This window comes from Scyliorhinus torazame, chromosome 22, assembly GCF_047496885.1.
Source record: "Scyliorhinus torazame isolate Kashiwa2021f chromosome 22, sScyTor2.1, whole genome shotgun sequence".
Lineage (NCBI taxonomy): Eukaryota > Metazoa > Chordata > Chondrichthyes > Carcharhiniformes > Scyliorhinidae > Scyliorhinus > Scyliorhinus torazame.
This window is the reverse complement of record NC_092728.1, coordinates 22,515,117-22,659,295: the sequence shown is the minus strand read 5'-3', so window position 1 is coordinate 22,659,295 and position 144,179 is coordinate 22,515,117.

The following is a 144,179-nucleotide window of genomic DNA, read 5'->3' as shown; positions in this document are numbered from 1 at the left end:
TCCCCCATATCCCTAAGTGAATCCAGCCCTAACCTTAACCTCTGCAATGCACGCGCAACCGATGGCGTGCATTCATATACCTGCCTAATTGTGTTGCCTTTTACCCCTGCCACCCCCCCCCCCCCCCAGGATAAGCGCGCACACAACAATAGGGAGCATGTGAGGACTGGAGGAGGCCCCGCTGATGAGAGGCCACTGACCGAACACGAGGAAAGTGCCCTGGAACTAGCTGGCGGACCTGACGACCGGGAGGTTGCTGATGCAGAGGTCGGGGGCGTAGTAGCAAGTGAGCCACCGACAGCCCGTCCCCATATCCCCCCTCCCCCATATCCCCCCTCCCCTATATGCCCCTCCCCCATATCACCTGATCACTGCCTGATGTCTAACCATGCATGCTTCATTGTGTATCGCAGGACCAAACGTCCAGGCACCCATCCCCGCAGATGCAGACCGCCCGCAGGATGCCCCTCGGAGGCCACGGGAGACGGAGAGACACGAACCCTCCAGCATGTGACGCCCGCAGGATGCCCCTCGGAGGCCACGGGAGACGGAGAGACCCGGACCCCCCAGCATGCGACGCCCGCAGGATGCCCCTCGCACACCACGGGAGACGGAGAGACCCGCACCCTCCAGCATGGGACGCCCGCAGGATGCCCCTCGGAGACCACGGGAGACGGAGAGACCCGCACCCTCCGGCATGCGACGCCCGCAGGATGCCCCTCGCACACCACGGGAGACGGAGAGACACGGACCCTCCAGCATGCGACGCCCGCAGGATGCCCCTCGGAGGCCACGGGAGACGGGGAGACCCGGGCCCTCCAGCATGCGACGCCCGCAGGATGCCCCTCGCACACCATGGGAGACAGAGAGACCTGGAGCAACAGGGAGACGACACCCCCGTCACGTGCGGGAGCGACCACCCAGCGACGAGGGGGGCAGCCACAGGCCCCCGTCACATCCGAGCCAGGACACCACTACCCAGGACACCACTACCCAGGACACCACTACCCAGGACACCACTACCCGGGACACCACTACCCGGGACACCACTACCCGGGACACCACTACCCGGGACAGCACTGCCCAGGACACCCCTACCCGGGACAGCACTACCCAGGAAGACGGAATACCGGACAGTGACTCAGAGTGGATGGGTGGAGACGAACCCCCACCCCAAAGTGCCATAGACTCAGAGTGGGACGAAGAGCACGACACAACGCCACTGCTGTCACCAACACCCTCCACCATCGCAGAAACACTCACCTCGGTTGGGCACATTAGTGATGAGGCGTCTGGTACACTCACTGGTGCGCACAACACAGCCGTCCCGGTACAGCAGGTGGAGGTAGGAGCAGCAGAGGGGCCGGGCGGTCGGAGGGCAGCCCAGCCCAAGCGAACATCTGCCGCCCAGATGGATCCCGGGTTCCTGGAGTTACCACACCCACACATAGATCCGATGCAACCACCGACCCGGAGACGAGCGAAGAGGGTGACGGGCGGCTTGCGGCGGCTGCAGGCGCAGGTGGAGGAGTCCACCCGCGTCCAGGAGCTGGGAGTGGTGCCGGTCATGCGTGCCACCCAGGCTGACACCGCACGGGTGGCGTCCGCGGTGGAGGCAATGGGTGCGACGGTGTCAGACATGGGGAACGGTTTGCGAGGCCTGGGGCTTTCCGTGCAGGCGGCGTCTGTGGCCCAGGACATGGCTGCCCTCTCACAGGAGGCCATGAGCCAGTGCCAGCGCCAGATGGCAGAGGCGCTCAACGCCATAGCCCAGTCTCTGCAGGCCATGGCCCAGTCTCAGCAGGCCATGGCCCAGTCTCAGCAGGCCATGGCCCAGTCTCTGCAGGCCATCGCTGAGGGCATCGGCGCCAGTGGCCATGTGCGAGCCGGCGTCGCACTGTCACAGACAGGGTTTGCCAACCCCCTGTGCTCCATGGCTGCAAACCTGCAGACCCCTGTCGATACCAGCACGGGCCTCCAGGACTGGCAGCGCCAGATGTCGGGGGGGCGTCGGATGGCCAGTCCGTTCGCATCCCCCACCCATGTAGAGGCCTGGGGGCCATCGGGCACCCCGAGGGAGGAGGAGGTGGTGTGGTCTGTCCCGGCTCCCCCTGTAGGGGAGGTCCCGGTACACCGCGACACCTCGGACTCCCCCCCCTTCCGTCCCAGGTGCATCGGGTGGGCAACGGGCAGGACAGGCTGGCAGCTCGCCATCCCAGTCGCCCGGGCCGCAGCCTGGCCCATCTAGGCCAGGACGCCCCAGGAAACGGCCGCCAAAGGGATCCAGTGTCAGAGGGCAGGAATCACAGGAGTCCACCTCCAGTTCTGCTGTACCGTCTGGGGAACCACGTAGACGTAGTCAAAGGGCCCGTAAGGCCAAACAATTAGACACTGAGTAAGTTGGCACGGGTGCAGGGCACAGATGAGTTTTAGGGGCTAGGGCACGTGCATGAACTCCTTTGGTTATTAAAGTCAATGTTACACCTACAGAAGCTGCCTTTGTGCTCTGTCCAAAGCGTGCGGGGGTGTCATATACGTCGAGCGCAAGTGTGTGTGTGAGGGGTGGTCTTACCTCAGCCCCAGGTGAGTCTGCCCCCTTCCCCCTGGGCCGCCATCAACATCCCCCGGGCAGAGGACGGGACCGTGCGCTGCAGTGTCACAGCCGCATGCAGGGATGGTCCGGGTGGATGGTGGTACTGTGGCCATGGGTCAGACATAGTCCAACGATGTAGAGCCAGGAGCTCATCGCAGGGCGGGTTGTCATCATCCTCCATGGCCTGCAATAGACACGCGTCCACCCACAACTGTGTGAGCCTGGCCCGTTGTGCCGCAGGTGGATCGGCAATGGGGGGGGGGGGGGGGTGGTGTGCATGCGGGTGGGGTGGGTGGGGTTGGGGAGGGGGGTGAGGGTGCTGGGTGGGTGGATGGGTGGGGGGTGTGGGTGGTCGGCTGTTGCCATGGTGTGCGGTCTGTGGCCATACTACCCAATTCCCACGCCCATCTAGTCAGTGAAGCGGGCGTCTATCAGTCTGTCCCGTGCCCGCTGGGCCAGCTGGTAACGGTGGACAGCCAGCCGCCTGTGTCTACCCCGTCTGCCCTGACCATTGCCCCCAATCCCCTCATCTGGGGAGGCCTGGGCCTCTTCCTGCTGCTCCTCCACTCCGCCCTCCTCTGCCTGCGGCACATCGCCCCTCTGCTGGGCTATGTTGTGCAGGACGCAGCACACCACAATGATGCGGCCGACCCTATCTGACCGATACTGGAGGGCGCCCCCAGAGAGGTCCAGGCACCTGAAACGCATCTTCAGCACGCCAAAGCACCTCTCTATCACTCCCCTTGTCGCTACATGGGCATCATTGTAGCGGTTCTCCGCCTCATTGCGTGGCCTCCGTATAGGCGTCATCAGCCACGATCGCAATGGGTAGCCCCTGTCGCCCAGCAACCAGCCCCTCAGCCGGGGATGGCGTCCCTCGTACATGCCGGGGATGGATGACCGCGACAACACGTATGAGTCGTGTACACTGCCTGGGTAACGGGCGCAGACCTGCAGGATCATCATGCGGTGGTCGCAGACCACCTGTATGTTCATCGAATAGGTCCCCTTCCTATTGGTGAACACGGCCCTGTTATCTGCAGGTGGCCGCACGGCGACGTGCATCCCATCGATTGCGCCCTGGACCATGGGGAACCCGGCCACGGCAGAGAAGCCCACGGCCCGGGCATCTTGGCTGGCCCGGTCCACGGGGAAGCGGATGTAGCGGTGCGCCATGGCATATAGGGCATCTGTCACTGCCCGGATGCACCGATGCACCGATGTCTGCGATATGCCGGACAGGTCCCCACTCGGTGCCTGGAATGACCCCGTTGCATAAAAGTTCAGGGCCACCGTAACCTTGACGGACACGGGGAGAGGGTGTCCCCCGCCAGTACCACGCGGTGACAGGTGTGCCAGCAGGTGGCAGATGTGTGCCACGGTTTCCCGCCTCATCCGGAGTCTCCTCCTGCATTCCCGGTCCGTGAGGTCCTGGTATGACTGCCGGGGCTGGTACACACGGGGCACCCTCGGGTGCCTCCGTTGCCGTGGGGCCGCGACGTCCTCCTCCCCCTCCTCGTCCTGTCGTTCAGGTGTCCCTCCAGCCTGGGCAGCTGCCGCCTGTCCCTCTGCGGCAGCCTGCGCCGCCTCTCTGGCACGCTCCTCCTCCTCCTCCTCATCCAGGGCAACATAGACATGAGCGGCTGCCACCACGGCGGCCAACATCGCTGGATGGTCTGAAAACATGACGGCCTGGTTGGGGGAGGGGAACGACGACATGTCATCATTGCCGATATCCCCTCCTCCCCCCAGCCAGGTGGCATGGACCGCATGGGTCCAACTGTTGGAGGCTGGCACCTGGCCAGGTGGACCAACACACTTGCCCTCGCATCCCCCTCCCCGGCACGGACCCCCCCCCAATCTCCACCCCGGCACGGACCCCCCATCCCCCTCCCCGGCACGGACCCCCCCATCACCCTCCCCGGCACGGACCCCCCCAACCCCCACCCCGGCACGGACCCCCCCCCAACCTCCACCCCGGCACGGACCCCCCCATCCCCCTCCCCGACACGGACCCCCCCCCCAACCTCCACCCCGGCACGGACCCCCCCCCCAACCTCCACCCCGGCACGGACCCCCCCCCCCAACCTCCACCCCGGCACGGACCCCCCATCCCCCTCCCCGGCACGGACCCCCCCCATCCCCCTCCCCGACACGGACCCCCCCAACCTCCACCCTGGCACGGACCCCCCCCAACCTCCACCCGACACGGACCCCCCCCCAACCTCCACCCCGGCACGGACCCCCCCCCCAACCTCCACCCCGGCACGGACCCCCCATCCCCCTCCCCGGCATGGACCCCCCCATCCCCCTCCCCGGCACAGACCCTCCCCCAACCTCCACCCCGGCACGGACCCCCCCCAACCTCCACCCCGGCACGGACCTCCCCGGCACGGACCCCCCATCCCCCTCCCCGGCACGGACCCCCTCCCAACCTCCACCCCGGCACGGACCCCCCATCCCCCTCCCCGGCACGGACCCCCCCCCCATCCCCCTCCCCGGCACGGACCCCCTCCCGGCACTCCCCCGGAGCCCAGCCTACTCTAACCCCCCCCCCCCCCGGCCGCACACACACACACACAACCCGAGACACACCTCTCCTCACGCATTCAGACTGCGGCCACGCCAACGCCTGCCCAGAGCCAACCCCCCAGGCCGTCACTCACCTCCACACTGGTCGGTGAGAACCTGGAGCACAGGGTCACGCCGATGAAAAGGAGGTTTAATTTACGTCGACGTGAACGGTCATCACGTCGACGGGACTTCGGCCCATCCGGAAGGGAGAATATCGGCAGGCCGAAAATCGGCTGCCTTGCGCAGACCCGTGCCATTCTCCGACGGCAGCGGCGACATTAACGCCCCGTCGACTTTTCTCCCTTCGGAGACTTCGGCAACCGGCGGGGGCGGGATTCACGGCGGCCAATGGCCATTCTCCGACCCGGCGGGGGGTCGGAGAATGACACCCGGGATCTCTTAACACTCCTTACTTCAAAGATACCTCAGAAAATATTGCAACAGTAAATAATTCCTTAAAATGTTTCTTCAAACTTCCAAGAGACTTAACACCTTTAAACAAAATCACATCAGGTTACAGGTTTACTATTATGAGTATAAATCACCCAAATGATCCAGAGATGGTCTTTCATGGCAGAGATCCAGCTCACTGCAAAACACAGACACACACCCAGCTCTTTTCAAACCTGCAAAACTAAACTGCAAAATGGCTGACCTGACCTCAGCCCCACCCACTCTCTGACATCACTGTTTTCTTAAAGGTACATTGCTTAAACATCCATGCCTTAAAGGTACTCTCACATGATACCTCCCCCCAAGAGAAAAAAATAAACCATCAACTTCAAGATGGTTTCATTTTTCACTTTTGCACCATCCACTAAGAAATGCACACAGTAAATATACATTTCATTTAAAGAAAACAACCCACGTAAACAGGTATAATAATATAGTCCATTTTTCTTCATTCTTCTTCCTCCAACCGAAAACCTTCTCATTTGATCACATTCGTGACAAAGCATCGGCTATCACATTTTTGCGTCCTGCCACATGTACTATTTTTAAATGAAATGGCTGCAACAATAAACTCCAGCAAAACAGCCTTGCATTGTTATTCCGGAATCGCGCCAAAAATATCAAAGGATTATGATCAGTATATATAACGGTGTCAGATGGATTGCTGGTCACATAAATGTGAAAATGTTGCAAAGCCAACACCAAACTCAAAGTCTCTTCTCAATCGTGGAATACTTTTTCTGGTGAGAATTCAATTTCTTTGAAAAATAACCAACAGGCCGCTCTAGCCCTTCGTCGTTGTCTTGTAGAAGCACCGCACCTACGCCCACATCGCTCGCATCAACCGCTACTTTGAAGGGTTTGGTATAATGTGGGATGACTAACACAGGAGCAGTGGTTAACACAGCCTTCAGGCCGTCAAATGCCTGTTGACACTCCGCTGACCACTGGAATTTGTTGCGCTTCTTGAGCAAGTCCGTCAGTGGAGCGACCACACTGCTAAAAGTTGGTACAAATTTCTGGTAAAATCCACTCATACCAAGAAATCGCATTATTTCCCATCATGTTGAGGGTATTGGAAACACCCCAATAACTTTTGTTTTCACATCCCGTGGGACCAGTTGATCCTGTCCGATTGTATGGCCAAGGAAAGTGACTTGGGCTTTTCCAAATTCACTTTTGGCTAGGTTTACCACCAAACCCGCCTCCTGAAGTCGATCGAATAACTCCCTCAGATGTTTTAAATGTTCTTTCCATGTCTGGCTGAAAACTACCAGATCGTCGAAGAATACCGCACAATTGGGTAATCCTGAAACGACTTTGTTAGTTAACCGTTGAAATGTTGCTGGGGCGTTTTTCATGCCAAATGGCATAACTTTGAACTGGTATATACCATCTGGAGTCACAAAAGCTGAAATCTCCTTCGCCCTTTTAGATAAAGGTACCTGCCAGTAACCTTTCAGTAAATCCAATTTGGAAAAAAAAGCGGATTGTCCCACTTTCTCAATGCAACCCTCCAAACATGGGATAGGATAAGAGTCCATTCTTGTAACTGCAATAACCTTTCTATAGTCCACACACAACCGTTGGGTACCGTCTGGTTTAGGTACCATCACGATGGGTGAGCTCCATTGGCTGCAACCCACTGCAATTATGCCATTCTTCAGCATACTCTCAATCTCTTTGTTAACCTGTGCCAATTTTAAAGGATTAAGTCTATATGGATGTATAGATAGGAACAGCATTTCCCACATCTACATCATGTATAGACATTTTAGTACTTCCCAATTTATCTCTACAAACTTGCCCATGTGATATCAATAACTCTTTCAGGTCAGTTCATTTTTCCTCTGGAAGGTAACTTAACAATTCATCCCAATTTTTAAGAACATCCTCATTTTCCAATTTAATTTAAGGTATGTCAAATTCACAGTCATCGGGATTTGGTTCATCACTTTGAGTTAGAATCATTAAAACCTCTTTTTTCTCTCCTTCCCTTTCAAAGTACCTTTTAAGCATATTCACATGACACGCTCGGTGAATCTTCCTTCTATCTGGTGTTTTTACCACATAATTCACCTCACTTAATTTCCTTTCAATCTGATACGAGCCACAAAACCTAGCTTTTAAAGGCTCCCCTACCACTGGTAACAACACTAAATCTTTATCCCCACTGGCAAAACTACGAACTTTGGATTTCTTGTCCGCTACCCGTTTCATCACATTTTGTGCAACTTTCAAATGTTGTCTACCCAATTCACCTGCTCTATTTAATCGTTCCCTAAAATTTGACACGTAATCCAATAGTGTAATTTCCGATTTCTCACCCACCAATTTTTCCTTAATCAATTTAAGTGGTCCTCTTACCTCATGACCGAAACTTTGTTCAAAAGGACTAAATTTGGTTGACTCATTAGGAGCATCCCTAATTGCAAACAATACGAATGGGATTCCTTTATCCCAATCCTCTGGATAATCTTGACAATACGCCCTCAACATTGTCTTTAATGTCTGATGCCACCTTTCTAATGCTCCCTGCGATGGTACGCAGTTGATTTAAATTGTTTTATTCCTAAGCTATCCATAACTTCTTTGAATAACTTTGAAGTAAAATTTGTTCCTTGATCCGATTGAATTTCTGTCGGTAGTCCATATCTAGTAAAGAAATTAGGTAACTCCTCCACAATATTACGTACTGGAATGGCCTCTGGAAACCTAGTAGACACATCCATTACAGTCAAAAGATATTGATTCCCACTTTTTGTTTTAGGAAGAAGTCCTACACAATCGATTAGGACCTTTGTACAAGGTTCCTCAAATGCTGGAATGGGTATTAAGGGTGTTGGTTTTATCACTGCTTGAGGTTTCCCTATCACTTGACATGTGTGACATGATTGACAAAATGTAACTACATCTTTATGTAGTCCAGGCCAATAAAAATATTTCTGGATTTTAGCTTGAGTTTTCCTTATTCCCAAATGACCTCCCACTGGTACCTCATGTGCAACTCGCAACACCTCCTTTCTATACCCTACCGGCAATACTACTTGAACTTCTGCCTACTTTTCATCCGCCTGCATATGTACAGGTCTCCATTTTCTCATCAAGACATCATTTTTACGGTAATGACACTCTGGTATACTCTCAGATTCCTCTTCCATATATGCTTTCTGATATATCCGTTTTATTTCTCCATCTTTCTGTTGTAACTCCGTCAATTTTCCTGAACTAAAAATATCCGCCTCATCCTCCACCTGTTCTTGTTCTTTTTCAACCATCTGATCAAAAATCGTTTCTGATAATTGCACTTCAACTTCATCTTCACTCTTTGATTTCTCCTCTTGTCTTAACCTGTGACTTTGCGACCTTGTTACTACACAATCCAGACAAATCCCAGGATATTCGTCCTTCAACACTTCAGTTGTCTGATTTTCCACTGGCTTATCAACCACAGTAGGCATCACTCCCACCTGCGATCCAGCTATATCATTACCCAAGATAAACTGTATTCCTGGACAAGATAGTTTCTCTATTACTCCGACTACCACTTCACCACTCTTCACTGGACTTTCCAACCTTACCTTATATAATTGAACGCTACTCCTCTCAACCTAAATTCCACATATCACCACCTATTCGGGCAACATTCTTTCCAAACTACATAATTTCTCATCTCTTACCATTAAAGATTGACTAGCCCCCGTATCTCTTAAAATTGTGACTTCTTTACCTGCTCCTCCTGATACACATGAGTAAACTTTACCCACACAAGTAAATTCTTTAAAGAGATCTGGCACCTTCTTATCAATCACCTCTTGATCAGGCTGTACAATCTTTTGCACCTCCTTCGCTTCACTTGGGCTTTCCTTTACCACTTTAACAAACCCCACTGTCTTATCCTGTTTTACCACATCAGCCTTCCCAGTGCTTTTCTTCAACCACCAACACTGTGACTTTACATCGCCTAGTTTATTACTGTGAAAACATTTGAAACTTTTCATTTCTTTTCCACCCTCCTGGATTTGTTTTTTAATCTGAGGTACACTCTCCTTATTATCTCCCATCAGATCACCTTTACCTTTACCACTTGAGTATTTCTCATATCCCCAGTTTCTATCCCTCACCGGCTGAAACTGATGTCGGAAACCAATCTTCGATTTATGAACTAATTCATAATCATCTGCCATTTCCGCTGCTAATCTCGCAGTTTTAACCCTCTGCTCTTCCACATGAGTTCTCACTACATCAGGAATTGAATTTTTAAACTCCTCCAAAAGTATAATTTCTCTGAGAGCTTCATACGTTTGGTCTATTTTCAAAGCCCTTATCCACCTATCACAATTATTCTGTTTGAGCCTTTCAAACTCCATGTATGTTTGACCAAATTTGTTCCTTAAATTTCTAAACCTTTGTCTGTAAGTTTCAGGCACTAGTTCATATGCACTTAAGATGGATTTCTTCACCTCCTCATACGTTCCAGATACCTCCTCCGGTAGTGATGCAAACACTTCACTAGCTCTACCTACCAGCTTTGTTTGAATCAGTAATACCCACATGTCCTGTGGCCATTTCATTTGTTTAGCTACCTTCTCAAATGAAATGAAAAAGGCTTCTACCTCCTTCTCATCAAACCTTGGCAATGCTTGGACACATTTAAATAGATTCCCACCAAGCCTTCAACTGTGACGCTCTTTCTCACTATCCTCATCACTATCATCCAACTGTATGTTTCCCTTTACGTCTGCCAGTTTTAACTGATTGTCATGTTTCATGGCCATTTTCTGACGTCAAACTCCCTCTCTTTATCTTTTTCCCTGATCTGTATCTCCCTTTCTCTTTCTTTTTGTTCTGCTAAGGCTATTCTTTCTTTTCTCCTTTCTTCTCTCTCCTTTTCTTTTTCCTCTCTCTCTCTTTCTCTTTCTTTTTCCTCTCTCTCTCTTTCTCTTTCTTTTTCCTCTCTCTCACTCTCGTATGCAAGCCGCTTTAATTCTTTCTCATGTTCCATTTGTTTAATTTGCAACTGAATTTTTGCCATTTCCACTGAGTCAAACTCTATCTCAGGCAACTTTAAATGCTTAACCACCGCCATAATGACCTCATCTTTTCGCATTTTGTCAGGTAATGTTAACTGCAATGTTCTTGCCAAATCTAACAGTCTGCTTTTCGTTTCTGTCCGTAAAGTATTATGTGTGACATTCTCCACCCCCAAAAACTTCTGAGCCTCTGAAAGAGGCATTGTTCACAACACTCTCCCCATTTAAACTAAAATACCACACCGGAAAAGCAACAATCCTTCACTGTCTTTAAGTTCACAAAAGCCAATTCCAATAGATAGACTTTTATCCCCCTCGAGCCCCCAATTGTTATGGGCGAGGCGTTTTCAGAACCTCAAAATGTATCATGGAGTTCAACCAACCTCTCCCTTTCATGGATTTGTTGCTTTTCCTGGCACACGGCTTTTTCCCTAGGTGTGGGATTACAATTATGGACACATGGGTTTTTAAACACAAAACACTGTTTATTCCATGAACTCAACTTGACATCTTAACTAAACATTGGACCTCTTAACACCCCTTACTTCAAAGATACCTCAGAAAATATTGCAACAGTAAATAATTCCTTAAAATGTTCCTTCAAACGTCCAAGAGACCTTTAAACAAAATCACATCAGGTTAAAGGTTTTACTATTATGAGTATAAATCACCCAAATGATCCAGAGATGGTCTTTCATGGCAGAGATCCCGCTCACTGCAAAACACAGACACACACCAGCTCTTTTTTAAAACTGCAAAACAAAACTGCAAAATGGCTTACCTGAGCTCAGCCCCACCCACTCTCTGACAGCACTTTTTTCTTAAAGGTACATTGCTTAAACATCCATGTCTTAAAGGTACTCTCACATGACACCATTAATGTTTTTACTTCCCATTTTATTCCTTTTACTATTACTGGTCCTATTCACTGAGCTCCCCTCAGTCACTGTACCTTGTACTGTCGCCATTTTTGATTTTTGACTATGGCTTCTTTGTCTTACACATTCCCCCTGACTGCCTTTTGTTTCTGTCCCTGTTTTACTACCTTCCAACTTCCTGCATCGGTTCCCACCCCCCTGCCACATTAGTTTAAACCCTCCCCAACAGCTCTAGCAAAACCCCCCCCCCCACCCCCAGGACATCGGTTCCAGTCCTGCCCAGGTGCAGACCGTCCGGTCTGTACTTGTCCCACCTCCCCCAGAACCGGTTCCAATGCCCCAGGAATTTGAATCCCTCCCTCTTGCACCATCTCTCGAGCCACGCATTCATCCTATCTATCCTGACATTCCTACTCTGACTAGCTCATGGCACTGGTAGCAATCCTGAGATTACTGCCTTTGAGGCCCTACTTTTTAGTATAACTCCTAACTCCCTGAATTCAGCTTGTAGGATCTTGTCCCGCTTTTTACCTATATCGTTGGTGCCTATGTGCACCACGACAGCTGGCTGTTCACCCCCCCCCCCCCCAGGATGTCCTGCAGCCGCTCCGAGACATCCTTGACCCTTGCACCAGGGAGGCAACATACCATCCTGGAGTCTCGATTGCGTCCGCAGAACCGCCTGTCTATTCCCCTTACGATTGAGTCCCCAGGGTTAAGCAGAGGGTTAAAACTCCGAGGTTAGCAGCAGAAATGGCAGATGACTATGAATTAGCTCATAAATCAAAGCTTGGTTTCCAACATCAGTTTCAGCCGGTGAGGGATAGAAACTGGGGACATGAGAAATACTCAAGTGGTAAAGGTAAAGGTGATCTGATGGGAGACAATAAGGAGAGTGTACCTCAGATTCAATAAGAAATCCAGGAGGGTGGAAAAGAAATGAAAAGTTTTGAATGTTTTCACTGTAATAAACTAGGCCATGTAAAGTCACAGTGTTGGTGGTTGAAGAAAAGCACTGGAATGGCTGATGTGGTAAAACAGGATAAGACAGTGGGGTTTGTTAGAGTGGTAAAGGAAAGCCCAAGGGAAGCGAAGGAGGTGCAAACGATTGTACAGCCTGATCAAGAGTGATTGATAAGAAGGTGCCAGATCTCTTTAAAGAATTTACTCGTGTGGGTAAAGTTTACTCATGTGTATCAGGAGTAAAGAAGTCACAATTTTAAGAGAAACAGGAGCTCATCAATCTTTAATGGTAAGAGATGAGGAATTATGTAGTTTGGGACGAATGTTGCCAGAAAAGGTGGTAATATGTGGAATTCAGGGTGAGAGGAGTAGCGTTCCATTATATAAGGTAAGTTTGGAAAGTCCAGTGAAGAGTGGTGAAGTGGTAGTCGGAGTAATAGAGAAACTATCTTGTCCAGGAATACAGTTTATCTTGGGTGATGATATAGCTGGACCGCAGGTGGGAGTGATGCCTACTGTGGTTGATAAGCCAGTGGAAAATCAGACAACTGAAGTGTTGAAGGACGAATATCCTGGGATTTGTCTGGATTGTGTAGTAACAAGGTCGCAAAGTCACAGGTTAAGACAAGATGAGAAATCAAAGAGTGAAGATGAAGTTGTAGTGCAATTATCAGAAACGATTTTTGATCAGATGGTTGAAAAAGAACAAGAACATGTGGAGGATGAGGCGGATATTTTTAGTTCAGGAAAATTGCCGGAGTTACAGAAAGATATAGAAATAAAACGGATATATCAGAAAGCATGCACGGAAGAGGAATCTGAATGTATACCAGAGTGTTATTTCCGTAAAAGTGATGTCTTGATGAGAAAATGGAGACCTGTACATATGCAGGCAGATGAAAAGTGGGTAGAAGTTCATCAAGTAGTATTGCCGGTAGGGTATAGAAAGGAGGTGTTGCGATTTGCACATGAGGTACCAGTGGGAGGTCATTTGGGAATAAGGAAAACTCAAGCTAAAATCCAGAAACATTTTTATTGGCCTGGATAAGGATAAAGATGTAGATTAAAATTTATCAATCATGTCACACATGTCAAGTGATAGGGAAACTTCAAGCAGTAATAAAACCAGCGCCCTTAATACCCATTCCAGCATTTGAGGAACATTTTACAAGGGTCCTAATTGATTGCGTAGGACCGCTTCTTAAAACGAAAATTGGGAATCAATATCTTTTGACTATAATCGATGTGTCTACTAGGTTTCCAGAGGCCACTCCAGTACGTAATATTACAGCTAAAAAGATTGTGGAAGAGTTACTTAAATTCTTTACTAGATATAGACTACCCACAGAAATACAATCGGATCAAGGATTGAATATTACCTCAAGGTTATTCAAAGAAGTTATGGATAGCTTTGGAATAAAACAATTTAAATCAACTGCGTACCATCCAGAATCTCAGGGAGCATTAGAAAGTTGGCATCAGACATTAAAGACAATGTTCTTTTTTAAAAAAATGATTTTATTCTCCATTTTCACATTTTCCTTCAAAATTTACACCCCACCCACAGACAGTAAACGGTAACAAATACAAAATCAATCCCCTTAACAATACCAACGATCCCATCCGCCCACCACCCCAAACAACAGCCCACCTGTCAATATATGCATCCAATAAAACAAACCCTCCCACGGTGGAAACAAGAAACAAAAAAGACAAAGAAAAAGGAGTCCGGGACCGCCCATGGTCACCACTGACCTATAGAGTCCACTCCCCCTCCCCCCCCTACACTCAACGCCATCCAACCTCTGAAAGAGTACCGTACATGATACCCAAGAGTTGTACCGCCCCCCCCCCTCCAGTCTCACACTCCTCCCGTCCACTGCCTCTTGTAAAACTCCTCCCCCCAACCTCGGTTCCTTCCCCCCAACTTTCCACCCCGGCTAGACCACTCGGACCCCGTTCTGCCAGGCTCCGATGGCCGCAGCCCCTCCCCCCACCTCACTCCCGTTCACTGGCCGGCTTAAACCGGCCAGCGTGGAGGCCCCCGCCCGGGTCCCTTTCCCCCTTGCCCAGCCCTAGGAAAGCCCAGAAATCCCCTTTTAGCACGCAAACCCCGCATATCCACCTACACCCCAAAGAGTCCTCATTTCGAGTGAAAGTCCCATCACTTCCCTTGTCGAAATATATACAACATTGGCTCCTTTAGCCCATGCACCCGCACGCAGTGAAACAAAAAAAAAAAAGAAAATACAGTCAGTCATGAGGTTACATCGGCACATGGCCATTTCTCAATTTCTCAGTTCTGCCACAGTCCTTCTGCCTTCGCAAACTCCTCCGCTGCTTCCGCCGTTCCAAAATAAAAGTCCCTGAGCTTGTAAGTCACCCTCAGCTTCGCTGGATATACAATGCCGCACTGCACCTTGCTAATGTACAGTGCCCTCTTCACCAGGTTGAAGGCAGCCCGCCTCCTCGCCAGCTCCACCGTAAAGTCCTGGTATACACGTATACCAGCTCCAGCCCACTGCACCACCCGCTTCTGCTTGGCCCAGCTCAGGACCTTCTCCTTCACACTGTACCTACGGAAGCACAGAGTCACTGCCCTTGGCAGCTCAGTCGCCTTTGGTACAGGCCTCCATGACCGATGAGCCCGATCCAGTTCATATCGGGAGGGGTCCTCCCCCTCCCCCAATAGTTTTGACAGCATCACGGCAAAATACTCAGTCGGCCTCGGTCCTTCAACTCCTTCGGGCAGCCCCACAATCCCCAAATTCTGTCGCCTGGATCTGTTTTCCAGGTCTTCCATGTTTCCTCGCAGATCCTTGTTAATGTCCATCACCTTCCGCATCTCCTTCCCCATCGAGGCAAGTTGATCACCGTGCTGCAATAACGTCTCCTCCACTTCCTTCAGCGCCTGCCCTTGCTCTCGCACCTCCGCCACTGCGCTCGCCACCGCCGTCATCACCGGGGAAACCGCCTCCTCCACCAGCGCACTCAAAACCTCTCTCATCGCCTTCCTCATTGTCTCCATGTATCTTGTAAACTGCCTTTCGAATTCCACAGCCATCACCTTAGTTATTTCTTCAGCCGTAAGCAATGCGGCCTCCCCTGGTGCTCCAGCCTCCATTTTCCTTGGTGACCCCGCGGTGACCTTTCCACTCCCCGACAGACCTTCAGTTGTTTTCTTTATGGACGATTTTTTGCTCACCCTGGACATTTTTCTTCACTGTGCCTTCACTCTGCCGCCTCCGTGCCTTCTCCCTGCTTTTGCCGCCTCCGTGGACCCTGGGACCGGACTTAAAGCCCCGGAAATGCCATTCCCGAACGGGAGCCCTCCATTGTGCGGCCGCCTCCCGCCCGCCGTCACCGGAAACATTAAAGACAATGTTGATGGCGTATTGTCACGATTATCCAGAGGATTGGGACAAAGGAATTCCATTCGTACGGTTTGCAATTAGAGATGCTCCTAATGAGTCTACAAAATTTAGTCCTTTTGAACTAATTTTTGGCCATGAGGTAAGAGGACCACTTAAATTGATTAAGGAAAAATTGGTGGGTGAGAAATCGGAAATTACACTATTGGATCACATGTCAAATTTTAGGGAACGATTAAATAGAGCAGGTGAATTGGCTGAACAACATTTAAAAGTTGCAAAACATGTGATGAAACGGGTAGCGGACAAGAAATCCAAAGTTCATAGTTTTGCCAGTGGGGATAAAGTTTCAGTGTTGTTACCAGTGGTAGGTGAACCTTTAAAAGCTAGGTTTTGAGGACCTGATCAGATTGAAAGGAAATTAAGTGAGGTGAATTATGTACTAAGAACGCCAGATAGAAGGAAGACTCACCGAGTGTGTCATGTGAATATGCTTAAAAGGGACTTTGAAAGGGAAGAAGAGCAAAGGGGGGAGATTTTAATGATTCTAACTCAAAGTGACGAACCAAATCCAGATGACTGTGAATTTGACATACCTCAAATTAAATTGGAAAATGGGGATGTTCTTAAAAATTGGGATAAATTGTTGAGTTACCTTCCAGAGGAAAAACAAACTGACCTGAAAGAGTTATTGATATCACATGGGCAAGTTTGTGGAGAATGGATACAATATGTAGGGGGTGATGGGGAAAAGGTGGTGTGGGGAGACATTAAGGGCGGGATTCTTCGATTGCCCGACGCGATTGCCCGACGATTAGGCGGAGAATCCCTTTTAATGCCGAAATCGGGGGCGGCGCCTGTTTTCAGAGGCTCCACCCCCTCCAAAACGGCATCATCAGTGAGTACGCCACACGCCGTCGGGACGGCCTCAGGACGTGTGTGTCCCCCCCCCCCCCCCCCCCCCCGATGCTCGGCCCCAATGGGCCGACTGCCCAATGGCGTGGATCACTTGTGGTCTGAGGGTTCGTCAACCTTGCATGACGGCGGCGGACTGCGACGGACGTCGCCTCAGTCAAAGGATGAGCCGTTCCGCAGGACGGGGGGCTTCAGCAGGAGATGGGGGGATTGGTGGTGGGTGGTCCGGAGGTGGCACGGGTGGTTACAGGGGACTATCTGGCAGGCCGGGTTCGCGCGCAGCCGGCGCCGTGTTGTAGACGCTGTAGGTCGCCGCCGTGCGCATGGGAGGCCACGGACCCGGCAATTCGCCGGCCGTTTCTGTCAGGAAAGCCAGGGGTTTACATTGGTAGTCCTCCCCGGATCGGTGGGCCCCGATCGCGGGCCAGGCCACAGTGGGGGCCACCCCTGGGGCCAGATCGCCCCGCGCCCCCCCCACCCCCCCCAGGACCCCGGAGTCCGCCCGCGCCGCCTTGTCCCGCCGGTAAGAGAGGTGGTTTGATTCTCGCCGGCGGGACAGGCATTCCAGCAGCGGGACTTCGGCCCATCGCGGGCCGGAGAATCGCCGGGGGGGGGGGGACCCGCCAACCGGCGCGGCGCGATTCGCGCCCCCGCCGAATATCCGGTGCCGGAGAATGAGGCAACCGGCGTGGGCGGGATTCACGCCAGCCCCCGGCGATTCTCCGACCCGGCGGGGGGTCGGAGAATCCCGCCCAAGGTTCGGAGAGTCGGTATGGACACAATTGGCCGAATAGGTTCCTCCTGCACCGTAAACACATTCTGTGTATCAATCCCTCTCTGGCGCAGCTAGCAGCGGCGGGATTGTCGCGATCGGACCCAACTCCAGCGAGATTCAGGCGGGACAGAGCAACGGGAGAGAATTTGCGATAAAACCCAACCTGTCACCTTTCTGCGTCTATGGGCCTGAAATAATTTGATTGCTTTTTAAAAAACATTTTTTGTTTAAGCACTAAAGAGTGATGACACATTCTCACAAGGGAGCTCTATAGGAACTGGCTGTTAGGGGGAGTTCAGCAATCAATACCGGTGATGCAGTCATTAGCCCTGGAATGATTCAGCCGTGAGGGTGCATATTAATTTCTCTCGCTCACAGTCGAAGGCGAAACTCGGCCATGTCATCACTGATCTCACTGCTCCGGTCCCCCCCCCCCCCCCTTTATGAAAGAACCTCCCCCCGCCCCCCCACCCCCACCCCCATACACCTCCCCCCCACCCGCACCCTCCACACCCCCTCTCGCCCTCACCCCCGCTTTATGAAGGAAGCTCCACGTGTTTCCTTCCCAAGTCAGGACGCCCTGGAAAAAATTGAAATTCCAGGATTTCAGCCCGTAAGGCAGATTTGCGTGCAGTGCTGAGTGTCATGATATTCAAACACACACATCATGATGGACACACTCACAGGCAAATCAGAGTACACAACACCACAACCAATCACAGACAAGAACACCAACCATATAAAAAGCACGAGCACGACACCTGGTGGTCAGTAGGTCTGGGGAGAAGGGAACAAGAAAGAGCTGTTAAAACACCACAAGCAGGGAACCCCCCACGTGCAGAGTGCAAAGACCAAACTGTAAATAGTAAGTTTAAATAAAGAAGCGTTGTACCATATGCAACTGTGTTGGCTCATCTGTGTGTCAGAACACCCAACACCACATGGTACAGGAGTGGATCGATACCTGCCTACTAACCTGCCATTCTGGACATGGACCACACCGGCAAACCGCAGCCGATGCAAGTCACGGGGAACCTAGGTACCAACTGGAAGCTCTACAGGCAGCGATTTGACCTGTACATCCGTGCCACCGAAAAACAGAATGTCTCGGATGACTCGAAGATTGCAATGCTCCTCTTCTACGCAGGTCCGCACGCAACCGACGTCTTCAACTCACTGGTGTTCGAAGAAGGCGAAAGCCAAGCCAAGTATGACACGGTCATCCTCAAGCTGGACCAGCACTTTCAAGTTGAAGTAAATGAAAGTTTTGAAAGATACCTCTTTCAGCAACGCCTGCAAGGTAAGGAGGAGCTTTTTCAACCCTTTTTGACGCACCTCCGGATTCTAGCGCAGTCCTGCGGTTACGGCACCACCACAGAGTCCATGATCAGGGACCAGATTGTTTTTGGCGTTGCCTCTAGTGGCCTACGCCAGCAGCTTCTAAAAATGAAAAGCCTTACCTTAGCGTCTGCTGTGGAAGCCTGTGTCCTCCACGAAAATGCTACCTGCCGTTTTGCCCGATTTCAGGCGTCCGAGTTGGCACGGAGGGGGTCCCCAGCCGTCGAATCGGCAAGCCAGGCCGCCCACGACGTCGAACGCATCCAGGCCGTCGATTACTTCCCGACCCACGGCCCGGACGACAGCGGCCGCTTCCCGCGCTTTTCGCGGTCTCCCGCGCAGGTGCGCGCCAAAAATAACGGCCACAACGAGGGACGCACTGCGCAGGCGCGCCCACCGCAAGATCGCACTGCGCATGCGCAGTGGCGCAACGAACGCCGTGACGTCATGACGTGCGGCAATTGTGGAGCTCTACATTTAAAAGGGCAATGTCCAGCAAAAAACCGACAGTGCCACAGATGTGGCACGATGGGCCACTACGCAGCCCACTGTCGTTCGGCTCAACCCATGGATCCGGCGCATCCTCGACAACCTCGCAGACGAGTCAGGACCGTCCAGCCCACGCATCAAGACTTCCAGTTAAGTGATGCAGATGACCAGGATGCCTTCCGAGTTTCCGTCATAGATGTCAACAAGGTCAATGCCATCAATCCAGCCGATGAGTGGTGTGCCACCCTGATGGTCAACCGATCTCGCGTCGCCTTCCGTCTGGACACCGGCGCATCCGCCAACCTGATTGCTTACTCTGCAGTCCAGGCCATGAAGGTCAAACCACCCATCACGCCATCCCGGCTCAAGATGGTTGACTTTAACGGGAACGTCATCCCGTCCATAGGATCTTGCCAGCTACAGGTGACTCACAAGAGGTACACGGCCACACTCCCCTTCGAAGTTGTCGGCTCATCAAAGGACTCGTTACTGGGCGCACAGGCGTGTAAGGTCCTTCACCTGGTACAGCGCATTATGTCTCTCTCTCCAGATGAGACATCCGACTTCCCGGATGCTGAGTTCCACGCAAATCTCCATTCCCACCTTGCTCACAACCAGGAGGTTTTTGAAGGCATGGGGACATTGCCATACACGTACAAGATTCGACTCAGACCAGACGCCATCCCTGTCGTTCACGCACCTCGCAGGGTTCCTGCGCCACTCAAAGACCGCCTCAAGGCACAACTGCAGATTCTTCAGGACCAAGGGGTCCTATCCAGGGTCACGGAACCCACGCCATGGGTCAGCTCCATGGTCTGTGTAAAGAAGCCCTCTGGCGAGCTCCGTATATGTATAGATCCAAAAGATCTGAATAACAACATCATGCGGGAACACTATCCCATCCCGAAACGAGAAGACCTCACCAGCGAGATGGCGCGAGCCAAAATATTCACTAAATTGGATGCGTCCAAAGGATTCTGGCAGATCCAACTGGACCCGGCCAGCCGAAGACTATGCACATTCAACACCCCTTTTGGCAGATTCTGCTACAACCAGATGCCATTCGGCATCATTTCGGCATCTGAAGTATTCCACCGCATTATGGAGCAGATGATGGAAGGCATCGAAGGGGTACGTGTATATGTGGACGATATCATCATTTGGTCCACCACTCCGCAGGAACACATGCATCGTCTACGACGTGTCTTTACCCGCATACGACAAAATGGCCTGCGTCTCAACCGTGCGAAGTGTGCCTTCGGCCAGACGGAGCTGAAATTCCTCGGGGACCACATCTCAAGGTCAGGGGTCCGTCCCGATGCAGACAAGGTTAGCGCCATCACAGCCATGCCACGACCGGCTGACAAGAAGGCTGTCTTAAGATTCCTGGGCATGGTCAACTTCCTTGGGAAGTTCATTCCCAACCTGGCTTCTCATACAACAAATATGCGCCATCTCGTAAAAAAATCGACAGAATTCAACTGGCACCAATCGCATCAGTGGGAATGGGAGGAGCTCAAGCACAAACTGGTCACGGCACCAGTGCTGGCCTTCTTTGACACGACTCGCCCTACAAAGATCTCAACAGACGCCAGCCAATCTGGTATTGGAGCGGTACTCCTGCAAAAAGACAGCACGTCATCATGGGCCCCGGTTGCGTATGCCTCACGAGCCATGACCCCTACCGAACAGCGCTACGCGCAAATCGAAAAAGAATGCCTGGGCTTGTTAACTGGACTGGACAAGTTCCATGACTATGTGTATGGCCTGCCACGATTTACGGTCGAAACTGACCACCGCCCCCTGGTCAACATCATTAACAAAGACCTGAACGACATGACTCCTCGCCTCCAGCGCATCTTACTTAAACTCAGGAGGTACGATTTTGAACTGATCTACGCTCCGGGGAAGGAACTCATCGTGGCGGACACTCTTTCCCGAGCAGTGAGCACACCACCAGATGCGGAGGGGTTCGTGCGTCAAATTGAGGCACACGTAACTCTGACAGCAGCAAATCTGCCAGCTGATGATCCTAGTCTGGCCCACATACGCGCAGAGACGGCGACTGACCCCCTTCTGCAGCGAGTGATGCGCCACATGACGGAAGGGTGGCTAAAAGGGCAGTGCCCCCAGTTTTATAATGTGCGAGATGATCTCACCAACATAGACGGGGTCCTTATGAAATCACACAGGATCGTTATTCCGCACAGCGTGCGCCAGATGATTCTTCATCAACTACACGAAGGCCACTTGGGCGTCGAAAAATGCAGACGAAGGGCCCGGGAGGCGGTATATTGGCCGGGTATTAATGAAGACATAGCCAACATGGTGCTCAACTGCACAACCTGTCAGAGGTTTCAGCCGGCGCAACCTCCGGAAACACTTCTACCACACGAGATGGTGACGTCCCCCTGGGCGAAGGTGGGTGTTGACCTCTTTCACGCGCTCGGCAGAGATTACATTGTTATTATAGACTACTTCTCAAACTACCCGGAAGTCATGCCTCTCCATGATCTGACGTCGTCCGCAGTCATTGGGGCCTGCAAGGAAACATTTGCTCGCTATGGCATTCCAAGGACTGTCATGTCAGACAATGGACCTTGTTTTGCCAGCCGTGAATGGTCGTCCTTTGCCGCAGCATATGGTTTCACTCATGTGACATCCAGCCCTCTGCATCCACAATCGAACGGGAAGGCTGAAAAGGGTGTCCACATCGCCAAGCGGCTCCTGTGCAAGGCGGCTGCTGCCGGATCGGACTTTAACATTGCCTTGCTGGCCTATCGATCGGCCCCGTTATCCACGGGTCTCTCGCCAGCGCAGCTACTAATGGGTCGCTCCCTCAGGACGACGGTACCGTCCATCCTGGCACCAACGACAGACCATGAGGCGGTTCTTCGGAACATGCAAATGCAGCGTGATCGCCAGAAAAGTCGGTACGACACACGAGCGACGGACCTGCCCCCCCTGTCCTCCGGAGACAAAGTACGCGTCCATCAACCGTATGGTGGCTGGTCAGCACCGGCCGAAGTCCTCCGACAAGTGGCTCCCCGCTCGTTCCTGGTTCGCATGCCGGATGGTTCCGTGCGTCGCCGCAATCGGCGCGCCCTTCGCCGACTTCCACGCTCACAGCCACACAGCACACACACGCCAGATCCTCAACAGGCTTCCGAGGATGACTTTGTGGAGCTGCCGCACATCACGCCCTTTCCATCGCCACCCATGGCCATGCCTGCACAGCAGCCGGTGGTTCTTGATCCACCCTTGAGGCGGTCAACCCGAACTCGTCGCAAGCCCATTAGACTGGACTTATAATACCGTTCATATGTTTAACAAGTTGCACAATTTTACATGATAACCTGTTGTTGTTTATCGTTCCAGAGGTCGTCTGACTGGACAACTGTTCAAGTTTTTTTTTCTTCTTCTCTCGTTCGCATTTATGTTATGTTATGGTACAACTTGGCTCATGTGACGCACCCGACATCGCCCCATGTACATAGTTCCGTCATATGCACATGCTGCACACGACACACACACACTCCTAGATGCACTCACGACACGATCATATTTATCACCACGTAGGCACATATCTTTGTAAAAAGGGGGGATGTCATGATATTCAAACACACACATCATGATGGACACACTCACAGGCAAATCAGAGTACACAACACCACAACCAATCACAGACAAGAACACCAACCATATAAAAAGCACGAGCACGACACCTGGTGGTCAGTAGGTCTGGGGAGAAGGGAACAAGAAAGAGCTGTTAAAACACCACAAGCAGGGAACCCCCCACGTGCAGAGTGCAAAGACCAAACTGTAAATAGTAAGTTTAAATAAAGAAGCGTTGTACCATATGCAACTGTGTTGGCTCATCTGTGTGTCAGAACACCCAACACCACACTGAGGGAGCATCGCACTGTCGGAGGGTCAGTGCTGAGTGAGTGCTGCACTGTCGGAGGGTCAGTGCTGAGGGAGCGCCGCACTGTTGGAGGGTCAGTGCTGAGTGAGTGCCGCACTGTCAGAGGGTCAGTGCTGAGGGAGCGGCGCACTGCCGGAGGGTCGGTGTTGAGGAAGTGCCGCACTGTCAGAGGGTCAGTGCTGAGGGAGCGCCGCACTGTCGGAGGGTCAGTGCTGAGGGAGCGCCGCACTGTCGGAGGGTCAGTGCTGAGGGAGCGCCACACTGTCGGAGGGTCAGTACTGAGGGAGCGCCACACTATCGGAGGGTCAGTACTGAGGGAGCGCCACACTGTCGGAGGGTCAGTACTGAGGGAGCGCCACACTATCGGAGGGTCAGTACTGAGGGAGCGCCGCACTGTCGGAGGGTCAATGCTGAGGGAGCACCGCACTGTCGGAGGGTCAGTACTGAGGGAGTGCTGCACTGTCGGAGGACCAGTACTGAGGGAGCGTTGTACTGTAGGAGGGACAGAGCTGAGGGAGCGCCACACTGTCGGAGGGTCAGTGCTGAGGGAGCACCGAACTGTCGGAGGGTCAATGCTGAGGGAGCGCTGCACTGTTGGAGGGTCAGTGCTGATGGAGAGTTGTACTGTCGGAGGGTCAATGCTGAGGGAGCGCCGCACTGTCTGAGGGTCAGTGCTGAGGGAGCGCCGCACTGTCGGAGGGTCAGTGCTGAGGGAGCGCCGCACTGTTGGAGGGTCAGTGCTGAGGGAGCGCCGCAGTGCTGGAGGGTCGGTGTTGAGGAAGTGCCGCACTGTCAGAGGGTCAGTACTGAGGGAGCGCCGCACTGTCGGAGGGTCAGTGCTGAGGGAGCGCCGCACTGTCGGAGGGTCAGTGCTGAGGGAGCGCCGCACTGTCGGAGGGTCAGTGCTGAGGTTGTGCCACACTGTCGGAGGGTCAGTACTGAGGGAGCGCCACACTATCGGAGGGTCAGTACTGAGGGAGCGCCACACTGTCGGAGGGTCAGTACTGAGGGAGCGGCACACTATCGGAGGGTCAGTACTGAGGGAGCGCCGCATTGTCGGAGGGTCAATGCTGAGGGAGCACCGCACTGTCGGAGGGTCAGTACTGAGGGAGTGCTGCACTGTCGGAGGACCAGTACTGAGGGAGCGTTGTACTGTAGGAGGGACAGTGCTGAGGGAGAGCCGAACTGTCGGAGGGTCAATGCTGAGAGAGCGTCGCACTGTTGGAGGGTCAGTGCTGAGGGAGAGTTGTACTGTCGGAGGGTCAGGAATGAGGGAGCACCACACTGTGGGAGGGTCAGTGCTGAAGGAGCGCTGCACAGTCAGAGGTCAGTGCTGAGTGAGCGCCGCAGTGACGAAGGGTCAGTGCTGAGGTAGCGCCAGACTGTCGGAGGGTCAGTGCTGAGGGTGCGCTGCACTGTCGGAGGGTCAGTGCTGAGGGAGCGCCTCACTCTCAGAAGGTCAGTGCTGAAGGGGCACTGCATTGTAGGAGGGTCAGTGCTGAGGGAGAGCCGCACTGTCGGAGGGTCAGTGCTGAGGGAGCACCGCACTGTCGGAGGGTCAGTGCTGAGGGAGCACCGCACTGACGGAGGATCAGTGCTGAGGGAGCGCCGCACTGTCGGAGGGTCAGTGCTGAGGGAGTGCTGCACTGTTGGAGGGTCAGTGCTGAGGGAGTGCTGCACTGTCAGAGGGTCAGTGCTGAGGGAGCATTGTACTGTAGGAGGGACAGTGCTGAGGCAGCGCCGCACTGTCGGAGGGCGACGCTCCCACATCACTGAACTCCTGACAGTGCGACGCTCCCTCATTACTGAACACCTGACAGTGCAACTGATGCACTGAGCGTCAAGATCCACAAAGACATGTGAGACTTTAACCAAGGCTTTAATACACTACATAGGAAGCTTACCCGACACAGACGACCCCAGACAAAATAGCTCCGGTCTCAGAAGCTGGGTCTTATACCTAACTCCCGGGGGAGTGGCCAAGGCGGAGCTTTCCTTGGCCAGGTCAGGTTACATACAGGTGACCGAACCTCTACAGAGCTACAGTACAATACACAGTGCAATACACAGGATTACAGGGCCACGTTACACACAACTATTATATAACTATGTACAATGCTAGGGAAGTACAGTGGTGTATCACCACATTCACCCCTTGTTTAGAAGGAAGCCCGGGGTGAAAATATTGAGTAGCAAACACAGTGAACAAACAGGGAGTAACGAACAGAGTCCATCAGGAGGTTCCGTGTCAGAGGTCGAGACGAACGATGGGTTTGGTCGATCTCTTTGAACGTCGGAGCTGCGGCGCTGAGGTAGTGTCCGTCGGTATCCGTGCGGTCGGTGGTGCTGGGTCGCGAGGCGGCATGACTTCCCCCACCGCTTCGGCTGGCTCGAGGCGAGACTGCGGGATGACAGTGCCTGGCATGGAGTAGTAACAGGCCGAGGGATCGACGGGAGCAGAGAGGGAGCGGGGTGGAGGTTGCGGGGCGGGGCCGGCAGGGGCCCCAGAGGGGGCCAGGTCCTTGATGGAGACGGTCTCCACACGCCCGTCTGGGTACGCTATGTACGCATACTGTGGGTTGGCGTGAAGGAGATGGACTCTCTCCACCAGGGGCTCCGCCTTAGAGGTCCGCACGTGCTTGCGGAGCAGGACGTCTCCCGGGGAGAGAAGCCAGGACGGAAGCGATGTCACGGACGCCGATCTCCTGAACCTCCATGGTGGATCTGGCGAGCTGATGCGGCCGGTCCTAGTCGAGGACGATGGATGCGATGGTGGAGCTGTTGGAGAAGGGTGCCGGATCCGGGGAGCGGCCTGCGGAAGAAGGTGGCGGCGCCCAGGCGTCGTAGGCTGCTGTTGGAGGCCAGGTAGCTGTCGTTGGCTGCATCTCAGTTGTTTGCAGCATTTCGGTCGAGTGCGCAGGACCGGAAGTGACGTGCAGCGGACCGGAAGTGAAGGAAGCCGGGCCGGGGATAATCAAAGATGGCGGCGCCCATACGTCGCACGTGTCGAATAGCGAGCCGGGAACGGAGGATGGCAGCACCCAGGAGTAGCAGGCCGCGGTGTTGGACCCCGAGGCAGCGGTGGAGCGGCAGACGTTTGCAAAATGGCCTTTCTTGCCACAGGCTGAACAGGTAGCATCTCTAGCAGGGCAGCGTTTCCTGCGGTGTTTTGCCTGGCCACAAAAGTAACACTGGGGCCCAGGCATTACTTTTACTGCTGGTGTGGCTGGGTGGGCCGTGACTTGCAGGGGTTGTTGCTGGGCGGGCGGCAGGGAGGTAGCGGCCACGTAGGGAACGTGGGCAGGCGCATAGGAAGTATGGGCAGGCGTGTAGGACGCATTATTGTCATAGGCTGCCTGTTGGGCCTCTGCCATAATGACTGCCGTGTCCAGAGTCAGGGTAGTTTGTGCCAGTAGGAGTTGGCGAATTGGGACGGAAGCGACGCCGGCTACAAAGGCATCGAGCGCCAGGGCCTCAGTGTTCCGCTCAGTGGAGACTGCTGGCGCGTTGCAGGTGAGCGCGAGGGCACGGATGTCCCAAACGAACACGGATAGGGGTTCACCCGGCTGCTGGTGCCGGGAGGCGAGGCGGTGGCGGGCGTAAATAGAATTAACAGATAGTGTACACCGGCTTTTGAGCTTCACGATGGCATCGGCGTAGGTCGTTGTTCCCGTGATGAGGCCGAAAAGCCCGTAGTCGAGCCGTGAGCACAGGAGGTTGAGTCGGTCAGCGTCCGTTTTAGCGAAGGCGGAGGATGCTTCCAGGTAGGCCTCGAAACACCGGAGCCAGCAGTTGAAAAGGTAATCCGCGCGTGGAGCGTGGGGGTCGAGCGACAGCTTGTCGGGTTTCAGAGCAGCCTCCATTATAACTGTAGTGTATTAAATTGATGCACTAAGCGTCAAGAACCACAAAGACATGTGAGACTTTAACCAAGGCTTTAATATACTACATAGGACCTTACCCGACACAGACGACCCCAGACAAAATGGGTCAGGTCTCAGAAGCTGGGTCTTATACCTAACTCCCGGGGGAGTGGCCAAGGTGGAGCTCTCCGTGGCCAGGTCAGGTTACATACAGGTGGCCGAACCTCTACAGAGCTACAGTACAATACACAGTACAATACACAGGATTACAGGGCCACGTTACACACAACTATTATATAACTATGTACAATGCTAGGGAAGTACAGTGGTGTATCACCACAGCAACGCTCGCTCATTACTGAACTCCTGACAGTGCGACGCTCCCTCATTACTGAACACGTGACAGTGCGACGCTCCCTCATTACTGAACTCCTGACAGTGCAACGCTCCCTCATTACTGAACTCCTGACAGTGCAACATTCCCTCATTACTGAACTCCCGACAGTGCGCCGCTCTCTCATTACTGAACCGCTAACAGTGCGACGCTCCCTCATTACTGAACTCCTGACAGTGCGATACTCCCTCATTACTGAACTCCTGACAGTGCGACGTTCCCACATTACTTAACCCCTGAAAGCGCAACGCTCCCTCATTACTGAACTCCTGACAGTGCGACGCTCCCTCATTACTGAACCCCTGACAGTGCGACGCTCCCGCATTACTGAACTCCTGACAGTGCGACGCTTCCTCAATACTGAACTCCAGACAGTGCGACGCTCCCTCATTACTGAACTCCTGACAGTGCGACGCTCCCTCGTTACTGGACCCCTGACAATGTGACGCTCCCTCCTGACAGTGTGACGCTCCCTCATTACTGTACCCCTTACAGTGCGACATTCCTTCATTACTGAACTCCCGACAGTGCGACGCTCCCTCATTACTGTACCCCTGACAGTGCGACATTCCCTCATTACTGAACTCCCGACAGTGCGACGCTCCCTCATTACTGAACTCCTGACAGTGCGACGCTCCCTCATTACTGAACCCCTGACAATGTGACGCTCCCTCCTGACAGTGTGACGCTCCCTCATTACTGAACCGGCCGGGCAGCACGGTAGTCTTGTGGATAGCACAATTGCTTCACAGCTCCAGGGTCCCAGGTTCGATTCCGGCTTGGGTCACTGTCTGTGCGGAGTCTGCACATCCTCCTCGTGTGTGCGTGGGTTTCCTCCGGGTGCTCCGGTTTCCTCCCACAGTCCAAAGATGTGCAGGTTAGGTGGATTGGCCATGATAAATTGCCCTTAGTGTCCAAAATTGCCCTTAGTGTTGGGTGGGGTTACTGGGTTATGGGGATAGGGCGGAGGTGTTGACCTTGGGTAGGGTGCTCTTTCAAAGAGCCGGTGCAGACTCGATGGGCCGAATGGCCTCCTTCTGCACTGTAAATACTATGAAACTATGAAACCCCTGACAGTGCAACGCTCCCTCATTACTGAACTCCAGACAGTGCGACGCTCCCTCATTACTGAACTCCTGACAGTGTGACGCTCCCTCATTACTGAACCCCTGACAGTGCGACGCTCCCTCATTACTGAACTCCTGACAGTGCGACGCTCCCTCATTACTGAACTCCTGACAGTGCAACGCTCCCTCATTACTGAACTCCTGACAGTGCGACGCTTCCTCAATACTGAACTCCAGACAGTGCGACGCTCCCTCATTACCGAACTCCAGACAGTGCGACGCTTCCTCAATACTGAACTCCTGACAGTGCGACGCTCCCTCATTACTGAACGCCTGACAATGTGACGCTCCCTCCTGACAGTGCGACGCTCCCTCATTACTGAACGCCTGACAATGTGACGCTCCCTCATTACTGAACTCCTGACAGTGTGACGCTCCCTCAATACTGAACTCTAGACAGTGCGACGCTCCCTCAATACTGAACTGAAAGTGAGACGCTCCCTCATTACTGAACCCCTGACAGTGCAACGCTCCCTCATTACTGAACTCCTGAAAGTGCGACGCTCCCTCATTACTGAACGCCTGACAGTGCGACGCTCCCTCATTACTGAACTCCTGACAGTGCGACACTCCCTCATTACTGAACTCCTGACAGTGCGACGCTCCCTCATTACTGAACCACTGACAGTGCGACGCTCCCTCATTACTGAACTCCTGATAGTGCAACGCTCCCTCATTACTGAACTCCTGACAGTGCGACGCTCCCTCATTACTGAACCACTGACAGTGCGACGCTCCCTCATTACTGAACTCCTGACAGTGCGACGCTCCCTCATTACTGAACTCCTGACAGTGCGACGCTCCCTCAATATTGAACTCCTGACAGTGTGACGCTCCCTCATTACTGAACCCCTGACAGTGCAACGCTCCCTCATTACTGAACTCCAGACAGTGCGACGCTCCCTCATTACTGAACTCCTGACAGTGCGACGCTCCCTCAATACTGAACTGAAAGTGAGACGCTCCCTCATTACTGAACCCCTGACAGTGCAACGCTCCCTCATTACTGAACTCCTGACAGTGCGACGCTCCCTCAATACTGAACTGAAAGTGAGACGCTCCCTCATTACTGAACCCCTGACAGTGCAACGCTCCCTCATTACTGAACCCCTGACAGTGCAACGCTCCCTCATTACTGAACTCCTGAAAGTGCGACGCTCCCTCATTACTGAACTCCTGACAGTGCGACGCTCCCTCATTACTGAACTCCTGACAGTGCGACGCTCCCTCATTACTGAACCACTGACAGTGCGACGCTCCCTCATTACTGAACTCCTGACAGTGCGACGCTCCCTCATTACTGAACCCCTAACAGTGCGACGCTCCCTCATTACTGAACCCCTGACAGTGCGACGCTCCCTCATTACTGAACCACTGACAGTGCGTCGCTCCCTCATTACTGAACTCCTGACAGTGCGACGCTCCCTGATTACTGAACCCCTAACAGTGCGACGCTCCCTCATTACTGAACTCCTGACAGTGCGACGCTCCCTCATTACTGAACCACTGACAGTGCGACGCTCCCTCATTACTGAACTCCTGACAGTGCGACGCTCCCTCATTACTGAACCCCTAACAGTGCGACGCTCCCTCATTACTGAACCCCTGACAGTGCGACACTCCCTCATTACTGAACTCCTGACAGCGCGACGCTCCCTCATTACTGAACTCCTGACAGTGTGACGCTCCCTCATTACTGAACCCCTGACAGTGCGACGCTCCCTCATTACTGAACCCCTGACAGTGCGACAGTCCCTCATTACTGAACCCCTGACAGTGTGGTGCTCCCTCATTACTGAACCCCTGTCAGTGCGACCCTCCCTCATTACTGAACCCCTGACAGTGCGACGCTCCCTCATTACTGAACTCCTGACAGTGCGACGCTCCCTCATTACTGAACTCCTGACAGTGCGACGCTCCCTCCTGACAGTGTGACGCTCCCTCATTACTGAACCACTGACAGTGCGACGCTCCCTCATTACTGAACCCCTGACAGTGCGACGCTCCCTCATTACTGAACTCCTGACAGTGCGACGCTCCCTCATTACTGAACCCCTGACAGTGCAACGCTCCCTCATTACTGAACCCCTGACAGTGCGACAGTCCCTCATTACTGAACCCCTGACAGTGTGGTGCTCCCTCATTACTGAACCCCTGTCAGTGCGACCCTCCCTCATTACTGAACCCCTGACAGTGCGACGCTCCCTCATTACTGAACTCCTGACAGTGCGACGCTCCCTCCTGACAGTGTGACGCTCCCTCATTACTGAACCACTGACAGTGCGACGCTCCCTCATTACTGAACCCCTGACAGTGCGACGCTCCCTCATTACTGAACTCCTGACAGTGCGACGCTCCCTCATTACTGAACCCCTGACAGTGCAACGCTCCCTCATTACTGAACTCCTGACAGTGCGACGCTTCCTCAATACTGAACTCCTGACAGTGCGACGCTCCCTCATTACTGAACTCCTGACAGTGCGACGCTCCCTCATTACTGAACCCCTGACAGTGCGACGCTCACTCATTACTGAACTCCTGACAGTGTGGTGCTCCCTCATTACTGAACCCCTGACAGTGCGACGCTCCCTCATTACTGAACCCCTGACAGTGTGGTGCTCCCTCATTACTGAACCCCTGACAGTGCGACACTCCCTCATTACTGAACCACTGACAGTGCGACACTCCCTCATTACTGAACCCCTGACAGTGCGACGCTCCCTCATTACTGAACTCCTGACAGTGCGACGCTTCCTCAATACTGAACTCCAGACAGTGCGACGCTCCCTCATTACTGAACCCCTGACAGTGCGACGCTTCCTCAATACTGAACTCCAGACAGTGCGACGCTCCCTCATTACTGAACTCCAGACAGTGCGACGCTTCCTCATTACTGAACTCCTGACAGTGCGACGCTCCCTCATTACTGAACTCCAGACAATGCGACGCTCCCTCATTACTGAACTCCTGACAGTGCGACGCTCCCTCATTACTGAACTCCAGACAGTGCGACGCTCCCTCATTACTGAACCCCTGACAGTGCGACGCTCCCTCATTACTGAACTCCTGACAGTGCGACGCTCCCTCATTACTGAACTCCTGACAGTGCGACGCTTCCTCAATACTGAACTCCAGACAGTGCGACGCTCCCTCATTACTGAACCCCTGACAGTGCGACGCTCCCTCATTACTGAACTCCTGACAGTGCGACGCTTCCTCAATACTGAACTCCAGACAGTGCGACGCTCCCCCATTACTGAACTCCTGACAGTGCGACGCTTCCTCATTACTGAACTCCTGACAGTGCGACGCTCCCTCATTACTGAACTCCAGACAATGCGACGCTCCCTCATTACTGAACTCCTGACAGTGCGACGCTCCCTCATTACTGAACTCCAGACAGTGCGACGCTCCCTCATTACTGAACCCCTGACAGTGCGACGCTCCCTCATTACTGAACTCCTGACAGTGCGACGCTTCCTCAATACTGAACTCCAGACAGTGCGACGCTCCCTCATTACTGAACCCCTGACAGTGCGACGCTCCCTCATTACTGAACTCCTGACAGTGCGACGCTTCCTCAATACTGAACTCCTGACAGTGCGACGCTCCTTCATTACTGAACTCCAGACAATGCGACGCTCCCTCATTACTGAACTCCTGACAGTGCGACGCTCCCTCATTACTGAACCCCTGACAGTGCGACGCTCCCTCAATACTGAACTCCTGAAAGTGAGACGCTGCCTCATTACTGAACTCCTGACAGTGCGACGCTCCCTCATTACTGAACCCCTGACAGTGCGACGCTCCCTCATTACTGAACTGAAAGTGCGACGCTCCCTCATTACTGAACCCCTGACAGTGCGACGCTCCCTCATTACTGAACTCCTGACAGTGCGACGCTCCCTCATTACTGAACTCCTGACAGTGCGACGCTCCCTCATTACTGAACTCCTGACAGTGCGACACTCCCTCATTACTGAACTCCTGACAGTGCGACGCTCCCTCATTACTGAACTCCTGACAGTGCGACGCTCCCTCATTACTGAACTCCTGACAGTGCGACGCTTCCTCAATACTGAACTCCTGACAGTGCGACGCTCCCTCAATACTGAACTCCTGACAGTGTGACGCTCCCTCATTACTGAACCCCTGACAGTGCGACGCTCCCTCATTACTGAACTCCTGACAGTGCGACGCTCCCTCATTACTGAACTCCTGACAGTGCGACGCTCCCTCATTACTGAACCCCTGACAGTGCGACGCTCCCTCATTACTGAACTCCTGACAGTGCGACGCTCCCTCATTACTGAACTCCTGACAGTGCGACGCTCCCTCATTACTGAACCCCTGACAGTGCGACGCTCCCTCATTACTGAACCCCTGACAGTGCGACGCTTCCTCAATACTGAACTCCAGACAGTGCGACGCTCCCTCATTACTGAACTCCTGACAGTGCGACCCTCCCTCATTACTGAACCCCTGACAGTGCGACGCTCCCTCATTACTGAACCCCTGACAGTGCGACGCTCCCTCATTACTGAACTCCTGACAGTGTGACGCTCCCTCATTACTGAACTCCTGACAGTGCGACGCTCCCTCATTACTGTACCCCTGACAGTGCGACACTTCCTCAATACTGAACTCCAGACAGTGTGACGCTCCCTCATTACTGAACTCCTGACAGTGCGACACTCCTTCATTACTGAACTCCTGACAGTGCGACGCTCCCTCATTACTGAACTCCTGACAGTGCGACGCTCCCTCATTACTGAACTCCTGACAGTGCGACGCTCCCTCATTACTGAACTCCTGACAGTGCGACGCTCCTTCATTACTGAACTCCTGACAGTGCGACGCTCCCTCATTACTGAACTCCTGACAGTGCGACGCTCCCTCATTACTGAACCCCTGACAGTGCGACACTCCTTCATTACTGAACTCCTGACAGTGCGACGCTCCCTCATTACTGAACTCCTGACAGTGCGACGCTCCCTCATTACTGAACTCCTGACAGTGCGACACTCCTTCATTACTGAACTCCTGACAGTGCGACGCTCCCTCATTACTGAACTCCTGACAGTGCGACGCTCCCTCATTACTGAACTCCTGACAGTGCGACGCTCCCTCATTACTGAACTCCTGACAGTGCGACGCTCCCTCATTACTGAACTCCTGACAGTGCGACGCTCCCTCATTACTGAACTCCTGACAGTGCGACGCTCCCTCATTACTGAACCCCTGACAGTGCGACGCTCCCTCATTACTGAACTCCTGACAGTGCGACGCTCCCTCATTACTGAACTCCTGACAGTGCGACGCTCCCTCATTACTGAACTCCTGACAGTGCGACGCTCCCTCATTACTGAACTCCTGACATGCGACGCTCCCTCATTACTGAACTCCTGACAGTGCGACGCTCCCTCATTACTGAACTCCTGACAGTGCGACGCTCCCTCATTACTGAACTCCTGACTGTGCGACGCTCCCTCATTACTGAACTCCTGACATGCGACGCTCCCTCATTACTGAACTCCTGACAGTGCGACGCTTCCTCAATACTGAACTCCAGACAGTGCGATGCTCCCTCATTACTGAACCCCTGACAGTGCGACGCTCACTCATTACTGAACCCCTGACAGTGCGACCCTCACTCAATACTGAACTCCAGACAGTGCGACGCTCCCTCATTACTGAACCACTGACAGTGCGACGCTTCCTCAATACTGTACTCCAGACAGTGCGACGCTCCCTCATTACTGAACTCCTGACAGTGCGACGCTTCCTCAATACTGAACTCCTAACAGTGCGACGCTCCCTCAATACTGATCTCCTGACAGTGCGACGCTCCCTCAATACTGAACCCCTGACAGTGCGACGCTCCCTCATTACTGAACCCCTGACAGTGCGAAGCTCCCTCATTACTGAACTCCTGACAGTTCGACGCTTCCTCAATACTGAACTCCAGACAGTGCAACGCTCCCTCATTACTGAACCCCTGACAGTGCGACGCTTCCTCAATACTGAACTCCTGACAGTGCGACGCTCCCTCATTACTGAACTCCTGACAGTGCGACGCTTCCTCATTACTGTACCCCTGACAGTGCGACGCTCCCTCAATACTGAACTCCTGACAGTGCGACGATCCCTCATTACTCAACTCCTGACAGTGCGACGCTCCCTCATTACTGAACTCCTGACAGTGCGACGCTCCCTCATTACTGTACCCCTGACAGTGCGACGCTCCCTCAATACTGATCTCCTGACAGTGCGACGCTCCCTCATTACTGTACCCCTGACAGTGCGACGAACCCTGAATACTGAACTCCTGACAGTGCGACGCTCCCTCATTACTGAACTCCTGACAGTGCGACACTCCCTCATTGTACATAGTTATATAATAGTTATGTGTAACGTGGCCCTGTAATCCTGTGTATTGTACTGTGTGTTGTACTGTAGCTCTGTAGAGGTTCGGTCACCTGTATGTAACCTGACCTGGCCACGGAGAGCTCCGCCTTGGCCACTCCCTCGGGAGTTAGGTATAGGACCCAGCTTCTGAGACCTGACCCATTTTGTCTGGGGTCGTCTGTGTCGGGTAAGCTTCCTATGTCGTGTATTAAAGCCTTGGTTAAAGTCTCACATATCTTTGTGGTTCTTGACGCTTAGTGCATCAATTTAATACACTACAGTTATAATGGAGGCTGCTCTGAAACCCGACAAGCTCTCGCTCGACCCCCACGCTCCACGCGTGGATCACCTTTTCAACTGCTGGCTCCGGTGTTTCGAGGCCTACCTGGAAGCATCCTCCGCCTTCGCTAAAACGGACGCTGACCGACTCAACCTCCTGTGCTCACGGCTCGACTACGGGCTTTTCGACCTCATCACGGGAACAACGACCTACGCCGATGCCATCGTGAAGCTCAAAAGCCGGTGTACACTAACTGTTAATTCTATTTACGCCCGCCACCGCCTCGCCTCCCGGCACCAGCAGCCGGGTGAACCCCTATCCGTGTTCGTTTGGGACATCCGTGCCCTCGCGCTCACCTGCAACGCGCCAGCAGTCTCCGCTGAGCGGAACACTGAGGCCCTGGCGCTCGATGCCTTTGTAGCCGGCGTCGCTTCCGTCCCAATTCGCCAACTCCTACTGGCACAAACTACCCTGACTCGGGACACGGCAGTCACTATGGCAGAGGCCCAACAGGCAGCCTATGACAATAATGCGTCCTACACGCCTGCCCATACTTCCTATGCGCCTGCCCACGTTCCCAACGTGGCCGCTACCTCCCTGCCGCCCGCCCAGCAACAACCCCTGCAAGTCACGGCCCACCCAGCCACACCAGCAGTAAAAGTAATGCCTGGGCCCCAGTGTTACTTTTGTGGCCAGGCAAAACACCGCAGGAAACGCTGCCCTGCTAGAGATGCTACCTGTTCAGCCTGTGGCAAGAAAGGCCATTTTGCAAACGTCTGCCGCTCCACCGATGCCTCGGGGTCCAACACCGCGGCCTGCTACTCCTGGGTGCCGCCATCCTCCGTTCCCGGCTCGCTAGTCGACACGTGCGACGTATGGGCGCCGCCATCTTTGATTATCCCCGGCCCGGCTGCCTTCACTTCCGGTCCGCCACCGATCGTCGCTTCCGGGTCCGCCCCGCCGCCGATCATCATTTTCGGACCTGCGCACTCGACCGAAATGCTGCAAACAACTGAGATGCAGCCAACGACAGCAACCTGGCCTCCAACAGCAGCCTACGACGCCTGGGCGCCGCCACCTTCTTCCGCAGGCTGCTCCCCAGATCCGGCACCCTTCTTCAACAGCTCCACCATCGCATCCATCGTCCTCGACCAGGACCGACCGCATCAGCTCGCCAGATCCACCATGGAGGTTCAGGTAAATTGTTTCACCATTACCTGCCTCTTCGACAGCGGCAGCACAGAGAGCTTCCTCCACCCGGACACCGTGCGCCGCTGCTCCCTCAAGGTACTACCCACGCGCAGGCATATTTCCATGGCCTCCAACTCCCAGTCGGCCGAGGTTTCGGGCTACTGCGTCGTCACCCTCTCAGTGAACGGCGCGGTGTTCCAGGATTTCAAATTCATGGTTCTCCCTCACCTCTGCGCCGCCACGATCCTCGGCCTGGACTTTCAATGCCACCTGCGCAGCCTCACCTTGCATTTTAACGGCCCCCTCCCCCCCTCACGGTCTCCAACCCCCAGTTCTTCCCTGATTCCCCCCCCCCGGGTCCCACCTGTAGTCTCTCCACGTTCAGGATCCCCCCCCCCTTCACTGTTTGCTAATCTCACCCCCGACTGCAAGCCCGTGGCTGCTAAAAGTCGGCGTTACAGTTTCGGGGACCGCCAATTCATTCGAGCGGAGATTAAGCGCCTTCTCTCGGAAAAGATCATTGCTCACAGCACCAGCCCCTGGCGAGCCCAAGTGGTGGTAGTCAAGTCTAGCGAGAAACACCGCATGGTCATTGACTACAGTCAGACCATCAACCGGTACACGCTGCTTGATGCGTATCCCCTCCCCCGCATATCTGACATGGTCAACCGGATTGCACAGTACCGGGTGTTCTCCACCATAGACTTGAAATCCGCCTACCACCAGCTCCCTATCCTCCCGGAGGACCGTAACTTCATGGCCTTCGAGGCGGACGGCCGCCTCTACCACTTTCTCAGGGTACCCTTTGGCGTCACCAATGGAGTCTCGGTCTTCCAACGGGAGATGGACCGAATGGTGGACCAGAACAGACTGCGGGCTGCCTTCCCGTCTCTGGACAACGTCACCATCTGTGGCCACAACCAGCAGGACCATGGCATCAACCTCACTAAATTCCTCCAAACTGCCAAACGCCTCAATCTCACGTACAACGAGGCAAAATGTGTTTTCGGCACCACCCGCCTCGCCATACTCGGCTACGTGGTGGAGAACGGTGTCCTCGGCCCCGATCCCGACCGTCTGCGCCCCTTCTCGAACTCCCCATTCCCACCTGCCCCAAAGAACTGAGGCGATGCCTCAGGTTCTTCACCTACTATGCCCAGTGGGTGCCCGAGTTCGCTGACAAGGCCCGACCCCTCCTCCGTTCCCCCTCATTCCCCCTCCCGCCCAAGGCCTGCCAGGCCTTCCACCTCCTAAAAACCGCTATCGCCAAAGCCGCCATGCATGCGGTCGACGAGTCTGTACCATTCCAAGTCGAGAGCGATGCCTCCGACTTTGCCCTGGGTGCCACCCTCAACCAGGCGGGCAGGCCCATCGCCTTCTTTTCCCGCACACACTAAGGCCCCGAGATCCGGCACTCCTCTGTTGAGAAGGAGGCACAGGCCATAGTGGAAGCCATCTGGCACTGGAGGCACTTACCCACCGGAAAACCATTTACCCTCGTTACTGACCAACGATCAGTTGCGTTCATGTTCGACAACAAACAACGAGGTCAAATCAAAAATGATAAGACATTACGGTGGAGGATCGAACTCTCCACCTACAATTATAGTATCTTATACCGGCCAGGTAAGCTCAATGATCCTCCTGATGCCCTGTCCCGTAGTACTTGTGCCAACGCACAGGATGACCGGCTGCGGGCACTACATAATGACCTCTGTCACCCGGGCGTCAGGCGGCTCTACCACTACACCAAGGGCCACAACCTGCCCTTCGCAGTCGAGGAGGTCAAGGCCATGACTAGGGACTGCCAAGTCTGTGCGGAGTGCAAGCCGCAATTCTACAAGCCAGACAAGGCGCACCTAATCAAGGCCACCCGCCCCTTTGAACGTCTCAGCATTGACTTCAAAGGGCCCCTCCCCACCCACAACACGTACTTCCTCAATGTCATCGACGAGTACTCGCGGTTCCCCTTCGCCATTCCCTGCCCCGACACGACCTCCGCCACCGTCATCAAAGCGTTGCACGAGCTCTTCATGCTGTTCGGTTATCCCGATTACATTCACAGTGACCGGGGCTCCTCCTTCATGAGTGAGGAGCTGCGTCGGTACCTGCTCGCCAGGGGCGTTGCCTCGAGCAGGACGACCAGTTACAACCCCCGGGGGAACGGACAGGTGGAGAGGGAGAACGCGACAGTTTGGAAGGCCGTGCTGCTAGCCCTCAAGTCCAAAGGCCTACCAGTCTCCCGTTGGCAGGAGGCCCTCCCTGCCGCACTCCACTCCATCCGGTCCCTTTTGTGTACTGCAACGAATGCTACCCCTCATGAGCGGATGTTTCTCTTCTCCAGGAGATCGGCATCCGTGACATCGCTTCCGTCCTGGCTCCTGTCCCCGGGAGACGTCCTGCTCCGCAAGCACGTGCGGACCTCTAAGGCGGAGCCCCTGGTGGAGAGAGTCCGTCTACTCCACGCCAACCCTCAGTATGCGTACATAGCGTACCCCGACGGGCGTGAGGAGACCGTCTCCATCAAGGACCTGGCCCCCTCTGGGGCCCCTGTCGTCCCGCTCCCTCTCTGCTCCCGTCGATCCCTCGGCCTGTTACTAATCCGTGCCAGCCGCCGTCATCCCGCAGTTTCGCCTCGAGCCAGCCGAAGCGGTGGGGGACGTCATGCCGCCTCGCAACCCAGCACCACCGACCGCACGGATACCGCCGGACACTACCTCAGCGCCGCAGCTCCGACGTTCAAAGAGATCGACCAAACCCATCGTTCGTCTCGACCTCTGACACGGAACCTCCTGATGGACTCTGTTTGTTCGCTGTGTTTGCTACTCAATATTTTCACCCCGGACTTCCTTCTAAACAAGGGGTGAATGTGGTGATACACCACTGTACTTCCCTAGCATTGTACATAGTTATATAATAGTTGTGTGTAACGTGGCCCTGTAATCCTGTGTATTGTACTGTGTATTGTACTGTAGCTCTGTAGAGGTTCGGTCACCTGTATGTAACCTGACCTGGCCACGGAGAGCTCCGCCTTGGCCACTCCCCCGGGAGTTAGGTATAAGACCCAGCTTCTAAGAACCTGACCCATTTTGTCTGGGGTCGTCTGTGTCGGGTAAGCTTCCTATGTCGTGTATTAAAGCCTTGGTTAAAGTCTCACATGTCTTTGTGGTTCTTGACGCTTAGTGCATCAGCTCCCTCATCACTGTACCAACCGTAATGTGGCCCTCCCTCGGTACGGACCCTCCCACAGTGCAGTCGCACTCCATACCGACCCTCGAACAGTGTGGAGCTCCCTCAGTACAGACACTCCAACAGTGCTATTCCCAGCCAGGCTCTGGGTTACATCCCAAAACAAGGAACACTCTTTTCCAGCAGAGGCGCCGTTCCAGCCTGGCCAAGGGGCAGACAAGGCAGAGGTGAGGACGAAGCAGAGGAGGGAATGAGAAAAGAACTGCGATGGATTTATACAAAGTTTGCGTGGGACAGTACTGGCTCGCTTTGAGCAAACATATCAGACCACAGGGGAGGGCAAGGGCAGCGGAAGGGAGTGGGTGAAGAGGAGACAGAGGGAACAGCTGTCTAGCGGGCATAGGAAAGGGGTATGATCAAGCCCAGGCCGGGGGGGGGGGGGGGGGGGGGGGGGAACGACACCACACCAGCAGACAATCCAGCGCTAAGGAAGCACGAAGGTAAGGGGGGATGCAGCGCACCTCCCGGCTGGGAGGGAGCATCTGGCAGGAGGGGGGGAGGGGGAACGACACCACAGGGGCAGGGATGGGGAATGTAAGGAGGTAGAGAGGGGGGACACGGGGAGGGGGAACGCAAGGATAAGAAAGGGGTGGGTTTCAGACAGGCTTCAGCAGGTAAAGTGCAGGTTGAGGGAACAAGATGGCGCCTCAAACAGCTGCTTTGGAGGGTCCCTAAACAAAGGGCGACCCTGGAGTGCATCCACCTGCCGTACACACATGTTGGCGGCCATGTTGGGTGCTCCCTGGGCAGGGGGAAACCCCAGAGCCCAGGGGCCGGGCCTCACGGTGAGAACGGCGACCGTGGCCATTTTGGATGCCCCCCTAACAAAGGGAAACCCCAGAGTGCAGGGGCACACCCACGAGGTAAGTATGTTTGATTCTGCAGGAGCTACGGGGGCAAAAAAAAAAACCCCATCAGGATTATCACCTGGAATGTCAGGGGACTCAACGGCGCAGTGATCAGATCCAGACTCTTCGCCCATTTGAGAAGGTTGAAAGCTGACATAGTCTTCCTGTAGGAGACACACCTGAGGGAGAAGGACAGACTGCGGGTAAGGAAGGGCTGGGTGGGGCAGACATACCATTCCTGCTATGGGACGAGAGCTAGTGGGGTAGCTATATTGATTAACAAGAAGGCGGTGTTTACGCCGACAAGGACGGTACATCATGGTCAGTGGTGTCCTGGACGGAGCGCCGGTATTCCTGGTAAACGTGTACGCACCCAACTGGGACGACACGGATTTCATAAAGAAGACCATTGTGGAAATCCCTGACATAGACACCCACTGACTGATCATGGTGGGGGGGGGGGGCACTTTAATTGTGTACAGGACCTATTGACTGACCGATCAGACCCCAGAGTGGGTGTGGTAGTCGGTATTAGAGGTATTACGGTATCCTGAATAATGCTGTAAGACCATTGGTGTGGGAGGTACCTGCACAGCAATATCATTGGTGAAGCCTGCCTGCTGGTTCCGCCCAGTGAGGCGGAGTATAAGAGCCTGTGTCTCCCCAGCAGCTGCATTCTGTACCTGTGCTGCTGGGGGGAACATCTAGTGCTATAAAGCCTTCAATTGTCTCCAATCTCGCTTCTGGAGTTATTGATCGAGCATCAGTGGGGAAAAAGACAGGCATGGCTAGGGAACTGGAAATGTTCATGGACTCATGGAGGTTCCAGTACCCTGGTGAGAGGGAATTCTCATTCTTCTCACTGTTACACAAGGTATACACCCAGATCGACTTCTTTTCAGTGGGAATATCGTCGCTTCCAGAAATAATAAGAACGGAATCCTCCGCGGTCGTCATCTCCGACCACATTACATGGAGGTGAGGTTGGAGACGAGCAGTGCCCAACGCCCCGCATGGAGGCTGGACACGGACCTCTTGGCCGTCAAGGTCTTCTGCCAGGAAACATCACAGGCTATAGGCGAGTACATTACTAACAAGCAGAACGGGGAAGTCTCACCTTCCACGTTCTGGGAGGCACTGAAGGCACTGATTAAGAACATAAGAACACAAGAACTAGGAGCAGGAGTAGGCCATCTGGCCCCTCGAGCCTGCTCCGCCATTCAATGAGATCATGGCTGATCTTTTGTGGACTCAGCTCCACTTTCCGGCCCGAACACCAGAACCCTTAATCCCTTTATTCTTCAAAAAACTATCTATCGTTATCTTAAAAACATTTAATGAAGGAGCCTCTACTGCTTCACTGGGCAAGGAATTCCATAGATTCACAACCCATTGGGTGAAGAAGTTCCTCCTAAACTCAGTCCTAAATCTACTTCCCCTTATTTTGAGGCTATGCCCCCTAGTTCTGCTTTCACCCGCCAGTGGAAACAACCTGCCCGCATCTATCCTATCTATTCCCTTCATAATTTTATATGTTTCTATAAGATCCCCCCTCATCCTTCTAAATTCCAACGAGTACAGTCCCAGTCTACTCAACCTCTCCTCGTAATCCAACCCCTTCAGCTCTGGGATTAACCAAGTGAATCTCCTCTGCACACCCTCCAGCGCCAGTACGTCCTTTCTCAAGTAAGGAGAACAAAACTGAACACAATATTAGAGGGGAGATTATAGCCTACATGGCACGTAGAGATAGGGAAGCGAGGGTGGCCAGGCAACAACTGATTGACTCCATCCTGGAAGTTGACAGAAGATACTCCGAGGCCTCGACAGAGAGGAAGAAGCTACAAATGGACGTTAAGCTGTGATTCACTGGGAAAGCAACTCCGCCAGACATGGGAGACCTTTAATGAGAGAAGGCTGGCCGCCTGCTGGCTCACCAGCTGAGAAAGCAGGCAGCCACGAGGGAGATAGCGCAGGTAATGGACTGCAGAGGCAGACTGGCAACAGAGCCATGAGAGGTCAACCAGGCGTTTGAGGCCTTCTAAACACCTCTGAGCCCCCCAACGGGGGCGCGGTGATGGAACGGTTCCTCGATGAACTGGACATGCCAGTCGTGGGGGATGATAGGCAGGGGGGAGCTGGAAGCACCAATAAGTTCTGGGAGAGGTCATGGAGAGCATCAGCTCCATGCAGGTGGGGAAGACGCCGGGACCCGGTGGGTTCCCTGCGGACTTCGAGAAGAGGTTTGCACCAGCTGCTGCACCTACGGGAGATGTTCGCAGGCTCGCTAGTGAGGGTCACCCTGCCTCCTACTCTAAGACAGGCCACCATATCGCTGACAAAAAAGACTAAGACCTGACGGAATGTGGATCGTACAGACCCACTTCACTGCTTAATGTAGATGCTAAAATACTCGTGAAAGTCCTCGCCAAGAGACTGGAGGACCAGAAGTGGTCGCGGAGGACCAGGCGGGCGTTGTCAAGGGCAGACAGCGAGTTGCGAACATCAGACGGCTGCAGAATGTGACACTGGCCCCGTCCAGGGTAAGAGTACCAGAGGTGATCATCTCCCTGGACACAGAAAAGGCCTTCAACAGCGTCGAGTGGAAGTACCTCACCGAGGTACCGGTGCAGTTTGGGCTACGGACGGGGTTCACCTCGGGTACATCGCCCGAAGGCGAGCGTTCGAACCAACACCACCAGCTCTGAATACTCCCTGTTGCACAGAGGCACACGGCAAGGATACCCCGCTGTCCCTGCTCCTGTTCGGCTTGGCAATTGAACCCTTGGCAATCGCCGTGCGAGACGCAGGAGGCTGGAAGGGCGTCCAGAGAGGAGGCAGGGAGCACAGAGCCTCACTGTATGCGGATGATCTGCTCCTCTACATCTCGGACCGCAGAACAGCTTGAAGGAAATGATGAAGCTCCCGGGCGAGTTTGGGGTCTTCTCGAGCTGCAGACCCAACCTATACAAGAGCAAGGTATTCCCGATGAACCCAAACAGGGGAGGGACAGAGCTCGAGGGTCTACTGTTCAAACTAGCCCCAAAGAAATTCCGTTGCCTGGGGATTCAGATAGCCCACGAGTGGACACGGATCCACAAGTGGAACTGACCAGTCTGGCGGAGGAAGTCAAAAAGGACCTGTAGAGGTGGGATACACCCTCCCTGGCAGGGAGGGTGCAGACATTCAACATGAACGTACTGCCAAGGTTCCTCTTCCTCTTTGTGACGTTTAAGGGGCATCTTGACAAATACATGAATAGGATGGGAATAGAGGGATACGGACCCCGGAAGTGTGGAAGATTGTAGTTTAGTCGGGCAGCATGGTCGGCACGGGCTTGGAGGGCCGAAGGGCCTGTTCCTGTGCTGTACTTTTCTTTGTTCTTTGTTCTTTGTAGATCCAGTAAGAACTCGAACAGCACCAGGTTAAAGACCAAAAGGTTTATTTGGAATCACAAACTTTCGCAGCGTCGCTCTGTAGCGCACAAAGACTCCGTGAGACAAATAGAGTGAAGTCGATGAGGCTTTATTAAGCGTGTCTGTTCCCCCGCAGCTCGATAGTAAACTGGCCTGCGGGGGAAGACTCTGGCTTCTTATACTCCGCCTTCAGAGCGGAGCTTGAGGTCAACGGCCAACCAGGACCCGGGATCTGTCAGCCAATGACATAAGGGCTTCCAGTCCCACATGACCCCAAATACATACTACCACATTCACCCCTTGTCAAAAATGAACCCGGCGGGGTGATGCTTCGTATGGTGGTAAGGGTTTACAGGGCTGGTCCTGGGAGGACAAAACATTCACATGGCAATACAGTATTGGACAATTTCGTCCTGTTGCAACTATTTACAGAGGGTATAGGAAGAAAAGCAAAATGTTCTTGTGAACAGTCCATATTTGTTTTACATCGACGCCACGAGTCGGTCGGGCGGTCTGGTCGTCCGTGTCGATCGCCTCGGCCCCAGCGGTGGTGGTGGTGCTTGTACCAGCGTTGTCGCCTCCAGGAGCCGTACGGTTTCAGCTCGGGCTTTAGTCTTGGTCGGTGCTGAGGGGAGGGGAACCGATCCTCCTGGGAAGGGGGCGGTCGCGGGGTGCGGCGGTGGTAGGAAGGGGGGGGGGTTGGGTTGATGGTGTCGGGGGGGGGGTGCGTGTTGCCGGCGGGCGCCAGATCCCGCAGGGAGACCGTGTCCTGTCGGCCGTCGGGGTACTCCACGTAGGCGTACTGGGGGTTCGCGTGGAGGAGGTGAACCCTTTCGACCAACGGGTCCGCCTTATGTGCCCGCACATGCTTTCGGAGCAGGATGGGTCCTGGGGCCGCCAGCCAGGTCGGCAGCGACGTTCCAGAGGAGGACCTCCTAGGGAAGACAAGGAGACGCTCGTGAGGCGTTTGATTAGTGCTCGTACATAATAACGACCGGATGGACTGGAGAGCGTCCGGGAGGACCTCCTGCCACCGTGAAACTGGGAGGTCCCTGGACCGTAGGGCCAGTAGGACGGCCTTCCAGACCGTGCCGTTCTCCCTTTCTACTTGCCCGTTCCCCAGGGGGTTGTAGCTGGTCGTCCTGCTTGAGGCTATGCCCGTGCTGAGCAGGAACTGGCGCAGCTCGTCACTCATGAAAGAGGACCCCCTGTCGCTGTGGACGTACGCGGGGTAACCGAACAGTGTGAAGATGCTGTTCAGGGCTTTAATGACTGTGGCCGCGGTCATGTCAGAACAGGGAATGGCAAAAGGGAAGCGGGAGTATTTGTCCACTACATTAAGAAAATATGCGTTGCGGTCGGTGGAGGGGAGGGGCCCTTTGAAATCGAGACTGAGGCGTTCAAAGGGGCGGGAAGCCTTAATCAGGTGCGCTCCATCTGGCCTGAAAAAATGCGGCTTGCATTCCGCGCAGATGTGGCAGTCCCTAGTGACTGTACGGACCTCCTCTAAAGAGTATGGGAGATTGCGGGACTTGATGAAGTGGTAAAACCAAGTGACCCCCGGGTGGCAGAGGTCCTCGTGGAGGGTTTGGAGGCGGTTAATTTGTGCGTTGGCACATGTGCCGCGGGATAGGGCATCGGACGGCTCGTTCAGCTTTCCGGGACGATACAAAATCTCATAGTTGAAGGTGGAGAGCTCGATCCTCCACCTTAAGATTTTGTCGTTTTTGATTTTGCCCCGCTGTGCATTATCGAACATGAAGGCTACCGACCGTTGGTCCGTGAGGAGAGTGAATCTCCTGCCGGCCAGGTAATGCCTCCAATGTCGCACAGCTTCCACTATGGCTTGGGCTTCCTGTTCTACTGAAGAGTGGCGGATTTCTGAGGCGTGGAGGGTCCGGGAGAAAAAGGCCACGGGTCTGCCCGCTTGGTTAAGGGTGGCCGCTAGAGCTACGTCGGAGGCGTCGCTCTCGACCTGGAAGGGGAGGGACTCGTCGATGGCGCGCACCGTGGCCTTTGCGATATCCGCTTTGATGCGGCTGAAGGCCTGGCAAGCCTCTGTCGACAGAGGGAAGGTCGTGGTCTGTATTAGGGGGCGGGCCTTGTCTGCGTACTGGGGGACCCACTGGGGTAGTACGAAAAGAACCCCAAGCAGCGTTTCAGGGCTTTTGGGCAGTGCGGGAGGGGAAATTCCATGAGTGCGCGCATACGTTCGGGATCGGGGCCTATTATCCCATTGCGCACTACGTAGCACAGAATGGCTAGCCGGTCGGTGCTAAAAACGCACTTGTCCTCGTTGTACGTGAGGTTCAAGGCTTTGGCGGTCTGGAGGAATTTTTGGAGGTTGGCGTCGTGGTCCTGCTGATCGTGGCCGCAGATGGTTACATTGTCGAGATACGGGAACGTGGCCCGCAACCCATGTTGATCAACCATTCGGTCCATCTCCCGTTGGAAGACCGAGACCCCGTTTGTGACGCCAAAAGGGACCCGTAGGAAATGGTATAATCGCCCGTCTGCCTCGAAGGCTGTGTACTTGCGGTCACTTGGGCGGATGGGGAGCTGATGGTAGGCGGACTTGAGGTCCACGGTGGAGAAGACTTTATATTGGGCAATCCGATTGACCATGTCGGATATGCAGGGGAGAGGGTACGCGTCTAGTTGTGTGTACCTGTTGATGGTCTGGCTATAGTCAATGAACATCCTTTGTTTCTCCCCTGTCTTCACTACTACCACCTGCGCTCTCCAGGGACTATTGCTGGCCTGGATTATGCCCTCCTTTAGTAGCCGCTGGACTTCGGACCGAATGAAGGTCCGGTCCTGGGCGCTGTACCGTCTGCTCCTAGTGGCGACGGGTTTGCAATCCGGGGTGAGGTTCGCAAACAAGGACGGGGATTGCACCTTGAGGGTTGCGAGGCCGCAGATAGTGAGTGGGGGTATGGGGCCGCCGAATTTGAACGTAAGGCTCTGTAGGTTGCATTGGAAATCTAATCCCAGCAAGGTGGGGGCACAGAGTTGGGGAAGGACGTTTAGTTTGTAGTTTTTGAACTCCCTCCCCTGCACCGTTAGGGTAACTATGCAGAATCCCTGGATCTGTACGGAGTGGGATCCTGCAGCTAGGCAAATCTTTTGTGCGTTGGGATAGGTGGTCAAGGAACAGCGTCTTACTGTGTTGGGGTGTATAAAGCTTTCCATGCTCCCGGAGTCGACTAGGCATGGCGTCTCGTGGCCGTTTATTAGGACCGTTGTCGTCGTCGTCTGGAGTGTCCGGGGCCGAGCTTGATCGAGCGTAATCGAAGCGAGCCGTGGTTGTAGTAGTGGAGTGGGGTCCGTTGTTGCCGTCCAAGATGGCATCGGGGATGAACAAAATGGCCGCCCCCATACATCGCACGTGGCTGGGGGGTCACAAGATGGCGGCGGGGGTGGACAAAATGGCCGCCCCCATGCGTCGTACAGGTCTGGGGCGGTCCAAGATGGCGGCGCCCCTCCTCACCTCGTGGTGGCCGGGACCCAAAATGGCGGCGTCTGCGGGTCGCACATCGGCGCCTCTCCTCCCCTCGTGGTGGCCGGGACCCAAAATGGCGGCGTCAGCGGGTCGCACATGGTGTGCTGGGGGGCTGGGGAGCGCTAGGACCGCGAGCGCTAGGACCGCGCAGAGCTCCCTCACCGGGGACAGCGGTGGTAGGGGCCCAAGTCGGCGGCGCCGGTGGGTCAGGCGTGGGGCCGCGAGCGCTCGGACCGCGCGGAGCTCCATCACCGGGGGCAGCGGTGGTCGGGCCCAAGTAGGTGGCGCCGGCGGGTCAGGCGTGGGGCGCGGGGTAGGGGTTAGGGTGGCGTTAGGGACGCGGAAAAGTGGAGAGTGTTGGCCGGGACCCAAAGCGGTAGCGCCGGCGGCGGGTCATACATGGGCTGCGGGGAGGGGGGTTGGGGAGCGTAGGTGGCGTGCAGGGCTCCCAGTTCTCCCGGGACCGCGGTGGTCAGGACCCAGAGCGGCTGCGCCTGCGGGTCGTACGTGGCGTGCTGGGGGGGTTTGGGCGCGTAAACTGCTTGCAGGGCTCCCTGTGCTCCCGGGACGGCGGCGACCTCGCGGGACCGGCACACAACCGCATAATGACCCTTTTTCCCGCAGCTTTTGCAGATAGCTGCGCGGGCCGGGCAGCGCTGTCGGGGGTGTTTCGCCTGGCCGCAGAAATAACAGCGGGCGCCCCCGGTGCGACTCGGCGTTTGGACCGCGCAAGCCTGTGGGGTGTCCGGGGGGGGTAGGGGGTTTGCCGCGACGGGTACGTACGGGGCCCAATGGGTTGCCGCGCGGTCGGGGCCGGAGGCACGGGTATTACGCGCGGCCACGTCTAGGGAGGCTGCTAGGGCCCGTGCCTCTGAGAGTCCTAGCGACTCTTTTTCTAGAAGTCTTTGGCGGATTTGGGAGGATTGCATACCTGCCACAAAAGCATCGCGCATTAACATGTCCGTGTGTTCGTTTGCGTTCACCGACGGGCAGCTGCAGGCTCGTCCCAAAATCAGCAGCGCGGCGTAGAACTCGTTCATCGATTCTCCGGGAGCTTGCCGTCTCGTCGCGAGCTGGTAGCGCGCGTAGATTTGGTTAACTGGGCGAACGTAGAGACTTTTCAGTGCTGCGAACGCCGTCTGGAAATCGTCCGAGTCTTCGATGAGGGAGAAAATCTCCGTGCTCACCCTCGAGTGCAGGACCTGCAGTTTTTGGTCTTCTGAGACTCGGCCGGTGGTCGTTCTGAGGTAGGAATCGAAGCAAGTCTGCCAGTGCTTGAAGGCTGCTGCCGCGTTCACTGCGTGGGGGCTGATCCTCAGGCATTCCGGAATGATCCTGAGCTCCATAGTCCTTTTTAGGCACGCTTAATAAATTGTAGCGCACAAAGACTCCGTGAGACGAATAGAGTGAAGTCGATGAGGCTTTATTAAGCGTGTCTGTTCCCCCGCAGCTCGATAGTAAACTGGCCTGCGGGGGAAGACTCCGGCTTCTTATACTCCGCCTTCAGGGCGGAGCTTGAGGTCAACGGCCAACCAGGACCCGGGATCTGTCAGCCAATGACATTTGGGCTTCCAGTCCCACATGACCCCCAATACATACTACCACACGCTCCTTCATCATTCACTTGAGGAAGGAGCAGTCCTCCGAAAGCTAGTGATTCCAAATAAACCTGCTGGACTTTAACCTGGTGTTGTAAGACTTCTTACTGTGCTCACCCCAGTCCAACGCCGGCATCTCCACATCATATTTAGTTCCATACCGATCTTCATCCACAAGGCCTTTTTCCAAACAATTGATAAAATGATCATGCCGTTTGTATTGGGAGGGAGGGGGGGAAATGACCCTCCGAGCCCTCGCCAAGGTAACGCTCCCATCCCCGCCGGCGAAGCACACATCCAGCCCGGTAGGCCCAGCAACGAGCCTGGAGTCAGAGGAGATAACAGTTCAGCTCAACTGAGGGATCCACCACGGCCCCCCTCGGCGGTAACCACAAATCCCCACCAGCCATTCAAAACGCCACCTTTAAGAGGTGGAGGCAGGACAGGGGGACGCTAGTGATTAGGCATTTCTACAGGGGGGACAGGCTTGCAACCTTGGACAAGCTGACAGAGCTACTAGAGCTACTGAATGCACAGGAGCTCTGACATTTACAAATCAAAAACGTGCTCCACAAGGAAGTGACGAGGTACCCTAGGACCCTGAGAGACTGGAGGGACTGTTGGATGCGGACAGTATGGAGAGAAAAAACTGTGAGGATACATACGGATGGCTTTTAGAAAGGGTCCCACCACTAGATGGAGCAAGACAGAAATGGGAAGACGAACCAGGGACGTAAGTAGAGTGGGGACTCTGGAGCGAAGCACTGAGCAGGGCCAACTCCACCTCCTCCTGCGCAAGGCTAAGCCTCAAGCAGTTCAAAGTGGTGCACAGAGCACACCTGACCAGAACCCGAATGGGCAGGTTCTTCCCGGAGGTGGAGGATAAATATGAACGGTGACAGAGGGGCCCGGCCACATGTTCTGGACTGTGGTAGTCACCTTTTGTAAGGGCCCCGAAGAATCCAGCACGAGTTTTAAGGATACAAAATAATAACGTTTATTTACTATAACACTATATACATAACAATAGCAGTAACTTCCCTTGCTACCTTCTCCTTCCTCCTGGTTCCTGGACTGGCCAGCTTATTTACAGTAGGAGTTTCTCCGCCACCCTCATTGGGGAAGTTCATACTCCCACAGGATTGTGGGATTCTCATTAGTCCTCAGCCAATCGTCAGTAGGCAGGTTATAACATCCCTCCCCCCCAAAGTCCAAGGAATCCACCGTATGCCCTGGCGAAGGAAGGCGTCAAACTCGTTTGGCCGCAGGCCGGACGCCATTTGCACGCGGCGCTGGATCAGGCGGCTTATAACGAGACGGAGACCGGCGCTTCCGTGATGAACGGCGCGGTTGTACATCCACGGCCTGTGGACCCGAGGATTCCCCCTCTGATTCATCCTGTGTCTCCATCTCGGAGTCAGAGTCTGCTGCCTCCGTCATGTCAGCGTCTCTGTCCCCCTTCGGTCCCGTAACGACCTGCGCAGGCTTCGAGTGAGGCACCAGTGGAAGATTGTGAGGACTACCTTCCCTTGTCTCTGGTCTTTGCCGCTGTTGAACTGAGCTCCGGGGGCGGGGAATCTTTTGCGGGGATGATATTCTGGACCGGACGTGGTCTACATGTTTTCGCTGGAGACGACCCTGGGCTTGCACTTGGTACGATATAGGGCCCGTTTGGCGAAAGATTACACCAGGAACCCATTGGGCACCACCAGCAAAATTCCGCACGAATACTGGGTCACCGGGCGCAAACTGCCGAATCGGACGAGGCCGAGACAATCCCGGTCCCTGCCGTTCTCGTGTGCGGCGTACTTTTGCGCCAATGTCCGGGAAGACCATACTAAGGCGGGTGCGAAGTCTCCGGCCCATTAGGAGATCTGCGGGAGCTACCCCAGTCACCGCATGGGGAGGTGGTCCTGTACGTAAACAAAAACCGAGCAAGTCTCGTGTCCATTGATCCGGAAGACTGCTTCTTTAGGCCTCTTTTGAATGTTTGCACTGCACGCTCTGCCAACCCATTTGAAGCCGGGTGGTAAGGGGCAGTGCGGATATGGCGGATGCCGTTCATCTTTGTAAACCTAGCAAACTCCTCACTCGTGAATGGAGTGCCGTTATCCGTGACCAGCACCTCGGGGAGGCCATGCGTACTAAACGACAAACGCATCTTTTCAATTGTTGCACAGGACGTTGTCCCCTGCATCTTATGCACCTCCAGCCATTTGGACTGGGCGTCAATTAGTAGAAGGAACATGGATCCCTGAAAAGGGCCTGCGAAATCTGCATGCAAGCGTGCCCAAGGCCGCCCTGGCCATTCCCAGTGATGTAGGGGCGCGGCCGGCGGAAGCTTCTGATGCTTCTGGCAAATGGAGCAGTTTTGGGCCACCTTCTCACTGTCGGTGTCGAGGCCTGGCCACCAGACATAACTCCGGGCCAACATTTTCATCTTGGTCACGCCCGGATGCCCATTGTGCAAGTCTGATAATATCAGCTCCTGGCCTTTTTCCGGGACAATCACACGCGTCCCCCACAAGAGGATGCCGTCTTCCACGCTGAACTCTGACAGCTTGGAGGAAAATGCCCGCAACTCGCCTGGGAGCTGTCTATGCAGCCCACCATACAGGACTATGTGCCGAACCTTTGACAGGACTGGCTCCGTCTGGGTCCACTCACGGATCTGTGATGCCGTGACAGGCAAGGTGTCCATAAAATTTAGGGTTGCAACCACCTCACCGGTCGTGGGGGTCGATATGGGGCCGGTCGATAAAGGCAATCGGCTCAGTGCGTCGGCATTTGCTATCTGCGTACCTGGTTTGTGCTCCAGAGAATACTCGTATGCAGCAAGCAACAAAGCCCAGCGCTGGATCCGTGCAGAAGCAATGGGCGGTATTGGCTTATCCTCTCTGAAGAGTCCCAGCAGGGGCTTATGATCAGTCACGATAGTGAAATGGCGGCCGTACACATACTGGTGGAAGCGTTTCACATCGAAAACCACTGCCAGGCCCTCCTTCTCGATCTGCGCGTACTTCTTCTCCGCTGCAGTCAATGTGCGGGAGGCGAAAGCTATCGGTCGCTCGGCCCCGTTCTCCATCTTGTGGGACAGGACAGCCCCAATACCATACGGGGATGCATCACATGTGACGAGCAAAGGCTTTCCAGGATCATAGTGGGTTAGTAACCCAGACGACGACAATTGTTGCTTTACCCGCCGGAAAGCGGTTTCTTGCGGCTGACCCCAAACCCAGGTGTGATTTTCTTTGGCAGCAGGTGCAAAGGGGCCAGCATAGTTGCCAGATTGGGGAGGAACTTCCCGTAATAGTTTACGAGACCGAGAAAAGAACGAAGATGCGAAGTGTCAGTCGGGGTGGGGGCATGTTGAATTGCACGCACCTTCTCTGCGACGGGATGCAGACCCCCGCGGTCCACCCGATAACTAGGTAGACTACTTCTTTTGCCTGAAATACGCACTTTGTGTGACGTAAACGGACTCCAGCCTCCGAAAGGCGTTTAAGGACAGCCTCCAGATTTTCCAAATGCTCTTGCTCCGACGTCCCTGTAATCAACACGTCATCTAGGTAGACAGCCACACGTGGTAAACCTCTCAAAATGCCCTCCATAACACGTTGAAAAATTGCGCAGGCAGAGGATACTCCAAAGGGCAACCGTGTATATTCATACAGGCCCCGGTGTGTGTTAATTGTTACATATGGTCGGGAGGCAGGGTCCAGCTCCAACTGCAGGTAGGCGTGACTCATATCTAATTTTGTGAATGAGAGTCCACCTGCAAGTTTCGCGTAGAGATCCTCTATGCGAGGCATTGGATATCGGTCGAGTCGGGAAGCCGTATTCACTGTAAGTTTATAGTCGCCACACAAGCGAACTGTGGCATCTGGCTTCATTATTGGTACAATTGGTGCTGCCCAGTCAGCAAAACGGACGGGCCTGATAATACCCAAACTCTCCAAACGAGTGAGCTCCCCTTCTACCTTCTCGAGCAAAGCGTAAGGCACTGGGCGCGCCCGGAAATAGCGCGGCGTAGCTCCTGGTTCAACTTGGATACGGGCTACGGCCCCTTTTATTTTCCCCAGACCAGGCTGGAATACATCTGGGTATCGTCCTAGCACCTCAGTCAACCCTCCAGAAACTGTTTGGAGGATGTGCTGCCATTGCAACCGCAAATGGCGCAACCAGTCCCGACCCAACAGGCTGGGCCCATGGCCACGCACTACGATAAGTGGGAAACGCCCCTCCTGGCGTCCATAGACAACAGGGGTCATTGTAGTTCCTGCAATGTCCAGTGGTTCCCCCGTGTAGGTGGCCAACCTGGCCTGTGAGTCAGTTAGTGTAAGGGTCTGTATACCCTGCTTGATGCGGTCGAATGTCCTCTGGGCGATCACGGAGACCGCTGCGCCAGTATCCAACTCCATCTCCAGCGGGTGGCCATTGACCCGTACTGTCACCTTAATGGGGGCCACACGGGGAGCTGCCACACAATGCAGCTGCAGGCAGTCGTCCTCCGCCTCCGCGTCCTCAGGAGTGGTCGCCGCAGGTTCATCCACATGGAAGGTACGGCCTCTGGGCTGGTCCCAGTTACGGCCCCTGGGCTGGTCCCAGTTTCGGTCGGAACGACGGCGCCTCTGGCGTCCCCAGGACCGCCGTCCGCGACGGGGTCGGCGCCTACAAGTCTGACACGGACATGGTCCTCATCCATTGGCTCTGGAGAAGGCTCCCTTCGGGGAGGAATGTCCGATGGCCACTGGCGTCAGTCTGGTCGTTGCCTCGCCCAAGGTACCGCAGGAGTGCGGGGGGACGTTTTCGGACGGAAGGGGTTTTGCCCCAAGGCATGCACTTCCATTCCCTGTAGCTCCTGCACTCCTCGCTCTGCGCTCTCTCGGGACAAGACTATTTGTATTGCCTGTTGAAAAGTCAATGTTGGCTCCGCTAACAACTTTCTCTGGGTGGCCGCATTGTTAATACCGCAAACCAAACGGTCGCGTAACATTTCTGACAAGGTCTCACCATAGTCACAGTATTCCGCAATTCCGCGTAGCCTGGATAAAAAATCGGCAAGGAATTCTCCAGGGGTCCTCTCAGCGGTATTAAACCGGTAACGCTGGACTATCGTGGACGGGGTTGGGTTAAAGTGTTGCCCCACTAAATTCACAAGTTCATCAAACGTTTTGGTGTCCGGCGCAGCTGGGTACGTAAAGCTCCTAATCACCCCAAACGTATGCGGGCCGCAGGCGGTGAGCAATATGACCACCTGGCGCTCGTTTTCAGTGATATTGTTTGCCCGGAAATAGTAACGCATCCGTTGCGTGTACTGGTTCCAGCTTTCCAGCGCAGCATCAAAAACATCCAAACGTCCGTACAGAGGCATGGTATAATAGAAAACAACTTCCAACCTGTATCCAACAAAAATCCAGGGAGGTGGCTTCAGCAGTGTAGACAGCTATTCACTTTTACCCTCATCGCCAGTTTTGTAAGGGCCCCGAAGAATCCAGCACGAGTTTTAAGGATACAAAATAATAACGTTTATTTACTATAACAATATATACATAACAGTAGCAGTAACTTCCCTTGCTACCTTCTCCTTCCTCCTGGTTCCTGGACTGGCCAGCTTATTTATAGTAGGAGTTTCTCCGCCCCCCTCATTGGGGAAGTTCATACTCCCAAACGGTTGTGGGATAGTCATTAGTCCTCAGCCAATCGTCAGTAGGCAGGTTATAACATCACCACTGATGTATTAGACTGTATATATATGGGTTTTACGGTAAGGCCCCTGTACTACAGTTACGGGGGTAGATCCCTGCCTGCTGGCTCCGCCCAGTAGGCGGAGTATAAATATGTGTGCTTTCCGTACAGCAGCCATTTTGTCAGCTTCTGTAGGAGGCCACACATTTCTGTGTAATAAAGCCTCGAATACATCCTACTCTCGTCTCATCGTAATTGATAGCGCATCATGGACCTCCCCAGACTTGTTGGGTTCTGGACTGCTTTCTTCGAGGCGATGTCCAAGGTTGTGGGAGTGAGGGTGGAGCCGTGCCCGAGAGTGGCAATCTTCGGGGTATCGGAGCAGTCAGAGTTACACATGGAGAGGGGGGCCGACGCCCTTGCTTTCGCTTCCCTAATCGCACGCCGGAGAATCCCGCTCGGCTGGCGATCGGCAGCACCACCCACAGCTGCAGACTGGCTCGCTGACCTCTCGGAATTTCTCCACCTGGAGAGGATTAAGTTCACCATCCGAGGGCTTTGTGGGGGACATTCATCAGCCTGACCCAAGCCAACAATGGATAGGAAGGAGGGGGGGAACCAATAGGAGGCAACAGGACCATACAAAGCAGACAGGAATATGTGGCGGGAGGGACCACGATGGAGGGCCAAAGGAAATACCAGGAAGGGACCCAGGGAAAGAGCACAGCGGGCCCACCACACAAAGCCATTGGAATAAAATCAAGATGAATGATCGATTATAACATCCACTGCGGAAGGAGGGGACTTAAAAGGAGCCCGAATAACAGAAAAGGCGCAGCAGCGCTAAGCATTACACCACCATGCTGCACGCGTTCCCTCAGCACTGACCCTCCGACAGCGCGGCTCCCTCAGCACTGACCCTCCGACAGGACGGCGCTGCCTCAGCACTGACCCTCCGACAGGACGGCGCTGCCTCAGCACTGACCCTCCGACAGGACGGCACTCCCTCAGCACTGACCCTCCGACAGGACGGCGCTGCCTCAGCACTGACCATCCGACAGTGCGGCGTTCCCTCAGCATTGACCCTCCGACAGTGCGGCGTTCCCTCAGCACTGACCCTCCGACAGTGCGGCGCTGCCTCAGCACTGACACTCCGACAGTGCGGCGCTCCCTCAGCACTGACCCTCCGACAGTGCGGCGCTCCCTCAGCACTGACCCTCCGACAGTGCGGCGCTCCCTCAGCACTGACCCTCCGACAGTGCGGCGCTCCCTCAGCACTGACCCTCCGACAGTGCGGCGCTCCCTCAGCACTGACCTTCCGACAGGGCGGCGCTCCCACAGCACTGACCCTCCAACAGTGCAGCACTCTTTCAGCACTGACCCTCCGGCATTGCTGCGCTCCCACAGCACTGACCCTCCGACAGTGCGGCGCTCCCTCAGCGCTAACCCTCAGACAGTGCGGCGCTCCCTCAGCACTGACCCTCCGACAGTGCGGCGCTCCCTCAGCACTGACCCCCCGACAGTGCAGCGGTCCCTCAACACTGGCCCTCCGACAGTGCGACGCTCCCTCAGCACTGGCCCCCGACAGTGCAGCGGTCCCTCAACACTGACCCTCCGACAGTGCGGTGCTCCCGCAGTACTGACCCTCCGACAGTGCGACGCTCCCTCAGCACTGACCCCCCGACAGTGCAGCGGTCCCTCAACACCGGCCCTCCGACAGTGCGACGCTCCCTCAGCACTGACCCCCCGACAGAGCAGCGCTCCCTCAGCACTGACCCTCCGACAGTGCGGCACTCCCTCAGCACTGACCCTCCGAAAGTGCGACGCTCCCTCAGCACTGACCCCCCGACAGAGCAGCGCTCCCTCAGCACTGACCCTCCGACAGTGCGACGCTCCCTCAGCACTGACCCCCCGACAGAGCAGCGCTCCCTCAGCACTGACCCTCCGACAGTGCGACGCTCCCTCAGCACTGACCCTCTGACAGTGCGGCGCTCCCTCAGCACTGACCCTCCGACAGTGCGGCACTCCCTCAGGACTGACCCACCGACAGTGCGGCGCTCCCTCAGCACTGACCCTCCGACAGTGCGGCACTCCCTCAGCACGGACCCTCCGACAGTGCGGCGCTCCCTCAGCACTGACCCTCCGACAGTGCGCCGTTCCCTCAGCACTGACTCGCCGACAGTGCGGTGCTCCCTCAGCACTGACCCTCCGACAGTGCGACGCTCCCTCAGCACTGACCCTCCTACAGTGCTGCGCTCCCTCAGCACTGACCCTCCGACAGTGCGACGCTCCCTCAACACTGACCCTCCGACAGTGCGGCGCTCCCTCAGCACTGACCCTCGGACAGTGCGACGCTCCCTCAACACTGACCCTCCGACAGTGCGGCGCTCCCTCAGCACTGACCCTCTGACAGTGCGGCACTCCCTCAGCACTGACCCTCCGACAGTGCAGCACTCCCTCAGCACTGACCCTCCCACAGTGGGGCGCTCCCTCAGCACTGACCCTCCGACAGTGCGGCGCTCCCTCAGCACTGACACTCCAACAGTGCGGCGCTCCCTCAGCACTGACCCTCCGTCAGTGCGGCGCTCCCTCAGCACTGACCCTCCGACAGTGCGGCGCTCCCTCAGCACTGACCCTCCGACAGTGCGACGCTCCCTCAACACTGACCCTCCGACAGTGCGGCGCTCCCTCAGCACTGACCCTCCGACAGTGCGGCGCTCCCTCAGCACTGACCCTCCGACAGTGCAGCACTTCCTCAGCACTGACCCTCCCACAGTGGGGCGCTCCCTCAGCACTGACCCTCCGACAGTGCGGCGCTCCCTCAGCACTGACATTCCAACAGTGCGGCGCTCCCTCAGCACTGACCCTCCGTCAGTGCGGCGCTCCCTCAGCACTGACCCTCCAACAGTGCGGCGCTCCCTCAGCACTGACCCTCCGACAGTGCGGCGCTCCCTCAGCACTGACCCTCCGACAGTGCGGCGCTCCCTCAGCACTGACCCTCCGACAGTGCGGCGCTCCCTCAGCACTGACCCTCCGACAGTGCGGCGCTCCCTCAGCACTGACCCTCCGACAGTGTGGCGCTCCCTCAGCACTGACCCTCCGACAGTGCGGCGATCCCTCAGCACTGACCCTCCGACAGTGCGGCGCTCCCTCAGCGCTGACCCTCCGACAGTACGGCGCTCCCTCAGCACTGACCCTCCGACAGTGCGGCGCTCCCTCAGCACTGACCCTCCGACAGTGCGGCGCTCCCTCAGCACTGACCCTCCGACAGTGCGGCGCTCCCTCAGCACTGACCCTCCGACAGTGCGGCGCTCCCTCAGCACTGACCCTCCGACAGTGCGGCTTTCCCTCAGCACTGACCCTCTGACAGTGCGGCGCTCCCTCAGCACTGACCCTCCGACAGTGCGGCGCTCCCTCAGCACTGACCCTCCGACAGTGCGGCGCTCCCTCAGCACTGACCCTCCGACAGTGCGGCGCTCCCTCAGCACTGACCCTCCGACAGTGCAGCGCTCCCTCAGCACTGACCCTCTGACAGTGCGGCACTCCCTCAGCACTGACCCTCCGACAGTGCGGCGCTCCCTCAGCACTGACACTCCAACAGTGCGGCGCTCCCTCAGCACTGACCCTCCGTCAGTGCGACGCTCCCTCAGCACTGACCCTCCGACAGTGCGGCGCTCCCTCAGCACTGACCCTCCGACAGTGCGACGCTCCCTCAACACTGACCCTCCGACAGTGCGGCGCTCCCTCAGCACTGACCCTCCGACAGTGCGGCGCTCCCACAGCACTGACCCTCCGACAGTGCGGCACTCCCTCAGGACTGACCCACCGACAGTGCGGCGTTCCCTCAGCACTGACCCTCCGACAGTGCGGCGCTGCCTCAGCACTGACACTCCGACAGTGCGGCGCTCCCTCAGCACTGACCCTCCGACAGTGCGGCGCTCCCTCAGCACTGACCCTCCGACAGTGCGGCGCTCCCTCAGCACTGACCCTCCGACAGTGCGGCGCTCCCTCAGCACTGACCCTCCGACAGTGCGGCGCTCCCTCAGCACTGACCCTCCGACAGTGCGGCGCTCCCTCAGCACTGACCCTCCGACAGTGCGGCGCTCCCTCAGCACTGACCCTCCGACAGTGCGGCGTTCCCTCAGCACTGACCCTCCGACAGTGCGGCGCTGCCTCAGCACTGACCATCCGACAGTGCGGCGCTCCCTCAGCACTGAACCTCCGACAGTGCGGCGCTCCCTCAGCACTGACCCTCTGATAGTGCGGCATTCCCTCAGCACTGACCCTCCGACAGTGCGCCGCACCCTCAGTACTGACCCTCCGGCAGGGCGGCGTTTCCCCAGCACTGACCCTCCGACAGTACGGCGCTCCCTCAGCACTGACCCTCCGACCGTGCAGCACTCCATCAGCACTGACCCTCTGACAGTGCGGCGCTCCCTCAGCACTGACCTTCCGACAGGGCGGCGCTCCCACAGCACTGACCCTCCAACAGTGCAGCACTCTTTCAGCACTGACCCTCCGGCATTGCTGCGCTCCCACAGCACTGACCCTCCGACAGTGCGGCGCTCCCTCAGCGCTAACCCTCAGACAGTGCGGCGCTCCCTCAGCACTGACCCTCCGACAGTGCGGCGCTCCCTCAGCACTGACCCTCCAATAGTGCGGCGCTCCCTCAGTACTGACCCTCCGACAGTGCGGTGCTCCCGCAGTACTGACCCTCCGACAGTGCGACGCTCCCTCAGCACTGACCCCCCGACAGTGCAGCGGTCCCTCAACACCGGCCCTCCGACAGTGCGACGCTCCCTCAGCACTGACCCCCCGACAGAGCAGCGCTCCCTCAGCACTGACCCTCCGACAGTGCGGCACTCCCTCAGCCCTGACCCTCCGACAGTGCGACGCTCCCTCAGCACTGACCCCCCGACAGAGGAGCGCTCCCTCAGCACTGACCCTCCGACAGTGCGACGCTCCCTCAGCACTGACCCCCCGACAGAGCAGCGCTCCCTCAGCACTGACCCTCCGACAGTGCGACGCTCCCTCAGCACTGACCCTCTGACAGTGCGGCGCTCCCTCAGCACTGACCCTCCGACAGTGCGGCACTCCCTCAGGACTGACCCACCGACAGTGCGGCGCTCCCTCAGCACTGACCCTCCGACAGTGCGGCACTCCCTCAGCACTGACCCTCCGACAGTGCGGCGCTCCCTCAGCACTGACCCTCCGACAGTGCGCCGTTCCCTCAGCACTGACTCGCCGACAGTGCGGTGCTCCCTCAGCACTGACCCTCCGACAGTGCGACGCTCCCTCAGCACTGACCCTCCTACAGTGCTGCGCTCCCTCAGCACTGACCCTCCGACAGTGCGACGCTCCCTCAACACTGACCCTCCGACAGTGCGGCGCTCCCTCAGCACTGACACTCGGACAGTGCGACGCTCCCTCAACACTGACCCTCCGACAGTGCGGCGCTCCCTCAGCACTGACCCTCTGACAGTGCGGCACTCCCTCAGCACTGACCCTCCGACAGTGCAGCACTCCCTCAGCACTGACCCTCCCACAGTGGGGCGCTCCCTCAGCACTGACCCTCCGACAGTGCGGCGCTCCCTCAGCACTGACACTCCAACAGTGTGGCGCTCCCTCAGCACTGACCCTCCGTCAGTGCGGCGCTCCCTCAGCACTGACCCTCCGACAGTGCGGCGCTCCCTCAGCACTGACCCTCCGACAGTGCGACGCTCCCTCAACACTGACCCTCCGACAGTGCGGCGCTCCCTCAGCACTGACCCTCCGACAGTGCGGCGCTCCCTCAGCACTGACCCTCCGACAGTGCAGCACTTCCTCAGCACTGACCCTCCCACAGTGGGGCGCTCCCTCAGCACTGACCCTCCGACAGTGCGGCACTCCCTCAGCACTGACCCTCCGACAGTGCGGCGCTCCCTCAGCACTGACCCTCCGACAGTGCGCCGTTCCCTCAGCACTGACTCGCCGACAGTGCGGTGCTCCCTCAGCACTGACCCTCCGACAGTGCGACGCTCCCTCAGCACTGACCCTCCTACAGTGCTGCGCTCCCTCAGCACTGACCCTCCGACAGTGCGACGCTCCCCTCAACACTGACCCTCCGACAGTGCGGCGCTCCCTCAGCACTGACACTCGGACAGTGCGACGCTCCCTCAACACTGACCCTCCGACAGTGCGGCGCTCCCTCAGCACTGACCCTCTGACAGTGCGGCACTCCCTCAGCACTGACCCTCCGACAGTGCAGCACTCCCTCAGCACTGACCCTCCCACAGTGGGGCGCTCCCTCAGCACTGACCCTCCGACAGTGCGGCGCTCCCTCAGCACTGACACTCCAACAGTGTGGCGCTCCCTCAGCACTGACCCTCCGTCAGTGCGGCGCTCCCTCAGCACTGACCCTCCGACAGTGCGGCGCTCCCTCAGCACTGACCCTCCGACAGTGCGACGCTCCCTCAACACTGACCCTCCGACAGTGCGGCGCTCCCTCAGCACTGACCTTCCGACAGGGCGGCGCTCCCACAGCACTGACCCTCCAACAGTGCGGCGTTCCCTCAGCACTGACCCTCCGACAGTGCGGCGCTGCCTCAGCACTGACCATCCGACAGTGCGGCGCTCCCTCAGCACTGAACCTCCGACAGTGCGGCGCTCCCTCAGCACTGACCCTCTGATAGTGCGGCATTCCCTCAGCACTGACCCTCCGACAGTGCGCCGCACCCTCAGTACTGACCCTCCGGCAGGGCGGCGTTTCCCCAGCACTGACCCTCCGACAGTACGGCGCTCCCTCAGCACTGACCCTCCGACCGTGCAGCACTCCATCAGCACTGACCCTCTGACAGTGCGGCGCTCCCTCAGCACTGACCTTCCGACAGGGCGGCGCTCCCACAGCACTGACCCTCCGACAGTGCGGCGTTCCCTCAGCACTGACCCTCCGACAGTGCGGCGCTGCCTCAGCACTGACCATCCGACAGTGCGGCGCTCCCCTCAGCACTGAACCTCCGACAGTGCGGCGCTCCCTCAGCACTGACCCTCTGATAGTGCGGCATTCCCTCAGCACTGACCCTCCGACAGTGCGCCGCACCCTCAGTACTGACCCTCCGGCAGGGCGGCGTTTCCCCAGCACTGACCCTCCGACAGTACGGCGCTCCCTCAGCACTGACCCTCCGACCGTGCAGCACTCCATCAGCACTGACCCTCTGACAGTGCGGCGCTCCCTCAGCACTGACCTTCCGACAGGGCGGCGCTCCCACAGCACTGACCCTCCAACAGTGCAGCACTCTTTCAGCACTGACCCTCCGGCATTGCTGCGCTCCCACAGCACTGACCCTCCGACAGTGCGGCGCTCCCTCAGCGCTAACCCTCAGACAGTGCGGCGCTCCCTCAGCACTGACCCTCCGACAGTGCGGCGCTCCCTCAGCACTGACCCTCCAATAGTGCGGCGCTCCCTCAGTACTGACCCTCCGACAGTGCGGTGCTCCCGCAGTACTGACCCTCCGACAGTGCGACGCTCCCTCAGCACTGACCCCCCGACAGTGCAGCGGTCCCTCAACACCGGCCCTCCGACAGTGCGACGCTCCCTCAGCACTGACCCCCCGACAGAGCAGCGCTCCCTCAGCACTGACCCTCCGACAGTGCGGCACTCCCTCAGCCCTGACCCTCCGACAGTGCGACGCTCCCTCAGCACTGACCCCCCGACAGAGGAGCGCTCCCTCAGCACTGACCCTCCGACAGTGCGACGCTCCCTCAGCACTGACCCCCCGACAGAGCAGCGCTCCCTCAGCACTGACCCTCCGACAGTGCGACGCTCCCTCAGCACTGACCCTCTGACAGTGCGGCGCTCCCTCAGCACTGACCCTCCGACAGTGCGGCACTCCCTCAGGACTGACCCACCGACAGTGCGGCGCTCCCTCAGCACTGACCCTCCGACAGTGCGGCACTCCCTCAGCACTGACCCTCCGACAGTGCGGCGCTCCCTCAGCACTGACCCTCCGACAGTGCGCCGTTCCCTCAGCACTGACTCGCCGACAGTGCGGTGCTCCCTCAGCACTGACCCTCCGACAGTGCGACGCTCCCTCAGCACTGACCCTCCTACAGTGCTGCGCTCCCTCAGCACTGACCCTCCGACAGTGCGACGCTCCCTCAACACTGACCCTCCGACAGTGCGGCGCTCCCTCAGCACTGACACTCGGACAGTGCGACGCTCCCTCAACACTGACCCTCCGACAGTGCGGCGCTCCCTCAGCACTGACCCTCTGACAGTGCGGCACTCCCTCAGCACTGACCCTCCGACAGTGCAGCACTCCCTCAGCACTGACCCTCCCACAGTGGGGCGCTCCCTCAGCACTGACCCTCCGACAGTGCGGCGCTCCCTCAGCACTGACACTCCAACAGTGTGGCGCTCCCTCAGCACTGACCCTCCGTCAGTGCGGCGCTCCCTCAGCACTGACCCTCCGACAGTGCGGCGCTCCCTCAGCACTGACCCTCCGACAGTGCGACGCTCCCTCAACACTGACCCTCCGACAGTGCGGCGCTCCCTCAGCACTGACCCTCCGACAGTGCGGCGCTCCCTCAGCACTGACCCTCCGACAGTGCAGCACTTCCTCAGCACTGACCCTCCCACAGTGGGGCGCTCCCTCAGCACTGACCCTCCGACAGTGCGGCGCTCCCTCAGCACTGACATTCCAACAGTGCGGCGCTCCCTCAGCACTGACCCTCCGTCAGTGCGGCGCTCCCTCAGCACTGACCCTCCAACAGTGCGGCGCTCCCTCAGCACTGACCCTCCGACAGTGCGGCGCTCCCTCAGCACTGACCCTCCGACAGTGCGGCGCTCCCTCAGCACTGACCCTCCGACAGTGCGGCGCTCCCTCAGCACTGACCCTCCGACAGTGCGGCGCTCCCTCAGCACTGACCCTCCGACAGTGCGGCGCTCCCTCAGCACTGACCCTCCGACAGTGCGGCGCTCCCTCAGCACTGACCCTCCGACAGTGCGGCGCTCCCTCAGCGCTGACCCTCCGACAGTACGGCGCTCCCTCAGCACTGACCCTCCGACAGTGCGGCGCTCCCTCAGCACTGACCCTCCGACAGTGCGGCGCTCCCTCAGCACTGACCCTCCGACAGTGCGGCGCTCCCTCAGCACTGACCCTCCGACAGTGCGGCGCTCCCTCAGCACTGACCCTCCGACAGTGCGGCTTTCCCTCAGCACTGACCCTCTGACAGTGCGGCGCTCCCTCAGCACTGACCCTCCGACAGTGCGGCGCTCCCTCAGCACTGACCCTCCGACAGTGCGGCGCTCCCTCAGCACTGACCCTCCGACAGTGCGGCGCTCCCTCAGCACTGACCCTCCGACAGTGCGGCGCTCCCTCAGCACTGACCCTCTGACAGTGCGGCACTCCCTCAGCACTGACCCTCCGACAGTGCGGCGCTCCCTCAGCACTGACACTCCAACAGTGCGGCGCTCCCTCAGCACTGACCCTCCGTCAGTGCGACGCTCCCTCAGCACTGACCCTCCGACAGTGCGGCGCTCCCTCAGCACTGACCCTCCGACAGTGCGACGCTCCCTCAACACTGACCCTCCGACAGTGCGGCGCTCCCTCAGCACTGACCCTCCGACAGTGCGGCGCTCCCTCAGCACTGACCCTCCGACAGTGCAGCACTTCCTCAGCACTGACCCTCCCACAGTGGGGCGCTCCCTCAGCACTGACCCTCCGACAGTGCGGCGCGCCCTCAGCACTGACACTCCAACAGTGCGGCGCTCCCTCAGCACTGACCCTCCGTCAGTGCGGCGCTCCCTCAGCACTGACCCTCCAACAGTGCGGCGCTCCCTCAGCACTGACCCTCCGACAGTGCGGCGCTCCCTCAGCACTGACCCTCCGACAGTGCGGCGCTCCCTCAGCACTGACCCTCCGACAGTGCGGCGCTCCCTCAGCACTGACCCTCCGACAGTGCGGCGCTCCCTCAGCACTGACCCTCCGACAGTGCGGCGCTCCCTCAGCACTGACCCTCCGACAATGCGGCGCTCCCTCAGCACTGACCCTCCGACAGTACGGCGCTCCCTCAGCACTGACCCTCCGACAGTGCGGCGCTCCCTCAGCACTGACCCTCCGACAGTGCGGCGCTCCCTCAGCACTGACCCTCCGACAGTGCGGCGCTCCCTCAGCACTGACCCTCCGACAGTGCGGCGCTCCCTCAGCACTGACCCTCCGACAGTGCGGCTTTCCCTCAGCACTGACCCTCCGACAGTGCGGCGCTCCCTCAGTACTGACCATCCAACAGTGCGGCGCTCCCTCAGCACTGACCCTCCATCAGTGCGGCGCTCCCTCAGCACTGACCCTCCGACAGGACGGCGCTGCCTCAGCACTGACCATCCGACAGTGCGGCGTTCCCTCAGCATTTTTCCTCCGACAGTGCGGCGTTCCCTCAGCACTGACCCTCCGACAGTGCGGCGCTGCCTCAGCACTGACACTCCGACAGTGCGGCGCTCCCTCAGCACTGACCCTCCGACAGTGCGGCGCTCCCTCAGCACTGACCCTCCGACAGTGCGGCGCTCCCTCAGCACTGACCCTCCGACAGTGCGGCGCTCCCTCAGCACTGACCCTCCGACAGTGCGGCGCTCCCTCAGCCCTGACCCTCCGACAGTGCGGCGCTCCCTCAGCACTGACCCTCCGACAGTGCGGCGTTCCCTCAGCACTGACCCTCCGACAGTGCGGCGCTGCCTCAGCACTGACCATCCGACAGTGCGGCGCTCCCTCAGCACTGAACCTCCGACAGTGCGCCGCTCCCTCAGCACTGACCCTCTGATAGTGCGGCATTCCCTCAGCACTGACCCTCCGACAGTGCGCCGCTCCCTCAGTACTGACCCTCCGGCAGGGCGGCGTTTCCCCAGCACTGACCCTCCGACAGTACGGCGCTCCCTCAGCACTGACCCTCCGACCGTGCAGCACTCCATCAGCACTGACCCTCTGACAGTGCGGCGCTCCCTCAGCACTGACCTTCCGACAGGGCGGCGCTCCCACAGCACTGACCCTCCAACAGTGCAGCACTCTTTCAGCACTGACCCTCCGGCATTGCTGCGCTCCCACAGCACTGACCCTCCGACAGTGCGGCGCTCCCTCAGCGCTAACCCTCAGACAGTGCGGCGCTCCCTCAGCACTGACCCTCCGACAGTGCGGCGCTCCCTCAGCACTGACCCTCCAATAGTGCGGCGCTCCCTCAGTACTGACCCTCCGACAGTGCGACGCTCCCTCAGCACTGACCCCCCGACAGTGCAGCGGTCCCTCAACACTGGCCCTCCGACAGTGCGACGCTCCCTCAGCACTGGCCCCCGACAGTGCAGCGGTCCCTCAACACTGACCCTCAGACAGTGCGGTGCTCCCGCGGTACTGACCCTCCGACAGTGCGACGCTCCCTCAGCACTGACCCCCCGACAGTGCAGCGGTCCCTCAACACCGGCCCTCCGACAGTGCGACGCTCCCTCAGCACTGACCCCCCGACAGAGCAGCGCTCCCTCAGCACTGACCCTCCGACAGTGCGGCACTCCCTCAGCACTGACCCTCCGACAGTGCGACGCTCCCTCAGCACTGACCCCCCGACAGAGCAGCGCTCCCTCAGCACTGACCCTCCGACAGTGCGACGCTCCCTCAGCACTGACCCCCCGACAGAGCAGCGCTCCCTCAGCACTGACCCTCCGACAGTGCGACGCTCCCTCAGCACTGACCCCCCGACAGTGCGACGCTCCCTCAGCACTGACCCTCTGACAGTGCGGCGCTCCCTCAGCACTGACCCTCCGACAGTGCGGCACTCCCTCAGCACTGACCCACCGACAGTGCGGCGCTCCCTCAGCACTGACCCTCCGACAGTGCGGCACTCCCTCAGCACTGACCCTCCGACAGTGCGGCGCTCCCTCAGCACTGACCCTCCGACAGTGCGCCGTTCCCTCAGCACTGACTCGCCGACAGTGCGGTGCTCCCTCAGCACTGACCCTCCGACAGTGCGACGCTCCCTCAGCACTGACCCTCCTACAGTGCTGCGCTCCCTCAGCACTGACCCTCCGACAGTGCGACGCTCCCTCAACACTGACCCTCCGACAGTGCGGCGCTCCCTCAGCACTGACCCTCGGACAGTGCGACGCTCCCTCAACACTGACCCTCCGACAGTGCGGCGCTCCCTCAGCACTGACCCTCTGACAGTGCGGCACTCCCTCAGCACTGACCCTCCGACAGTGCAGCACTCCCTCAGCACTGACCCTCCCACAGTGGGGCGCTCCCTCAGCACTGACCCTCCGACAGTGCGGCGCTCCCTCAGCACTGACACTCCAACAGTGCGGCGCTCCCTCAGCACTGACCCTCCGTCAGTGCGGCGCTCCCTCAGCACTGACCCTCCGACAGTGCGGCGCTCCCTCAGCACTGACCCTCCGACAGTGCGACGCTCCCTCAACACTGACCCTCCGACAGTGCGGCGCTCCCTCAGCACTGACCCTCCGACAGTGCGGCGCTCCCTCAGCACTGACCCTCCGACAGTGCAGCACTTCCTCAGCACTGACCCTCCCACAGTGGGGCGCTCCCTCAGCACTGACCCTCCGACAGTGCGGCGCTCCCTCAGCACTGACATTCCAACAGTGCGGCGCTCCCTCAGCACTGACCCTCCGTCAGTGCGGCGCTCCCTCAGCACTGACCCTCCAACAGTGCGGCGCTCCCTCAGCACTGACCCTCCGACAGTGCGGCGCTCCCTCAGCACTGACCCTCCGACAGTGCGGCGCTCCCTCAGCACTGACCCTCCGACAGTGCGGCGCTCCCTCAGCACTGACCCTCCGACAGTGCGGCGCTCCCTCAGCACTGACCCTCCGACAGTGCGGCGCTCCCTCAGCACTGACCCTCCGACAGTGCGGCGCTCCCTCAGCACTGACCCTCCGACAGTGCGGCGCTCCCTCAGCGCTGACCCTCCGACAGTACGGCGCTCCCTCAGCACTGACCCTCCGACAGTGCGGCGCTCCCTCAGCACTGACCCTCCGACAGTGCGGCGCTCCCTCAGCACTGACCCTCCGACAGTGCGGCGCTCCCTCAGCACTGACCCTCCGACAGTGCGGCGCTCCCTCAGCACTGACCCTCCGACAGTGTGGCTTTCCCTCAGCACTGACCCTCTGACAGTGCGGCGCTCCCTCAGCACTGACCCTCCGACAGTGCGGCGCTCCCTCAGCACTGACCCTCCGACAGTGCGGCGCTCCCTCAGCACTGACCCTCCGACAGTGCGGCGCTCCCTCAGCACTGACCCTCCGACAGTGCGGCGCTCCCTCAGCACTGACCCTCTGACAGTGCGGCACTCCCTCAGCACTGACCCTCCGACAGTGCGGCGCTCCCTCAGCACTGACACTCCAACAGTGCGGCGCTCCCTCAGCACTGACCCTCCGTCAGTGCGGCGCTCCCTCAGCACTGACCCTCCGACAGTGCGGCGCTCCCTCAGCACTGACCCTCCGACAGTGCGACGCTCCCTCAACACTGACCCTCCGACAGTGCGGCGCTCCCTCAGCACTGACCCTCCGACAGTGCGGCGCTCCCTCAGCACTGACCCTCCGACAGTGCAGCACTTCCTCAGCACTGACCCTCCCACAGTGGGGCGCTCCCTCAGCACTGACCCTCCGACAGTGCGGCGCTCCCTCAGCACTGACACTCCAACAGTGCGGCGCTCCCTCAGCACTGACCCTCCGTCAGTGCGGCGCTCCCTCAGCACTGACCCTCCAACAGTGCGGCGCTCCCTCAGCACTGACCCTCCGACAGTGCGGCGCTCCCTCAGCACTGACCCTCCGACAGTGCGGCGCTCCCTCAGCACTGACCCTCCGACAGTGCGGCGCTCCCTCAGCACTGACCCTCCGACAGTGCGGCGCTCCCTCAGCACTGACCCTCCGACAGTGCGGCGCTCCCTCAGCACTGACCCTCCGACAGTGCGGCGCTCCCTCAGCACTGACCCTCCGACAGTGCGGCGCTCCCTCAGCACTGACCCTCCGACAGTGCGGCGCTCCCTCAGCACTGACCCTCCGACAGTGCGGCGCTCCCTCAGTACTGACCCTCCGACAGTACGGCGCTCCCTCAGCACTGACCCTCCGACAGTGCGGCGCTCCCTCAGCACTGACCCTCCGACAGTGCGGCGCACCCTCAGTCCTGACCCTCCGACAGTGCGGCGCTCCTTCAGCACTGACCCTCCGACAGTGCGGCGCTCCCTCAGCACTGACCCTCCGACAGTACGGCGCTCCCTCAGCACTGACCCTCCGACAGTGCGGCACTCCCTCAGCACTGACCCTCCGACAGTGCGGCGCTCCCTCAGTATTACTCTGCCAATATGTGTTTCGTCAAAAGAAGGGCCCCAGTGGAGGGAAAAAAGCAAGTCAGACAAAAACAGTCTTAAAATAGAAGCCCCAATTAGTCGCTAAAAGATATCTAATCAGCTGGTGGGCTTCAATTATAAGCTGTTTGAAATACTTCAGTCACACAGCACCGCTCGGACTTAAAGATCTCTACAAGGCAATTAAATCAGCTTGTTCTTCCAGCCGTCCTCTGGGACAAGGACGGACTAGATTCCTGAGTTAAGGAAACATGAGGAGCCACACGAGCAGGCCGCAGCAGCGCTAACCATGCCTGAGGGGAAGTGAGCTAGATAGGGCAGCACCTCTTTGCCCTGCCGAAGCTGAAATACGGCTGAGAGAGCCCCCCACCCTGCTCTCCGAGCCTGGCCCCAGCCATTGTTCAACAACCGACCCAGCCCCCAACCCTTAAACACATCAGCACTATTCGCCTCAACAACTCCCCGTGGGAGTGAGTCCCACATTCTCCCCACTCCCCATGGGAGCGAGTTCCACATCCTCCCCACTCCCCATGGGAGCGAGTCCCACATTCTCCTCACTCCCCGTGGGAGCGAGTCCCACATTCTCCCCACTCCCCGAGGGAGCGAGTCCCACATTCTCCTCACTCCCCGTGGGAGCGAGTCCCACATTCTCCCCACTCCCCGTGGGAGCGAGTCCCACATTCTCCCCACTCCCCATGGGAGCGAGTTCCACATCCTCCCCACTCCCCATGGGAGCGAGTCCCACATTCTCCTCACTCCCCGTGGGAGCGAGTCCCACATTCTCCCCACTCCCCGAGGGAGCGAGTCCCACATTCTCCTCACTCCCCGTGGGAGCGAGTCCCACATTCTCCCCAATCCCCGTGGGAGCGAGTCCCACATTCTCCCCACTCCCCATGGGAGCGAGTTCCACTTTCTCCCCACTCCCTGTGGGAGCGAGTCCCACATTCTCCCCACTCCCCGTGGGAGCGAGTTCCACATTCTCCCCACTCCCCGTGGGAGCGAGTTCCACATTCTCCCCACTCCCACGGGGAGTGGGAAGAATGTGGGACTCGCTCCCACAGGGAGTGGGGAGAATGTGGGACTCGCTCCCACTGGGAGTGAAGATAATGTGGAACTCGCTCCCACGGGGAGTGGGGAGAATGTGCAACTCGCTCCCACAGGGAGTGAGGCGAATGTGGAACTCGCTCCCACAGGGAGTGGGGAGAATGTGGAACTCGCTCCCATGGGGAGTGGGGAGAATGTGGGACTCGCTCCCACAGGGAGTGGGGAGAATGTGGGACTCGCTCCCATGGGGAGTGGGGAGAATGTGGGACTCGCTCCCACGGGGAGTGGGGAGAATGTGGAACTCGCTCCCACGGGGATTGGGGAGAATGTGGGACTCGCTCCCACGGGGAGTGGGGAGAATGTGGGACTCGCTCCCACGGGGAGTGGGGGGAATGTGAGACTCACTCCCACGGGGAGTGGGGAGAATGTGGGACTCGCTCCCACGGGGAGTGGGGAGAATGTGGAACTCGCTCCCCCGGGGAGTGGGGAGAATGTGGGACTCGCTCCCACGGGGAGTGGGGAGAATGTAGAACTCGCTCCCACAGGGAGTGGGGAGAATGTGGGACTCGCTCCCACAGGGAGTGGAGAGAATGTGGGACTCGCTCCCACGGGGAGTGGGGAGAATGTGGGACTCGCTCCCACGGGGAGTGGGGAGAATGTGGGACTCGCTCCCTCGGGGAGTGGGGAGAATGTGGGACTCGCTCCCACGGGGAGTGGGGAGAATGTGGGACTCGCTCCCTCGGGGAGTGGGGAGAATGTGGGACTCGCTCCCACGGGGAGTGGGGAGAATGTGGGACTCGCTCCCACGGGGAGTGGGGAGAATGTGGGACTCGCTCCCACTGGGAGTGAAGATAATGTGGAACTCGCTCCCACGGGGAGTGGGGAGAATGTGCAACTCGCTCCCACAGGGAGTGAGGCGAATGTGGAACTCGCTCCCACAGGGAGTGGGGAGAATGTGGAACTCGCTCCCATGGGGAGTGGGGAGAATGTGGGACTCGCTCCCACAGGGAGTGGGGAGAATGTGGGACTCGCTCCCATGGGGAGTGGGGAGAATGTGGGACTCGCTCCCACGGGGAGTGGGGAGAATGTGGAACTCGCTCCCACGGGGATTGGGGAGAATGTGGGACTCGCTCCCACGGGGAGTGGGGAGAATGTGGGACTCGCTCCCACGGGGAGTGGGGGGAATGTGAGACTCACTCCCACGGGGAGTGGGGAGAATGTGGGACTCGCTCCCACGGGGAGTGGGGAGAATGTGGAACTCGCTCCCCCGGGGAGTGGGGAGAATGTGGGACTCGCTCCCACGGGGAGTGGGGAGAATGTAGAACTCGCTCCCACAGGGAGTGGGGAGAATGTGGGACTCGCTCCCACAGGGAGTGGAGAGAATGTGGGACTCGCTCCCACGGGGAGTGGGGAGAATGTGGGACTCGCTCCCACGGGGAGTGGGGAGAATGTGGGACTCGCTCCCTCGGGGAGTGGGGAGAATGTGGGACTCGCTCCCACGGGGAGTGGGGAGAATGTGGGACTCGCTCCCTCGGGGAGTGGGGAGAATGTGGGACTCGCTCCCACGGGGAGTGGGGAGAATGTGGGACTCGCTCCCACGGGGAGTGGGGAGAATGTGGGACTTGCTCCCACGGGGAGTGGGGAGAATGTGGAACTCGCTCCCACGGGGAGTGGGGAGAATGTGGGACTCGCTCCCACAGGGAGTGAGGAGAATGTGGTGCGAAATTCTCCGGTATCGGCACGATGTCCGCCGACTGGCGCCCAAAATGGCGCAAATCGGACAGGCATCGCGCCGCCCCAAAGGTGCGGAATGCTCCACATCTTTGGTGGCCGAGCCCCAACCTTAAGGGGCTAGGCCCGCGCTGGATGAATTTCCGCCCCGCCAGCTGGCGGAAAAGGCCTTTGGTGCCCCGCCAGCTGGCGCGGAAATGACATCTCCGGGCGGCGCATGCGCGGGAGCGTTAGCGGCCGCTGACAGTTTCCCACGCATGCGCAGTGGGGGGAGTCTCTTCTGCGTCCGCCATGGTGGAGACCGTGGCGAAGGCGGAAGGGAAAGAGTGCCCCACGGCACAGGCCCGCCCGCGGATCGGTGGGCCCCGTTCGCGGGCCAGGCCACCGTGGCCCCCCCCCCCCCCGGGGCCAGATCGCCCCGCGCCCCCCCCAGGACCCCGGAGCCCGCCCGCGCCACTAAGTTCCGCCGGTAAGGTAGGTGGTTTAATCTACGCCGGCGGGACAGGCGTTTTAGCGGCGGGACTTCGGCCCATCCGGGCCGGAGAATCGCCGGGGGGGGGGCCCACCAACCGGTGCGGCGCGATTCCTGCCCCCGCCGAATATCCGGTGGTGGAGAATTCGGCAACCGGCGGGGGCGGGATTCACGCCAGCCCCCGGCGATTCTCCGACCCGGCGGGGGGTCGGAGAATCGCGCCCGTTTTTCCTGAATTCCCCCTCTTCCCCGATTGGATTTATTCTTGATCGTCTTATATTGATGACCACCCAGTTCTGGCCTCTCCGACTGCAAGGGAAACTTGTACATGTTCACCATCGAATCAGCTATACGAATGGGCTATTGTGGTTGTGTGCAAGTTCTCTTTAAGTACCGAGTCACCAGAGACGCGCGACATCCTCGGCTACTTGGCGGTGTTTAACCCCTGTCTAGTGGGAGCCTTTGTACAGAGAAGGCACATTGAATAAACCTCTGTTCAAGTTGCTATTCACAGTTTCGACCGTTCTGTTTCTACTGTATTGTTTGTCTAACATACAATCGGTTACAGACTGAAAACTGGCGGCGGGGAACGGATCAGAAAATATTATTATCTTTCAAACGAAATGAGAAAGCCGAACTCCGACAATCAGGACTCCAGGAGTTGATGTTGTAGCCACCTGAATTGGCCAAGTCCCGATTTAAAATGGCGAACGGCAAAGGCTGAAGGGAAATTCAGCCAACACAGGCAGAAACCAGCAGGTGCAGGTTTGCTGTGTATTAAACTCTGCAAAAGCCCAGACAGCATCGATACCAGTGTCCATCAGCATAATAATGTAGCAGCCATCTACATACTAATGAGCAATCCCCGGTGTAGCACCGTCAATATGACGCGAGGCAGGTTGAGGTGATGTCAATTGAAGGCTTTATTAAGCAGAACTTTATCCCCAGCAGCGTGGTTACAGAATGCAACTGCTGAGGGAAATGGAGGGAAAAACTGGGTTCTTATACCGGCATTTCTGGGTGGAGTCCAGTAGGTGGCAGATCCTATCAGGACCTGGCATCCCTCCACCAATAGCCTGTCGACACGTGGTGCACCGTATTACCCCTAATACATACCACCACATTCACCCCTTGTTGAAAAAAAACCCGGCGGGATGGTGGTTCGCATGGTGGTAGGGGTTTACAGAGTCGGTACTGTGCCGTAACTTTGAACAAAACACAAAATTATCGCTTCAACTGGGCCAACGGGCCAAACAGGGTCGGCATGATGCCATAACTATAACAAGACACAATCACTGAAAACGTTGAGAGTTAAAGTGATTCGATGAGCCGGATGGGCGCTCTGGTCGTCCTTTCCAATCGTCTTGGGCGTGGTGGTGAGTCGAGTCCCGTCGACTCTGGGAGCGTAGCGCTGTCCCCTGTGTCCTTACTCCTGGGCGAGTCTGGGAGGAGAACCGAACACCCCGGGAAGGGGGTGGCTGCGGGATGAACCAGCGGGAGTGAGGAGGTGGTGATTGGCGTTGGGGGGGTGTGGGTAGCTCCGGCGGGCGCCAGATCTCACAGGGAGACCGTGTCCTGTCGCCCATCGGGGTATTCCACATAGGCGTATTGCGGGTTGGTGTGAAGGAGATGCACCCGTTCCACCAACGGATCTGACTTGTACGCCCGCACATGGTTCCGGAGCAGAATGGGTCCCGGAGCTGCTAGCCAGGTCGGAAGTGGCGTTCCAGAGGAGGATTTCCTAGGAAAGAGGAGGAGGCGCTCGTGAGGCGTTTGATTCGTGGTGGTGCACAGCAGGGACCGGATAGAGTGAAGGGCATCCGGGAGGATTCCCTGCCAGCGGGAAATTGGGAGGCTCCTAGACCGGAGGGCCAGCAGGACGGCCTTCCAGGCCGTTCCATTCTCCCTTTCTACCTGCCCATTCCCCCGGGGGTTGTAACTGGTCGTCCTGCTCGAGGCTATGCCCCTGCTGAGCAGGAATTGACGCAGTTCGTCACTCATAAAGGAGGACCCCCTGTCGCTATGGATATAGTCGGGGAAACCGAACAGTGTAAAAATGGTACCAAGGGCTTTAATGACCGTGGACGCGATCATGTCGGGGCAGGGGATGGCGAAAGGGAAACGGGAGTATTCGTCAACGACGTTCAGGAAGTACGTGTTGCGATCGGTGGAGGGGAGGGGGCCTTTGAAATCCAAACTGAGGTGTTCAAAGGGTCGAGAGGCCTTAACCAGGTGCGCTCTATCTGGCCTGAAAAAGTGCGGTTTGCACTCAGCGCAGATCTGGCAGTTTCTGGTGACTGTTCGGACGTCCTCGACGGAGTAAGGGAGGTTGCGGGCCTTAAGGAAGTGGTAGAAACGAGTGACCCCCGGGTGGCAGAGGTCCTCGTGGAGGGCTTGTAGACGGTCCACTTGTACATTGGCACATGTGCCGCGAGATAGGGCATCGGACGGCTCGTTCAGCTTTCCGGGACGATACAAGATCTCATAATTGAAGGTGGAGAGTTCGATCCTCCACCGCAAGATCTTGTCGTTCTTGATCTTGCCCCGCTGTGCATTATCGAACATGAAGGCAACCGACCGTTGGTCAGTGAGGAGAGTGAATCTCCTACCGGCCAGGTAATGCCTCCAGTGTCGCACAGCTTCCACTATTGCTTGTGCCTCCTTTTCCACTGAGGAGTGGCGGATTTCTGAAGCGTGGAGGGTTCGGGAGAAGAAGGCCACGGGTCTGCCTGCTTGGTTGAGGGTGGCCGCCAGAGCTACATCCGATGCGTCGCTCTCGACCTGGAAGGGGAGGGACTCGTTGATGGCGCGCATCGTGGCCTTTGCGATATCCGTTTTGATGCGGCTAAAGGCCTGGCACGCCTCTGTCGTCAGGGGAAGAGTAGTGGACTGGATTAGTGCACGGGCCTTGTCTGCGTACTGGGGGACCCACTGGGCGTAATAAGAAAAGAAGCCCAGGCAACGTTTCAGGGCTTTGGCACAGTGGGGGAGAGGGAACTCCATGAGGGGGCGCATGCGTTCAGGGTCGGGGCCTATCACTCCATTACGCACTACGTAGCCCAGGATGGCTAGACGATCGGTGCGGAACACGCATTTTTCTTTGTTGTAAGTGAGGTTCAGTGCGTGAGCAGTCTGGAGGAATTTTTGGAGGTTGGCGTCATGGCCGCAGATGGTGATGTTGTCGAGATACGGGAACGTGGCCCGTAAACCGTGCTGGTCAACCATTCGGTCCATCTCTCGTTGGAAGACCGAGACTCGGTTCGTGACGCCGAATGGAACCCTTAAAAAGTGGTATAACCGCCCGCCTGCTTCGAAGGCAGTATAGTTGCGGTCACCGGGACGGATGGGGAGCTGGTGGTAGGCGGACTTGAGGTCCACGATGGAAAAGACCTTGTACTGTGCAATCCGATTGACCATGTCGGATATGCGGGGGAGAGAGTACGCATCTAGCTGAGTGAACCTGTTGATGGTCTGACTATAGTCGATGACCATCCTCTGTTTCTCGCCGGTCTTAACGACTACCACCTGGGCTCTCCAGGGACTGTTGCTAGCCTGGATGATGCCTTCCTTCATCAGCCTCTGGACTTCGGACAGGATAAATGCTCGGTCCTGGCCGCTGTACCGTCTGCTCCTTGTGGCGACGGGTTTGCAATCCGGTGTGAGGTACGCAAACAAGGAAGGCGGTTCAACCTTGAGGGTCGCGAGGCCGCAGACAGTCAGTGGGGGTATAGGGCCGCCAAATTTAAATGTTAAACTCTGGAGGTTGCATTGGAAGTCCAACCCTAGGAGTGTGGGCGCACAGAGATGGGGGAGGACATACAGCCGGTAATTTCGGAACTCCCTCCCCTGCACCGTTAGGTTAGCGATGCAGAACCCCGTGATCTGAACGGAGTGGGATCCCGCCGCCAGGAAAATTTTCTGGGTGCTTGGCCGAATTATGAGGGAACAGCGCCTTACCGTGTCCGGCTGAATGAAGCTCTCCGTGCTCCCAGAGTCGATAAGACACGGCGTCTCGTAGCCATTCACTAGGACTGTAGTGGTTGCAGTCTGGAGCGTCCGGGGTCGCGACTGGTTGAGGGTTGTCGAAGCCAGACGTGGTTGTTGAAGTTGAGCATCGTAATCAGGCAGTATGTGGCCGTCTGTGTCTGGGTCCTTCAGCCAAGATGGCGGCGTCCACGGATCGAGCGTGGTCGGGGGTGGACAAAATGGCGGCGCCCATCTCTCCCTCGTAGCGTCCGGGGTCCAAAATGGCGGCGGCCGTTGGTCACACGTGGATCGCTGGGGGGGCTGGGTCTGTGGTCCCGTTTCTTCCCCGGAGATAGCGGCGACCCCGCGGGACTTGCACACCGTCGCGTAGTGGCCTTTCTTCCCGCAGCTTTTGCAGGTAGCCGCGCGGGCCGGGCATCGCTGCCGAGGGTGTTTTGGCTGGCCGCAAAAATAGCAGCGGGGCCCCCCCGGTTGGTCTGGTGTTTTGGCCGCGCAGGTTTGCGGGGGGGGGGGGGGGGGGGGGTGTCGGAGAGTCGACCGCAGCGGGGGTCCACGGAGCCCAAGGGGCTGTAGTGCGGTCGGGGGCGTAGGCGCGGGCGTTACGCGAGGCCACATCGAGGGATGCCGCCAGGGCCCGAGCTTCTGTAAGTCCCAAGGATTCTTTCTCCAGAAGCCTCTGGCGGATCTGGGAAGAGGCCAAACCTGCCACATACGCATCGCGGACCAGGAGCTCTGTGTGTTCACTCGCTGTTACCGCCGGGCAGTTGCAGTTTCGACCCAGGATCTGCAGGGCGTTATAAAATTCGTCCAGCGTTTCCCCCGGAAATTGCCGTCGTGTGGCGAGCTGGTAGCGAGCAAAAACCTGGTTGGCAGGCAGGATGTGGATATCCTTCAGCGCGGCCATGGCACCGGTGAAACCGTCCTCGTCCTCGATAAGGGAGTAGACGTCAGGACTCACCCTGGAATAGAGGACCTGCATCTTTTGTTCGTCTGTCGGTGTGCCGGGGGCCGTTCGGAGGTAGCCCTCAAAGCATGCCAGCCAGTGTTTGAAGATAGAGGCCGAGTTAGCTGCTTGGGGTGCGATGCGCAGGCACTCCGGGGTGATTCGGAGCACCATGTTCCCACGTCGTTTTCTTCAATTTAAATTCTGCTTAATAAATTGTAGATTGGAAGAATGGGGGACCTGTTCATCGACGGGACATTTGCGAGCCTAGGGGCACTGGAGGAGAAATTTGAGTTACCCCCGGGAAATGCATTTAGATATATGCAGGTGAGGGCTTTTGTGAGGCGACAGGTGAGGGAATTTCCGTTGCTCCCGGCACAAGAAGTTCAAGATAGGGTGATCTCGGGGGTATGGGTCGGGGAGGGCAAGGTGTCGGAAATATACCAAGAGATGAAAGAAGAGGGGGAAGCGCTAGTCGAAGAACTGAAAGGTAAATGGGAGGAGGAGCTGGGGGAGGAGATTGAGGAAGGGCTATGGGCCGACGCCCTGGGTAGGGTTAATACCTCCTCCTCGTGTGCCAGGCTCAGTCTGATACAATTTAAGGTGGTTCACAGAGCGCACTTGACAGGGGCGAGGTTGAGTAGGTTCTTTGGGGTAGAGGTCAGATGTGGAAGGTGCTCACAGAGTCCGGTGAACCATGTCCATAAGTTTTGGTCATGCCCGGCACTGGAGGGTTTCTGGAGAGGAGTGGCGGGAGCAATATCCCAGGTGGTGAAAGTCCGGGTCAAGCCAAGCTGGGGGCTAGCAATATTTGGAGTAGTGGATGAGCCGGGAGTGCAGGAGGCGAAAGAGGCCGGAATTCTGGCCTTTGCGTCCCTAGTAGCCCGGCGAAGGGTCTTGCTATTGTGGAAGGAGGCGAAGCCCCCTAGCCTGGAGGCCTGGATTAACGCCATGGCGGGGTTCATAAAATTGGAGAGAATTAAGTTTGTTTTGAGAGGGTCTGCACAGGGGTTTTACAGGCGGTGGCAACCGTTCCTAGAATATCTCGCGGAGCGTTAGAAGAAGGTCGATCAGCAGCAGCAACCCTGGGGGGGGGGAACGAGAGACTGTTTGAGGGGATGGACGAGCGGGAGATAACATGGAGGGTGGGGGGAAACGGTACGCGCGGCCAAGAGCCAGTGTATAAAGCTATGTAAATATATATCTTGCTCTGGGAGAATTTGCGTTATTTTGTTACGGGGGGGGGGTATTGTTTGTAAGGGGAAAAAATTGTGTTGTTAAAAAACCTTAATAAAAATATTTTTTTTAAAAAAATTGTAGCACCGTCAATATGACGCGAGGCAGGTTGAGTTAATGTCAATTGAAGGCTTTATTAAGCAGAACTTTATCCCCAGCAGTGTGGTTACAGAATGCAACTGCTGAGGGAAATGGAGGGAAAAACAGGGTTCTTATACCGGCATTTCTGGGTGGAGTCCAGTAGGTGGCAGATCCTATCAGGACCTGGCATCCCTCCACCAATAGCCTGTCGACACGTGGTGTACCGTATTACCCCTAATACATACCACCACACCCGGGAACAATAGCAACATTTGGGACACACAAATCTAAGCCAGACTCCCCGGCGCCAGCAGGAGCCAACACAAAAGAGGCTAACGGACACCTCAAGACCGCCCATCGATCAGGCAACCGCTTCAGTATTGGAGAAATCGAACCAAGCGATTGGAACAAAGTCCAATCACCTAGAACCAGGTACAGGGTCCGCCCCGAAAGGCGGGAAGCCCCTGGGGACTATAAAAGTTAAGCCCCAAGTTCAAATCGTTCTCCTTGACCGGGTCACTCAGCAACGCGAAGCAACCCCTGAGAGTGAACGGTCCAAGCTGCCACATCCCTGAAGTAAGTCTCAAGTCGACGCTCGCTACGAGATAGGCGCTCCTAGCTACCAGTCCATACCGGCTTTGAATCCCGCAGTTGCATATTCCAAACAAAAGGCCATTTGTTCCCCTGACCTGGTGGGCCAGTCCGAAGTTAAGTATAGGCCTGTTAGTTGTAGAAGAATCTTAGACGTAGAATTTGTGCATGAGTAGCGATTACTGTGTATAATAAATGTGCTTTGATTTGAATCTTACTAATTGGTGTGTTGCGTTATTGATCATTACTTGGACTTGAACCTCGTGGCGGTATCATAAAGATACCTGGCGACTCGAGAGCAAAGGTTATAAAACAGAGCCAATTGAACCAACCAAAAGTTAGCAACATATTACTGGTGACATTCTGACGGGACCCGAACTAGAAATGGCTTAACCACTTTGGGAAAACCCAAAAATTTGAGTTAGAGGTCCAATTGGGATTAGAAAACCACAAGTGTTCAAGCAGTTCTGATCAATCCTCATAATTTGAAGTGTGTTAAATGCATGCGTAACTAACAGGGCTATAAGGTAACACTGATAGATTTTTTGTTGTGACAAAACTGTCGGGAGTTTGTATTTCGTAAATTAGCGAAAGCCGTACCCGTATTTACAGCACCGCCTTAGTACCCGTCGTTCCAAATTTTAAAAGAAGCATTCGGACAAGAAAGATGGCAATGCAGGCAATGCAGCGCCTCATGAACCCAGAGGAATTTGCAGTCGCAGCGACCAGCAGCAGTAGAGTAGGACAGTGTCCCGTATGGGAGGAAGAAATCAGGAAGTACCTCAAAGGGAAGGGATGGCCCCTTTGGAGCGAATTCTGTAACAACGAGGAAACAGGTCCCGGGAGTATAGGACATACTTGGTAGGAGAACCTGAGCAAGATTCACAAGAAGAGCTTAGGAAAAGCTCGCAAGCCGATGGCAATCGTGTCCTGCTTGGCACAGTTGCGACGCACGGAGGAGGTCGTTAGGACGCTCCGGAAAGAGGTAGAAGGCATACATCGAATGAGTAAGGTCGATGTAAGTGAGGTAGAGAGAGAGAACTTAGAATTGAAGAGGAAGTTGGCAGCAAAAGACGGAGAGGTGGATGACGCCAAGTGGGCACACCAGTCTTGTCTGGTGCACTTAAGCAGCTTCCAGTCCCAGTATGAAAAGGCCTATCAGGACATGCAACGTGCAGTCCTGCTACGTGAAGAAACCGAGAAGCAGGTAGAGGCATTGCAGAGGCAGTGTAGTGACCTGAAGGCAGCGTTAAGAGCACTCCATGCTGCCACCACGGAGCAGAGACAAAGCTCATTAGACCACGCAAAGTCCCGGAAGCAGATTGCAGAGCTGCAATCTCTGCTTTCAGTTCAGAAAGGATTCCAGGAAACCTTTGGAGCAAAGTTAGATGAAGAAGACGGCCCTGATTGGGAAGAATTAAACGAGACAGCGCAGAGATATGTTCAGGGAACATGTGCGCAGGGAAAGCCCCAGAAGAGAAAAGCGCCCCAACCCCCCACAGAGCAGATAGTTCAGGCTCCAATGAACCCTGTAACCACCCACCGCACAGCCACAGCAGACGACACAGAATTTTTGTATACCACCCCCTTAACAGTGACCCAATTACGGGACGCGTGCAAGAAAATCACACCATTCCTCCCCACCTCAGACCCCCACCACTTCTTTGCCAGAGTAAAGCAGCAGGCGACCATGTGCGGCCTGGATGAGCGAGAGCATGTAAAGCTCACAGTTTTGTGTCTAGACCCTTCGGTCGTAGCAGCCCTTCCCGACCCACAGAATGTAGGAGGAGGCACCCTTGCAGAAATGCATACCGCGGTCCTAGACGTGATCGGGTATAACCGGGGTGACCCCGTAGATGGCCTCAACTAAATGCAGGCAAAAGAAAACCGAGCACCCCACAGCGTTTGCTGGACACCTGTGGATCCACTTTGCAGCAGTTTTTGGAGACTTAAACCGCGCCCATTTGTCCCCAGACAACATGGCCAAATGGACCCGCACCCTTATCTCCCATGCCACAGAAACAGGACAGAAAGCGTGCACGAATTATGATCCCTCAGAGGAGGCTCATAATGAAAAATGGGTAGTAAAAAGATTGTCCCGCACCTGGGAGCAGTCTGTACAGAACAAACCCACAGTTAAAAATCCCGAAGAAAAGCAGGCAGGAGCAGACATACAAGCAGTAAAATCACACCAGAACCCCGCATGGGTAAATGAAGGAAAGAACAGCCTCCCACAAAAGTAATACGAGTGTTACAACTGTGGACAGTTGGGGCACTTTGTAAGGGAATGCAATGCCCCTAGAAAGCCACAGAGAGCCCAGCAGACGGGCACTCTAAGTAAGAATAAGACAGAGCCCATTCATAGCGTTAGCACCCGTTCAGATCAGACGGACCTGACCGGAATGGACTGACGGTGTTCGGGCTCCCCCCAGTTGGGTCTGCGACACCCTTTGGGATAGGTCCGGACGACCGGTAGTTGCAGCAAGAATTCGGGGACAGCCCATCGAGTTTCTCTGGGACACAGGAGGGTCCCGCACCACAATCAATTCCTCCACCATGTTTCAAAAAGACACGTGGCCCACTACAGCCACTATCACCCTCAGCGGCTTTACAGGCCACTCACAGCAGGGACACATCACAGCCCCTGTACCCATTCAAATCGGCAACATCACCACCAAGCACCCTGTAGTTTTAGTTGACCTGCCCCACACAGCAGAACACATTCTGGGAATTGATTTTATGAATTCCCACAACTTACCATTTGATCCAGTCAACCAGTGCGTCTGGAAAATGGCAAAATCCGCAAGAGCCCCCGCAACGCTCACAATAGGTGAATACGCGAACAAAATTAGCGCAGTAGGCGAAGTCCCGAGACCATGCTCAAGCAGCGACTCAATTCCCGATACTTTACGGTTTTGGATGTCAGTAATGGATTCTGGTCCATTCCATTGGCAAAGGCATGCCAGTACAAATTTGCCTTCACCTTTAAAGCACAGCAGTACACGTGGATATGCCTGACACAAGGATTCCACAACTCCCCCTCCATTTTCCACCGACAGCTGGCAAATGGTTTAGCCAAATTTCCACACCCCGAATGTCTTGTCCAGTACGTAGACGACCTACTACTGCAGACAGACACCAAGGAAGAGTACATTGAGCTTCTGTCCGAACTCCTGGAACTCTTACACTCAATTGGTTGTAAAGTTAACCCCAAAAAGGCCCAGATTTTGGAAGATAAGGTGATATATTTGGGTACAATTATCACACATGGTAAATGCGAGATCGAGCATAAAAGGATTGACTCGATTGCTAAATTGCCCCTTCCCCAGAACGTGTCAGCCCTCCGGTCGATTTTAGGACTGGTTGGCTACTGCCGAAACCACATTGACGGTTTCGCCAGCAAGGCAGCACCCCTCTCAGACTTCCCAAAGAAAGGAGCCCCCTGGGAATGGCTTCCGTAGCATACGGACGCTGTGGACTCTTTAAAACAGGCACTCATAGCAGCCCTACAAGTTCCAGACCCACTTTCCCCTTACGCTATAGAGGTGGCAAGCACAGACCGCACCCTTTCGGCCGTGCTCCTCCAGGAACGGCACGAACAGTTAAGACCCGTGGATTACGCCTCCAGAGTTTTAGATGCTGTGGAGCAGGGATTTTCAGCCTGTGAGAGGCACCTGCTCGCAGTATTCTGGGCAGTACAGTATTTTTTGTACATTACCGGACTGAACCCCATCACAATCCTCACGGAACACCCCCCCACCTAACTTTTACTGGACGGACGACTCAAGGACGGTACCGTCAGTCAGATTAGAGCAGCTAGATGGACCCTTCTTTTGCAGGGACGGGACATCACTGTTAAAAGGACAAAGACCCACATCTTTTTAGCCGACAACCAACAGTACCCCGGAACCCCCCATGAATGTGAAATTATCTCTCCGCACCACAACACAGGCCCCTTTATTGTGAAAACACCCCCAGAAAGATAGGTAGTTCAACCCAGAGCCCCCAGCACACAGACACGTGCGAACCCATAAAGATATATGTGGATGGATCTTCCACAATATTAGAAGGGAAGCGCATAACAGGATGCGGTATTTATGTCGAGGACGTGCAGGGACGCGCCCTAGAAGAAATAGCAATAAAACTTCCAGGACACTTAGGCGAGCAGGCAGCAGAACCTGCGGCCATCACATATATAGTGGATCACCCAGATTCCTTCCCCAGCCCAGCAGACATATACTCGGACAGCCTCTATGTCTGCAACAGCCTTACGGAATTCCTGCCCCTGTGGAAAGCAAGAGGATTTGTTTCCGCAGACGGAAAATCCCTCCCCTCAGCCCCATTACTCCGCCACATTTTAGAGCACGCACAGAACAGGACTTTTGGAATAGTTAAAGTTCGAAGTCACCATCGTTCCTCCCCCACTGGAAATGTAAAAGCCGACGCACTGGCTAAGGTAGGTTCCAGGCATGGATACTTTTGGACACCCCCCGAAAGCGCACCAGTGAGCGCAGTTCAGGTCTCGCAGACTAAGATCGAGGATCTAGTGCAGGCCCAGAAGCAGGACAGCAATCTCAGAGAGATTTTAAAAGGAAACTATCCAGCACCCTACGAGAGGTTTAAAAATGCTCTGACCACACATGACAGTGTGGTGTTAAAAGACACCCTTTATGTGGTTCCTGAACAGGACAGGAATCAACTGATTTGTTTGTTCCATGACAGTCATGGACATCAGGGAATCGATCCCACTACAGCCCACCTCAGGCACCTCTGCTGGTGGCCGAGTTTGAAAGAAGATGTTACTCACTACATTGAGAATTGTCTTATCTGTGCCCAGAATAATCCGGACAGATATGCCAAAAAGGCCCAACTCAGCCACACCCGACCCGTTAATGGCCCCTGGACTAACCTCCAGATTGCAGGAATGGTTATAAATATGTACTCGTGGTGATAGACAAGTTTACCAAATGGGTGGAATCATTCCCATCTAGAACAAACACGGCAAAGACCACAGCCAAGATTTTAACCCACCACATCTTTACGAGATGGGAACTCCCCCGCAGCATTGAATCCGACCAAGGTTCCCATTTTACGGGACGTGTCATGAAGAACATCCTCACGATATTTGGCATTACCCAAAAATTCCACATTGCATTCCACCCCCAGTCAAGTGGTATCGTGGAGCGCATGAATCGGACCCTAAAACCCACCCTCAGAAAAATGGTCCAGCAAAACAACACCACTTGGGATTCGGTCCTCCCTTTTGCGCTGATGTTTTTGCGAAATACAGTTTCAACTTCCACAGGTTACACCCCACACACCCTCATGACCGGACGCCCCATGAAAGGCACAGAATTTTTATTAGGTTTAAACTTGACCAGCCCCGAAGTGACGGCCCTCACACAAGAGAATGCAGTCAAACAATTAGTAGAGAATGTTAAAACGGCTCAGCTAGCAGCCGCAGTGAAATTGGGCACAAGAAAGAAACAGAGCAAGGCTTGTTTCGACAAGACAGTGCATGCGACTGAGTTCAGTGTAGGACAGCAAGTCATGCTCTCCGTATACAACCCCAGCACATTCCTGTCACCAAAGTACTCGGGTCCGTACTCCATTGCGGACAAAGTAAGCCCTTCCGTCTACAAGATAAAGTTCCCCAATGGAAAGACTGCCTGGTTCCATATCAATCAGCTTAAAGCATATGGACCACAGTCTAACCACGCACATCACGTCATGCTCGACGCAGCAGACCACGCCCCGCCCACAGCCAACGTAACCCTACCCTCCCCCAACACGTCCAGCCCAGCCATGGACTCGACCTCGACTCCACCTCCGAACTATAGACTCCGCCCCGGAATGCCCACAGACTGCAGCAGCAGAGACAGCGACTGTGACTCGGACGATAGCCACAGCACGCCCCCCTACCATCCCCATGCAACAGGACCCACACCCAGCGAATCTGACCACGATTCGAGTGATCCCTTCACGATCACTTTCCTGAACAAACCCCACCACCGACCTACCATGACAACCCCGATTCAGTCTCCACAGAACTAGACATCACCTATTGGCACCGAGATAATTCGTACAAACTCGTCCGGAATGACGAGAGGGATCCCGAATCACACCAACCAGCCCTATCAGCCCTGATACACTCGAGAGTTTGGCATCCGGGAGAAGATGACGACTTTGAGTCTGACTCCCAAAACAAGAACCCCTTTGCGACCCTGTTCGCAACCGATAACTGAGGTGTCCAGATGATGTTTTAAAAGGAACCGCTTGGGAGAAAACGGTGTCCTTTCTGATGGAACCTGCAGCATGTTTTATGTTGTTTGTAGTGTTTGTTAAATGTTGTATGTCAGACCGGAAATGTTTTTTCCCACTGCCCCACGCCTTTTCGGCCGAAACCTCTGAGAATTTGTCCGCAGAAACTTGTTAAGGTCCCAGGCACCAGTTCAGCGGAACTCGTCTGTCGACGGAAACACAGACCCCCGTTCGTAATGGCTCTTCTGGTTCGAGGAAGGAACCAGTACGGCAACCCCCCACGATGACTACATTTCTTGCCCGTTCTTGTCGGTTGCTCAGGCAGTGGAGAAACAGCTTTGGGACCCGCCCTGCCTGGGAACCCCCCTCTGGTCAGCTACGCTCAGGTAGGGAACACACGGCATTGGTCGCCGTCCTACCCGGGGACTCCATCCATATCGTACCCGTCGCGGCCCATACGCACCTCATTTCGGAAAATTTGGTTCAAAAAGTTTTGTTTTGTTTCAGGTAACCCTTAGGTTGCCAACCCTCTGCTATTTACATCCTGAAACATTTGGATGGTAAACCGCACAGTCTGCGAGACGGCTCGCACTGGTTCAGTATTTGTAAGTGTGTCTTGTCCTGAAATTCGGTTTTTGGGGGGGAAAATGAGGGAGTCACACATAGTGACCAATTATAAAGGGAGTAATTGGCACTAAAGGACAGACAGGCTATCATATGAGATGTTAAACCAAGATAGTAACAGACACTATGCTTGATCCCACAGAACTCCAGAAGCTCCAGGACCAGAGAAGAGAAGAGAAGAGAAGTGACAGAAGAAGAACCACGAGGACATCCTCCGCGTGGCTCATCTCCATAATGAACATTTGGTTGCGCGCAAACGCGAACCCCCTGACGCCAACCCCACCCCAGCCGTTAATGATTCACTTCCCCACAGTATCCAGAGCCCAGTTACTAGCGACACCACACCATCTTGGTGTGACAGGTTTAAAACCTGGTACTCCCTGTCCTACTTGATAGAATCCCTACAAGTATTGGCGATACTCTGCTGCGTCGTGCAGACTATTCGTCTGAGAAAATGGAGAAGGAGAGCTTACCGCGCTCGCACCCCGGTATATAGGATCAGATCCCCTATTTTCGGATATGACCAGACCCCCGACCCCCACAATCTATAATAAAGAGCATTCATTTGCGTTTTGTTGTAAATAAAGAAATGTTCATGAGCAATTGTACAATCCTGAGCTTGACTTCCAAGCCAGGAAAATGTGTATAAAACTGCTATGATTTTGTTTGTATGGTTTAGGAAGTTAGTGTGATGAAATATTTAACTGAGTGTAGTTTATTAAGGATAGTTAGAGGTTCCCATTTTCTTGTTTTGTAATGCATGCCCTGTTTGACATAGCGCCCCTGAGAATTGTAAGTTAAAAATTTTTGCATAGTTATGGTCAATGTAGAGGCCATAGAAGAGTGCTCGCCGGGCCAGGGAATGAAAAACAACGCAGTTATGTGATCCTTCACACTTCGCGTTAGGATCACAAGGAGGGCTTGTAGCCACCTGAATTGGCCAAGTCCCGATTTAAAATGGCGAACGGCAAAGGCTGATGGGAAATTCAGCCAGCACAGGCAGAAACCAGCAGGTGAGGGTTTGCTGTGTATTTAACTCTGCAAAAGCCCAGACAGCATCGATACCAGCGACCATCAGCATAATAATATAGCAGCCATCTACATACTAATGAGCAATCCCCAGGAGCGGGGGAGACCAGTTGGGCCGAATGGCCTAGTTTGGCACATTAGGGATTATATGATTTACAGAAGGTCAGAAATCGCACCTGGCATCGCAACCGGTCAGGGTTCCGGGGACATAAATTCAAAGGTAAGGCCCGTGCCGGCAAACCGGGCAGATCAGGGTGACGAGCCGGTGCGTGCAGCGCTCTAAGACACGGGGGTACAGCAGGACAGAGAACAAAAGATTGGCACAGCTTGCGGTGCAAGTTAAAGCTGTGGCTGATTGGCCATTCAACTTTATTTAACAAGACCATTAATTTAAGGGAAGTTGGGAGGTCAATTATGCCAACGCATGTTGGTGTGCCAGGGCCAGAAGTACCTCAGGAGCTAACGGTCCCCGTCCCATCTGACCGTGTGACTTGCAGTTCATCTACAGAAGCAGAGATTGTAGCCGAGGTGCCCGCTCCGACAAGCCAGCCCTCGGATAAACAGTCTGTATTGCCTCCGGGATAGAGATGTCCACTGGAGACACTGAAAATATACATAAGGCCGAGAATGGCACAGGTCACAAGCGAAAAATGGACTCCAGTCCAACCTTCTGCCTTATGGACTGTGTTATTGCAAATAAATAATCGGATGTCTGCACTTGTGTGTATATGTGAATAATTTGTTAAAATATGAGTGGCTAGTTCACACTTAGTCTGTGTCTAGTATAGAGACTGGTTCACAGTGAGTCTGTGTCTAGTATAGAGACTGGTTCACACTTAGTCTGTGTCTAGTATAGAGACTGGTTCACACTGAGTCTGTGTCTAGTATAGAGACTGGTTCACACTGAGTCTGTGTCTGGTATAGAGAATGGTTCACAGTGAGTCTGTGTCTAGTATAGAGACTGGTTCACAGTGAGTCTGTGTCTGGTATAGAGACTGGTTCACAGTGAGTCTGTGTCTAGTATAGAGACTGGTTCACAGTGAGTCTGTGTCGAGTATAGAGACTGGTTCACAGTGAGTCTGTGTCTGGTATAGAGACTGGTTCACAGTGAGTCTGTGTCTGGTATAGAGACTGGTTCACAGTGAGTCTGTGTCTAGTATAGAGACTGGTTCACACTGAGTCTGTGTCTAGTATAAAGACTGGTTGACAGTGAGTCTGTGTCTAGTATAGAGACTGGTTCACACTGAGTCTGTGTCTAGTATAGAGACTGGTTCACAGTGAGTCTGTGTCTGGTATAGAGACTGGTTCACAGTGAGTCTGTGTCTAGTATAGAGACTGGTTCACAGTGAGTCTGTGTCTGGTATAGAGACTGGTTCCCAGTGAGTCTGTGTCCGGTATAGAGACTGGTTCACAGTGAGTCTGTGTCGAGTATAGAGACTGGTTCACAGTGAGTCTGTGTCTAGTATAGAGACTGTTTCACAGTGAGTCTGTGTCTGGTATAGAGACAGGTTCACACTTAGTCTGTGTCTAGTATAGAGACTTGTTCACAGTGAGTCTGTGTCTAGTATAGAGACTGGTTCACAATGAGTCTGTGTCTAGTATAGAGACTGGTTCAAAGTGAGTCTGTGTCTAGTATAGAGACTGGTTCACAGTGAGTCTGTGTCTGGTATAGAGACTGGTTCACAGTGAGTCTGTGTCTAGTATAGAGACTGGTTCACACTGTGTCTGTGTCTGGTATAGAGACTGGTTCACACTGAGTCTGTGTCTGGTATAGAGACTGGTTCACAGTGAGTCGGTGTCTGGTATAGAGACTGGTTCACACTTAGTCTGTGTCTAATATAGAGACTGGTCCACAGTGAGTCTGTGTCGAGTATAGACACTGGTTCACAGTGAGTCTGTGTCTAGTATAGAGACTGGTTCACAGTGAGTTTGTGTCTAGTAGAGAGACTGGTTCACACTGAGTCTGTGTCTGGTATAGAGACTGGTTCACAGTGAGTCTGTGTCTAGTATAGAGACTGGTTCACAGTGAGTCTGTGTCTAGTATAGAGACTGGTTCACAGTGAGTCTGTGTCTAGTATAGAGACTGGTTCACAGTGAGTCTGTGTCAAGTATAGACACTGGTTCACAGTGAGTCTGTGTCTGGTATAGAGACTGGTTCACAGTGAGTCTGTGTCTAGTATAGAGACTGGTTCACACTGAGTCTGTGTCTGGTATAGAGACTGGTTCACAGTGAGTCTGTGTCTAGTATAGAGACTGGTTCACACTGAGTCTGTGTCTGGTATAGAGACTGTTTCACACTGAGTCTGTGTCTGGTATAGAGACTGGTTCACAGTGAGTCTGTGTCGAGGAGAGACTGGTTCACAGTGAGTCTGTGTCTGGTATAGAGACTGGTTCACACTGAGTCTGTGTCTGGTATAGAGACTGGTTCACAGTGAGTCTGTGTCTAGTATAGAGACTGGTTCCCAGTGAGTCTGTGTCTGGTATAGAGACTGTTTCACACTGAGTCTGTGTCTGGTATAGAGACTGGTTCACAGTGAGTCTGTGTCGAGGAGAGACTGGTTCACAGTGAGTCTGTGTCTGGTATAGAGACTGGTTCACACTGAGTCTGTGTCTGGTATAGAGACTGGTTCACAGTGAGTCTGTGTCTAGTAGAGAGACTGGTTCACAGTGAGTCTGTGTCTGGTATAGAGACTGGTTCACACTGAGTCTGTGTCTAGTATAGAGACTGGTTCACAGTGAGTCTGTCTCTGGTATAGAGACTGGTTCACACTGAGTCTGTGTCTGGTATAGAGACTGGTTCACACTGAGTCTGTGTCTAGTATAGAGACTGGTTCACAGTGAGTCTGTGTCTGGTATAGAGACTGGTTCACACTGAGTCTGTGTCTAGTATAGAGACTGGTTCACACTGAGTCTCTGTCTAGTATAGAGACTGGTTCACACTGAGTCTGTGTCTAGTATAGAGACTGGTTCACAGTGAGTCTGTGTCTGGTATAGAGACTGGTTCACACTGAGTCTGTGTCTAGTATAGAGACTGGTTCACACTGAGTCTGTGTCTAGTATAGTGACTGGTTCACACTGAGTCTGTGTCTGGTATAGAGACAGGTTCACAGTGAGTCTGTGTCTAGTATAGAGACTGGTTCACAGTGAGTCTGTGTCTAGTATAGAGACTGGTTCACAGTGAGTCTGTGTCTAGTATAGAGACTGGTTCACAGTGAGTCTGTGTCTGATATAGAGACTGGTTCACACTGAGTCTGTATCTAGTATAGAGACTGGTTCACAGTGAGTCTCTGTCTAGTATAGAGACTGGTTCACACTGAGTCTGTGTCTGGTATAGGGATTGGTTCACAGTGAGTCTGTGTCTTGTATAGAGACTGGTTCACACTGAGTCTGTGTCTGGTATAGAGACTGGTTCACAGTGAGTCTGTGTCTGGTGTAGAGACTGGTTCACAGTGAGTCTGTGTCAAGTATAGAGATTGGTTCACAGTGAGTCTGTGTCTAGTATAGAGACTGGTTCACAGTGAGTCTGTGTCTAGTATAGAGACTGGTTCACACTGAGTCTGTGTCTAGTATAGAGACTGGTTCACAGTGAGTCTGTGTCTAGTACAGAGACTGGTTCACACTGAGTCTGTGTCTAGTATAGAGACTGGTTCACATTGAGTCTGTGTCTAACAAAGAACAAAGAACAAAGAAATGTACAGCACAGGAACAGGCCCTTCGGCCCTCCAAGCCCGTGCCGACCATGCTGCCCGACTAAACTACAATCTTCTACACTTCCTGGGTCCGTATCCTTCTATTCCCATCCTATTCATATATTTGTCAAGATGCCCCTTAAATGTCCCTTTCGTCCCTGCTTCCACTACCTCCTCCGGTAGTGAGTTCCAGGCACCCACTACCCTCTGCGTAAAAAACTTGCCTCGTACATCTACTCTAAACCTTGCCCCTCTCACCTTAAACCTATGCCCCCTAGTAATTGACCCCTCTACCCTGGGGAAAAGCCTCTGACTATCCACTCTGTCTATGCCCCTCATAATTTTGTATACCTCTATCAGGTCGCCCCTCAACCTCCTTCGTTCCAGAGAGAACAAACCGAGTTTATTCAATCGCTCCTCATAGCTTATGCCCTCCATACCAGGCAACATTCTGGTAAATCTCTTCTGCACCCTCTCTAAAGCCTCCACATCCTTCTGGTAGTGTGGCGACCAGAATTGAACACTATACTCCAAGTGTGGCCTAACTAAGGTTCTATAAAGCTGCAACATGACTTGCCAATTCTTATACTCAATGCCCCGGCCAATGAAAGCAAGCATGCCGTATGCCTTCTTGACTACCTTCTCCACCTGTGTTGCCCCTTTCAATGACCTGTGGACCTGTACTCCTAGATCTCTTTGACTTTCAATACTCTTGAGGGTTCTACCATTCACTGTATATTCCCTACCTGCATTAGCCCTTCCAAAATGCATTACCTCACATTTGTCCGGATTAAACTCCATCTGCCATCTCTCCGCCCAAGTCTCCAGACAATCTAAATCCTGCTGTATCCTCAGACAGTCCTCATCGCTATCCGCAATTCCACCAACCTTTGTGTCGTCTGCAAACTTACTAATCAGACCAGTTACATTTTCCTCCAAATCATTTATATATACTACAAAGAGCAAAGGTCCCAGCACTGATCCCTGTGGAACACCACTGGTCACAGCCCTCCAATTAGAAAAGCATCCCTCCATTGCTACCCTCTGCCTTCTATGGCCTAGCCAGTTCTGTATCCACCTTGCCAGTTCACCCCTGATCCCGTGTGACTTCACCTTTTGTACTAGTCTACCATGAGGGACCTTGTCAAAGGCCTTACTGAAGTCCATATAGACAACATCTACTGCCCTACCTGCATCAATCATCTTAGTGACCTCCTCGAAAAACTCTATCAAGTTAGTGAGACACGACCTCCCCTTCACAAAACCGTGCTGCCTCTCACTAATACGTCCATTTGCTTCCAAATGGGAGTAGATCCTGTCTCGAAGAATTCTCTCCAGTAATTTCCCTACCACTGAAGTAAGGCTCACCGGCCTGTAGTTCCCGGGATTATCCTTGCTACCCTTCTTAAACAGAGGAACAACATTGGCTATTCTCCAGTCCTCCGGGACATCCCCTGAAGACAGCGAGGATCCAAAGATTTCTGTCAAGGCCTCAGCAATTTCCTCTCCAGCCTCCTTCAGTATTCTGGGGTAGATCCCATCAGGCCCTGGGGACTTATCTACCTTAATATTTTTTAAGACACCCAACACCTCGTCTTTTTGGATCACAATGTGACCCAGGCTATCTACACCCCCTTCTCCAGACTCAACATCTACCAATTCCTTCTCTTTGGTGAATACTGATGCAAAGTATTCATTTAGTACCTCGCCCATTTCCTCTGGCTCCACACATAGATTCCCTTGCCTATCCTTCAGTGGGCCAACCCTTTCCCTGGCTACCCTCTTGCTTTTTATGTACGTGTAAAAAGCCTTGGGATTTTCCTTAACCCTATTTGCCAATGACTTTTCATGACCCCTTCTAGCCCTCCTGACTCCTTGCTTAAGTTCCTTCCTACTTTCCTTATATGCCACACAGGCTTCGTCTGTTCCCAGCCTTTTAGCCCTGACAAATGCCTCCTTTTTCTTTTTGACGAGGCCTACAATATCACTCGTCATCCAAGGTTCCCGAAAATTGCCGTATTTATCTTTCTTCCTCACAGGAACAAGCCTGTCCTGTATTCCTTTCAACTGACACTTGAAAGCCTCCCACATGTCAGATGTTGATTTGCCCTCAAACATCCGCCCCCAATCTATGTTCTTCAGTTCCCGCCTAATATTGTCATAATTAGCCTTCCCCCAATTTAGCACATTCATCCTCGGACCACTCTTATCCTTGTCCACCAGTACTTTAAAACTTACTGAATTGTGGTCACTGTTACCGAAATGCTCCCCTACTGAAACATCTACCACCTGGCCGGGCTCATTCCCCAATACCAGGTCCAGTACTGCCCCTTCCCTAGTTGGACTGTTTACATATTGTTTTAAGAAGCCCTCCTGGATGCTCCTTACAAACTCCACCCCGTCTAAGCCCCTGGCACTAAGTGAGTCCCAGTCAATATTGGGGAAGTTGAAGTCTCCCATCACCACAACCCTGTTGTTTTTACTCTTTTCCAAAATCTGTCTACCTATCTGCTCCTCTATCTCCCGCTGGCTGTTGGGAGGCCTGTAGTATACCCCCAACATTGTGACTGCACCCTTCTTATTCCTGATCTCTACCCATATAGCCTCACTGCCCTCTGAGGTGTCCTCTCGCAGTATAGCTGTGATATTCTCCCGAACAAGTAGCGCAACTCCGCCTCCCCTTTTACATCCCCCTCTATCCCGCCTGAAACATCTAAATCCTGGAACGTTTAGCTGCCAATCCTGCCCTTCCCTCAACCAGGTCTCTGTAATGGCAATAACATCATAGTTCCAAGTAGTAATCCAAGCTCTAAGTTCATCTGCCTTACCCGTAATGTTCCTTGCATTAAAACATATGCACTTCAGGCCACCAGACCCGCTGTGTTCAGCAACTTTTCCCCGTCTGCTCTGCCTCAGAGCCACACTGTCCCTATTCCCTAGTTCTCCCTCAATGCTCTCACCTTCTGACCTATTGCTCCCGTACCCACCCCCCTGCCATACTAGTTTAAACCCTCCCGTGTGACACTAGCAAACCTCGCGGCCAGGATATTTATGCCTCTCCGGTTTAGATGCAACCCGTCCATCTTATACAGGTCACACCTGCCCCGGAAGAGCTCCCAGTGGTCCAGAAAACGGAAACCCTCCCTCCTACACCAGCTGTTTAGCCACGTGTTTGTCTGCTCTATCTTCCTATTTCTAGCCTCACTGGTATAGAGACTGGTTCACAGTGAGTCTGTGTGTAGTATAGAGACTGGTTCACACTGAGTCTGTGTCTGATATAGAGACTGGTTCACACTGAGTCTGTGTCTAGTATAGAGACTGGTCCATACTGAGTCTGTGTCTGGTATAGAGACTGATTCACAGTGAGACTGTGTCTGGTATAGAGACTGGTTCACAGTGAGTTTGTGTCTAGTATAGAGACTGGTTCACAGTGAAACTGTTTCTAGGAGAGAGACTGGTTCACAGTGAGTCTGTCTCTGGCATAGAGACTGGTTCACAGTGAGTCTGTGTCTAGTATAGAGACTGGTCCACACTGAGTCTGTGTCTGGTGTAGAGACTGGTTCACACTGAGTCTGTGTCTGGTATAGAGACTGGTTCACAGTGAGTCTGTGTCTACTATAGAGACTGGTTCACAGTGAGTCTGTGTCTAGTACAGAGAATGGTTCACACTCAGTCTGTGTCTAGTATAGAGACTGGTTCACAGTGAGTCTGTGTGTGGTATAGAGACTGGTCCACAGTGAGTCTCTGTCTGATATAGAGACTGGTTCACACTGAGTCGGTGTCTAGTATAGAGACTGGTCCACACTGAGTATGTGTCTGGTATAGAGACTGATTCACAGTGAGTCTGTGTCTGGTATAGAGACTGGTTCAAAGTAAGTTTGTGTCTAGTATAGAGACAGGTTCACAGTGAGTCTGTGTCTAGTATAGAGACTGGTTCACAGTGAGTCTGTGTCTGGTATAGAGACTGGTTCACAGTGAGTCTGTGTCTAGTATAGAGACTGGTTCCCAGTGAGTCTGTGCCTAGTATAGCGACTGGTTCACAGTGAGTCTGTGTCGAGTATAGAGACTGGTTCACAGTGAGTCTCTGTCTAGTATAGAGACTGGTTCACACTGAGTCTGTGTCTGATATAGAGACTGGTTCACACTGAGTCTGTGTCTAGTATAGAGACTGGTCCATACTGAGTCTGTGTCTGGTATAGAGACTGATTCACAGTGAGACTGTGTCTGGTATAGAGACTGGTTCACAGTGAGTTTGTGTCTAGTATAGAGACTGGTTCACAGTGAAACTGTTTCTAGGAGAGAGACTGGTTTACAGTGAGTCTGTCTCTGGCATAGAGACTGGTTCACAGTGAGTCTGTGTCTAGTATAGAGACTGGTCCACACTGAGTCTGTGTCTGGTGTAGAGACTGGTTCACACTGAGTCTGTGTCTGGTATAGAGACTGGTTCACAGTGAGTCTGTGTCTACTATAGAGACTGGTTCACAGTGAGTCTGTGTCTAGCACAGAGAATGGTTCACACTCAGTCTGTGTCTAGTATAGAGACTGGTTCACAGTGAGTCTGTGTGTGGTATAGAGACTGGTCCACAGTGAGTCTCTGTCTGCTATAGAGACTGGTTCACACTGAGTCGGTGTCTAGTATAGAGACTGGTCCACACTGAGTCTGTGTCTGGTATAGAGACTGATTCACAGTGAGTCTGTGTCTGGTATAGAGACTGGTTCAAAGTAAGTTTGTGTCTAGTATAGAGACAGGTTCACAGTGAGTCTGTGTCTAGTATAGAGACTGGTTCACAGTGAGTCTGTGTCTGGTATAGAGACTGGTTCACAGTGAGTCTGTGTCTAGTATAGAGACTGGTTCCCAGTGAGTCTGTGCCTAGTATAGCGACTGGTTCACAGTGAGTCTGTGTCGAGTGTAGAGACTGGTTCACAGTGAGTCTCTGTCTAGTATAGAGACTGGTTCACACTGAGTCGGTGTCTAGTATAGAGACTGGTCCACACTGAGTATGTGTCTGGTATAGAGACTGATTCACAGTGAGTCTGTGTCTGGTATAGAGACTGGTTCAAAGTAAGTTTGTGTCTAGTATAGAGACAGGTTCACAGTGAGTCTGTGTCTAGTATAGAGACTGCTTCACAGTGAGTCTGTGTCTGGTATAGAGACTGGTTCACAGTGAGTCTGTGTCTAGTATAGAGACTGGTTCCCAGTGAGTCTGTGCCTAGTATAGCGACTGGTTCACAGTGAGTCTGTGTCGAGTATAGAGACTGGTTCACAGTGAGTCTCTGTCTAGTATAGAGACTGGTTCACACTGAGTCTGTGTCTGATATAGAGACTGGTTCACACTGAGTCTGTGTCTAGTATAGAGACTGGTCCATACTGAGTCTGTGTCTGGTATAGAGACTGATTCACAGTGAGACTGTGTCTGGTATAGAGACTGGTTCACAGTGAGTTTGTGTCTAGTATAGAGACTGGTTCACAGTGAAACTGTTTCTAGGAGAGAGACTGGTTTACAGTGAGTCTGTCTCTGGCATAGAGACTGGTTCACAGTGAGTCTGTGTCTAGTATAGAGACTGGTCCACACTGAGTCTGTGTCTGGTGTAGAGACTGGTTCACACTGAGTCTGTGTCTGGTATAGAGACTGGTTCACAGTGAGTCTGTGTCTACTATAGAGACTGGTTCACAGTGAGTCTGTGTCTAGTACAGAGAATGGTTCACAGTGAGTCTGTGTCTGGTATAGAGACTGGTTCAAAGTAAGTTTGTGTCTCGTATAGAGACAGGTTCACAGTGAGTCTGTGTCTAGTATAGAGACTGGTTCACAGTGAGTCTGTGTCTGGTATAGAGACTGGTTCACAGTGAGTCTGTGTCTAGTATAGAGACTGGTTCCCAGTGAGTCTGTGCCTAGTATAGCGACTGGTTCACAGTGAGTCTGTGTCGAGTATAGAGACTGGTTCACAGTGAGTCTCTGTCTAGTATAGAGACTGGTTCACACTGAGTCTGTGTCTGGTATAGAGACTGGTTCACAGTGAGTCTGTGTCTTGTATAGAGACTGGTTCACACTGAGTCTGTGTCTGGTATAGAGACTGGTTCACAGTGAGTCTGTGTCTAGTATAGAGATTGGTTCACAGTGAGTCTGTGTCTAGTATAGAGACTGGTTCACAGTGAGTTTGTGTCTAGTATAGAGACTGGTTCACAGTGAAACTGTTTCTAGTATAGAGACTGGTTCACAGTGAGTCTGTCTCTGGCATAGAGACTGGTTCACAGTGAGTCTGTGTCTAGTATAGAGACTGGTCCACACTGAGTCTGTGTCTAGTATAGAGACTGGTTCACAGTGAGTCTGTGTCTGGTAGAGAGACTGGTTCACACTGAGTCTGTGTCTGGTCTAGAGACTGGTTCACAGTGAGTCTGTGTCTACTATAGAGACTGGTTCACAGTGAGTCTGTGTCTAGTACAGAGAATGGTTCACACTCAGAATGTGTCTAGTATAGAGACTGGTTCACAGTGAGTCTGTGTCTGGTATAGAGACTGGTCCACAGTGAGTCTCTGTCTGATATAGAGACTGGTTCACACTGAGTCTGTGTCTAGTATAGAGACTGGTCCACACTGAGTCTGTGTCTGGTATAGAGACTGATTCACAGTGAGTCTGTGTCTGGTATAGAGACTGGTTCAAAGTAAGTTTGTGTCTAGTATAGAGACTGGTTCACAGTGAGTCTGTGTCTAGTATAGAGACTGGTTCACAGTGAGTCTGTGTCTGGTATAGAGACTGGTTCACAGTGAGTCTGTGTCTAGTATAGAGACTGGTTCACAGTGAGTCTGTGCCTAGGATAGCGACTGGTTCACAGTGAGTCTGTGTCGAGTATAGAGACTGGTTCACAGTGAGTCTCTGTCTAGTATAGAGACTGGTTCACACTGAGTCTGTGTCTGGTATAGAGATTGGTTCACAGTGAGTCTGTGTCTTGTATAGAGACTGGTTCACACTGAGTCTGTGTCTGGGAAAGAGACTGGTTCACAGTGAGTCTGTGTCTAGTATAGAGATTGGTTCACAGTGAGTCTGTGTCTAGTACAGAGACTGGTTCACAGTGAGTCTGTGTCTAGTATAGAGACTGGTTCACAGTGAGTCTGTGTCTAGTACAGAGACTGGTTCACACTGAGTCTGTGTCTAGTATAGAGACTGGTTCACACTGAGTCTGTGTCTAGTATAGAGACTGGTTCACAGTGAGTCTGTGTCTAGTACAGAGACTGGTTCACACTGAGTCTGTGTCTAGTATAGAGACTGGTTCACATTGAGTCTGTGTCTAGCATAGAGACTGGTTCACAGTGAGTCTGTGTGTAGTATAGAGACTGGTTCACACTGAGTCTGTGTCTAGTATAGAGACTGGTCCATACTGAGTCTGTGTCTGGTATAGAGACAGATTTACAGTGAGTCTGTGTCTGGTATAGAGACTGGTTCACAGTGAGTTTGTGTCTAGTATAGAGACTGGTTCACAGTGAAACTGTGTCTAGTATAGAGACTGGTTCACAGTGAGTCTGTCTCTGGCATAGAGACTGGTTCACAGTGAGTCTGTGTCTAGTATAGAGACTGGTCCACACTGAGTCTGTGTCTGGTGTAGAGACTGGTTCACACTTAGTCTGTGTCTGGTATAGAGACTGGTTCACAGTGAGTCTGTCTACTATAGAGACTGGTTCACACTGAGTCTGTGTCTGGTATAGAGACTGGTTCATAGTGAGTCTGTGTCTGGCATAGAGACTGGTTCACACTGAGTCTGTGTCTGGCATAGAGACTGGTTCACAGTGAGTCTGTCTCTGGCATAGAGACTGGTTCACAGTGAGTCTGTGTCTAGTATAGAGACTGGTCCACACTGAGTCTGTGTCTGGTGTAGAGACTGGTTCACACTGAGTCTGTGTCTGGTATAGAGACTGGTTCACAGTGAGTCTGTGTCTACTATAGCGACTGGTTCACAGTGAGTCTGTGTCGAGTATAGAGACTGGTTCACAGTGAGTCTCTGTCTGGTATAGAGACTGGTTCACACTGAGTCTGTGTCTGATATAGAGACTGGTTCACACTGAGTCTGTGTCTAGTATAGAGACTGGTCCATACTGAGTCTGTGTCTGGTATAGAGACTGATTCACAGTGAGACTGTGTCTGGTATAGAGACTGGTTCACAGTGAGTTTGTGTCTAGTATAGAGACTGGTTCACAGTGAAACTGTTTCTAGGAGAGAGACTGGTTTACAGTGAGTCTGTCTCTGGCATAGAGACTGGTTCACAGTGAGTCTGTGTCTAGTATAGAGACTGGTCCACACTGAGTCTGTGTCTGGTGTAGAGACTGGTTCACACTGAGTCTGTGTCTGGTATAGAGACTGGTTCACAGTGAGTCTGTGTCTACTATAGAGACTGGTTCACAGTGAGTCTGTGTCTAGTACAGAGAATGGTTCACACTCAGTCTGTGTCTAGTATAGAGACTGGTTCACAGTGAGTCTGTGTGTGGTATAGAGACTGGTCCACAGTGAGTCTCTGTCTGATATAGAGACTGGTTCACACTGAGTCGGTGTCTAGTATAGAGACTGGTCCACACTGAGTCTGTGTCTGGTATAGAGACTGATTCACAGTGAGTCTGTGTCTGGTATAGAGACTGGTTCAAAGTAAGTTTGTGTCTAGTATAGAGACAGGTTCACAGTGAGTCTGTGTCTAGTATAGAGACTGGTTCACAGTGAGTCTGTGTCTAGTATAGAGACTGGTTCACACTGAGTCTGTGTCTGGTATAGAGACTGGTTCACAGTGAGTCTGTGTCTTGTATAGAGACTGGTTCACACTGAGTCTGTGTCTGGTATAGAGACTGGTTCACAGTGAGTCTGTGTCTAGTATAGAGATTGGTTCACAGTGAGTCTGTGTCTAGTATAGAGACTGGTTCACAGTGAGTTTGTGTCTAGTATAGAGACTGGTTCACAGTGAAACTGTTTCTAGTATAGAGACTGGTTCACAGTGAGTCTGTCTCTGGCATAGAGACTGGTTCACAGTGAGTCTGTGTCTAGTATAGAGACTGGTCCACACTGAGTCTGTGTCTAGTATAGAGACTGGTTCACAGTGAGTCTGTGTCTGGTAGAGAGACTGGTTCACACTGAGTCTGTGTCTGGTATAGAGACTGGTTCACAGTGAGTCTGTGTCTACTATAGAGACTGGTTCACAGTGAGTCTGTGTCTAGTACAGAGAATGGTTCACACCCAGTCTGTGTCTAGTATAGAGACTGGTTCACAGTGAGTCTGTGTCTGGTATAGAGACTGGTCCACAGTGAGTCTCTGTCTGATATAGAGACTGGTTCACACTGAGTCTGTGTCTAGTATAGAGACTAGTCCACACTGAGTCTGTGTCTGGTATAGAGACTGATTCACAGTGAGTCTGTGTCTGGTATAGAGACTGGTTCAAAGTAAGTTTGTGTCTAGTATAGAGACTGGTTCACAGTGAGTCTGTGTCTAGTATAGAGACTGGTTCACAGTGAGTCTGTGTCTGGTATAGAGACTGGTTCACAGTGAGTCTGTGTCTAGTATAGAGACTGGTTCACAGTGAGTCTGTGCCTAGTATAGCGACTGGTTCACAGTGAGTCTGTGTCGAGTATAGAGACTGGCTCACAGTGAGTCTCTGTCTAGTATAGAGACTGGTTCACACTGAGTCTGTGTCTGGTATAGAGATTGGTTCACAGTGAGTCTGTGTCTTGTATAGAGACTGGTTCACACTGAGTCTGTGTCTGGGAAAGAGACTGGTTCACAGTGAGTCTGTGTCTAGTATAGAGATTGGTTCACAGTGAGTCTGTGTCTAGTACAGAGACTGGTTCACAGTGAGTCTGTGTCTAGTATAGAGACTGGTTCACAGTGAGTCTGTGTCTAGTACAGAGACTGGTTCACACTGAGTCTGTGTCTAGTATAGAGACTGGTTCACACTGAGTCTGTGTCTAGTATAGAGACTGGTTCACAGTGAGTCTGTGTCTAGTACAGAGACTGGTTCACACTGAGTCTGTGTCTAGTATAGAGACTGGTTCACATTGAGTCTGTGTGTAGTATAGAGACTGGTTCACAGTGAGTCTGTGTGTAGAATAGAGACTGGTTCACACTGAGTCTGTGTGTAGTATAGAGACTGGTCCATACTGAGTATGTGTCTGGTATAGAGACAGATTTACAGTGAGTCTGTGTCTGGTATAGAGACTGGTTCACAGTGAGTTTGTGTCTAGTATAGAGACTGGTTCACAGTGAAACTGTGTCTAGTATAGAGACTGGTTCACAGTGAGTCTGTCTCTGGCATAGAGACTGGTTCACAGTGAGTCTGTGTCTAGTATAGAGACTGGTCCACACTGAGTCTGTGTCTGGTGTAGAGACTGGTTCACACTTAGTCTGTGTCTGGTATAGAGACTGGTTCACAGTGAGTCTGTCTACTATAGAGACTGGTTCACACTGAGTCTGTGTCTGGTATAGAGACTGGTTCACAGTGAGTCTGTGTCTGGCATAGAGACTGGTTCACACTGAGTCTGTGTCTGGCATAGAGACTGGTTCACAGTGAGTCTGTCTCTGGCATAGAGACTGGTTCACAGTGAGTCTGTGTCTAGTATAGAGACTGGTCCACACTGAGTCTGTGTCTGGTGTAGAGACTGGTTCACACTGAGTCTGTGTCTGGTATAGAGACTGGTTCACAGTGAGTCTGTGTCTACTATAGAGACTGGTTCACAGTGAGTCTGTGTCTAGTACAGAGAATGGTTCACACTCAGTCTGTGTCTAGTATAGAGACTGGTTCACAGTGAGTCTGTGTGTGGTATAGAGACTGGTCCACAGTGAGTCTCTGTCTGATATAGAGACTGGTTCACACTGAGTCGGTGTCTAGTATAGAGACTGGTCCACACTGAGTCTGTGTCTGGTATAGAGACTGATTCACAGTGAGTCTGTGTCTGGTATAGAGACTGGTTCAAAGTAAGTTTGTGTCTAGTATAGAGACAGGTTCACAGTGAGTCTGTGTCTAGTATAGAGACTGGTTCACAGTGAGTCTGTGTCTGGTATAGAGACTGGTTCACAGTGAGTCTGTGTCTAGTATAGAGACTGGTTCCCAGTGAGTCTGTGCCTAGTATAGCGACTGGTTCACAGTGAGTCTGTGTCGAGTATAGAGACTGGTTCACAGTGAGTCTCTGTCTAGTATAGAGACTGGTCCATACTGAGTCTGTGTCTGGTATAGAGACTGATTCACAGTGAGACTGTGTCTGGTATAGAGACTGGTTCACAGTGAGTTTGTGTCTAGTATAGAGACTGGTTCACAGTGAAACTGTTTCTAGGAGAGAGACTGGTTTACAGTGAGTCTGTCTCTGGCATAGAGACTGGTTCACAGTGAGTCTGTGTCTAGTATAGAGACTGGTCCACACTGAGTCTGTGTCTGGTGTAGAGACTGGTTCACACTGAGTCTGTGTCTGGAAAAGAGACTGGTTCACAGTGAGTCTGTGTCTACTATAGAGACTGGTTCACAGTGAGTCTGTGTCTAGTACAGAGAATGGTTCACACACAGTCTGTGTCTAGTATAGAGACTGGTTCACAGTGAGTCTGTGTCTAGTATAGAGATTGGTTCACAGTGAGTCTGTGTCTAGTATAGAGACTGGTTCACAGTGAGTTTGTGTCTAGTATAGAGACTGGTTCACAGTGAAACTGTTTCTAGTATAGAGACTGGTTGACAGTGAGTCTGTCTCTGGCATAGAGACTGGTTCACAGTGAGTCTGTGTCTAGTATAGAGACTGGTCCACACTGAGTCTGTGTCTAGTATAGAGACTGGTTCACAGTGAGTCTGTGTCTGGTAGAGAGACTGGTTCACACTGAGTCTGTGTCTGGTATAGAGACTGGTTCACAGTGAGTCTGTGTCTACTATAGAGACTGGTTCACAGTGAGTCTGTGTCTAGTACAGAGAATGGTTCACACTCAGTCTGTGTCTAGTATAGAGACTGGTTCACAGTGAGTCTGTGTCTGGTATAGAGACTGGTCCACAGTGAGTCTCTGTCTGATATAGAGACTGGTTCACACTGAGTCTGTGTCTAGTATAGAGACTGGTCCACACTGAGTCTGTGTCTGGTATAGAGACTGATTCACAGTGAGTCTGTGTCTGGTATAGAGACTGGTTCAAAGTAAGTTTGTGTCTAGTATAGAGACTGGTTCACAGTGAGTCTGTGTCTAGTATAGAGACTGGTTCACAGTGAGTCTGTGTCTGGTATAGAGACTGGTTCACAGTGAGTCTGTGTCTAGTATAGAGACTGGTTCACAGTGAGTCTGTGCCTAGTATAGCGACTGGTTCACAGTGAGTCTGTGTCGAGTATAGAGACTGGTTCACAGTGAGTCTCTGTCTAGTATAGAGACTGGTTCACACTGAGTCTGTGTCTGGTATAGAGATTGGTTCACAGTGAGTCTGTGTCTTGTATAGAGACTGGTTCACAGTGAGTCTGTGTCTGGTATAGAGACTGGTTCACAGTGAGTCTGTGTCTGGGAAAGAGACTGGTTCACAGTGAGTCTGTGTCTAGTATAGAGATTGGTTCACAGTGAGTCTGTGTCTAGTACAGAGACTGGTTCACAGTGAGTCTGTGTCTAGTATAGAGACTGGTTCACAGTGAGTCTGTGTCTAGTACAGAGACTGGTTCACACTGAGTCTGTGTCTAGTATAGAGACTGGTTCACACTGAGTCTGTGTCTAGTATAGAGACTGGTTCACAGTGAGTCTGTGTCTAGTACAGAGACTGGTTCACACTGAGTCTGTGTCTAGTATAGAGACTGGTTCACATTGAGTCTGTGTCTAGTATAGAGACTGGTTCACAGTGAGTCTGTGTGTAGTATAGAGACTGGTCCATACTGAGTCTGTGTCTGGTATAGAGACAGATTTACAGTGAGTCTGTGTCTGGTATAGAGACTGGTTCACATTGAGTCTGTGTCTAGTAAAGAGACTGGTTCACAGTGAGTCTGTGTCTGGTATAGAGACTGGTTCACAGTGAGTCTGTGTCTAGTATAGAGACTGGTTCACAGTGAGTCTGTGTCTAGTATAGAGACTGGTTCACAGTGAGTCTGTCTCTGGCATAGAGACTGGTTCACAGTGAGTCTGTGTCTAGTATAGATACTGGCCCACACTGAGTCTGTGTCTGGTGTAGAGACTGGTTCACACTTAGTCTGTGTCTGGTATAGAGACTGGTTCACACTGAGTCTGTGTCTAGTATAGAGACTGGTTCACAGTGAGTCTGTGTCTAGTATAGTGACTGGTTCACACTGAGTCTGTGTCTGGTATAGAGACTGGTTCACAGTGAGTTTGTGTCTAGTATAGAGACTGGTTCACAGTGAGTCTGTGTCTGGTATAGAGACTGGTTCACAGTGAGTCTGTCTCTGGCATAGAGACTGGTTCACAGTGAGTCTGTGTCTAGTATAGAGACTGGCCCACACTGAGTCTGTGTCTGGTGTAGAGACTGGTTCACACTTAGTCTGTGTCTGGTATAGAGACTGGTTCACAGTGAGTCTGTCTACTTTAGAGACTGGTTCACACTGAGTCTGTGTCTGGCATAGAGACTGGTTCACAGTGAGTCTGTGTCTAGTATAGAGACTGGTTCACAGTGAGTCTGTGTCTGGTATAGAGACTGGTTCACAGTGAGTCTGTGTCTGGTATAGAGACTGGTTCACAGTGAGTCGGTGTCTAGTATAGAGACTGGTTCACAGTGAGTCTGTGTCTGGTATAGAGACTGGTTCACACTGAGTCTGTGTCTGGTATAGAGACTGGTTCACACTGAGTCTGTGTCTAGTAGAGAGACTGGTTCACACTGAGTCTCTGTCTGGTATAGAGACTGGTTCACAGTGAGTTTGTGTCTTGTATAGAGACTGGTTCACACTGAGTCTGTGTCTAGTATAGAGACTGGTTCACACTGAGTCTGTGTCTAGTTTAGAGACTGGTTCACAGTGAGTCTGTGTCTGGTATAGAGACTGGTTCACAGTGAGTCTGTGTCTGGTATAGAGACTGGTTCACAGTGAGTCTGTGTCTAGTATAGAGACTGGTTCACAGTGAGTCTGTGTCTAGTATAGAGACTGGTTCACAGTGAGTCTGTGTCTGGTATAGAGACTGGTTCACAGTGAGTCAGTGTCTAGTATAGAGACTGGTTCACACTGAGTCTGTGTCTAGTAGAGAGACTGGTTCACACTGAGTCTGTGTCTGGTATAGAGACTGGTTCACAGTGAGTTTGTGTCTTGTATAGAGACTGGTTCACACTGAGTCTGTGTCTAGTATAGAGACTGGTTCACACTGAGTCTGTGTCTAGTATAGAGGCTGGTTCACAGTGAGTCTGTGTCTGGTATAGAGACTGGTTCACAGTGAGTCTGTGTCTGGTATAGAGACTGGTTCACAGTGAGTCTGTGTCTAGTATAGAGACTGGTTCACAGTGAGTCTGTGTCTGGTATAGAGACTGGTTCACAGTGAGTCTGTGTCTAGTATAGAGACTGGTTCACAGTGAGTCTGTGTCTGGTATAGAGACTGGTTCACAGTGAGTTTGTGTCTAGTATAGAGACTGGTTCACACTGAGTCTGTGTCTAGTATAGAGACTGGTTCACACTGAGTCTGTGTCTAGTATAGAGACTGGTTCACAGTGAATCTGTGTCTGGTATAGAGACTGGTTCGCAGTGAGTCTGTGTCTAGTATAGAGACTGGTTCACAGTGAGTCTGTGTCTGGTATAGAGACAGGTTCACAGTGAGTCTGTGTCTAGTATAGAGACTGGTTCACAGTCAGTCTGTGTCTGGTATAGAGACTGGTTCACACTGAGTCTGTGTCTAGTATAGAGACTGGTTCACACTGTGCCTGTGTCTGGTATAGAGACTGGTTCACACTGAGTTTGTGTCTAGTATAGAGACTGGTTCACACTGAGTCTGTGTCTAGTATAGAGACTGGTTCACACTGAGTCTGTGTCTGGTATAGAGACTGGTTCACAGTGAGGCTGTGTCTTGTATAGAGACTGATTCACACTGAGTCTGTGTCTAGTATAGAGACTGGTTCACACTGAGTCTGTGTCTAGTATAGAGACTGGTTCACACTGAGTCTGTGTCTGGTATAGAGACTGGTTCACACTGAGTCTGTGTCTAGTATGGAGACTGGTTCACAGTGAGTCTGTGTCTGGTATAGAGACTGGTTCACAGTGAGTCTGTGTCGAGGAGAGACTGGTTCACAGTGAGTCTGTGTCTGGTATAGAGACTGGTTCACAGTGAGTCTGTGTCTAGTATAGAGGCTGGTCCACACTGAGTCTGTGTCTGGTATAGAGACTGATTCACAGTGAGTCTGTGTCTAGTATAGAGACTGGTTCACAGTGAGTCAGTGTCTGGTATAGAGACTGGTTCACAGTGAGTCTGTGTCTGGTATAGAGACTGGTTCACACTGAGTCTGTGTCTAGTATAGAGACTGGTTCACACTGAGTCTGTGTCTAGTATAGAGACTGGTTCACAGTGAATCTGTGTCTGGTATAGAGACTGGTTCACAGTGAGTCTGTGTCTAGTATAGAGACTGGTTCACAGTGAGTCTGTGTCTGGTATAGAGACTGGTTCACAGTGAGTCTGTGTCTAGTATAGAGACTGGTTCACAGTGAGTCTGTGTCTGGTATAGAGACTGGTTCACAGTGAGTTTGTGTCTAGTATAGAGACTGGTTCACACTGAGTCTGTGTCTAGTATAGAGACTGGTTCACACTGAGTCTGTGTCTAGTATAGAGACTGGTTCACAGTGAGTCTGTGTCTGGTATAGAGACTGGTTCACAGTGAGTCTGTGTCTAGTATAGAGACTGGTTCATAGTGAGTCTGTGTCTGGTATAGAGACTGGTTCACAGTGAGTCTGTGTCTAGTATAGAGACTGGTTCACAGTCAGTCTGTGTCTGGTATAGAGACAGGTTCACACTGAGTCTGTGTCTAGTATAGAGACTGGTTCACACTGAGCCTGTGTCTGGTATAGAGACTGGTTCACAGTGAGTTTGTGTCTAGTATAGAGACTGGTTCACACTGAGTCTGTGTCTAGTATAGAGACTGGTTCACACTGAGTCTGTGTCTGGTATAGAGACTGGTTCACAGTGAGTCTGTGTCTGGTATAGAGACTGATTCACACTGAGTCTGTGTCTATTATAGAGACTGGTTCACACTGAGTCTGTGTCTAGTATAGAGACTGGTTCACACTGAGTCTGTGTCTGGTATAGAGACTGGTTCACACTGAGTCTGTGTCTAGTATGGAGACTGGTTCACAGTGAGTCTGTGTCTGGTATAGAGACTGGTTCACAGTGAGTCTGTGTCGAGTAGAGACTGGTTCACAGTGAGTCTGTGTCTGGTATAGAGACTGGTTCACAGTGAGTCTGTGTCTAGTATAGAGACTGGTCCACACTGAGTCTGTGTCTGGTATAGAGACTGATTCACAGTGAGTCTGTGTCTAGTATAGAGACTGGTTCACAGTGAGTCTGTGTCTGGTCTTGAGACTGGTTCACAGTGAGTCTGTGTCTGGTATAGAGACTGGTTCACAGTGAGTCTGTGTCTAGTATAGAGACTGGTTCACAGTGAGTCTGTGTCTGGTATAGAGACTGGTCCACAGTGAGTCTGTGTCTGGTATAGAGACTGGTTCACACTGAGTCTCTGTCTGGTATAGAGACTGGTTCACAGTGAGTTTGTGTCTAGTATAGAGACTTGTTCACAGTGAGTCTGTGTCAAGTATAGAGACTGGTTCACACAGAGTCTGTGTCTAGTATAGAGACTGGTCCACAGTGAGTCTGTGTCTGGTATAGAGACTGGTTCACAGTGAGTCAGTGTCTAGTATAGAGACTGGTTTAAAACTGAGTCTGTGTCTAGTATAGAGACTGGTTCACACTGAGTCTGTGTCTGGTATAGAGACTGGTTCACAGTGAGTTTGTGTCTAGTATAGAGACTGGTTCACACAAAGTCTGTGTCTAGTATAGAGACTGGTTCACAGTGAGTCTGTGTCAGGTATAGAGACTGGTTCACACTGAGTCTGTATCTAGTATAGAGACTGGTTCACACTGAGTCTGTGTCTAGTATAGAGACTGGTTCACAGTGAGTCTGTGTCTGGTATAGAGACAGGATCACAGTGAGTCTGTGTCTGGCATAGAGACTGGTTCACAGTGAGTCTGTGTCTACTAAAGAGACTGGTTCACACTGAGTCTGTGTCTGGTATAGAGACTGGTTCACAGTGAGTCTGTGTCTGGCATAGAGACTGGTTCACACTGAGTCTGTGTCTGGCATAGAGACTGGTTCACAGTGAGTCTGTGTCTATTATAGAGACTGGTTCACACTGAGTCTGTGTCTAGTATAGAGACTGGTTCACACTGAGTCTGTGTCTGGTATAGAGACTGGTTCACACTGAGTCTGTGTCTAGTATGGAGACTGGTTCACAGTGAGTCTGTGTCTGGTATAGAGACTGGTTCACAGTGAGTCTGTGTCGAGTAGAGACTGGTTCACAGTGAGTCTGTGTCTGGTATAGAGACTGGTTCACAGTGAGTCTGTGTCTAGTATAGAGACTGGTCCACACTGAGTCTGTGTCTGGTATAGAGACTGATTCACAGTGAGTCTGTGTCTAGTATAGAGACTGGTTCACAGTGAGTCTGTGTCTGGTCTTGAGACTGGTTCACAGTGAGTCTGTGTCTGGTATAGAGACTGGTTCACAGTGAGTCTGTGTCTAGTATAGAGACTGGTTCACAGTGAGTCTGTGTCTGGTATAGAGACTGGTCCACAGTGAGTCTGTGTCTGGTATAGAGACTGGTTCACACTGAGTCTCTGTCTGGTATAGAGACTGGTTCACAGTGAGTTTGTGTCTAGTATAGAGACTTGTTCACAGTGAGTCTGTGTCTAGTATAGAGACTGGTTCACACAGAGTCTGTGTCTAGTATAGAGACTGGTCCACAGTGAGTCTGTGTCTGGTATAGAGACTGGTTCACAGTGAGTCAGTGTCTAGTATAGAGACTGGTTTAAAACTGAGTCTGTGTCTAGTATAGAGACTGGTTCACACTGAGTCTGTGTCTGGTATAGAGACTGGTTCACAGTGAGTTTGTGTCTAGTATAGAGACTGGTTCACACAAAGTCTGTGTCTAGTATAGAGACTGGTTCACAGTGAGTCTGTGTCTGGTATAGAGACTGGTTCACACTGAGTCTGTATCTAGTATAGAGACTGGTTCACACTGAGTCTGTGTCTAGTATAGAGACTGGTTCACAGTGAGTCTGTGTCTGGTATAGAGACTGGATCACAGTGAGTCTGTGTCTGGTATAGAGACTGGTTCACAGTGAGTCTGTGTCTACTAAAGAGACTGGTTCACACTGAGTCTGTGTCTGGTATAGAGACTGGTTCACAGTGAGTCTGTGTCTGGCATAGAGACTGGCTCACACTGAGTCTGTGTCTGGCATAGAGACTGGTTCACAGTGAGTCTGTGTCTAGTATAGAGACTGGTTCACAGTGAGTCTGTGTCTGGTATAGAGACTGGTTCACAGTGAGTCTGTGTCTGGTATAGAGACTGGTTCACACTGAGTCTGTGTCTAGTATAGAGACTGGTTCACAGTGAGTCTGTGTCTGGTATAGAGACTGGTTCACAGTGAGTCTGTGTCTAGTATAGAGACTGGATCACAGTGAGTCTGTGTCTGGTATAGAGACAGGTTCACAGTGAGTCTGTGTCTAGTATAGAGACTGGTTCACAGTCAGTCTGTGTCTGGTATAGAGACTGGTTCACACTGAGTCTGTGTCTAGTATAGAGACTGGTTCACACTGAGCCAGTGTCTGGTATAGAGACTGGTTCACAGTCAGTTTGTGTCTAGTATAGAGACTGGTTCACACTGAGTCTGTGTCTAGTATAGAGACTGGTTCACACTGAGTCTGTGTCTGGTATAGAGACTGGTTCACAGTGAGGCTGTGTCTGGTATAGAGACTGGTTCACACTGAGTCTGTGTCTGGTATAGAGACTGGTTCACAGTGAGTCTGTGTCGAGGAGAGACTGGTTCACAGTGAGTCAGTGTCTGGTATAGAGACTGGTTCACAGTGAGTCTGTGTCTAGTATAGAGACTGGTTCACACAGAGTCTGTGTCTAGTATAGAGACTGGTCCACAGTGAGTCTGTGTCTGGTATAGAGACTGGTTCACAGTGAGTCAGTGTCTAGTATAGAGACTGGTTTAAAACTGAGTCTGTGTCTAGTATAGAGACTGGTTCACACTGAGTCTGTGTCTGGTATAGAGACTGGTTCACAGTGAGTTTGTGTCTAGTATAGAGACTGGTTCACACAAAGTCTGTGTCTAGTATAGAGACTGGTTCACAGTGAGTCTGTGTCTGGTATAGAGACTGGTTCACACTGAGTCTGTGTCTAGTATAGAGACTGGTTCACACTGAGTCTGTGTCTAGTATAGAGACTGGTTCACAGTGAGTCTGTGTCTGGTATAGAGACTGGATCACAGTGAGTCTGTGTCTGGTATAGAGACTGGTTCACAGTGAGTCTGTGTCTACTATAGAGACTGGTTCACACTGAGTCTGTGTCTGGTATAGAGACTGGTTCACAGTGAGTCTGTGTCTGGCATAGAGACTGGTTCACACTGAGTCTGTGTCTGGCATAGAGACTGGTTCACAGTGAGTCTGTGTCTAGTATAGAGACTGGTTCACAGTGAGTCTGTGTCTGGTATAGAGACTGGTTCACAGTGAGTCTGTGTCTGGTATAGAGACTGGTTCACAGTGAGTCTGTGTCTAGTATAGAGACTGGTTCACAGTGAGTCTGTGTCTGGTATAGAGACTGGTTCACAGTGAGTCTGTGTCTAGTATAGAGACTGGTTTACAGTGAGTCTGTGTCTAGTATAGAGACTGGTCCACAGTGAGTCTGTGTCTGGTATAGAGACTCGTTCACAGTGAGTCAGTGTCTAGTATAGAGACTGGTTTAAAACTGAGTCTGTGTCTAGTATAGAGACTGGTTCACACTGAGTCTGTGTCTGGTATAGAGACTGGTTCACAGTGAGTTTGTGTCTAGTATAGAGACTGGTTCACACAAAGTCTGTGTCTAGTATAGAGACTGGTTCACAGTGAGTCTGTGTCTGGTATAGAGACTGGTTCACACTGAGTCTGTATCTAGTATAGAGACTGGTTCACACTGAGTCTGTGTCTAGTATAGAGGCTGGTTCACAGTGAGTCTGTGTCTGGTATAGAGACTGGATCACAGTGAGTCTGTGTCTGGTATAGAGACTGGTTCACAGTGAGTCTGTGTCTACTAAAGAGACTGGTTCACACTGAGTCTGTGTCTGGTATAGAGACTGGTTCACAGTGAGTCTGTGTCTGGCATAGAGACTGGTTCACACTGAGTCTGTGTCTGGCATAGAGACTGGTTCACAGTGAGTCTGTGTCTAGTATAGAGACTGGTTCACAGTGAGTCTGTGTCTGGTATAGAGACTGGTTCACAGTGAGTCTGTGTCTGGTATAGAGACTGGTTCACAGTGAGTCTGTGTCTAGTATAGAGACTGGTTCACAGTGAGTCTGTGTCTGGTATAGAGACTGGTTCACAGTGAGTCTGTGTCTAGTATAGAGACTGGTTCACAGTGAGTCTGTGTCTGGTATAGAGACAGGTTCACAGTGAGTCTGTGTCTAGTATAGAGACTGGTTCACAGTCAGTCTGTGTCTGGTATAGAGACTGGTTCACACTGAGTCTGTGTCTAGTATAGAGACTGGATCACACTGAGCCAGTGTCTGGTATAGAGACTGGTTCACAGTCAGTTTGTGTCTAGTATAGAGACTGGTTCACACTGAGTCTGTGTCTAGTATAGAGACTGGTTCACACAGAGTCTGTGTCTGGTATAGAGACTGGTTCACAGTGAGGCTGTGTCTGGTATAGAGACTGGTTCACAGTGAGTCTGTGTCTAGTATAGAGACTGGTTCACAGTGAGTCTGTGTCTGGTATAGAGACTGGTCCACAGTGAGTCTGTGTCTGGTATAGAGACTGGTTCACACTGAGTCTCTGTCTGGTATAGAGACTGGTTCACAGTGAGTTTGTGTCTAGTATAGAGACTTGTTCACAGTGAGTCTGTGTCTGGTATAGAGACTGGTTCACAGTGAGGCTGTGTCTGGTATAGAGACTGGTTCACACTGAGTCTGTGTCTAGTATAGAGACAGGTTCACACTGAGTCTGTGTCTAGTATAGAGACTGGTTCACACTGAGTCTGTGTCTGGTATAGAGACTGGTTCACAGTGAGGCTGTGTCTGGTATAGAGACTGGTTCACACTGAGTCTGTGTCTGGTATAGAGACTGGTTCACAGTGAGTCTGTGTCGAGGAGAGACTGGTTCACAGTGAGTCAGTGTCTGGTATAGAGACTGGTTCACAGTGAGTCTGTGTCTAGCATAGAGACTGGTTCACACAGAGTCTGTGTCTAGTATAGAGACTGGTCCACAGTGAGTCTGTGTCTGGTATAGAGACTGGTTCACAGTGAGTCAGTGTCTAGTATAGAGACTGGTTTAAAACTGAGTCTGTGTCTAGTATAGAGACTGGTTCACACTGAGTCTGTGTCTGGTATAGAGACTGGTTCACAGTGAGTTTGTGTCTAGTATAGAGACTGGTTCACACAAAGTCTGTGTCTAGTATAGAGACTGGTTCACAGTGAGTCTGTGTCTGGTATAGAGACTGGTTCACACTGAGTCTGTGTCTAGTATAGAGACTGGTTCACACTGAGTCTGTGTCTAGTATAGAGACTGGTTCACAGTGAGTCTGTGTCTGGTATAGAGACTGGATCACAGTGAGTCTGTGTCTGGTATAGAGACTGGTTCACAGTGAGTCTGTGTCTACTATAGAGACTGGTTCACACTGAGTCTGTGTCTGGTATAGAGACTGGTTCACAGTGAGTCTGATTCTGGCATAGAGACTGGTTCACACTGAGTCTGTGTCTGGCATAGAGACTGGTTCACAGTGAGTCTGTGTCTAGTATAGAGACTGGTTCACAGTGAGTCTGTGTCTGGTATAGAGACTGGTTCACAGTGAGTCTGTGTCTGGTATAGAGACTGGTTCACAGTGAGTCTGTGTCTAGTATAGAGACTGTTTCACAGTGAGTCTGTGTCTGGTATAGAGACTGGTTCACAGTGAGTCTGTGTCTAGTATAGAGACTGGTTCACAGTGAGTCTGTGTCTAGTATAGAGACTGGTCCACAGTGAGTCTGTGTCTGGTATAGAGACTGGTTCACAGTGAGTCAGTGTCTAGTATAGAGACTGGTTTAAAACTGAGTCTGTGTCTAGTATAGAGACTGGTTCACACTGAGTCTGTGTCTGGTATAGAGACTGGTTCACAGTGAGTTTGTGTCTAGTATAGAGACTGGTTCACACAAAGTCTGTGTCTAGTATAGAGACTGGTTCACAGTGAGTCTGTGTCTGGTATAGAGACTGGTTCACACTGAGTCTGTATGTAGTATAGAGACTGGTTCACACTGAGTCTGTGTCTAGTATAGAGACTGGTTCACAGTGAGTCTGTGTCTGGTATAGAGACTGGATCACAGTGAGTCTGTGTCTGGTATAGAGACTGGTTCACAGTGAGTCTGTGTCTATTAAAGAGACTGGTTCACACTGAGTCTGTGTCTGGTATAGAGACTGGTTCACAGTGAGTCTGTGTCTGGCATAGAGACTGGTTCACACTGAGTCTGTGTCTGGCATAGAGACTGGTTCACAGTGAGTCTGTGTCTAGTATAGAGACTGGTTCACAGTGAGTCTGTGTCTGGTATAGAGACTGGTTCACAGTGAGTCTGTGTCTGGTATAGAGACTGGTTCACAGTGAGTCTGTGTCTAGTATAGAGACTGGTTCACAGTGAGTCTGTGTCTGGTATAGAGACTGGTTCACAGTGAGTCTGTGTCTAGTATAGAGACTGGTTCACAGTGAGTCTGTGTCTGGTATAGAGACAGGTTCACAGTGAGTCTGTGTCTAGTATAGAGACTGGTTCACAGTCAGTCTGTGTCTGGTATAGAGACTGGTTCACACTGAGTCTGTGTCTAGTATAGAGACTGGTTCACACTGATCCAGTGTCTGGTATAGAGACTGGTTCACAGTCAGTTTGTGTCTAGTATAGAGACTGGTTCACACTGAGTCTGTGTCTGGTATAGAGACTGGTTCACAGTGAGTCTGTGTCTGGTATAGAGACTGGTTCACAGTCAGTCTGTGTCTAGTATAGAGACTGGTTCACAGTGAGTCTGTGTCTGGTATAGAGACTGGATCACAGTGAGTCTGTGTCTGGTATAGAGACTGGTTCACAGTGAGTCTGTGTCTACTATAGAGACTGGTTCACACTGAGTCTGTGTCTGGTATAGAGACTGGTTCACAGTGAGTCTGTGTCTGGCATAGAGACTGGTTCACACTGAGTCTGTGTCTGGCATAGAGACTGGTTCACAGTGAGTCTGTGTCTAGTATAGAGACTGGTTCACAGTGAGTCTGTGTCTGGTATAGAGACTGGTTCACAGTGAGTCTGTGTCTGGTATAGAGACTGGTTCACAGTGAGTCTGTGTCTAGTATAGAGACTGGTTCACAGTGAGTCTGTGTCTGGTATAGAGACTGGTTCACAGTGAGTCTGTGTCTAGTATAGAGACTGGTTCACAGTGAGTCTGTGTCTGGTATAGAGACAGGTTCACAGTGAGTCTGTGTCTAGTATAGAGACTGGTTCACAGTCAGTCTGTGTCTGGTATAGAGACTGGTTCACACTGAGTCTGTGTCTAGTATAGAGACTGGTTCACACTGAGCCTGTGTCTGGTATAGAGACTGGTTCACAGTCAGTTTGTGTCTAGTATAGAGACTGGTTCACACTGAGTCTGTGTCGAGTATAGAGACTGGTTCACACTGAGTCTGTGTCTGGTATAGAGACTGGTTCACAGTGAGGCTGTGTCTGGTATAGAGACTGATTCACACTGAGTCTGTGTCTAGTATAGAGACTGGTTCACACTGAGTCTGTGTCTAGTATAGAGACTGGTTCACACTGAGTCTGTGTCTGGTATAGAGACTGGTTCACACTGAGTCTCTGTCTAGTATGGAGACTGGTTCACACTGAGTCTGTGTCTGGTATAGAGACTGGTTCACACTGAGTCTGTGTCGAGGAGAGACTGGTTCACAGTGAGTCAGTGTCTGGTATAGAGACTGGTTCACAGTGAGTCTGTGTCTAGTATAGAGGCTGGTCCACACTGAGTCTGTGTCTGGTATAGAAACTGATTCACAGTGAGTCTGTGTCTAGTATAGAGACTGGTTCACAGTGAGTCTGTGTCTGGTATAGAGACTGGTTCACAGTGAGTCTGTGTCTGGTATAGAGACTGGTTCACAGTGAGTCTGTGTCTAGTATAGAGACTGGATCACAGTGAGTCTGTGTCTGGTATAGAGACTGGTCCACACTGAGTCTGTGTCTGGTATAGAGACTGATTCACAGTGAGTCTGTGTCTGGTATAGAGACTGGTTCACACTGAGTCTGTGTCTGGTATAGAGACTGGTTCACAGTGAGTTTGTGTCTTGTATAGAGACTGGTTCACACTGAGTCTGTGTCTAGTATAGAGACTGGTTCACACTGAGTCTGTGTCTAGTATAGAGACTGGTTCACAGTGAGTCTGTGTCTGGTAGAGAGACTGGTTCACAGTGAATCTGTGCCTGGTATAGAGACTGGTTCACAGTGAGTCTGTGTCTAGTATAGAGACTGGTTCACAGTGAGTCAGGGTCTGGTATAGAGACTGGTTCACAGTGAGTGTGTGTCTTGTATAGAAACTGGTTCACAGTGAGTCTGTGTCTGGTATAGAGACTGGTTCACAGTGAGTTTGTGTCTAGTATAGAGACTGGTTCAAACTGAGTCTGTGTCTAGTATAGAGACTGGTTCACAGTGAGTCTGTGTCTGGTATAGAGACTGGTTCACAGTGAGTCTGTGTCTAGTATAGAGACTGGTTCACAGTGAGTCTGTGTCTGGTATAGAGACTGGTTCACAGTGAGTCTGTGTCTAGTATAGAGACTGTTTCACAGTCAGTCTGTGTCTGGTATAGAGACTGGTTCACACTGAGTCTGTGTCTAGTATAGAGACTGGTTCACACTGAGCCTGTGTCTGGTATAGAGACTGGTTCACAGTGAGTTTGTGTCTAGTATAGAGACTGGTTCACACTGAGTCTGTGTCTAGTATAGAGACTGGTTCACACTGAGTCTGTGTCTGGTATAGAGACTGGTTCACAGGGAGTCTGTGTCTGGTATAGAGACTGATTCACACTGAGTCTGTGTCTAGTATAGAGACTTGTTCACACTGAGTCTGTGTCTGGTATAGAGACTGGTTCACACTGAGTCTGTGTCTAGTATGGAGACTGGTTCACAGTGAGTCTGTGTCTGGTATAGAGACTGGTTCACAGTGAGTCTGTGTCGAGGAGAGACTGGTTCACAGTGAGTCTGTGTCTGGTATAGAGACTGGTTCACAGTGAATCTGTGTCTAGTATAGATACTGGTCCACACTGAGTCTGTGCCTGGTATAGAGACTGATTCACAGTGAGTCTGTGTCTAGTATAGAGACTGGTTCACAGTGAGTCTGTGTCTGGTGTAGAGACTGGTTCACACTGAGTCTCTGTCTGGTATAGAGACTGGTTCACAGTGAGTCTGTGTCTGGTATAGAGACTGGTTCACACTGAGTCTGTGTCTAGTATAGAGACTGGTTCACACTGAGTCTGTGTCTAGTATAGAGACTGGTTCACACTGAGTCTGTGTCTGTTATGGAGACTGGTTCACAGTCAGTCAGTGTCTAAAATAGAGACTGGTTTAAAACTGAGTCTGTGTCTAGTATAGAGACTGGTTCACAGTGAGTCTGTGTCTGGTATAGAGACTGGTTCACACTGAGTCTGTGTCTAGTATAGAGACTGGTTCACAGTGAGTCTGTGTCTGGTATAGAGCCTGGTTCACACTGAGTCTGTGTCTAGTATAGAGACTGGTTCACAGTCAGTCTGTGTCTGGTATAGAGACTGGTTCACAGTGAGTCTGTGTCTAGTATGGAGACTGGTTCACAGTGAGTCTGTGTCTAGTATAGAGACTGGTTCACACTGAGTCTGTGTCTGGTATAGAGACTGGTTCACACTGAGTCTGTGTCTAGTATAGAGACTGGTTCACAGTGAGTCTGTGTCTGGTATAGAGACTGGTTCACAGTGAGTCTGTGTCTAGTATAGAGACTGGTTCACAGTGAGTCTGTGTCTGGTATAGAGACTGGTTCACAGTGAGTCTGTGTCTAGTATAGAGACTGGTTCACAGTCAGTCTGTGTCTGGTATAGAGACTGGTTCACACTGAGTCTGTGTCTAGTATAGAGACTGGTTCACACTGAGCCTGTGTCTGGTATAGAGACTGGTTCACAGTGAGTTTGTGTCTAGTATAGAGACTGGTTCACACTGAGTCTGTGTCTAGTATAGAGACTGGTTCACACTGAGTCTGTGTCTGGTATAGAGACTGGTTCACAGTGAGTCTGTGTCTGGTATAGAGACTGATTCACACTGAGTCTGTGTCTAGTATAGAGACTGGTTCACACTGAGTCTGTGTCTAGTATAGAGACTGGTTCACACTGAGTCTGTGTCTGGTATAGAGACTGGTTCACACTGAGTCTGTGTCTAGTATGGAGACTGGTTCACAGTGAGTCTGTGTCTGGTACAGAGACTGGTTCACAGTGAGTCTGTGTCGAGGAGAGACTGGTTCACAGTGAGTCTGTGTCTGGTATAGAGACTGGTTCACAGTGAGTCTGTGTCTAGTATAGAGACTGGTCCACACTGAGTCTGTGTCTGGTATAGAGACTGATTCACAGTGAGTCTGTGTCTAGTATAGAAACTGGTTCACAGTGAGTCTGTGTCTGGTGTAGAGACTGGTTCACAGTGAGTCTGTGTCTGGTATAGAGACTGGTTCACAGTGAGTCTGTGTCTAGTATAGAGACTGGTTCACAGTGAGTCTGTCTGGTATAGAGACTGGTCCACACTGAGTCTGTGTCTGGTATAGAGACTGATTCACAGTGAGTCTGTGTCTGGTATAGAGACTGATTCACAGTGAGTCTGTGTCTGGTACAGAGACTGGTTCACACTGAGTCTCTGTCTGGTATAGAGACTGGTTCACAGTGAGTTTGTGTCTAGTATAGAGACTGGTTCACACTGAGTTTGTGTCTAGTATAGAGACTGGTTCACACTGAGTCTGTGTCTGGTATAGAGACTGGTTCACAGGGAGTCTGTGTCTGGTATAGAGACTGATTCACACTGAGTCTGTGTCTAGTATAGAGACTTGTTCACACTGAGTCTGTGTCTAGTATAGAGACTGGTTCACACTGAGTCTGTGTCTGGTATAGAGACTGGTTCACACTGAGTCTGTGTCTAGTATGGAGACTGGTTCACAGTGAGTCTGTGTCTGGTATAGAGACTGGTTCACAGTGAGTCTGTGTCGAGGAGAGACTGGTTCACAGTGAGTCTGTGTCTGGTATAGAGACTGGTTCACAGTGAATCTGTGTCTAGTATAGATACTGGTCCACACTGAGTCTGTGTCTGGTATAGAGACTGATTCACAGTGAGTCTGTGTCTAGTATAGAGACTGGTTCACAGTGAGTCTGTGTCTGGTGTAGAGACTGGTTCACACTGCGTCTGTGTCTGGTATAGAGACTGGTTCACAGTGAGTCTGTGTCTGGCATAGAGACTGGTTCACACTGAGTCTGTGTCTGGCATAGAGACTGGTTCACAGTGAGTCTGTGTCTAGTATAGAGACTGGTTCACAGTGAGTCTGTGTCTGGTATAGAGACTGGTTCACAGTGAGTCTGTGTCTGGTATAGAGACTGGTTCACAGTGAGTCTGTGTCTAGTATAGAGACTGGTTCACAGTGAGTCTGTGTCTGGTATAGAGACTGGTTCACAGTGAGTCTGTGTCTAGTATAGAGACTGGTTCACAGTGAGTCTGTGTCTAGTATAGAGACTGGTCCACAGTGAGTCTGTGTCTGGTATAGAGACTGGTTCACAGTGAGTCAGTGTCTAGTATAGAGACTGGTTTAAAACTGAGTCTGTGTCTAGTATAGAGACTGGTTCACACTGAGTCTGTGTCTGGTATAGAGACTGGTTCACAGTGAGTTTGTGTCTAGTATAGAGACTGGTTCACACAAAGTCTGTGTCTAGTATAGAGACTGGTTCACAGTGAGTCTGTGTCTGGTATAGAGACTGGTTCACACTGAGTCTGTATCTAGTATAGAGACTGGTTCACACTGAGTCTGTGTCTAGTATAGAGACTGGTTCACAGTGAGTCTGTGTCTGGTATAGAGACTGGATCACAGTGAGTCTGTGTCTGGTATAGAGACTGGTTCACAGTGAGTCTGTGTCTACTAAAGAGACTGGTTCACACTGAGTCTGTGTCTGGTATAGAGACTGGTTCACAGTGAGTCTGTGTCTGGCATAGAGACTGGTTCACACTGAGTCTGTGTCTGGCATAGAGACTGGTTCACAGTGAGTCTGTGTCTAGTATAGAGACTGGTTCACAGTGAGTCTGTGTCTGGTATAGAGACTGGTTCACAGTGAGTCTGTGTCTGGTATAGAGACTGGTTCACAGTGAGTCTGTGTCTAGTATAGAGACTGGTTCACAGTGAGTCTGTGTCTGGTATAGAGACTGGTTCACAGTGAGTCTGTGTCTAGTATAGAGACTGGTTCACAGTGAGTCTGTGTCTGGTATAGAGACAGGTTCACAGTGAGTCTGTGTCTAGTATAGAGACTGGTTCACAGTCAGTCTGTGTCTGGTATAGAGACTGGTTCACACTGAGTCTGTGTCTAGTATAGAGACTGGATCACACTGAGCCAGTGTCTGGTATAGAGACTGGTTCACAGTCAGTTTGTGTCTAGTATAGAGACTGGTTCACACTGAGTCTGTGTCTAGTATAGAGACTGGTTCACACAGAGTCTGTGTCTGGTATAGAGACTGGTTCACAGTGAGGCTGTGTCTGGTATAGAGACTGGTTCACAGTGAGTCTGTGTCTAGTATAGAGACTGGTTCACAGTGAGTCTGTGTCTGGTATAGAGACTGGTCCACAGTGAGTCTGTGTCTGGTATAGAGACTGGTTCACACTGAGTCTCTGTCTGGTATAGAGACTGGTTCACAGTGAGTTTGTGTCTAGTATAGAGACTTGTTCACAGTGAGTCTGTGTCTGGTATAGAGACTGGTTCACAGTGAGGCTGTGTCTGGTATAGAGACTGGTTCACACTGAGTCTGTGTCTAGTATAGAGACAGGTTCACACTGAGTCTGTGTCTAGTATAGAGACTGGTTCACACTGAGTCTGTGTCTGGTATAGAGACTGGTTCACAGTGAGGCTGTGTCTGGTATAGAGACTGGTTCACACTGAGTCTGTGTCTGGTATAGAGACTGGTTCACAGTGAGTCTGTGTCGAGGAGAGACTGGTTCACAGTGAGTCAGTGTCTGGTATAGAGACTGGTTCACAGTGAGTCTGTGTCTAGCATAGAGACTGGTTCACACAGAGTCTGTGTCTAGTATAGAGACTGGTCCACAGTGAGTCTGTGTCTGGTATAGAGACTGGTTCACAGTGAGTCAGTGTCTAGTATAGAGACTGGTTTAAAACTGAGTCTGTGTCTAGTATAGAGACTGGTTCACACTGAGTCTGTGTCTGGTATAGAGACTGGTTCACAGTGAGTTTGTGTCTAGTATAGAGACTGGTTCACACAAAGTCTGTGTCTAGTATAGAGACTGGTTCACAGTGAGTCTGTGTCTGGTATAGAGACTGGTTCACACTGAGTCTGTGTCTAGTATAGAGACTGGTTCACACTGAGTCTGTGTCTAGTCTAGAGACTGGTTCACAGTGAGTCTGTGTCGGGTATAGAGACTGGATCACAGTGAGTCTGTGTCTGGTATAGAGACTGGTTCACAGTGAGTCTGTGTCTACTATAGAGACTGGTTCACACTGAGTCTGTGTCTGGTATAGAGACTGGTTCACAGTGAGTCTGATTCTGGCATAGAGACTGGTTCACACTGAGTCTGTGTCTGGCATAGAGACTGGTTCACAGTGAGTCTGTGTCTAGTATAGAGACTGGTTCACAGTGAGTCTGTGTCTGGTATAGAGACTGGTTAACAGTGAGTCTGTGTCTGGTATAGAGACTGGTTCACAGTGAGTCTGTGTCTAGTATAGAGACTGTTTCACAGTGAGTCTGTGTCTGGTATAGAGACTGGTTCACAGTGAGTCTGTGTCTAGTATAGAGACTGGTTCACAGTGAGTCTGTGTCTAGTATAGAGACTGGTCCACAGTGAGTCTGTGTCTGGTATAGAGACTGGTTCACAGTGAGTCAGTGTCTAGTATAGAGACTGGTTTAAAACTGAGTCTGTGTCTAGTATAGAGACTGGTTCACACTGAGTCTGTGTCTGGTATAGAGACTGGTTCACAGTGAGTTTGTGTCTAGTATAGAGACTGGTTCACACAAAGTCTGTGTCTAGTATAGAGACTGGTTCACAGTGAGTCTGTGTCTGGTATAGAGACTGGTTCACACTGAGTCTGTATGTAGTATAGAGACTGGTTCACACTGAGTCTGTGTCTAGTATAGAGACTGGTTCACACTGAGTCTGTGTCTGGTATAGAGACTGGATCACAGTGAGTCTGTGTCTGGTATAGAGACTGGTTCACAGTGAGTCTGTGTCTACTAAAGAGACTGGTTCACACTGAGTCTGTGTCTGGTATAGAGACTGTTTCACAGTGAGTCTGTGTCTGGCATAGAGACTGGTTCACACTGAGTCTGTGTCTGGCATAGAGACTGGTTCACAGTGAGTCTGTGTCTAGTATAGAGACTGGTTCACAGTGAGTCTGTGTCTGGTATAGAGACTGGTTCACAGTGAGTCTGTGTCTGGTATAGAGACTGGTTCACAGTGAGTCTGTGTCTAGTATAGAGACTGGTTCACAGTGAGTCTGTGTCTGGTATAGAGACTGGTTCACAGTGAGTCTGTGTCTAGTATAGAGACTGGTTCACAGTGAGTCTGTGTCTGGTATAGAGACAGGTTCACAGTGAGTCTGTGTCTAGTATAGAGACTGGTTCACAGTCAGTCTGTGTCTGGTATAGAGACTGGTTCACACTGAGTCTGTGTCTAGTATAGAGACTGGTTCACACTGATCCAGTGTCTGGTATAGAGACTGGTTCACAGTCAGTTTGTGTCTAGTATAGAGACTGGTTCACACTGAGTCTGTGTCTGGTATAGAGACTGGTTCACAGTGAGTCTGTGTCTGGTATAGAGACTGGTTCACAGTCAGTCTGTGTCTAGTATAGAGACTGGTTCACAGTGAGTCTGTGTCTGGTATAGAGACTGGATCACAGTGAGTCTGTGTCTGGTATAGAGACTGGTTCACAGTGAGTCTGTGTCTACTATAGAGACTGGTTCACACTGAGTCTGTGTCTGGTATAGAGACTGGTTCACAGTGAGTCTGTGTCTGGCATAGAGACTGGTTCACACTGAGTCTGTGTCTGGCATAGAGACTGGTTCACAGTGAGTCTGTGTCTAGTATAGAGACTGGTTCACAGTGAGTCTGTGTCTGGTATAGAGACTGGTTCACAGTGAGTCTGTGTCTGGTATAGAGACTGGTTCACAGTGAGTCTGTGTCTAGTATAGAGACTGGTTCACAGTGAGTCTGTGTCTGGTATAGAGACTGGTTCACAGTGAGTCTGTGTCTAGTATAGAGACTGGTTCACAGTGAGTCTGTGTCTGGTATAGAGACAGGTTCACAGTGAGTCTGTGTCTAGTATAGAGACTGGTTCACAGTCAGTCTGTGTCTGGTATAGAGACTGGTTCACACTGAGTCTGTGTCTAGTATAGAGACTGGTTCACACTGAGCCTGTGTCTGGTATAGAGACTGGTTCACAGTCAGTTTGTGTCTAGTATAGAGACTGGTTCACACTGAGTCTGTGTCGAGTATAGAGACTGGTTCACACTGAGTCTGTGTCTGGTATAGAGACTGGTTCACAGTGAGGCTGTGTCTGGTATAGAGACTGATTCACACTGAGTCTGTGTCTAGTATAGAGACTGGTTCACACTGAGTCTGTGTCTAGTATAGAGACTGGTTCACACTGAGTCTGTGTCTGGTCTCGAGACTGGTTCACACTGAGTCTCTGTCTAGTATGGAGACTGGTTCACACTGAGTCTGTGTCTGGTATAGAGACTGGTTCACACTGAGTCTGTGTCGAGGAGAGACTGGTTCACAGTGAGTCAGTGTCTGGTATAGAGACTGGTTCACAGTGAGTCTGTGTCTAGTATAGAGGCTGGTCCACACTGAGTCTGTGTCTGGTATAGAGACTGATTCACAGTGAGTCTGTGTCTAGTATAGAGACTGGTTCACAGTGAGTCTGTGTCTGGTATAGAGACTGGTTCACAGTGAGTCTGTGTCTGGTATAGAGACTGGTTCTCAGTGAGTCTGTGTCTAGTATAGAGACTGGATCACAGTGAGTCTGTGTCTGGTATAGAGACTGGTCCACACTGAGTCTGTGTCTGGTATAGAGACTGATTCACAGTGAGTCTGTGTCTGGTATAGAGACTGGTTCACACTGAGTCTGTGTCTGGTATAGAGACTGGTTCACAGTGAGTTTGTGTCTTGTATAGAGACTGGTTCACACTGAGTCTGTGTCTAGTATAGAGACTGGTTCACACTGAGTCTGTGTCTAGTATAGAGACTGGTTCAAAGTGAGTCTGTGTCTGGTAGAGAGACTGGTTCACAGTGAATCTGTGCCTGGTATAGAGACTGGTTCACAGTGAGTCTGTGTCTAGTATAGAGACTGGTTCACAGTGAGTCAGGGTCTGGTATAGAGACTGGTTCACAGTGAGTGTGTGTCTTGTATAGAAACTGGTTCACAGTGAGTCTGTGTCTGGTATAGAGACTGGTTCACAGTGAGTTTGTGTCTAGTATAGAGACTGGTTCAAACTGAGTCTGTGTCTAGTATAGAGACTGGTTCACAGTGAGTCTGTGTCTGGTATAGAGACTGGTTCACAGTGAGTCTGTGTCTAGTATCGAGACTGGTTCACAGTGAGTCTGTGTCTGGTATAGAGACTGGTTCACAGTGAGTCTGTGTCTAGTATAGAGACTGTTTCACAGTCAGTCTGTGTCTGGTATAGAGACTGGTTCACACTGAGTCTGTGTCTAGTATAGAGACTGGTTCACACTGAGCCTGTGTCTGGTATAGAGACTGGTTCACAGTGAGTTTGTGTCTAGTATAGAGACTGGTTCACACTGAGTCTGTGTCTAGTACAGAGACTGGTTCACACTGAGTCTGTGTCTGGTATAGAGACTGGTTCACAGGGAGTCTGTGTCTGGTATAGAGACTGATTCACACTGAGTCTGTGTCTAGTATAGAGACTTGTTCACACTGAGTCTGTGTCTAGTATAGAGACTGGTTCACACTGAGTCTGTGTCTGGTATAGAGACTGGTTCACACTGAGTCTGTGTCTAGTATGGAGACTGGTTCACAGTGAGTCTGTGTCTGGTATAGAGACTGGTTCACAGTGAGTCTGTGTCGAGGAGAGACTGGTTCACAGTGAGTCTGTGTCTGGTATAGAGACTGGTTCACAGTGAATCTGTGTCTAGTATAGATACTGGTCCACACTGAGTCTGTGCCTGGTATAGAGACTGATTCACAGTGAGTCTGTGTCTAGTATAGAGACTGGTTCACAGTGAGTCTGTGTCTGGTGTAGAGACTGGTTCACACTGAGTCTCTGTCTGGTATAGAGACTGGTTCACAGTGAGTCTGTGTCTGGTATAGAGACTGGTTCACACTGAGTCTGTGTCTAGTATAGAGACTGGTTCACACTGAGTCTGTGTCTAGTATAGAGACTGGTTCACACTGAGTCTGTGTCTGTTATGGAGACTGGTTCACAGTCAGTCAGTGTCTAAAATAGAGACTGGTTTAAAACTGAGTCTGTGTCTAGTATAGAGACTGGTTCACAGTGAGTCTGTGTCTGGTATAGAGACTGGTTCACACTGAGTCTGTGTCTAGTATAGAGACTGGTTCACAGTGAGTCTGTGTCTGGTATAGAGCCTGGTTCACACTGAGTCTGTGTCTAGTATAGAGACTGGTTCACAGTCAGTCTGTGTCTGGTATAGAGACTGGTTCACAGTGAGTCTGTGTCTAGTATGGAGACTGGTTCACAGTGAGTCTGTGTCTAGTATAGAGACTGGTTCACACTGAGTCTGTGTCTGGTATAGAGACTGGTTCACACTGAGTCTGTGTCTAGTATAGAGACTGGTTCACAGTGAGTCTGTGTCTGGTATAGAGACTGGTTCACAGTGAGTCTGTGTCTAGTATAGAGACTGGTTCACAGTGAGTCTGTGTCTGGTATAGAGACTGGTTCACAGTGAGTCTGTGTCTAGTATAGAGACTGGTTCACAGTCAGTCTGTGTCTGGTATAGAGACTGGTTCACACTGAGTCTGTGTCTAGTATAGAGACTGGTTCACACTGAGCCTGTGTCTGGTATAGAGACTGGTTCACAGTGAGTTTGTGTCTAGTATAGAGACTGGTTCACACTGAGTCTGTGTCTAGTATAGAGACTGGTTCACACTGAGTCTGTGTCTGGTATAGAAACTGGTTCACAGTGAGTCTGTGTCTGGTATAGAGACTGATTCACACTGAGTCTGTGTCTAGTATAGAGACTGGTTCACACTGAGTCTGTGTCTAGTATAGAGACTGGTTCACACTGAGTCTGTGTCTGGTATAGAGACTGGTTCACACTGAGTCTGTGTCTAGTATGGAGACTGGTTCACAGTGAGTCTGTGTCTGGTACAGAGACTGGTTCACAGTGAGTCTGTGTCGAGGAGAGACTGGTTCACAGTGAGTCTGTGTCTGGTATAGAGACTGGTTCACAGTGAGTCTGTGTCTAGTATAGAGACTGGTCCACACTGAGTCTGTGTCTGGTATGGAGACTGATTCACAGTGAGTCTGTGTCTAGTATAGAAACTGGTTCACAGTGAGTCTGTGTCTGGTGTAGAGACTGGTTCACAGTGAGTCTGTGTCTGGTATAGAGACTGGTTCACAGTGAGTCTGTGTCTAGTATAGAGACTGGTTCACAGTGAGTCTGTGTCTGGTATAGAGACTGGTCCACACTGAGTCTGTGTCTGGTATAGAGACTGATTCACAGTGAGTCTGTGTCTGGTATAGAGACTGATACACAGTGAGTCTGTGTCTGGTACAGAGACTGGTTCACACTGAGTCTCTGTCTGGTATAGAGACTGGTTCACAGTGAGTTTGTGTCTAGTATAGAGACTGGTTCACAGGGAGTCTGTGTCTGGTATAGAGACTGATTCACACTGAGTCTGTGTCTAGTATAGAGACTTGTTCACACTGAGTCTGTGTCTAGTATAGAGACTGGTTCACACTGAGTCTGTGTCTGGTATAGAGACTGGTTCACACTGAGTCTGTGTCTAGTATGGAGACTGGTTCACAGTGAGTCTGTGTCTGGTATAGAGACTGGTTCACAGTGAGTCTGTGTCGAGGAGAGACTAGTTCACAGTGAGTCTGTGTCTGGTATAGAGACTGGTTCACAGTGAGTCTGTGTCTAGTATAGATACTGGTCCACACTGAGTCTGTGTCTGGTATAGAGACTGGTTCACAGTGAGTCTGTGTCTGGTATAGAGACTGGTTCACAGTGAGTCTGTGTCTAGTATAGAGACTGGTTCACAGTGAGTCTGTGTCTGGTATAGAGACTGGTTCACAGTGAGTCTGTGTCTAGTATAGAGACTGGTTCACAGTGAGTCTGTGTCTGGTATAGAGACAGGTTCACAGTGAGTCTGTGTCTAGTATAGAGACTGGTTCACAGTCAGTCTGTGTCTGGTATAGAGACTGGTTCACACTGAGTCTGTGTCTAGTATAGAGACTGGTTCACACTGATCCAGTGTCTGGTATAGAGACTGGTTCACAGTCAGTTTGTGTCTAGTATAGAGACTGGTTCACACTGAGTCTGTGTCTGGTATAGAGACTGGTTCACAGTGAGTCTGTGTCTGGTATAGAGACTGGTTCACAGTCAGTCTGTGTCTAGTATAGAGACTGGTTCACAGTGAGTCTGTGTCTGGTATAGAGACTGGATCACAGTGAGTCTGTGTCTGGTATAGAGACTGGTTCACAGTGAGTCTGTGTCTACTATAGAGACTGGTTCACACTGAGTCTGTGTCTGGTATAGAGACTGGTTCACAGTGAGTCTGTGTCTGGCATAGAGACTGGTTCACACTGAGTCTGTGTCTGGCATAGAGACTGGTTCACAGTGAGTCTGTGTCTAGTATAGAGACTGGTTCACAGTGAGTCTGTGTCTGGTATAGAGACTGGTTCACAGTGAGTCTGTGTCTGGTATAGAGACTGGTTCACAGTGAGTCTGTGTCTAGTATAGAGACTGGTTCACAGTGAGTCTGTGTCTGGTATAGAGACTGGTTCACAGTGAGTCTGTGTCTAGTATAGAGACTGGTTCACAGTGAGTCTGTGTCTGGTATAGAGACAGGTTCACAGTGAGTCTGTGTCTAGTATAGAGACTGGTTCACAGTCAGTCTGTGTCTGGTATAGAGACTGGTTCACACTGAGTCTGTGTCTAGTATAGAGACTGGTTCACACTGAGCCTGTGTCTGGTATAGAGACTGGTTCACAGTCAGTTTGTGTCTAGTATAGAGACTGGTTCACACTGAGTCTGTGTCGAGTATAGAGACTGGTTCACACTGAGTCTGTGTCTGGTATAGAGACTGGTTCACAGTGAGGCTGTGTCTGGTATAGAGACTGATTCACACTGAGTCTGTGTCTAGTATAGAGACTGGTTCACACTGAGTCTGTGTCTAGTATAGAGACTGGTTCACACTGAGTCTGTGTCTGGTATAGAGACTGGTTCACACTGAGTCTCTGTCTAGTATGGAGACTGGTTCACACTGAGTCTGTGTCTGGTATAGAGACTGGTTCACACTGAGTCTGTGTCGAGGAGAGACTGGTTCACAGTGAGTCAGTGTCTGGTATAGAGACTGGTTCACAGTGAGTCTGTGTCTAGTATAGAGGCTGGTCCACACTGAGTCTGTGTCTGGTATAGAGACTGATTCACAGTGAGTCTGTGTCTAGTATAGAGACTGGTTCACAGTGAGTCTGTGTCTGGTATAGAGACTGGTTCACAGTGAGTCTGTGTCTGGTATAGAGACTGGTTCTCAGTGAGTCTGTGTCTAGTATAGAGACTGGATCACAGTGAGTCTGTGTCTGGTATAGAGACTGGTAAACACTGAGTCTGTGTCTGGTATAGAGACTGATTCACAGTGAGTCTGTGTCTGGTATAGAGACTGGTTCACACTGAGTCTGTGTCTGGTATAGAGACTGGTTCACAGTGAGTTTGTGTCTTGTATAGAGACTGGTTCACACTGAGTCTGTGTCTAGTATAGAGACTGGTTCACACTGAGTCTGTGTCTAGTATAGAGACTGGTTCAAAGTGAGTCTGTGTCTGGTAGAGAGACTGGTTCACAGTGAATCTGTGCCTGGTATAGAGACTGGTTCACAGTGAGTCTGTGTCTAGTATAGAGACTGGTTCACAGTGAGTCAGGGTCTGGTATAGAGACTGGTTCACAGTGAGTGTGTGTCTTGTATAGAAACTGGTTCACAGTGAGTCTGTGTCTGGTATAGAGACTGGTTCACAGTGAGTTTGTGTCTAGTATAGAGACTGGTTCAAACTGAGTCTGTGTCTAGTATAGAGACTGGTTCACAGTGAGTCTGTGTCTGGTATAGAGACTGGTTCACAGTGAGTCTGTGTCTAGTATCGAGACTGGTTCACAGTGAGTCTGTGTCTGGTATAGAGACTGGTTCACAGTGAGTCTGTGTCTAGTATAGAGACTGTTTCACAGTCAGTCTGTGTCTGGTATAGAGACTGGTTCACACTGAGTCTGTGTCTAGTATAGAGACTGGTTCACACTGAGCCTGTGTCTGGTATAGAGACTGGTTCACAGTGAGTTTGTGTCTAGTATAGAGACTGGTTCACACTGAGTCTGTGTCTAGTACAGAGACTGGTTCACACTGAGTCTGTGTCTGGTATAGAGACTGGTTCACAGGGAGTCTGTGTCTGGTATAGAGACTGATTCACACTGAGTCTGTGTCTAGTATAGAGACTTGTTCACACTGAGTCTGTGTCTAGTATAGAGACTGGTTCACACTGAGTCTGTGTCTGGTATAGAGACTGGTTCACACTGAGTCTGTGTCTAGTATGGAGACTGGTTCACAGTGAGTCTGTGTCTGGTATAGAGACTGGTTCACAGTGAGTCTGTGTCGAGGAGAGACTGGTTCACAGTGAGTCTGTGTCTGGTATAGAGACTGGTTCACAGTGAATCTGTGTCTAGTATAGATACTGGTCCACACTGAGTCTGTGCCTGGTATAGAGACTGATTCACAGTGAGTCTGTGTCTAGTATAGAGACTGGTTCACAGTGAGTCTGTGTCTGGTGTAGAGACTGGTTCACACTGAGTCTCTGTCTGGTATAGAGACTGGTTCACAGTGAGTCTGTGTCTGGTATAGAGACTGGTTCACACTGAGTCTGTGTCTAGTATAGAGACTGGTTCACACTGAGTCTGTGTCTAGTATAGAGACTGGTTCACACTGAGTCTGTGTCTGTTATGGAGACTGGTTCACAGTCAGTCAGTGTCTAAAATAGAGACTGGTTTAAAACTGAGTCTGTGTCTAGTATAGAGACTGGTTCACAGTGAGTCTGTGTCTGGTATAGAGACTGGTTCACACTGAGTCTGTGTCTAGTATAGAGACTGGTTCACAGTGAGTCTGTGTCTGGTATAGAGCCTGGTTCACACTGAGTCTGTGTCTAGTATAGAGACTGGTTCACAGTCAGTCTGTGTCTGGTATAGAGACTGGTTCACAGTGAGTCTGTGTCTAGTATGGAGACTGGTTCACAGTGAGTCTGTGTCTAGTATAGAGACTGGTTCACACTGAGTCTGTGTCTGGTATAGAGACTGGTTCACACTGAGTCTGTGTCTAGTATAGAGACTGGTTCACAGTGAGTCTGTGTCTGGTATAGAGACTGGTTCACAGTGAGTCTGTGTCTAGTATAGAGACTGGTTCACAGTGAGTCTGTGTCTGGTATAGAGACTGGTTCACAGTGAGTCTGTGTCTAGTATAGAGACTGGTTCACAGTCAGTCTGTGTCTGGTATAGAGACTGGTTCACACTGAGTCTGTGTCTAGTATAGAGACTGGTTCACACTGAGCCTGTGTCTGGTATAGAGACTGGTTCACAGTGAGTTTGTGTCTAGTATAGAGACTGGTTCACACTGAGTCTGTGTCTAGTATAGAGACTGGTTCACACTGAGTCTGTGTCTGGTATAGAAACTGGTTCACAGTGAGTCTGTGTCTGGTATAGAGACTGATTCACACTGAGTCTGTGTCTAGTATAGAGACTGGTTCACACTGAGTCTGTGTCTAGTATAGAGACTGGTTCACACTGAGTCTGTGTCTGGTATAGAGACTGGTTCACACTGAGTCTGTGTCTAGTATGGAGACTGGTTCACAGTGAGTCTGTGTCTGGTACAGAGACTGGTTCACAGTGAGTCTGTGTCGAGGAGAGACTGGTTCACAGTGAGTCTGTGTCTGGTATAGAGACTGGTTCACAGTGAGTCTGTGTCTAGTATAGAGACTGGTCCACACTGAGTCTGTGTCTGGTATGGAGACTGATTCACAGTGAGTCTGTGTCTAGTATAGAAACTGGTTCACAGTGAGTCTGTGTCTGGTGTAGAGACTGGTTCACAGTGAGTCTGTGTCTGGTATAGAGACTGGTTCACAGTGAGTCTGTGTCTAGTATAGAGACTGGTTCACAGTGAGTCTGTGTCTGGTATAGAGACTGGTCCACACTGAGTCTGTGTCTGGTATAGAGACTGATTCACAGTGAGTCTGTGTCTGGTATAGAGACTGATTCACAGTGAGTCTGTGTCTGGTACAGAGACTGGTTCACACTGAGTCTCTGTCTGGTATAGAGACTGGTTCACAGTGAGTTTGTGTCTAGTATAGAGACTGGTTCACAGGGAGTCTGTGTCTGGTATAGAGACTGATTCACACTGAGTCTGTGTCTAGTATAGAGACTTGTTCACACTGAGTCTGTGTCTAGTATAGAGACTGGTTCACACTGAGTCTGTGTCTGGTATAGAGACTGGTTCACACTGAGTCTGTGTCTAGTATGGAGACTGGTTCACAGTGAGTCTGTGTCTGGTATAGAGACTGGTTCACAGTGAGTCTGTGTCGAGGAGAGACTGGTTCACAGTGAGTCTGTGTCTGGTATAGAGACTGGTTCACAGTGAATCTGTGTCTAGTATAGATACTGGTCCACACTGAGTCTGTGTCTGGTATAGAGACTGATTCACAGTGAGTCTGTGTCTAGTATAGAGACTGGTTCACAGTGAGTCTGTGTCTGGTGTAGAGACTGGTTCACACTGAGTCTCTGTCTGGTATAGAGACTGGTTCACAGTGAGTCTGTGTCTGGTATAGAGACTGGTTCACACTGAGTCTGTGTCTAGTATAGAGACTGGTTCACACTGAGTCTGTGTCTAGTATAGAGACTGGTTCACACTGAGTCTGTGTCTGTTATGGAGACTGGTTCACAGTCAGTCAGTGTCTAAAATAGAGACTGGTTTAAAACTGAGTCTGTGTCTAGTATAGAGACTGGTTCACAGTGAGTCTGTGTCTGGTATAGAGACTGGTTCACACTGAGTCTGTGTCTAGTATAGAGACTGGTTCACAGTGAGTCTGTGTCTGGTATAGAGCCTGGTTCACACTGAGTCTGTGTCTAGGATAGAGACTGATTCACAGTCAGTCTGTGTCTGGTATAGAGACTGGTTCACAGTGAGTCTGTGTCTAGTATGGAGACTGGTTCACAGTGAGTCTGTGTCTAGTATAGAGACTGGTTCACACTGAGTCTGTGTCTGGTATAGAGACTGGTTCACACTGAGTCTGTGTCTAGTATAGAGACTGGTTCACAGTGAGTCTGTGTCTGGTATAGAGACTGGTTCACAGTGAGTCTGTGTCTAGTATAGAGACTGGTTCACAGTGAGTCTGTGTCTGGTATAGAGACTGGTTCACAGTGAGTCTGTGTCTAGTATAGAGACTGGTTCACAGTCAGTCTGTGTCTGGTATAGAGACTGGTTCACACTGAGTCTGTGTCTAGTATAGAGACTGGTTCACACTGAGCCTGTGTCTGGTATAGAGACTGGTTCACAGTGAGTTTGTGTCTAGTATAGAGACTGGTTCACACTGAGTCTGTGTCTAGTATAGAGACTGGTTCACACTGAGTCTGTGTCTGGTATAGAGACTGGTTCACAGTGAGTCTGTGTCTGGTATAGAGACTGATTCACACTGAGTCTGTGTCTAGTATAGAGACTGGTTCACACTGAGTCTGTGTCTAGTATAGAGACTGGTTCACACTGAGTCTGTGTCTGGTATAGAGACTGGTTCACACTGAGTCTGTGTCTAGTATGGAGACTGGTTCACAGTGAGTCTGTGTCTGGTACAGAGACTGGTTCACAGTGAGTCTGTGTCGAGGAGAGACTGGTTCACAGTGAGTCTGTGTCTGGTATAGAGACTGGTTCACAGTGAGTCTGTGTCTAGTATAGAGACTGGTCCACACTGAGTCTGTGTCTGGTATAGAGACTGGTTCACAGTGAGTCTGTGTCTAGTATAGAGACTGGTCCACACTGAGTCTGTGTCTAGTATAGAGACTGGTCCACACTGAGTCTGTGTCTGGTATAGAGACTGATTCACAGTGAGTCTGTGTCTAGTATAGAGACTGGTTCACAGTGAGTCTGTGTCTGGTATAGAGACTGGTTCACAGTGAGTCTGTGTCTGGTATAGAGACTGGTTCACAGTGAGTCTGTGTCTAGTATAGAGACTTGTTCACACTGAGTCTGTGTCTAGTATAGAGACTGGTTCACACTGAGTCTGTGTCTGGTATAGAGACTGGTTCACACTGAGTCTGTGTCTAGTATGGAGACTGGTTCACAGTGAGTCTGTGTCTGGTATAGAGACTGGTTCACAGTGAGTCTGTGTCGAGGAGAGACTGGTTCACAGTGAGTCTGTGTCTGGTATAGAGACTGGTTCACAGTGAATCTGTGTCTAGTATAGATACTGGTCCACACTGAGTCTGTGTCTGGTATAGAGACTGATTCACAGTGAGTCTGTGTCTAGTATAGAGACTGGTTCACAGTGAGTCTGTGTCTGGTGTAGAGACTGGTTCACACTGAGTCTCTGTCTGGTATAGAGACTGGTTCACAGTGAGTCTGTGTCTGGTATAGAGACTGGTTCACACTGAGTCTGTGTCTAGTATAGAGACTGGTTCACACTGAGTCTGTGTCTAGTATAGAGACTGGTTCACACTGAGTCTGTGTCTGTTATGGAGACTGGTTCACAGTCAGTCAGTGTCTAAAATAGAGACTGGTTTAAAACTGAGTCTGTGTCTAGTATAGAGACTGGTTCACAGTGAGTCTGTGTCTGGTATAGAGACTGGTTCACACTGAGTCTGTGTCTAGTATAGAGACTGGTTCACAGTGAGTCTGTGTCTGGTATAGAGCCTGGTTCACACTGAGTCTGTGTCTAGTATAGAGACTGATTCACAGTCAGTCTGTGTCTGGTATAGAGACTGGTTCACAGTGAGTCTGTGTCTAGTATGGAGACTGGTTCACAGTGAGTCTGTGTCTAGTATAGAGACTGGTTCACACTGAGTCTGTGTCTGGTATAGAGACTGGTTCACACTGAGTCTGTGTCTAGTATAGAGACTGGTTCACAGTGAGTCTGTGTCTGGTATAGAGACTGGTTCACAGTGAGTCTGTGTCTAGTATAGAGACTGGTTCACAGTGAGTCTGTGTCTGGTATAGAGACTGGTTCACAGTGAGTCTGTGTCTAGTATAGAGACTGGTTCACAGTCAGTCTGTGTCTGGTATAGAGACTGGTTCACACTGAGTCTGTGTCTAGTATAGAGACTGGTTCACACTGAGCCTGTGTCTGGTATAGAGACTGGTTCACAGTGAGTTTGTGTCTAGTATAGAGACTGGTTCACACTGAGTCTGTGTCTAGTATAGAGACTGGTTCACACTGAGTCTGTGTCTGGTATAGAGACTGGTTCACAGTGAGTCTGTGTCTGGTATAGAGACTGATTCACACTGAGTCTGTGTCTAGTATAGAGACTGGTTCACACTGAGTCTGTGTCTAGTATAGAGACTGGTTCACACTGAGTCTGTGTCTGGTATAGAGACTGGTTCACACTGAGTCTGTGTCTAGTATGGAGACTGGTTCACAGTGAGTCTGTGTCTGGTACAGAGACTGGTTCACAGTGAGTCTGTGTCGAGGAGAGACTGGTTCACAGTGAGTCTGTGTCTGGTATAGAGACTGGTTCACAGTGAGTCTGTGTCTAGTATAGAGACTGGTCCACACTGAGTCTGTGTCTGGTATAGAGACTGGTTCACAGTGAGTCTGTGTCTAGTATAGAGACTGGTCCACACTGAGTCTGTGTCTAGTATAGAGACTGGTCCACACTGAGTCTGTGTCTGGTATAGAGACTGATTCACAGTGAGTCTGTGTCTAGTATAGAGACTGGTTCACAGTGAGTCTGTGTCTGGTATAGAGACTGGTTCACAGTGAGTCTGTGTCTGGTATAGAGACTGGTTCACAGTGAGTCTGTGTCTAGTATAGAGACTGGTTCACAGTGAGTCTGTGTCTGGTATAGAGACTGGTCCACACTGAGTCTGTGTCTGGTATAGCGACTGATTCACAGTGAGTCTGTGTCTGGTATAGAGACTGATTCACACTGAGTCTCTGTCTGGTATAGAGACTGGTTCACAGTGAGTCTGTGTCTGGTATAGAGACTGGTTCACACTGAGTCTGTGTCTAGTATAGAGACTGGTTCACACTGAGTCTGTGTCTAGTATAGAGACTGGTTCACAGTGAGTCTGTGTCTGGTATAGAGACTGGATCACAGTGAGTCTGTGTCTGGTATAGAGACTGGTTCACAGTGAGTCTGTGTCTACTAAAGAGACTGGTTCACACTGAGTCTGTGTCTGGTATAGAGACTGGTTCACAGTGAGTCTGTGTCTGGCATAGAGACTGGTTCACACTGAGTCTGTGTCTGGCATAGAGACTGGTTCACAGTGAGTCTGTGTCTAGTATAGAGACTGGTTCACAGTGAGTCTGTGTCTGGTATAGAGACTGGTTCACAGTGAGTCTGTGTCTGGTATAGAGACTGGTTCACAGTGAGTCTGTGTCTAGTATAGAGACTGGTTCACAGTGAGTCTGTGTCTGGTATAGAGACTGGTTCACAGTGAGTCTGTGTCTAGTATAGAGACTGGTTCACAGTGAGTCTGTGTCTGGTATAGAGACAGGTTCACAGTGAGTCTGTGTCTAGTATAGAGACTGGTTCACAGTCAGTCTGTGTCTGGTATAGAGACTGGTTCACACTGAGTCTGTGTCTAGTATAGAGACAGGTTCACACTGAGCCAGTGTCTGGTATAGAGACTGGTTCACAGTCAGTTTGTGTCTAGTATAGAGACTGGTTCACACTGAGTCTGTGTCTAGTATAGAGACTGGTTCACACTGAGTCTGTGTCTAGTATAGAGACTGGTTCACACTGAGTCTGTGTCTGGTATAGAGACTGGTTCACAGTGAGGCTGTGTCTGGTATAGAGACTGATTCACACTGAGTCTGTGTCTAGTATAGAGACTGGTTCACACTGAGTCTGTGTCTGGTATAGAGACTGGTTCACACTGAGTCTGTGTCTAGTATGGAGACTGGTTCACACTGAGTCTGTGTCTGGTATAGAGACTGGTTCACAGTGAGTCTGTGTCGAGGAGAGACTGGTTCACAGTGAGTCAGTGTCTGGTATAGAGACTGGTTCACAGTGAGTCTGTGTCTAGTATAGAGACTGGTTCACACAGAGTCTGTGTCTAGTATAGAGACTGGTCCACAGTGAGTCTGTGTCTGGTATAGAGACTGGTTCACAGTGAGTCAGTGTCTAGTATAGAGACTGGTTTAAAACTGAGTCTGTGTCTAGTATAGAGACTGGTTCACACTGAGTCTGTGTCTGGTATAGAGACTGGTTCACAGTGAGTTTGTGTCTAGTATAGAGACTGGTTCACACAAAGTCTGTGTCTAGTATAGAGACTGGTTCACAGTGAGTCTGTGTCTGGTATAGAGACTGGTTCACACTGAGTCTGTGTCTAGTATAGAGACTGGTTCACACTGAGTCTGTGTCTGGTATAGAGACTGGATCACAGTGAGTCTGTGTCTGGTATAGAGACTGGTTCACAGTGAGTCTGTGTCTACTATAGAGACTGGTTCACACTGAGTCTGTGTCTGGTATAGAGACTGGTTCACAGTGAGTCTGTGTCTGGCATAGAGACTGGTTCACACTGAGTCTGTGTCTGGCATAGAGACTGGTTCACAGTGAGTCTGTGTCTAGTATAGAGACTGGTTCACAGTGAGTCTGTGTCTAGTATAGAGACTGGTTCACAGTGAGTCTGTGTCTGGTATAGAGACTGGTTCACAGTGAGTCTGTGTCTAGTATAGAGACTGGTTCACAGTGAGTCTGTGTCTGGTATAGAGACAGGTTCACAGTGAGTCTGTGTCTAGTATAGAGACTGGTTCACAGTCAGTCTGTGTCTGGTATAGAGACTGGTTCACACTGAGTCTGTGTCTAGTATAGAGACTGGTTCACACTGAGCCTGTGTCTGGTATAGAGACTGGTTCACAGTCAGTTTGTGTCTAGTATAGAGACTGGTTCACACTGAGTCTGTGTCGAGTATAGAGACTGGTTCACACTGAGTCTGTGTCTGGTATAGAGACTGGTTCACAGTGAGGCTGCGTCTGGTATAGAGACTGATTCACACTGAGTCTGTGTCTAGTATAGAGACTGGTTCACACTGAGTCTGTGTCTAGTATAGAGACTGGTTCACACTGAGTCTGTGTCTGGTATAGAGACTGGTTCACACTGAGTCTCTGTCTAGTATGGAGACTGGTTCACACTGAGTCTGTGTCTGGTATAGAGACTGGTTCACACTGAGTCTGTGTCGAGGAGAGACTGGTTCACAGTGAGTCAGTGTCTGGTATAGAGACTGGTTCACAGTGAGTCTGTGTCTAGTATAGAGGCTGGTCCACACTGAGTCTGTGTCTGGTATAGAGACTGATTCACAGTGAGTCTGTGTCTAGTATAGAGACTGGTTCACAGTGAGTCTGTGTCTGGTATAGAGACTGGTTCACAGTGAGTCTGTGTCTGGTATAGAGACTGGTTCACAGTGAGTCTTTGTCTCGTATAGAGACTGGTTCACAGTGAGTCTGTGTCTGGTATAGAGACTGGTCCACACTGAGTCTGTGTCTGGTATAGAGACTGATTCACAGTGAGTCTGTGTCTGGTATAGAGACTGGTTCACACTGAGTCTGTGTCTGGTATAGAGACTGGTTCACAGTGAGTTTGTGTCTTGTATAGAGACTGGTTCACACTGAGTCTGTGTCTAGTATAGAGACTGGTTCACACTGAGTCTGTGTCTAGTATAGAGACTGGTTCACAGTGAGTCTGTGTCTGGTAGAGAGACTGGTTCACAGTGAATCTGTGCCTGGTATAGAGACTGGTTCACAGTGAGTCTGTGTCTAGTATAGAGACTGGTTCACAGTGAGTCAGGGTCTGGTATAGAGACTGGTTCACAGTGAGTGTGTGTCTTGTATAGAAACTGGTTCACAGTGAGTCTGTGTCTGGTATAGAGACTGGTTCACAGTGAGTTTGTGTCTAGTATAGAGACTGGTTCAAACTGAGTCTGTGTCTAGTATAGAGACTGGTTCACACTGAGTCTGTGTCTAGTATAGAGACTGGTTCACAGTGAGTCTGTGTCTGGTATAGAGACTGGTTCACAGTGAGTCTGTGTCTAGTATAGAGACTGGTTCACAGTGAGTCTGTGTCTGGTATAGAGACTGGTTCACAGTGAGTCTGTGTCTAGTATAGAGACTGTTTCACAGTCAGTCTGTGTCTGGTATAGAGACTGGTTCACACTGAGTCTGTGTCTAGTATAGAGACTGGTTCACACTGAGCCTGTGTCTGGTATAGAGACTGGTTCACAGTGAGTTTGTGTCTAGTATAGAGACTGGTTCACACTGAGTCTGTGTCTAGTATAGAGACTGGTTCACACTGAGTCTGTGTCTGGTATAGAGACTGGTTCACAGGGAGTCTGTGTCTGGTATAGAGACTGATTCACACTGAGTCTGTGTCTAGTATAGAGACTTGTTCACACTGAGTCTGTGTCTAGTATAGAGACTGGTTCACACTGAGTCTGTGTCTGGTATAGAGACTGGTTCACACTGAGTCTGTGTCTAGTATGGAGACTGGTTCACAGTGAGTCTGTGTCTGGTATAGAGACTGGTTCACAGTGAGTCTGTGTCGAGGAGAGACTGGTTCACAGTGAGTCTGTGTCTGGTATAGAGACTGGTTCACAGTGAATCTGTGTCTAGTATAGATACTGGTCCACACTGAGTCTGTGCCTGGTATAGAGACTGATTCACAGTGAGTCTGTGTCTAGTATAGAGACTGGTTCACAGTGAGTCTGTGTCTGGTGTAGAGACTGGTTCACACTGAGTCTCTGTCTGGTATAGAGACTGGTTCACAGTGAGTCTGTGTCTGGTATAGAGACTGGTTCACACTGAGTCTGTGTCTAGTATAGAGACTGGTTCACACTGAGTCTGTGTCTAGTATAGAGACTGGTTCACACTGAGTCTGTGTCTGTTATGGAGACTGGTTCACAGTCAGTCAGTGTCTAAAATAGAGACTGGTTTAAAACTGAGTCTGTGTCTAGTATAGAGACTGGTTCACAGTGAGTCTGTGTCTGGTATAGAGACTGGTTCACACTGAGTCTGTGTCTAGTATAGAGACTGGTTCACAGTGAGTCTGTGTCTGGTATAGAGCCTGGTTCACACTGAGTCTGTGTCTAGTATAGAGACTGGTTCACAGTCAGTCTGTGTCTGGTATAGAGACTGGTTCACAGTGAGTCTGTGTCTAGTATGGAGACTGGTTCACAGTGAGTCTGTGTCTAGTATAGAGACTGGTTCACACTGAGTCTGTGTCTGGTATAGAGACTGGTTCACACTGAGTCTGTGTCTAGTATAGAGACTGGTTCACAGTGAGTCTGTGTCTGGTATAGAGACTGGTTCACAGTGAGTCTGTGTCTAGTATAGAGACTGGTTCACAGTGAGTCTGTGTCTGGTATAGAGACTGGTTCACAGTGAGTCTGTGTCTAGTATAGAGACTGGTTCACAGTCAGTCTGTGTCTGGTATAGAGACTGGTTCACACTGAGTCTGTGTCTAGTATAGAGACTGGTTCACACTGAGCCTGTGTCTGGTATAGAGACTGGTTCACAGTGAGTTTGTGTCTAGTATAGAGACTGGTTCACACTGAGTCTGTGTCTAGTATAGAGACTGGTTCACACTGAGTCTGTGTCTGGTATAGAGACTGGTTCACAGTGAGTCTGTGTCTGGTATAGAGACTGATTCACACTGAGTCTGTGTCTAGTATAGAGACTGGTTCACACTGAGTCTGTGTCTAGTATAGAGACTGGTTCACACTGAGTCTGTGTCTGGTATAGAGACTGGTTCACACTGAGTCTGTGTCTAGTATGGAGACTGGTTCACAGTGAGTCTGTGTCTGGTACAGAGACTGGTTCACAGTGAGTCTGTGTCGAGGAGAGACTGGTTCACAGTGAGTCTGTGTCTGGTATAGAGACTGGTTCACAGTGAGTCTGTGTCTAGTATAGAGACTGGTCCACACTGAGTCTGTGTCTGGTATAGAGACTGATTCACAGTGAGTCTGTGTCTAGTATAGAAACTGGTTCACAGTGAGTCTGTGTCTGGTGTAGAGACTGGTTCACAGTGAGTCTGTGTCTGGTATAGAGACTGGTTCACAGTGAGTCTGTGTCTAGTATAGAGACTGGTTCACAGTGAGTCTGTGTCTGGTATAGAGACTGGTCCACACTGAGTCTGTGTCTGGTATAGAGACTGATTCACAGTGAGTCTGTGTCTGGTATAGAGACTGAATCACAGTGAGTCTGTGTCTGGTACAGAGACTGGTTCACACTGAGTCTCTGTCTGGTATAGAGACTGGTTCACAGTGGGTTTGTGTCTAGTATAGAGACTGGTTCACACTGAGTTTGTGTCTAGTATAGAGACTGGTTCACACTGAGTCTGTGTCTGGTATAGAGACTGGTTCACAGGGAGTCTGTGTCTGGTATAGAGACTGATTCACACTGAGTCTGTGTCTAGTATAGAGACTTGTTCACACTGAGTCTGTGTCTAGTATAGAGACTGGTTCACACTGAGTCTGTGTCTGGTATAGAGACTGGTTCACACTGAGTCTGTGTCTAGTATGGAGACTGGTTCACAGTGAGTCTGTGTCTGGTATAGAGACTGGTTCACAGTGAGTCTGTGTCGAGGAGAGACTGGTTCACAGTGAGTCTGTGTCTGGTATAGAGACTGGTTCACAGTGAATCTGTGTCTAGTATAGATACTGGTCCACACTGAGTCTGTGTCTGGTATAGAGACTGATTCACAGTGAGTCTGTGTCTAGTATAGAGACTGGTTCACAGTGAGTCTGTGTCTGGTGTAGAGACTGGTTCACACTGAGTCTGTGTCTAGTATAGAGACTGGTTCACACTGAGTCTGTGTCTAGTATAGAGACTGGTTCACACTGAGTCTGTGTCTGTTATGGAGACTGGTTCACAGTCAGTCAGTGTCTAAAATAGAGACTGGTTTAAAACTGAGTCTGTGTCTAGTATAGAGACTGGTTCACAGTGAGTCTGTGTCTGGTATAGAGACTGGTTCACACTGAGTCTGTGTCTAGTATAGAGACTGGTTCACAGTGAGTCTGTGTCTGGTATAGAGCCTGGTTCACACTGAGTCTGTGTCTAGTATAGAGACTGGTTCACAGTCAGTCTGTGTCTGGTATAGAGACTGGTTCACAGTGAGTCTGTGTCTAGTATGGAGACTGGTTCACAGTGAGTCTGTGTCTAGTCTAGAGACTGGTTCACACTGAGTCTGTGTCTGGTATAGAGACTGGTTCACACTGAGTCTGTGTCTAGTATAGAGACTGGTTCACAGTGAGTCTGTGTCTGGTATAGAGACTGGTTCACAGTGAGTCTGTGTCTAGTATAGAGACTGGTTCACAGTGAGTCTGTGTCTGGTATAGAGACTGGTTCACAGTGAGTCTGTGTCTAGTATAGAGACTGGTTCACAGTCAGTCTGTGTCTGGTATAGAGACTGGTTCACACTGAGTCTGTGTCTAGTATAGAGACTGGTTCACACTGAGCCTGTGTCTGGTATAGAGACTGGTTCACAGTGAGTTTGTGTCTAGTATAGAGACTGGTTCACACTGAGTCTGTGTCTAGTATAGAGACTGGTTCACACTGAGTCTGTGTCTGGTATAGAGACTGGTTCACAGTGAGTCTGTGTCTGGTATAGAGACTGATTCACACTGAGTCTGTGTCTAGTATAGAGACTGGTTCACACTGAGTCTGTGTCTAGTATAGAGACTGGTTCACACTGAGTCTGTGTCTGGTATAGAGACTGGTTCACACTGAGTCTGTGTCTAGTATGGAGACTGGTTCACAGTGAGTCTGTGTCTGGTACAGAGACTGGTTCACAGTGAGTCTGTGTCGAGGAGAGACTGGTTCACAGTGAGTCTGTGTCTGGTATAGAGACTGGTTCACAGTGAGTCTGTGTCTAGTATAGAGACTGGTCCACACTGAGTCTGTGTCTGGTATAGAGACTGATTCACAGTGAGTCTGTGTCTAGTATAGAAACTGGTTCACAGTGAGTCTGTGTCTGGTGTAGAGACTGGTTCACAGTGAGTCTGTGTCTGGTATAGAGACTGGTTCACAGTGAGTCTGTGTCTAGTATAGAGACTGGTTCACAGTGAGTCTGTGTCTGGTATAGAGACTGGTCCACACTGAGTCTGTGTCTGGTATAGAGACTGATTCACAGTGAGTCTGTGTCTGGTATAGAGACTGATTCACAGTGAGTCTGTGTCTGGTACAGAGACTGGTTCACACTGAGTCTCTGTCTGGTATAGAGACTGGTTCACAGTGAGTCTGTGTCTGGTATAGAGACTGGTTCACACTGAGTCTGTGTCTAGTATAGAGACTGGTTCACACTGAGTCTGTGTCTAGTATAGAGACTGGTTCACACTGAGTCTGTGTCTGTTATGGAGACTGGTTCACAGTCAGTCAGTGTCTAAAATAGAGACTGGTTTAAAACTGAGTCTGTGTCTAGTATAGAGACTGGTTCACACTGAGTCTGTGTCTGGTATAGAGACTGGTTCACACTGAGTCTGTGTCTAGTATGGAGACTGGTTCACAGTGAGTCTGTGTCTGGTATAGAGACTGGTTCACAGTGAGTCTGTGTCGAGGAGAGACTGGTTCACAGTGAGTCTGTGTCTGGTATAGAGACTGGTTCACAGTGAGTCTGTGTCTAGTATAGAGACTGGTCCACACTGAGTCTGTGTCTGGTATAGAGACTGATTCACAGTGAGTCTGTGTCTAGTATAGAGACTGGTTCACAGTGAGTCTGTGTCTGGTGTAGAGACTGGTTCACAGTGAGTCTGTGTCTGGTATAGAGACTGGTTCACAGTGAGTCTGTGTCTAGTATAGAGACTGTTTCACAGTGAGTCTGTGTCTGGTATAGAGACTGGTCCACACTGAGTCTGTGTCTGGTATAGAGACTGATTCACAGTGAGTCTGTGTCTGGTATAGAGACTGGTTCACACTGAGTCTCTGTCTGGTATAGAGACTGGTTCACAGTGAGTCTGTGTCTGGTATAGAGACTGGTTCACACTGAGTCTGTGTCTAGTATAGAGACTGGTTCACACTGAGTCTGTGTCTAGTATAGAGACTGGTTCACACTGAGTCTGTGTCTGTTATGGAGACTGGTTCACAGTCAGTCAGTGTCTAAAATAGAGACTGGTTTAAAACTGAGTCTGTGTCTAGTATAGAGACTGGTTCACAGTGAGTCTGTGTCTGGTATAGAGACTGGTTCACACTGAGTCTGTGTCTAGTATAGAGACTGGTTCACAGTGAGTCTGTGTCTGGTATAGAGCCTGGTTCACACTGAGTCTGTGTCTAGTATAGAGACTGGTTCACAGTCAGTCTGTGTCTGGTATAGAGACTGGTTCACACTGAGTCTGTGTCTAGTATAGAGACTGGTTCACACTGAGTCTGTGTCTAGTATAGAGACTGGTTCACACTGAGTCTGTGTCTGGTATAGAGACTGGTTCACAGTGAGTCTGTGTCTAGTATAGAGACTGGTTCACACTGAGTCTGTGTCTAGTATAGAGACTGGTTCACACTGAGTCTGTGTCTGGTATAGAGACTGGTTCACAGTGAGTCTGTGTCTGGTATAGAGACTGGTTCACACTGAGTCTGTGTCTGGTATAGAGACTGGTTCACACTGAGTCTGTGTCTAGTATAGAGACTGGTTCACACTGAGTCTGTGTCTAGTATAGAGACTGGTTCACACTGAGTCTGTGTCTAGTATAGAGACTGGTTCACACTGAGTCTGTGTCTAGTATAGAGACTGGTTCACAGTGAGTCTGTGTCGAGTATAGAGACTGGTTCACACTGAGTCTGTGTCTAGTATAGAGACTGGTTCACACTGAGTCTGTGTCTGGTATAGAGACTGGTCCACAGTGAGTTTGTGTCTAGTATAGAGACTGGTTCACAGTGAGTCTGTGTCTGGTATAGAGACTGGTCCACAGTGAGTCTGTGTCTGGTATAGAGACTGGTTCACACTGAGTCTGTGTCTGGTATAGAGACTGGTCCACAGTGAGTTTGTGTCTAGTATAGAGACTGGTTCACACTGAGTCTGTGTCTGGTATAGAGACTGGTCCACAGTGAGTTTGTGTCTAGTATAGAGACTGGTTCACAGTGAGTCTGTGTCGAGTATAGAGACTGGTTCACACTGAGTCTGTGTCTAGTATAGAGACTGGTTCACACTGAGTCTGTGTCTGGTATAGAGACTGGTCCACAGTGAGTTTGTGTCTAGTATAGAGACTGGTTCACACTGAGTCTGTGTCTAGTATAGAGACTGGTTCACACTGAGTCTGTGTCTGGTATAGAGACTGGTTCACACTGAGTCTGTGTCTAGTATAGAGACTGGTTCACAGTGAGTCTGTGTCTAGTATAGAGACTGGTTCACACTGAGTCTGTGTCTGGTATAGAGACTGGTTCACACTGAGTCTGTGTCTAGTATAGAGACTGGTTAATAGTCCAGAGACCACCTCATTCTTGTTTCTAGAATTCTAGTTTCTCCCGCAGGATAAACATCCTC